General features: G+C 40.4%; 1 pseudogene; it reads right to left on the bottom strand.

Moving 5' to 3' along the window:
* Nucleotides 1-26594: 26594 nt before the first annotated feature.
* Nucleotides 26595-143285, bottom strand: LOC117203284 (ras-related protein M-Ras-like; annotated as a pseudogene).
* Between the last annotated feature and the right edge of the window lie 894 nt (nucleotides 143286-144179).

Below are 144179 nucleotides of genomic sequence, written 5' to 3'. Positions count from 1 at the left end.
CTAGTTTAGAATGTTTGATGGAGGAATGGATAAAGAAGGTGTGGTACATATACACAATGGAATATTACTCAGCCATAAAAAAGAATGAAATATTACCATTTGCAGTGACATGAATGGACCTAGAGATTGTCATACTGAGTGAAGTTAAGTCATACAAAGACAAATATCATATGATATCACTTACATGTGGAATCTAAAAAAATGGTACAAATGAACCTTTTTAAAAAACAGAAATAGAGTCACAGTTGTAGCAAACAAACTTATGGTTACCAAGGGGGAAAGGGCGGAAGGGATAAATTGGAAGATTGGGACTGACATGCACACACAACTATATATAAAGAAGATAAACAACAAGGACCTGCCATATAGCACAGGGAACTATACTCAATACTCTGTAATTACCTATATGGGAAAAGAATCTAAAAAAGAGCGGGGCTTCGCTGGTGGTGCAATGGTTAAAAATCCACCTGCCAATGCAGGGGACACGGGTTCGAGCCCTGGTCTGGGAAGAACCCACATGCCACGGAGCAGCTAAGCCCATGCGCCACAACTACTGAGCTTGCGCTTTAGAGCCCGCGAGCCACAACGACTGAAGCCTGTGTGCCTAGAGCCCGTGCTCCTCAACAAGAGAAGCCACCGCAATGAGAAGCCCGCGCACCGCAACGAAGAGTATCCCCCGCTCGCCGCCAGTAGAGGAAGCCTGCGCGCAGCAACAAAGACCCAACGCAGCCAAAAATAAAAAATAAAAAAATAAAAAACAAAAAAAGAGTTGATATATGTATATGTATAATTGACTCACTTTGCTGTACAGCAGAAACTAACACAACATTGTAAATCAACTATACTCCAATAAAAATTAATTTAAAAAATGTTTGAACATGAAAATTGGTGAGAAACATGGGGTCAAGACTGGGGGGGATCAGCAAGAACTTTAGGTACCAGCTTTGTGACCAGTGGTGTGTTGGGTTCTACTGGACTTCAGAGAAAAAAAGGTACAAGAGGGACTATCTTTATATCTGTTAAAAATGCTAGTGGAACGCGTACAGGAGGCCAGGCCCTGGGGGACAGGGACCTCCACCCCCGAGGGCCTTTCTCATCATTAGTTTTTCTGCTCATGTTTGTCTTCATGGGCAAGCACGTTGCTCCCAGTGAGAACTGTGACTTGGGATTCCCATGTTTGGATGGTGAATGATAGTATCTCCTTTGGATAAATTTACCCTATAACCCTGGCTACTTTTTAGCAAAGCATAATGAATAACGACATATAGCAGGTCCCACAGCTATAAATATATGAGAATCAGAAGCTGTGTTGAATATGGCTTAATAAATGGAGTTCTAATGGAAGTGGGCTTATAGCTGCAGGAAAGTCCACAAAATCTTGTGCAGATACTATTTTTGGTTAATTGGTTTAGTGTTGTCATTTTATATTTGCTCTGTGACTTTGCATTGCACTGCAGCGGGATGTACATTTCCCCATATCTTTGATGTTGGGCTACGACTTATGCAGTGTTAGCAGCTGTGCTTTAGATGGAAGCTTCAAGGGTGCCCTTGTGCTCTGCCGTTAGAGGAACACACACCACGTGGCTGCTAGACCAAAGAAAACAGGAGGTGGTGTAGCAGACCTGAAAGCAATCCACAGCCAGAAACAAGACCAGCTCATCCCAGGTAAGACAAGGGGAGCTCCTGCAAACCCACAGCATTGAGAAAGACCATCAATGTTTGTGGAGTAAACCATAAAGGTTTTTGAGGTTTGAGGCTATGCCATAAAAAGTGATCAACACAGAGTTAATTACATTAAGATAAAATAGGCAATGTGTTGATGACTAAATACTACGGAAAGAAGATATATCCAAACTGCACTTACATGAACTTCTTGGCAAAGCAGGTGGTGATGACAAAATCATTGATAAGGCATGCTGATCACTGCTCAGTTTTTAAATGTGGGGCATAAATTACATTTTGTCCTAAAGGAAATAGGAGAGGATAACTTATAGCCTCCCCTTATCCACAGTTTCACTTACCCATGGTCTGAAAATGTTAAATAGAAAATTCCAGCAATAAGCAATTCATGGATTTTAAGTTGTGCGCCATTCTGAGTAGCATGATGAAATCACGTGTGCTGTCCCTCTCTGCTTAGCCCAGGACAGGGACCACCGCTTTGGCCGCACATCCACTTCCTAGCCGCATGATTAATATAACTGTGGACATGAGGGTTGGTAAGACTCTGAAGTTGATTCAGTGAAGCCTCTCCTCATTTGGCAACAGATTCCCTCCTATAAGGTCACCAGGTATCACCCAGACTCTGCCAATTTGCCATCTTCCAAAGGCCCTTTTAAAAAGTCCATCCTTATGTTTAAATGCAAACATGTTTCCCAGTGTTCAGAACCATTTTCCACCATTTGAACTTCCACTCAGAACAATTATTTGGGAACAACAATCATGAATTCTTGGGTCTTCTTTTCTTTAAGGTAAACATTCTCAAATTTCTAAAATATTTTTGTGGCATGTCAGTATTCCCAAGCCATTGAGTTTGGTTTCTTTCCTTTTTTTCCTGTTTTCAATATCATGTGATATTTTTTCAGATCTCCACCTTATTATAATATCCGTATTTATGTGAGGGTGATTCACGAGTTTTCCATATGTTCCGAATAGCATAAATAAACTATGGAGTCTTTTGAATGTGGATGTTTCTGTTCAGTAAAAGAGCCAGCTGTTTCTCCTCTGTACACTTTTCCTTGCTTTGAACCAAGTTTAAAAAACAAAAGTAGTATTGTGTTTTCTCTTCACTGTGTGATATACAGGGTTCTTTTTAAAGAATCGTTTGCACGGTCTTATAGTCTCTTCTTTTCTTGTACCCACACCCCACTCTTTTATAGCTGGTGACTGTGGTGTTACAGGCTTTGGAGAAAGCATAAGGGTCAATCCAGCTCTCGCCTCACCAGCCACTGTGGTAGGAAACATATATCTGAGGTGCTTTGATGAAATTCAAGAACTATCACAATGATATGGCCTCAAAAATTAGCCTCATAGCATGTTATCTATATACTAAACAGATTCCGCAAGAAATGTCTGCTGTGCTGGAGTCAGGTCCTGCCAATTTGTAAGACCAGGTTGTGGAAGCTAGTTTTTAATTATTCAGGAATTTTGGAACAATTTCTTAAATAGTTGGTAGGTTAGCATCAATCATGGTGGAGTATTTACACTATGGAAAGTGGCAGATGCAAACATTCCAGGCCTTGTTTTCCTGCCATTGGGGATTGGTTTACTAACTTACCACTGGTTGTTGAAATATATTTCAATAATTATAAACATCATCTTTCTCCACTAGAAAATTCAACTTAATGCCCTGAAGCATCCATTGTAAGTAAGGAACTGATTTCTCTCCCATGCACTAGAAAATTACTACCTATATGTCATGTTTGGAGAATTGAGAAAATAATCATTCAAAACATTTTTTGATGGTGTTTTTTTTGTTTTGTTTTTTGTTTTGGTGGAAGCCTGGTTGAGAAAAGCTGATGGACAGGTCAGAGACTATAAGCCAGTGGTTCTTAACATTGACACATGCTAGAATCACCTGTTTTTTGTTTTTTTGTTTTTTTTTTTAATGCAGATGTCTAAGCCACACTCCAAACCAATAAAATCAAAATCTCTGAAGTAAGCATCAAAATTCCCAGCAGTTTTGAGAACTGCTGCCAAAAACACTTTGGAAAGAAGGGATGGCAGATCTGTATGTTTTCTCAAAGGATGGAGTGGGCTGTGGATATAGATGAGGATTCAACACGTGTTGAGTAAACACTGACCACATGACAAGCTCTATTGAATGTATTTATGCAACAGTTCTTTGGAGCAGAAATGTCTCCCTTCCTATCTCATAGCTGCGTCTCGGAATAGGAGCTCTGATTGGAATAGGATAATGAGTCACTGGCAGGTAGAATCATCCTCATCAGCAGGGGTAGCAGTTGACATCTCCACGTCTCTGCAGGAGGTTCCCAGCAGCAAGTCTGGTCCCAGAGCACCTCAGTCCTTCACAACAGGTGCCTTACACATGAATTCCTCTTCATGTCTCTTTTCTACAGGTCTGGTTAAATTCATACTCATTCCTCATGACTCGCCTCCAGTGTCAACCTTCCAAAAATCTTTCCTACTTGGCCTCTTTTCTTCTGACTCAGTTAGAAAACTTTTGCATGGCTTTCAGGTTCCACAGTGCATATCCCACTCATGGAGTGTTCTACAGGGCTCTGTGCAATCCTTGAGGGTCAGGACTGCATTTTATCTCAGAATCTTCAGGACGGAGCCTAAGCCATCCACAGTATGGGCTCACTAGGTGTATGTTGAACAAATTAGTATTTGTTTCACTCTAAAGAGCTTATATTGATAAAGCATTTTTAGAAGGGAATATATATATATAATTATATATGTATATATCACATCATTACACTTATGTATATTTATGTATATTCACTCAATAAAGAATGTTTACTATGGTAAAGAATATTTGCTTAATTGGAAAAAGAATGTGTGCAAACCATAAAACCAAAACAATAATGACATTTTCTGACAAACAAAATTTAAAACTCTAAAAATGTTTACCACAACTCTCATTAGTGCAACACTTCAAGAATATAATCAGGAAAAATAAAAATTGATCCCAAAAGGGAGAATGTGATGCCAGAAGAAAATGTGAGTCAAAAAACCTGGTGAACGTAAATAAATGCAAACAAACATTGACTTTACAATGTTAAAATAATAAATTAATTTTGTGGCTAGGAAAACACAGTGGAATTAAAACACTGGGCAAGGATAACATTTTAGACAAGAAAATCAATATTGTACTGAATACATTCTCTTAAAAGAAGGTTATTAAATTAAAAATGAATAATATGAAGTCTAAAAAACATGCAGTTGCAAGTTTTAAAAACATATTTCTAAAAAAGTCATGGATCAAAGGAGAAAATAATTTTTTTTAAATAGTAGTAATAAAGAGGGTAATGACAATACTACATATCAAACCTGTGGGATGCAGCTAATGAGGTTTATAGTGAGAAATTTATAATTATAAATGTTTTCATTAGAAGAGAAGGGCTGAAAATTGATGAGCTAAGATTACAATTCAAGGGGTTTGAATAAGAACAGCAGTCTAAACCCCAATAAAGGTTAAAAATAATAAAGAATAGCAAACAAAGACACCATAATTGAAGATTCACATAGCCTAAACCTCAGCAACTCAGCTCCAAATATTTAAGAAACAGAATTCCCCACAGGGACTTCCATGCCTGTGTTCAGGCTACTCCTACCACCTAAAGTCCAACTAGGATCCCTACATATGTCTATATTCACATCTGTTTAAATATAAGTATTTTAGAGACAATATTTCAATATATTTATATATTTATAAATGAATACAGATTTTATGTTTTGTTATATATTTGTGTTTGTATGACAACCTAATTTTGCAGCACTTTAAATATATTGAGGTGATTAAAGACCAGGAATTCCATTAAGGACTAGGCTTCTGGAATCAGTCTTTGATAAGAGAGACACGATGTTTGTTCATTAGAGGACATGATTTTCCGGCTGGACATCATACCCTGACCTCAGGTGGAACTTGATACCATGTGGTCTCCCATTGCAGGAGGTTGTGGTCAGCAAGAACTTCATGAAGAGGGTGATCAGGCTGGGAAAGCACTGACTGTCTTGCCATCTGAATGAGCAGGAAAACTAGGAGTGTTCAACCGTGAGGTTAACCTCATAGCTGCCTTAAGATGCAAAAGTCAGAAGGGATGGTAGGAATTCCATGTGGCTTCCAGGTCACAGCTGGCAGTGATGATGAAAGTGACAGTGGGATTATGATAAAATTGAGGAGTTGGAGAAAGAAATATCTCAGGTGTACACTAACCAGCTTTAAGATCCTAGAAAAATTACTTAAATTAAGCCTTTGCTTCCTCTTAATAAAAAGAAAATACTTGTTTTGATGGCTTGTGGAGGGGTTGCATGAGATTAGACATAGGATGTTTAGCACAGAAGCAGGTACCAAGAGATGTTCCACATATTCTCCCTGAATCTCAACAAAAAGAACCTCATAAATTTTGTTTCTGCCAGTCCAACAACATAGAATCAATTCTGAAAAACTGGTACAATCCTTGTTAATAATGAGGTTTGAGATGCCTGTATGTCCAGTCGGTTTTTAAAGGCATTATTTTGAACCTTGTTCAAAAAACCCTCAATGCCTAACTTTTACAGCAAAATCATGGGGGAAATTATTGACACAAGAAACGTTTGTACTCTTCTTAACTCTTGAAATTCACTTTCTTCTTTGGCAATTTCTTACTAATTACTGCCATTAACACCAAAACCATGCTAACTTCAGCAAATACTGGTCTCCGTTTAACACTTTGGACCAGGGTTTCTCCAACTTGCTGCTATTGACATGTGGGACTGGGTGATTCTTTGCAGTGCATCTGTCCTATGCATGTAGAATGTTTAGCAGCAGCCTGTCCTGTACCCACCAGATGCCAGTAGCCCCTCTTCCAGATGTGACAAGAAAATTGTGTTTCCAGACATTACCAGTGTCTCCTCCTCCCAGGTGATCATTGCTCTAGACTAGCAAGAACTCATATCTTTTTCCTTAATTCCTATCTAATACTGGGATATACTGAGATTTTACTGAAAGTTTGGAGAAAACAAAATGACAACAGTCAAAAAAACCACCATGGAATTGAGTCAATCTATTTTAAATGCACATGGTTTATTCAAGTCCATCTTGAACCCTCTGCAAGTTCAGGGAAGGAGACTTCATTCATGATTCCCAGCCTAATCTTTGGAGTAGAGGCCATGTGTCCCCACCATGTAGAAACATCCTCAAAAGCATCCAGACTATTCTCCTATTCTCATGTTGGGGAACCAACATGAGACAGTGTTTCCTATCTCACTTAAAGTCAGTTTCAAATTATCATTTTTGGTAAAGAATTTTCCTAATTGCCAGTGATCAATGCTGGAAAATTCTATTGGGTTGTCCAAAAGGTTCCTTCATTTTTTAAAGTAAAAATAAAAGACACATTTTTCATTTTTACCTAGAACTTTATTGAAAAGCATATTCACTGTTTTGTTCTACCTTCTGCCATTTTTCAGGCAACTTTATAATTCCATCTTCCCAAAACTTTTTTGTCTTTTTGAGCAAAGAACTGTTCCAGGTGCCTTTTACAGTCTTCCAGGGAATTGAATTTTTTTCCATTAAGAGAATTTTGTAAAGACCAAAATAAATGGAAATCTGAAGGTGTAATGTCTGGTGAATACAGCAGATAAATCAGAACTTCCCAGCCAAGCTGTAACAGTTTTTGCCTGGTCATCAAAGAAGATTATGTGTTCCCTGTTGATTAATTCTGGATGCTTTTCATCTAGTGCTGCTGTCAGTTGGTCTAATTGGGAGCAGTACTTGTTGAAATTAATCATTTGGTTTTCCAGAAGGAGCTCATAATAGAGGACTCCCTTCTAACCCCACCATATACACAGCATCACCTTCTTTGGATGAAGACGGGCCTTTGGTGTGGTTGGTGGTGGTTCATTTCCATTGCCCCACGATCTCTTCCGTTCCACATTATTGTACAGCATCCACTTTTCATTCCCCATCACAATTTGTTTTAAAAACAGAACATTTTCATTACACTTAAGTAGAAAATCGCATGAAGAAATACGGTCAAGAAGGTTCCCCACCCCCGACCCCACTTAACTTCTGTGGAACCCAAACACCAAAGCGATTAACATAACCACGCTGGCGCAGATGATTTTCAGCTCTTGATTTAGATATTTTGAGTATGTCAGCTATCTCCTGCATGGCATGACGTTGATTGTTCTCAGTTAATGTCTCGATTTGATCACTATCAGCTTCAGCTCGTCTACCCAACTCTGGAGCATCGTCCAGCATGAAACTTCTCAAATCACTTTTGACACGTTCGAGCAGTCACAGCACCTTCTCCATACACTGCACAAATCTTTTTCTTGCATTTCAGTTGTGTTTTTACCTTTTTAAATAATAAAGCATAATATGCTGTAAATTGCTCTTTTTCTTCCACCTTCAATATTAAACTGGCTACACAAAAATTCACCAATTTTGATGTTTGTTTTAAAATGTGTGCTGATATGACAGCTGTCACAATACAATCTAACAAAATTGTTTTGAATGAAGTTATAGACAACTAAGTGCTACTAGAGCCATCTTACCAAAAAGAAAGAATGAACTTTTTGGCCTGCCTAATATTTTCCTCATGAAAATTACCCTTTGCTCTCCTTTTTCTCTGTGACATCAATGGGACAAATGCTTGTGGACATTATGGAACAAGACTCTTTGTTCTTTCAAGAAGTGCACCCTTAGAGAGTGGCAGGGCTGAGGAGGAAGTGTCTCCCTAGACACCCTGTACCCCTGTGCTGCTGAACTGGCAAAAAAATGGTATATGCTGAGTCACCTTCTCGGTCTTTACCAAAGTGTCACTTTCAAGTGTCTTCTGGTTCATATCAAGGTTTCCTTAACTGTCCAAACAAAAGTGTTTACTGTTACTGTATATGCCAGCAATCTGGGTTAACACTTTAATCATTATCACATATCTTGAATTATGAAAGTACAAAATTTTATGTACATGGCCCCATCCCAATACTGACGTCTTGAAGCTTCTGATCATAAGGTCCTCTGTTATCAGGTCCATCACTATATGAGGAATGCTAAACTGATGGATAGAGACCAACTTACTTTCTTTAGAAAGTGAGTTATTTTTCAACGGTTTTTCCAAACATGGTTAATCACTTTCAGACACACTGTTGTACTGGATTGAAGGTTGTGATGTTCAATTTTGTTTCTTAGCTTATGCAGGAAATAGAACAACCAATCTGAAAACATATTTTTCCCTTTTAAAAAAATTTAAAATAATATATTTATTAATAAATTATTAATTATGTTTTTCTATAATTAATATAAATTATATATTTTATATAATAATACATTATCTTAATATAATGTATTATTAATACATCAATATATTTAATGTTTGAAATAGCAAACACACTGAAGCCGTTAAGAGCCAAATTACTCAAATGTTTTTCAGATAAGCTGCTCAGAAGTCTTTGATCCTGTTAGCTGACAGCACAGTGGCATCCACGGTGCTGGCCTCTTAGGACTGCATGCGGGGAGTCTGCTGATGCGTCCCATGCCCTGTGGCCTGGGAGCCTCCTTGGGAGCAGAAGTCAAACAGAGGTGCTGAAAGGAACACTTGGGCTACATTATAAGCCTGACATTCAAGGAGAGAGAAAAGTAGCCTTTCTACCATGTTGGATGACTGTTAGCCATTTGCTGAGTTAGCCAAATTCTAGTCATTTTGGCCAAATCAATTCCTTCAAAAAATAGTGTTTTAGAAAAGCACTCTAACCTCAAAACCTAGATCAAACAAATGGTACTGAGAAAAGAAAGTCTGAAGCCCTCCTTCCTCTCCTGCCCTCATCCTCCCTCCACGCCTTGCCTTTGGCTGCCCGGGACCACTCCACACACGCTTCGACTGAGACCTCACCCTCCCCTGAGCCCCATCCTCCCAGCACCCTGCATCCTCTTGCTCAGAGTCCCTACCAAGGATTCCTGGGCCTGTTTCTGAGTCTCTCAAAATCCTCTTGGACAGACTGGGAGGACCTCAACAAACCAAACCCAACCCAAAGTTAACAACTAATAACAGATTAATCTAGAAATTCGTGGTGAGAATTGCAACTCTGTGGCAGGAGGGAGGGAAGATGCCACCTCTGAGGTGTTCCACGCACCAGGCATGTAGGAACACCCACCTGCCTGCACGTCCCACACAAACAGCTCCAAGTCCATCATTGAAGCCTCAAGCATGCCCACCCAGGAGCAGCAGAACTGCACAGCCTACGTGGGCAGAGGCTCAGGCTGCAGTTCATCATTTGTCTGCAGCATCGTGTCTTGAAATGCTGGGTAACATCCTAAAGAGAGTCAGCAGGACACCCCTCAGCAGGCAGTGCACCTCCAGGGCACGTGGTCATTTGTCTTTTATCAAGCAAATGTGCCACAGTGCGGGGAGTGTGACAGCGACTCTGCAATTCAGCTGGCTGGTGCTTTATCATAGCTCTCAGCAGCTCTCTAATGAATATTTCCGTATGCATGTTTCTGACTGATAATCAAACTCAGAACAAGTCCTAATTGGGTTTTCTAGTGATAGAGAAGTGTCCATATTAGCCTGGCAGATGTCCCACTAATGTTACATTAAAAGTACAAACATGGAAAGCTTAAAAAACATCCTACTTTGGTTGGGTCTTAAACATATACAGAGAACAGAATTCATGGATGTTCGCATGTTCAAACAGTTCTTAAATATGGTCTGTCCCAAAAGGGTAAAGTCAGCAAAATGCCTGGCATGGGGCTGTATGTCTGACTTCTAGGAAGATGAAAAGTAATCAGAAATTTTAAGGAATAAAAAAACACTGGTTACATTTATTTATTATTTTTAACTTTTTATTTTATATTGGAGTAAAACTGAATATTTCCTCGCTGGGTGTGTTACCGTTCTTGAATCATTAATGTAATTAATCAACCTCTTGCTCTCACTGGCAGCCTCCATCTTCCATGGCAAGAAATTTTTCGTAGAGAAAGCTGTTTAGGGAGCTTAGAATAAAGGAAGAAAACATAAAAATTGTATCTCTCCTTGCCCTTCACTGTGCCCTTTAAAAAACTTCACTCTCACACCTGTGATGCTTTAATACATTCACTTGCATACTTGTCTCCAGCAGCAGAAACTAGAAACGTTTTAAATTGTCATTGTAGCCCATGCCTATGACACTCTCTGACCAAGAGTATGGCCTCAAAGATGTTTGCTAAAAATTGAAGGAGTGAGTGGGACACAGAGGAGTGTGGAGGCAGCAAGACTACTCTGTGTGGTGTTATAATGGTGGATACTTGTCATTATACATTTGTCTAAACCCGCAGAATGTGCAAAACCAAGAGGGACCCTAATGCAAATTGTAAACTTTGGGTGATGATGGAGTGCAATGTTGGTTCATCAGCGGTACAAATGTACCCTCTGGTGGGGAGGTTGATAATAGTGGAGGCTGCGCAGATGGGGGCAGGGGGTATAAGGGAAATGTCTGTACCTTCCTCTCAATGTTACTGTGAATCTAAAACTGCTCTTTTAAAAAAATATCTGGATAAAAACAATTGGCAGCACTGAAAACGATTGAATTAACAACAATTAAATCAAAACACAAGTGAATTCATTCCATAGTGTACTTTATTAAATTTGTAAAAGCCTTTGATGAAATGCATGTGCCTATTTTTAAACTAACATCATCAACTCTCAGGTCTAAAGGAGTCCCAGACAGCACAAGATTTAACGTTCTCTTTTCACATACGCGAATTTGGGGCCCTGCGAATACTGGCCATTTGTCGTTGGTCACACAGTATGAAATTAGAATTCCTTCCTTGTTACTCTGATGCAGCGTTCTTTCCTGTATCTGTCTCATGCCCTGGATAGCAACTCAGTCAGAAAAGTAAGATGGGCCTGTGTGTGTGGACGTGTCCCCAAACATCTGTAGATCTTACCCTCAGGCCTCCCCGCTCCAGCTGGGGTCAGTCTGAACAAGAAGAAAATCCATCTTCCATCCCTTCAATATATTAAACTCACATCCTTTTGTTGTTCACTCAAATGAGGTGTTGGTCTTCATTTACTGGAGGACGTGTCGTCGGCTCTCTGAACCTTCGGTCACGGGGAATCTTTACTTCATCTTTACACCAAACACTTGAAAAGCCAATACCTCTCAGCAAAGCCCTGGGGCTCTCCTGCCCCATCCTTTCCTCCCCCGGTCACCCTCCCATTTCATCCTCAGAGAGAGAACCAAAGCAGAGGGGTGGTGCTCCCGGGACCTCTCCCCACTCTGCCTGGCCTCAGAACTGTGGCTGATACCACTTCTCTGAGGAGTCTTGGACCACAGCTCACCTCCTTCTGTGGAAACTGTGTCCTTTTCTTCATACCCAGGACTCCACAATGAAGATTTCGGGAAATGTCAGCGGTACGCGGTCTCTGCGAACCTGAGTGATTTGTTGTTATTTTGAGCCACTATTACAATATTTTCCTTTTGGAACCTTTGTATTTTTTTACCTGGGTATTTGTCTTTATCTCCATCATTATAATGTCTTTATAGACTGGAGGGATCCCACATATTCACTTACTTAGGGCTGATTATTTAAATTATTTAAAAATGTTTTTGCAAGAGCACTGAAATACGAACAAGCTCCTGGACACCCTGGACGGATGATAAAATCACCAGATTCCCACCACTAAAGACCAGACCCTCTCCTCTCCCTGAAAGCGTCTAGCACCATGTATTTCCATAAAAGACCATAAACCACAGAGACAGATTTGTGATTGACCCTCTACAGTTTAATTTAATATGGGTGGGTGTGGCCATTGTAGATGGAGGAAAAGTTATTTTGGGCTTACTCTGGCCTTCAGTTGTATCCTGATTTCATACTTTATGATTCATTTCAACACGTGGACCCTCTGACGTGGGTAAGGCAAGCTGTGGACAGGCGGGTCATGAGAGGAATGTTAATCTGACGGGGACACAGTGTCAGAAAGCCCAGCTGTGGGTCCGCTCTGCAGGGTCATGGCAGTCTCACGGATGAGAGGGCCTCTGAGAATGTGGGCAAAGCTACAAAATCCACTCCACCGCTACCCTCCGCACATGGCCTGCTGAGGGTAACCAAAAAACGCATGGACGTCGGAGACTGGAAAGCTGGCTCCTCCCATGAGTGTGTGGATCACGTAGCGCCTGAGACTTGCATCTCCCAGGCCTGGGCACTGGGAGGAGGTCAGTGGAGTCTATTTATCCCACGGCACCTGCAGACTTGCTCTTATTCTCCACACAACCAGTTTGGCCTGTGTTCAACATGGAGAAAAGGAGAGAGTCTAACTCTTTGGGTATTGTAATATTTCTTCACCAACAAACAGAAAAAATAATGTGAGCTGCAGATGGGTTCAAGAAAGGAGATAACAAAAAGGAATAAGCAAGATGTAAGAGATCCGTTAGCGGGTCAGAGCCTGGTAGACACCACCTGGGGCGGCCGGCTGTCACAGGAAGCTCAGACCAAGGTCATGGGCTAAAAGTGACCCTCCTGGCACTGTTTTGTCGGTTTGGCCAATGTGTGTTACGCATCTGGCTTCAGTTTTTATAACAGCAAATAGATATGTCTGGGTATTTTCAAAGGTTTCTGCAGGATAGATTTAATTTGATGAGATAACTTTTATTATTACTTTTAACAGAAACAGAAGGATACCTTGTCTTTATTCTGAATAGTGTTTAAAAGTTTGAAAGTGCGTATATGATTTGCCAACTTTGTCTTAAACTGCTCTCTGTACTTCACTGCATAACAAACATTGTAGAATTTAATAGTATAAATATGAAAATTAGTTAAAACCTGTTTTCTATCACCAAGAAGATACATCTTCTTCTGGGATATTTATTAAAATAGACCGAGAAGAGGGACAAATTATATTTCAAATCACCACCACTTGGAACGTGATTAGTTATTAGGAGTTCAGAGAACTGCTCTAGTTAATAACTGCTTCAAGAGTGGCTCAGTACATCCCATGTCCCATGTGTGAGGCACAGATTAAAAGCCTAAAGTACCTTCACATTTATGATTTCTCTGTACTCGGGATACGCATTTTAAGCCACTTTTTCAATGTCCTCTAGATCAAGATCTAACTACTCATTTCCAACATGAATTTTAAATATAGATTGTATCCCACATGCTGCTGTGTTCTGGAACACGTATGCCTTTTTCTGGCAGCAGAGGTGTTGGCCCCAGCTGCAGCGCTGACGCTGAGCTGGGTTATTGGAGAGAATCACTTGGAACCGCTTAGCTCCCTGCAGCTCCCCCACTGAGAGAATTTTCTTATCAGCTTCTCCCACCCACATCTAATTCACGCTGATCCATTTCAGAAGATAAGCCCTGCCTAGATCAACTCTGTGAATGGAATTCATAGATGAAAACTTTATTCAAAATTTCTAATGTTTACAAGCAATGTTTACAACCTGCAGAAAAGGTAAACCTCCAGAAAGGCAGAAAGAAAATAATATATCATTGATGAAAACGTGGAGGATGGAGTCCATTTTCTGCCTGGTGGATAGATTATACAGCATTATGTCTGATGAGCAGCTCTGATGAGTAAGGAAGACAGTGCTCTGGGTTGCTTGGCAAATGCTGAGAATCTTAGCTGTGCTCTGTCCCACAGACTATACACCCATCAGCGTCTGCATTTCTCAGCACCTGCGGTTGGCAGCCAGGAAAGTCAGTACTTCCCCAACTTTCCGCATCCCGTACCCATGGAAGAATTAAAGTATTTGCATAAAGTATTTGCACCAAGTTAGCCAGGGACATGGCTGCCCCCTGAAGAATGAGAGAATCAATACTTCTGTATCAACTAGTAATACTGATTAAAGTGATACAGTTGATTGGAGTAACTTACCCTCTCACTGCATACCCATGTGAACACACCAAATTGTGAACCCAAGGAGTACCATGTAAAGAATTTGTGTACAGCCAACACACCTCCTGAGAAAATAATTGAAAACGAGCATTCAGATTCTGAGAGTTTTTAAAAATTTCTTTCTATGTGGGGAATGGTATTTGTCCATCCTGAGACTTTTAGATACAACTGTCCCAACTCACATGATTGCACCAAATTAAAATCTCAGGGCTTACCCTGTAACAGCCCTGACGATACTTGGGGACACCACTCTTCCCATTGGCATCTCCCTGGTCACTGGCACCTGCCTTGATGCTACTTCAGGTCCTCATCCTCCTGACTGCCACATACCAGAGGATACCTGCGCTCCTGGCCCTGTACCATGAACTTCAAGAACATTATGGCATCGACTTCACGAAAGACCAAAGTAGCCTGTGCTCCCTCTTACAACCGAGGAAGCAGGTGCTGACTTGATGCCCTCAGGTTTATAGAGCTGATTGCTGGAGGCTGGTCAAACCCCAGTTCTGTTTGTTCTCCAAGCCTGTGATGTTAATTCGGTTGACTTCCACCATCTTTCTACGTTGCCTCGTTTGGGCAGCAGCATTGAATGGCTCTCCTCACCACACACCTCCAGTCTTTCCACTTGCCCACAAGTTAACATTCCCTTCTGAATTCCCAGGTGGGAGGTAAGGTGAATAATCTTACATAAGAGAACTTTTCTGTTGCTTCCATCTTGAGGGGACCCACAGGACTCCCTCTTTCTCACCTCAATGGGATAAGAACTGGTCAGCGATATGCGTCTGCTTGGTTAGAGAAAGATCACCAGTGACATTAGAAAATGAGAAATGTTCAGAAACTCTAATTTGAAAAGATACATGCACCCCAGTGTTCACAGCAGCACTATTCACAAAGCGGACATGGAAATAACATAAAGGTCCCTAAACAGAGGAATGGACAAAGAAGATGTGGTACATATATACAATGGAATATTACTCAGCCATAAAAAAGAATGAAATACTGCCATTTGCATCAACATGGATGGACCTAGAGATTATCATACTAAGTGAAGTAAGTCAGACAGAGAAAGACAAATATCATATGATATCACTTATATGTGGAATCTAAAATATGACACAAATGAACTTATTCACAAAACAGAAATTGACTCATAGTCATAGAAAACAAACAAGGTTACCAAAGGTTAAGGGGGTGGGGAGGGATAAATTAGGAGTTTGGGACTAGTAGATATAAACTACTATATATAAAATAGTAAACAAGGAACTACTGTAATAGTACAGAGAACTATATTCAATATCCTGTAATAAACCATAATGGAAAAGATTATATATATATATATATATATATATATATATATATATGAAAAACTGAGTCACTTCACTGTACACCAGAAAGTAACAAAACATTCTAAATCAACTAACGTCAATAAAAAATAAAAAAGAAAGAAAAAGAAAATGAGAAATGCTCTGATTGCCAGTTATTCCAAAAATTAGGAGTCTATCTTCATTCAAAAATCACTTATCAGGGACTTCTTTGGTGGTGCAGTGGTTAAGAATCCGCCTGCCAATGCAGGGGCACGGGTTCGAGCCCTGGTCCAGGAAGATCCCTCATGCTGAGGAACAACTAAGCTCGTGCACCACAACTACTGAGCCTGCGCTCTAGAGCCCACAAGCCACAACTACTGAAGCCCACGTGCCACAACTACTGAAGCCCGTGTGCCTAGAACCCATGCTCTGCAACAAGAGAAGCCACCACAATGAGAAGCCTGCGCACTGCAACGAAGAGCAGCCCCCGCTCGCCGCAACTAGAGAAAGCCTGCACCCAGCAACAAAGACCCAACGCAGCCAAAAATTAATTAATTATTACTTTTTAAAAATCACTTATCAGGGGACCTATGTACTTAAGAATGTGCTTTCCTGTATATTACTCACCAAATCCTGACTACCACCCTAAGAACATAGTATTTTGCCTATTTTATGTATGAGGAAACTACATCTTAGAAGCATAGATCGTTAAGCTGGTGAGGTCAGTATGTCTGGGGTGGGGATGGACAGAGATCATGGATGTGTCCAGTGTAGACAAACCACCAGACAAGCAAAGGGTCGTGCACACTATACGCATTTTGTAAAGTGCATTGTTCTCAGAGATCTTATATAACAAACATTTATTTCATCAATCCACACAGATTCTAGGTAAGCACTAACAAATACCCCAAATCCCACTATTTCTCAATCTAATTTTGGGTTAACTTCTTTTAAAGCTTCTCTATATAAGTGCACATTCTCCTAAGAAAAGGACAAATGTTAAGACCGGAAATGTTACTGTTTCCCTTCTTCTTCCTTTCAAAAAGCACTAGAACAGTAAGTGTGCCCTGGAGGCATGGGCTGTGGAGGGAGCCCTGGGTGTGGGCAGCCAAGAATTCCTGTCTCCTTGGGCATTTGCTCCGAGCAGGGGCTACCTGAGGTCAACTGCTTGAGGACTGCAACTGACAGTCATGTTTGTATTAAGAACGAGGTCAGATCCCATGACCTTCTGACCAAAGCAAGTACACTTGACTTCGAATGGTTGCAACCTCTCCAAGGTGAGTTTCAGAACCCTCAAAGGTGCAGCCTCCTGCTGGGCCAGAGGTCTAGCCATGACACCTGGGACAAATGTGCCCTTTTAAAGAAATGCAAATGCTCCTGCTGTTTTGCTTTGCCAAGTCCCAAGTTTCCTGTCACTAGGTCTTTCCAGGGGGGTCTTGCTGGAGTCCCTGGTGCTATTTTCCTGGCCCAGAGTCTCATCTTTTTGTCCTGGTTTCTCCTGCAAATCTGCAGAGCTGGGGATTCCTACTGACTTATATGGGGATAAATCAACTTGTTTTTTTCTCCCTCAAATTACTGTGCTTAAACCCCGTGCATATTTTCATTCAGTAAGAGTCCATATTTTGAAAATAATTTCAAATATGGAATTCTGGAATAGCCTTACTTGGGGTTTGGAAGGAGAATACTAAAAATGATAACTCAGATTCATACTGGTGTTTCAAAAATCTCTAGTCAACAGGATCTGATAGGTAACATAAAAACAAATAAGTCCCCATCACCAACACTGAACGATTTCCACTCAGGATCTACATCCTGGTGCCATATCGGGTTGTCACATCCAAGCTAGTTTCCTGTCCCCATACAGGTAGATTCTAGCATTAGAGCAGTGGCCCAGCTGTAAGTCTTGCAAAGCAGAACTTACAAGTTAAAGTCAATTCAATCACTACAAGGAAATCCCCACCCCTTGCTTGTGCCCCACAAGAAAACAGTGGCAATTACTTTGTGTTTTGATACAGTTTTTGAAGTGTCATTTCAGCAAGGAAATAGGATGCTGGACCAGTTTACTGCATCCCCTGGAGCTCAGTTTCAACCCAGACTGTCACGAAATTGAAGGCACTTCAAAGTAAGACAAAATGAACCTCACCTCGGTGCAAGGCGGTGCATCTATGAAGTGATAAATCAGAGGTACCAGCACCTCGACATCAAACACCAGCACAGCCCAGTGTTCATCTGTGTCTGGGGCATCAGGGCTTTTTTTTTTTCCTTTCTAAAGAAAGAACCACTTGATTAAAGATAAGATTTCCTTTACTGCAGAATATTTTGTTTAATATATTTGAAATGTATTTCAAAGTTAGCTGCTGTATGTCACTTAATTAACAACTTCTAAAACATCACACCCTCTGAGTTGAATCCCTGAGGAAAGGATAATGAAGGAAATCGGGATCTATCAGAAATGAGAGAACAAATCCATTCTTGACCTACCTCTGACCAGAGTTGTAGAATGTTAGGACCTCAGATCCAGACAGGAAGAGCCTCAGACATCATTTAGTTCAGATGAGGGGGTCCTATCAGCTCTGGGAATCTCTTATTCTCCTATGCCCATGGACCCTTATGGCAGGACAATGTTTATTTACTAAGCAAGCTGGACTTACTAAGTAATAATTTGCTTGGTATTACAATACATATATATATATATATATATATATATATATATATATATATATATATATATATATATATATGTCTGCCAGTCAAAGCTCTTTCTTGTCCTGAGATAACCGTAGCAGTTATGGTGATGGAGGTGCAGGAGGCCCCCTTCATGCTGGTCCTGCGTCTGCCCCAAGCACCCTGCTCACCAGTAGGCACAGGCCCTGTGCTGGGCACTGGCCGTTTGAGAGCCACTTCACCTTTCTAGGACTCAAACTCCATATTAGTAAAATGGAGACTCATCTGGCAATTCAGTTTACTTTTTGAGAAAACTGCTCAGTATATAATAACCTGACCTTCCTAAAAGCTAATTTCTTCAGAAATTTTTTTCAGCAAAACTTCAGTAGAGAATGAGCTGTCCTGTGGCTACAGCAAGAGTTGAGATGCCCTTTCAATCTCCATGTGGAGGAAACAGGTGCTGCCAGCTCCTGGGGTTCGAACTGGAGCCACAGGAGGAGGAGAAGGGTAGGGGCTGAGCCATGGTCAGGTGACTCCCACGGTGATCTCTGCCATGGCCTTCTCCCTGCAAGGTCCCTAAAGGAGTTTTCCAATGGAGAAAATTCCACCTTAATTTGCAAAACACATTACAAATCCAGTGTAATTTGCTTTATGTTGAGCTCTGCAGTAGGCTGGACAGATACTGTTTTCAGATTTGACAGCTGAGAACATGGCGTGCCAGAGGGCAAGTTGCAAGTCCCACATCTGATGGCTGGAAGGCAGCCCAGGGTCATGCAGGGACACAGCCTCACTCCCAGAGTCCTCCCAGTAACTAGCTGCATGGATTGACACAGGTACCCACAGCCTCTGATACACAGTTTCATCAGAGCAGTACAGTGACATCTAACTTATGAGGTTGTCGTAAAAATTACTACTTAATGTCTAGAAGCACATTTCATAATATTTGTATTTGATAAACTGGTATTATGTTGTTATTATTTATGCCCAACTAGAACTACAACCTGAATGTCTATACTCTTAACTTTATATTTTTTCTGATTAACATGTTGTCTACCTAGTAAATGATACTATATCTTGGTTACACACTTTAAGTTGGTGTATTTGCATAGTTGGCTATTAAGTAGAAGAACAAAAATAATAACTAGATATATGTGTGTGTGTATGTGCGTATTTGTGTGTGTGTATTATGTGTGTATATGGTGTGTATGTGTGTACATATGTGTGTATGTGCCTGTGTGTATAAATGTGTATGTGTATGGGCATATAAGTGTGTGTATGCATGTGTGTGTGCATGTGTGTATTCGTGTGTGTGTGTGTGTGTGTATGTGTGTGTATGTGTAGGGAGGCTCATATTCATCGAGTCCCTGACACCAGACATTTGCACACATCAGATGGCTTAATCCCCATGCTATCTCCCTGACATAAAATTAATATTATCAGTATAAATGACTAAATGGATGCAAGAGACATACAACCTTGCCAAATGCTGCTCAGTCAGTAAGAACCTAAGTCCATGTGTTTGATACAATGTGTTTTTGGTTCACAGACTCTAATCTCAAAGTCCCACACACACCTGGTACTTCCTGAGTACTCATTATTTGTGGAAGAAATAAATGAGCTAGGATTCAAATCCTTATCTGGCTGACTCATCTCACTGCCATTATGACTTCCTGACTCTTCCAGTAAACTCTGGCTTCATCGGTCCTCAGTCCTGATTGTGATTCTTTTTTTTTTTTTGGCTGTGTTGGGTCTTTGTTTCTGCATGTGGGCTTTCTGTAATTGAGGCGAGAGGGGGCTACACTTCGTCTACTTTTTGTTGCGGTGCACGAGCTTCTCATTGTGGTGGTTTCTCCTGTTCCGGAGCACGGGCTCTAGGCACACGGGCTTCAGTAGTTGCAGCACGTGGGCTCAGTAGTTGCAGCACATGGGCCCTAGGGTGCGAGGGCTTCAGTAGTTGTGGCATGCAGGCTCTAGGGCATGTGGACTTCAGTAGTTGTGGCGCACAGGCTCAGTAGTTGTGGTTCGTGAGCTCTAGAGCGCAGGCTCATCAGTCGTGGTGCACGGGCTTAGTTGCTCTGCAGCATGTGGGATCCTCCCAGACAAGGGATCGAACCCATGCCCCCTGCATTGGCAGGTAGATTCTTAACCACTGTGCCACCAGGGAAGTCCCATGATTGTGATTCTTAATCATTTGTGAGTTTTTTTTTACGAGCCTGGCAGCACCATTCCCTAGACCTATGGAATTAGACCTCCGTTTGTGGAGCTGGGCACATGCATTTTTCCTCACCAGAGATTATGATGCTTTGGCAGGGTTGATCACCCAGTGGACCTATGTGAAGAGGGAAACTTCCTCTGGGAGAGTATCCAGAATCTGTAGAAGATTCAGTTCAGTCCACTAGTTGTACACAGTTGGAACTTTATTATCCCTTTGTTTTCGATCATGAGAATTAGGCTTTTTTGTGTCATTTTGATCCTGATTAGACTACTTTGCATTTCACGTTAAGTTTGTAAAATTTACTATTGGTCTTGTGGGAAGGCAATGGGTCTGCTGCTATTTGGTTTTATTCACACAAGGTGAGTGAGTTAGATTAATAATTAGTTTCTCCCTTTTAGAATTTCTGGAAAAAAACGGGCAGAACAAAGACATGTTTGTCCTTGATTAAGTAGAAGCAATAAGACTTCATCATATCCAGAACAGGGCTGCATTTGCCCTTGGAAAGCTAACAACATCCAAGTGGCACAAACTAGTTCAAAGACAAATGCTTTGAAGGGATGTCTCTGCAGACTTCCAGGATGGACATCTACCCCAGGTCCTCAAATTCAGGTGTAAAACCTCTACCCTGGGGTTCTCACCTCTAAGCTGCTGTCTGAATCCCAGGGTCTCCTGAGGAAAGAGGCACCACCTGTCCTGAAAATTGAAGTCATGTAAGACTTCACCTGGGCAGGGGACAAAGGGAACAAGGACATTGTTCTAGCTCAAACTTTTTGCTCCTGCAAAGTATGTGGCTCTTTGAAACTAGATGCTAAACATTATGCTAAGAAATTAGAAACTCAGAAGTATGGTAAAAGCAATATTTTTTTCCCAGGAATTCTAAAATCTGTTCCTATCCAGCCAAGTATTTTTACATAATTGAAATCTTATTGCGTGTACAGAGTAAAGTACAGATGATGATAACAGATCTCCTCTATCTGAGTCTCGCGTTTTGGTATCAAAAGTCAGATATTAGTTCTGACTCTATGGATAAGTTATGTGACCTTAGAAAAGCCAAAACTTCTTAGATATCACATATAAAATTATTATATATTGTCAATGATCTTTTCTGTCACTGGTAAACTATAATTTTTTAATTGCACAATAATATATATAATAATTTACTTATCACTAACAAGCACAAATGTTATGAGAAATCTGAATGCCAGGCATTAAGAACACATACAAACACAATCATTAAGAGTAAACAAATTTAGCTTAAAATGAGAGCAAAAGTCATATCTCAAATAGACTTCATTCCTAGGAATTCTTTTTTTTAACTCCAATAATGCCACAAGTTGTGCATTCTGTGAATACATTATTTGCAACACATATGACAGTTTAAGAATAATTTTTTGTCTCTCCCTGAACAGTCTATTTTAAAGGGCATTTTATTATTTTAAATGTACATTTACTTACTGTACTAGCTTTAAAAAAACAGAGATTTTATAAAGGCAATATAGGACAGATAATGCTCTCCTTCTCTGGTGGAGTAAAAATATTCCAAAACTGGCTCCTCTTTGAAAGCAATGAGAAATATAGGAAAGAATTTTGATACCAACTTTTTCAGATCTCTGGAAATTAACAAAAGGCTTATAACATTCCAAGGATTGTTTATTCAAGAAAAATTATGTTTCTTCAAACATTCTTTCTGCCTCTTCTCTCCCTTTTTCTGGGACGTTTTCTGTGTGTGTTTGCTTAGTATAGAATTTTGGTTGAGAGTATTTTACTTTCAGGACTTTAAAGATGTGGCTTCGTTGTCGCTTCTCTTCATTATTTCTAAAAAGAAATCTACAGTCATCTTTACATTTTTTTCTCTTTGCAATGCATGTTTTTTTTCCTCTGGTTGATTTTAAGATACGGTTTTTCTCACTGGTTTTGAGCAATCTGATTATAATGTGACTCAGTGTGTTTTTTTAAATATATCTGGTCCTGGGGTTCATTGGACATTTTGGATTCGTGGTTACAGACTTTTCATCAAATTTGGAAATGTTTAGTTATTAATTATTCAAATATTTTTCTTCCTCCTCTTTTTGCCTCTTCTTCAGTGACACCAATTATATGTCTGTTAGGCCTCTTAGAGTTTGCCCACTACTCCCAGGTGCTAATTTCATTTTTCCAACATTCATTTTCTCCTGTTGCTTCATTTTTGATTGTATTTTTTGCTATGTCTTCAAGATCACTTTTTTTTTTGTCTCAAACATCTAATCTGTTGGTAACCCCATCCACTGTATTTTTTATCTCAAATATTATAGTTTTCCATCTAGATGTTCAATATGGGATTTTTTTTGTTTTTTTGTTGTTGTTGTTGTTTTCTTTGTATCCTCCATGTCTCTACTGAACTTGAATGTGTGGAGTACAGTTATAGTAACTGTTCAGTGTCCTTGTCTGCTCATTCCAACATCTGTGTCAGTTCTGGGTTTTGATTGTTTCTTTCCTCGTTATGTGCCATACTTTTCTGCTCCTTTGTATGCCTGGTAATGTTTGACTGGGTCCCAGAGGTTGAGTAACTTTCCTGTGCATCAGCTAAATGTGACACAGCCAGGAATTGTGCCAGAATTTATTGTCACAGTGTCACCAAACTCAGGTTCAGCTGCTTGCTGCTTGAAAGCCAGTACCTGAGTGGCAAATGTTGGTAGGAAAGGAAAGGTTGCTTTTTCAGGAGGCTGGCAACCTGGAGAGAAGGTGGACTGGGTCCAAGAAAGAACTCTCAGCTTCCAATCTGAGGACACGCACTTTTAAAAGGGAGTTTCAGGGGTATATAGGCAGAGGGAGGGAGCTATGTGCAGAACAGCATAGTCAGCTCTGATAATCACCTTGAAACTCGTCACGCAGTGGTCTAATAAACATCATTTTGATTGTTTTAAGTACAATTAATCTTCGGTTTTCAAGGTTGTCTCTTATTTCTTTAAACATAGTAAACATGATTATTTTTTATGCTTTGACTAATCAGGCTAATACATCAAAACTTGATAAGATGTTTCTTTGAGTCTTGTTTGCTTGATTCTTAATCATGGTGTCTTGTATACTAGTGTCTTGTTTCCTTGTATACTAGTTATCTTTGATTTGTGTTGTGATTGTATTTTCAAAATTATTTGAAGGTATAATTTGAGGGTTATAATGTCCCTTTTTTCCACAGATGATATTTACTTGCATTTATCTACCAGGTAACATTGAGCTGTATCTTTTGATGTTGATTCTATGTTCACATCAAAGAGATGTGAGCAGTGAAATTAAAAGTATTTTGGGAAATTTCATATTCATGAAACATTGAGGATCATTCTTCTCATATATTTCTCAGTGAGCATTTCTGAGCACTCACCCAGGACAGAATACTTGGCATTTTAAACTAGTCATCAACCACTTTCCCACCCAGATCTTTAGCAAAATCTATTTTAAAAAGAACTGTAAAATTTCTATATTAAAATGTTATTATAAGGAAATGTCAGAGACTTGTAATTTTCATTATATTTTAATTTAAGACATGGAGATCTGATGTCCAAGACGGACACCAATAGAATTCAGGGTTTTGTGGCTGTTTTTGCTTGTTTATATTATTAAAGGGAAGTGTCCATCCACTAATAAAAGTATTTTCCACATGTGATCTTGATCAAGTTTCTTATCTACAAAAAGAAGGAAGGTTCTAGAAGGCAGTGGATGCCACTTTGTGTCTCACTGTCTAGAAGAATGTCTGTATCATAGTAGATGTTTCTTTAAAAAGAATCATTCAGAAAATAAATATCTGGCTAGTTGCACAGCTAACTACTAAACAAATGAATAAAGAACTAATTATCAAAATTCATTATCAAATCCTACCATGTGCCCTTACATTTCATTCTCATTGCTAACACACATCGGAAAAGCTGGCCTTACAAGTAAATAAAGACACAGTCTATAGATTCACACTTACAGGTAAATATGTTTGGCTAGAACCATCGCTCCTGCCCACATGCCATGATTAGAGGTGAGATGGACGGGCAGACAATTACAGTAGATGGGGTAATGGAGGAAGCTGAGAAGAGAGTGCCAACAATCACAGCATGTCTCCTGAACATTTCAAATTCTTGCCATCCCTCAGAAGCCTTTCATAGCACTGAGAAAACTTTGTTTTTGATACTAGAATGGTGGAGCATGGGTTACAGACACACAGAGAAAATAAGTTCAGTGCAAAAATTGTTCCTGAAAACGGATCAGTCTCTCTCTCATTATTAAATCATGTTTAAGGTTGTCTTACTTCACATTAGGTTTAAGAAACTTAGATGCCTCAAAGATTCTTATAATCGTGTTTTCCATTTTCCAAATGTCAACCTTAGTGGCAGCCTTTAACACAATACTTAGTTGATGATGCTGAGTCCATCTGAGGTGAGAATAGATCTGATCTCCACATGTTATGTAGCCCTATGCTGGAGGTTCAGAGAGTCGGTGTGGTGTTTCCGGGCCTTGATCAAAACGGCTCCCATGACTGTTGTGATGGGTCTGAGAACATCTTCACTCTTGTCAGAGACCCTGATGTAGATGCCCGGCTGGGATCCTTGACTGGCATAGAATCCATGGAGAAGAACTGGGACCCTGACCTCACTTGTGGGTGAGACATGAGCATAATGGCTCCTGAAGAACCTGAAGATCAGATTGAAGGAGAAATAACAGGACCTGGGGGAGGAGGAGCTCCTGAGTAACCGAGCCAATCAGAGCACGCGGGAAACAAAAAGAGGAGGACGGTGGGATAAAAGGAAAAAGATGCATCAATAGGGCTTCCCTGGTGGCGCAGTGGTTGAGAGTCCGCCTGCCGATGCAGGGGACACGGATTCGTGCCCCGGTCCGGGAAGATGCCACATGCCACGGAGCGGCTGGGCTCGTGAGCCATGGCCGCTGAGCCTGCGCGTCCGGAGCCTGTGCTCCGCAACGGGAGGGGCCACAACAGTGAGAGGCCCGCGTATCGGAAAAAAAAAAAAAAAAGACGCATCAATAGGAACCTGCTGGCTCAGCAGTGGGATCTGCTTATGAAAGCGTGATCACACAAAGCAAACATTTTCTTCCCGGACAGGGAGGGACAGATACAGTGGAAATCCACGCTCCAAAGGGGCTGCTCCTCAAATCAAGGCAAGGTCAGCACCACACGGCCGAGGGAAGGAGCCCAGCGGCAGATACCAGAACAGAGGAAGGTGGAGCCGGGCAGAGACGTCTGACCCAGTAGAGAGACACCCCGCTCCAGGCACCTCATTCAGTAAGGAGACACAAGCAAAGACGTTCTGTGAGGTAGATGGGGAGTAGAGCATCTAGATCCAGAGTATTTCTGCAAAGATGTCCATTTTGTTCTCTGATAAATCAGTTATGTACGTAGAAGTGAAAAACTAGATGCAGCCTGTAATTGGGTAACAAGTAAGAGGCAAAAGAATTTTAGGCACCATTAAATATGTCTTTGCAAAGAGTCTTAAAGATAAGGGAAAATAGTTGTTATATGATATTAAGTGAATAAAAATAGAACAACATATTGTATGTATAGATATGAATGTATTTTATGTTTTCCACCAGGCAATGGGCACAGGCTCCACACTTAAAGTAATCACCATTAAAATAATAGAAAAACCTACAAAAGGCATCCTAGCTCAGATGCTGGGGACTGGGAGAAAGGGAAGGAAGCTTTTCCATGACTTATTTTGTGCTGTGTACCTGGTAAACACTCCCACATCCACTTATCGGAGGGCAGGAGTCAGGTGCTCAGACACTTGCTACTGGTTACGGCTCATATCCTTGTTTCTCATAAGACAATGGGTGGCCATGCTTTTTGGGCAAACCCAGATGCTGTTTCCTCCCTGCCCACCCTCCCTTTCTACCTTCCTGAGCCTAGTTCTGGGCAGCAGTGGCTAGAAATGGTTGGCAGCACAGTCGGGCAGTGAAGGAGCCTGGAGGACTGGCCCATTCACCGTCACTGTGCTGCAGGGCCTCAGGCCTGTCCAGCATCACTCTCTGCAGTGGATGGGTGTTGGAGAGCTGGTCCCTCCCCCATTTGGTTTTCTTCCTTTTTCAGGAATGTGTTGTTTAACAGTGTCACGGAAGGCTTTGTGGATATAGAGAGGTAGGTCCTTGGCACTGGTTTCAAAGCTGAGATGTTGTGTTTCAAAGCTGGGATTGTCATTTCTTTGGCTTGTTCCTTGGTGATTTTCCTCAAGTCCATCAAATCAAGTCTCCCTCGTTGGTCACAAGAATCATCAGGAATGACTCCTGGCCTTTGACGCATAAGATGGACTGGTGGAAGCGGTTCATGTGTTCAAAGCCAGCCATGTTAGTGACCAAATACATAATAAGGAAGTTGTTAATCATCTTGTGTTCTGCTTTCACCTGGCACAGAATTCCTCCTGCCGGGCTGTGTCCAGAATGGAGCAGAAGCTCCCGGAGCCTCCAAGTGATAGGAACACTGATATTACTATCTTCATGAATTGTTAAAGACTGAGCTGGACCAGCAGGAGCCTGAGCATCCCCTGGGGACCTGGGGTGGGGTACCTCCAGGCTGCATCCTCAGGACCCCCTCCAGGCTCTCATGGCGAAGAGCCAAGGACAGCTCTGTATATGATTTTAAATTATACATATAATTTCCTTGCCCTATGTGTGTGTAAAAACTTCTTTCTTTTTAAAATTTTGCTGTACTCTCTAAACTTCCGATAATGCTATGTATGAATTTAATGATATAAAAAATAAGTTTATGATAAGGCTGATCAATGTCATTTTTTAGCTCCACAGATGAACTACAACTTCCCTGAATAGAAAGAAAATAATTTTAGCCCCCAGGTTGGTTTATTGGGAATTAAAGCTCATCCATTTCTTTCTATTTCTGGAATTTGGCTTATCTATTCTGTCTTTATCTCTGAGCAGCTCTTCTCTTGGCCTGTTTAAAGTCATCTTTGTGGTGCATGTGACATGTGACCATTGCCTAGATGCCCTTGTCCGTGTGCATAAGTGTGATGGAGAAATGGAGAGGAGGGGGTGGTGAGGACAAGTCTGCTTTGCTCATTGACTGACACGGTGGCAGAGCTCCCCCCCTGCACAGCCAAAGCCAAGATTCACGTTAAAGAAATTGAAAACACCATGACCTTGATTTCTGAGAGTCTTGTTTCTGTAGGAAAAGCAGTCACTGGTTCAATGTGAACTATTATTGGCTCCTTTGGCCAAGCCCAGTGCCATGGCACTCTTGTGACACAGCTGCACCCCTGCCAGAGCATGAGGAGCTAACCGTATCCCTCTCACCTGATGCAGCACCCCGACCCACAGTGCGCCTGAGCACATGCTTATTAGGCCTTGCCACTTGCTTCTCTGTGATGGTTCTTCTTCCTGATATGCCTCAGCCAGATCCTCTGGGCTGCATTTTATTCGGGGTGAGCCCCTCCATGCAGAATCATTCCCTTCGTGTTTTGATCCCATGCACTATGTAAATAAGAGAATGGCCTACGAGTTCCAGCCAGAAGAAAAGAGTTGGCCAATTAAAATGCTAACCACTTGATGGAAAAAGAGTTGGCCAATTAAAATGCTAACCACTTCCATTATGAGAAGCCCATATTGTAAGTTCACACGGAACAAAGCTTTAGCCCAAAGTGTCTTCTAAGGTTGAACATTCTGCTAAAACATGTTTGAAGTAAGCAATAAATAAACAAAATCTCTACTTCAAAAAGCTAGAAGCAGGGATTAGAAGGAAACAGATAAATGACCCCTTTGTAGAAACGATGCTTTCTCCCCTTTTACATTGACTAATTGACAACTATGTGGGTCTTTTTTTTTTCCTTTCCAGAGGGAAGAAAAGATTTGAGTTGGCTCCAATCCCATTAGCACAACTGGCTGGAGACAAGCCATCTGTCACAGCTGCTGCCTGCTTTAACTGCCACTCTAATTGACAATGAACTCAGAGGCCTATAATAATTGTGGCTGCCCAGTGACTTCGGCAGGTAATGCCTTCCTTTTAGGATCCATCAGGCCCCATCTGTGCCTGCTCGGTGCCTTTCTCCCGGGACTCTGCTCTCTGTGAAGCTGCAAAACTCTGCTCAAACCCAGGGTTTGCCTCATTAGGGAGGCTCCGTGGGCCTGGGGGATGGCCAGCCCAGGATGAAATTGAAAACCTCCTACAACTTGTCCTAAGATTTTAATCCCACCGCCAGGCATTCACAACATCTGCCATTCAGCCTGAGCTGTTTGGGGGAGATTTGCACCAACTGCTTTTGTTTGTACTTGTTTTATAAGAAATATTTATTTCCATGAGTTTTCTCAACCAGTGTGTTTTGGTAAATTTTCCTTACATTTTTTCTTTTTATGTCTGGTTGCCTTTAAGGCAGGCAGGGGGGTGAGCGGGAACTGCACACTCATTGGAGACTGGCCTGAACATAGTGATGAGGTCAGCAAAGTCTGTGTATTTCATTAACTGGAATCACGTGCTGACTTGCACCCAGGCAAGTATCATGGAACACAACTTGAATTCCATGCACTGGACTTGATTTCTAGAGATATTTCCTTTAGAGTTGATGTTACAGCTTAAAAACATTCCTTCTCTTGGAAAGCATCGCTGTTGCCCCATTGGTCCTGCTGGCATTTCTTTCCAAGCTTTTTGGTGAAGCAGCAGTGACCTGGTGGGAAGGCTGCCATAACAGTGGCCAGGAAGGTCAGTCCTCTGTGGCTAATGGAAGACACCCCTGCCCACTGAATGGCAGGCAAGTGTTCTGTGTCTTTGCTCCCTGACCCAGGCAGAGAAGACTCCATTCATGTTTTCATTCATCTCAGCTGATACCTGCTGCCTTCACTTTGGAAAACAAAAACAAAAATAAAACCTGATTACCTGTAGCACCCCTTCAAACCATGTTTTGCTCAGTGGGCCTGAAGCATTTATTAAACAAAGATCCAGAGTGGCAGGTTCTGTCTTGGTATCTCACTGCAGAGTGAAACGTAAAGAGGAATGTCATGTGGTCTCTGGGGCTGGCAGGCTCCGTGAGATAAGTGCATAACAGCAAACAGCAAAACACGACACTGCCCTCGACTTTAGGCCGCAGCTCCCCCATGCTGCCTGTGACGCCACACTTGGGAAGCTGGTGGAAAAGCAAAGTCCAGCTTCACTGGACCTGCTCAATCAGAACCTCTGGGAGAAGGTGCCAGGAGTCTGTGCTCTGCAGGAGCCTCTTGGGTGAGCCCCACTCAGGGAGACCAGCCAGCTCTGCACAGGAGTGTTGGAGTCAGGGTAGACTCTCAAGAGAAGAATGAAGCCTGTAGGAGCCTAACGGGAGGACAGATCAAGCCCCCTCAGCAGGATTACACACGCTGGAGCTGCGAAGTAAGAGGAGATCGGGCTGAACTGTGGGGTGAGATTTCAACCGACTGAGATTGGGGATGAGTGTTCTAAGGGGCAGGGTCTTCTCAGCAGACTGACTGTACAGGAATGGGCCTGGAGGATGGAGAAGGGTCAAGGAAGGCAGTGTGGCTACTGCCAAGTAAATAAATGGAAGGAAAATAGGAAGGTGCCCTCTGAGCAGTTGGGTCTGATCCCCGACAGAGCTGGAGACCCCTCTTGACATTGCACTGAATTCAATCTGTGTACGTTAGGTTCCTCCTTTATTATAGAGACACTCTCCATTAAGCTCTCAAAATTTAGCAAAAATAACAAACAAGAAAAGGCAAACAGCTCTCGTCAGAGAAGCCAGGTAGATTTCTTAGACCAAGCTTAATGTGAACATGAGAAAAATACAATGAAAGGGAAGTTCTTGCTTTGGCTGGTTTTATTTTATTTGTTTAATTGTAAGAGGAGAGAAGTAAAATTTTAGACAGAAAGCCCCTTTGCAGTGAGATAGTAAATGTTTGCTTGTTTCTTTGTTGATTCTGAAAAATGATGTGATTCCTCCTGGATCAGACCTCAGATTGAACTTGTCCTAAACCAGGCCTGCAGATCAGGGAGGTCGCTTTCCAGCAGAGCAGGCTCTGTTGGTTTGCAGATCATGTGTAAATGAAACTCACCATCAGGACATCCTTGCATGGACAAATTCTCCCGATCCAGCTTTTTTTTTCTTGTTTTTTTTTTTTGTTTTTTTTGTTTTTGATTTTTTTTCTTGCGGTACGTGGGCCTCTCACTGTTGTGGCCTCTCCCGTTGCGGAGCACAGGCTCCGGACGTGCTGGCTCAGCGGCCATGGCTCACGGGCCCAGCTGCTCCGCGGCATGTGGGATCTTCCCGGACCGGGGCACGAACCCGTGTCCCCTGCATCGGCAGGCGGACTCTCAACCACTGCGCCACCAGGGAAGCCCCCTGATCCAGCTTTGTCTGCTCATTCTGCAGCTCTGAATTCAGATGCCCATTTTCTGGTCTCACAGGCTGCATTCTAGCATTTACAACCCAAGGGCAATAGATGACTCCTTTCCACCAAAACACTGCTCCTCAAAATGGGGTATTCTAGGGCTCTGCTGAGTTAACTGCCAACATCTTGGCTCTGTCAGCACCATCTCGGAACATTTGGGGATAATTTCCTCTTCATTCCTAGTATTTTAGGTTTTACCCCCTGATTTCATGATAATTAGCTCTTCTCACTCAAAGGTCTTCCTGCCCTTGTGTTTAAGCTGCAGCCCTCTCCCTTAGCCAGAGCTTAGCCAAGCTGAGGGCTTGCTACTGTTAAGTTTTTCCCCCTTCAAGCCCATTCTTCCATCTCCTTAATCATTATCCTTGCTGTCTGGAACCCTTCCAATTAGTCTACATCTTGAGGAGCTCCAAAGAAACTTGGCGCTCTGAAGAGAAGCTAGGCTTTCTGTTTCTGAAACCACCCCATGGTGCACACAGCCCAATACTGGTTTGTAGTTTTGTCTTTCATTCTCTCCGATATCTACCGTTCCTTATACTTTTGCCTTTTTACTCATAGGCATGCATGATTTTTAAAATTGATTTTATTCAAGTACAGTTGATTTACAGGGTTGTGTTAATTTCTGCTGTACAGCAAAGTGATTCAGTTATACAAATATCTACATTCTTCCTCATATTCTTTTCCATGATGGTTTATCACAGGATATTGAATACAGTTCCCTGTGCTCTACAGTAGGACCCTGTTGTTTATCCACACATGCATGATTTTAATTTATTCATATAATGAGAAAATCTTGGAAGAAGCCATCTAAGCACCTGTTTCTGAGGACAATCTGTTGGGGGAGAAAGAAAAACAAATTTTTCCATTGGTTCCAGTCTGTCATTGGTCAAACGTCTTATGGGTGGTACGGCGTCCTATCCTTCAGCAACATCAGGGCAACCCTGGAGAAGGGGCGTGATGTGCGCGGGGTTTCAAGAAGCCAGTCTGAGGAAGGCACTGTGCAGTTGTGCCTGGGTACCACCTGTCAGGGCATGAGCTGGGACAAGAGGCTACGGCTGTGTAGATGAGGCACCCAAGGGCACGTGCACAGGGGTATAAGAAGTGTCTGATACAGCCATATTACTATTTAACGGAGGAAACTGAAAAGCTTAATGCAGCAAGGTGAGTTCTTTGACCAGGAGACGCATGAGATGGTCTGGGAAACCCAAAGGGACAGATAATTCAGTCTCCAGAAATCAAGGAGGAATCCCCAGCTGGAGCGAAGCTGAAATAGTGATGTGTGTGAGCCCGCATGTGTGTGCAAAGGAAAGAAGGACAGAAAGGGAGATGGGAGACATCAGAATAGAGCACTGAACCCTGCAAGGGGGAGGAGCAGCGTGTTCAAGTGCTGGAAGGCAGGAGAATCTATGCTCTTTTCCTTATTTTCTTCATAGTTTGCAAACCTTCACGGTATTAATACAAGAAAACCAGATGGGTCAAGTCAGCTGTCTTTTTTCTGGTACGCAAGTTTTCCTTTACCTCATTAGGTGCTCTAGTTCTTATTAAAATTGGAAGCATCACGATAGCGAACATTTTTCCTAATGTATGTAGACCCTGAGATTACAAGTATCATTGAAGTTTCTTCCCTGCTTCTTTGTCTTCTCATCTGTAACATGAAAAATAACCTATTTGTATAAGGAAGAGCTGGTTGTATAACTGAGAAACTGAGCTCATTCCTGCCTCTGGTTCTCCCTGCAGAGAACATTACCAGGGAAAGCTCAGCTTCAAGCGGGAAGGAGAAACCTGAGAGCTCCCCCACTCCCCAGTTTCCTTTTCCTGAGATAGTTCCTGCTTCCCTGATGCATTTCTGGCACAACTGTCCTTGTCAATACCTCTCAAGTAAGATAAGTAAGATCTGATATTCGCCATTGAGTATTTATGGTGAAGGCATTCAACTCACATTTCTTTATTTCTTTTTTTTTAACACCTTTATTGGAGTATAATTGCTTTACAATGGTGTTTTAGTTTCTGCTTTATAACAAAGTGAATCAGTTATACATATACATATGTTCCCATATCTCTTCCCTCTTGCATCTCCCTCCCTCCCACCCTCCCTATCCCACCCCTCTAGGTGGTCACAAACCACCTAGCTGATCTCCCTGTGCTATGTGGCTGCTTCCCACTAGTTATCTATTTTATTAATCATTAGAGAAATGCAAATCAAAACTACAATGAGATATCATCTCACACTGGTCAGAATGGCCATCATCAAAAAATCTAGAAACAATAAATGCTGGAGAGGGTGTGGAGAAAAGGGAACCCTCTTGCACTGTTGGTGGGAATGTAAATTGATACAGCCACTATGGAGAACAGTATGGAGGTTCCTTAAAAGACTAAAAATAGAACTACCATATGACCCTGCAATCCCACTACTGGGCATATACCCTGAGAAAACCATAATTCAAAAAGAGTCATGTACCAAAATGTTCATTGCAGCTCTATTTACAATAGCCAGGACATGGAAGCAACCTAAGTGTCCATCAACAGATGAATGGATAAAGAAAATGTGGCACATATATACAACGGAATATTACATTTCTTTCTCGTTGCAACAATTTCAGGCACCGGCGAAAAGCCGGGGGGGTCTCTGCAGCACCCCTTCCCCCAGGCGCCTGCCCATACACCACATGTAGAGCCAGCCATGTGACAGCGTGAGGACAGATCATGGCACGGGGGTTCATTCTGGAGGCATCCTGAATCAGTACAAAAGGCAGTACTTTTTTCTTAATTTAGTTTTTTCCCCTGCATTCATTCATCTGCAAACACCTCTTCTAAATCAGGCATTCTGCAAATAACCTTCATTTCTCAGGTCTGGTTGACTTTCTTAACTGATGTATTTGAAATGTGGTCCAAGCATGAATGTGTGACTTCAGATGCAGACCTGGGGGGTCCACCCAGGTGCAATTCGCCCTGTCACTCAAGAATCAGTGGTCATTTACATTTGTTTACACTTTAAATTTGTGTTTAAATCTGTACATATATGACCTCAGGTTGTGTTTACGGTGTTACAGTCTACTTTCTCAATTCAAGAATATTGTAAATACGTTCCCGTGTTTTTAATATCTTTTATCATGATTTTATTGACTACATAATATTCCATATTTCATCTCATGCCCACAGTATCATTTATTTAAACAATTCCCTATTGTGCTTTACCCTGTTTAGTTTATTATCAATGCCTCATTGGTGCACTAAAGATTATAATATATAGATCTTTGCCTTCATGTCAGAATATTTCCTTACATAAACAGTTTGATTTAGAATTGTTGTGTCAAGGATTTCTATTTTGATATATATTTCCTAGGGTGCCTCGCCAGTAAAACCCCTAGGAAGTATTTTAATATAAGAAGGATTTGTTGGACATCTGTGATTTGCAGAACACTATGCTGAGAAACATACAAACAAAATAGAAGACACAAACCTACTTTTAGTAATTTATAACCCAACTAAGGAAACCTATTCATTTCCATATATGTCACATGTATACATATATACATAATATGACATGTATATGATTTGTCCTCATTTATGTCATATATATATATATGTTTTTCCTTCAAGTTAGAAAAAATTGAAGTGTCAACAAAAAAGTCACAAATGGCAGGAGAGGCCCTCATATTTGGTGCCTTACGCATTTCTAAGCGTCCCTCGGCACCTCTCTTTCTCTGTAATTCATAGGCCAACAGTACACGATCACACTTATTATTTTACCAGCCCTTGTCTTTCATCTGTCTCGAATGCCCTGCATTCCTCTGTCCACCAGGACAGCTGTTCGTGTCTCACAGACTATCTCTTGATTCTGAGTGAAGGTTTTGCTCACCGAGGAGCCCCAAACTATAGGGTTTTTAGCCTTAGGGGGTCCTTGAATAACTTTCAGGAGGCATCTATAAACTTGAATAGAAAAGAATGCTTTTTTATATCCACTAGCCTCCAGCTGAAATTTACATTCAGTGAATACACCCAACAGATCCCAGGAGCTTGCACGTTCTTGTGATTCGGTCCCCAGCATGGGTATGTCACAGAGATCTTAAAATGGGGTTTCTGTCCTCAAAACTGTGGTAGTCATTAGAGACACCACTAAATCTCATTAGTTAAGTATTTAATGCATTAATAAAGCAGCCCATGTATTTATTTACCAGAGATTTGTTCTTTAAATATTTTGTACCTGGATTTCAATGTAATATAATCGGTTTCTTTTGAAACCCGATCCTATGTGTGTGAATATGTGTACATGTGTGAGTGTGTGATTGTGTGTGTGTATTTTAAGAAGGGGTAACTAAGCTGTACCGAATTTCCTACGTGGATGCAAGGCACACAGAAATGCAAACGCCTCTATCCTACACAGCCGCCTTCCTGCCCTCCCTGTATGACCGTTCATACAGACATTCTAGTGTCGCCCATTGCGTGTTTTACTGCTGGTACCACTGTCTTCCCTGCTAGACTGTAATATCCTTAGGGTGGAGACCAGTCTCCATTTTACATCTCTAACCCACAGTTCAGAGTCAAACGTGAATTAAGCATATGAGTGTTTATTGAACTAAACCAAATGGAAGCAAATCTTTAGGAAAGGCTTTGAAGTGAGATAGGACTTATCACGGACCTTGGAAACAGAAAGGATTTGGATTAACAAGGAGCACCAAAAAGGAGATGTAAAAAAGAAAATGTTATGTAAAGACAAAGTTACAGCTTACACATAAGGTAAAAGAGGGTATAGACTAGGGTAACAGTATGCATCCTCTAATCCTGAAATTTAGCTAAAAGTGATGAAAGGAAATTAGCTCATTGTGAATGGTCACGCATGCAAATTGATGCTTCAGTCCACATATGAAGTAGAGTCAGGGCTAACTTTAACGTCTCTTTGAGTTTCATATTATTTTTTGAAAGGACAAAAAATGGTATCACTAGTATATTTTTAAAAAAAGAAGAAAATGATAATGGTCCATAATTTCCACCTATAAAAAGCATTATTAAAATATGTTCAATGGAATAGTCTTTGTCATGAAAATTGTTTGTCTTGAGCCATTATCCAGAAAATGCTGGGTCAAGATAGTAAAACAGAATTCTTTATATTAAAATCCATTAAGCCTTATTTGTGCTAAGGTTTGTGGTAAATCTCCAAGGAAGAGAGAATACACACAGCCTTATTCATGTTTACCTGAATCAGGAAGACTTTTATCCCTGGGCATCTCTCCAGGCTAGTGCTTCTTAGAATATATTTGGGCAATGCCTGCCTATACCTACTTTTTCCCTGTCTTAACATGCTAAATATGGAAGTGCATATTTATTTATAGAATAGTGATGCTTATGCAGCCAAGGAAAATGCAGACAGTTTAAAAGGACCTCTCAGCTGTCTCTGCTGGTTTTAAATCCTGCAAATCATTTCTCACTCTAGTCTCTTATCAATATTTCCTGACATGTCTTGTGGACATTCTCTACTTAAATCTTGGGAATGAAATGACTAATAATTGGGGAATTACCGTATTCATTTCATGCAGAAGAGTGTCTGAGTTTAGTTATTAGTGGGTCATAGAGAGAGGAGCAACACCCCAATCAGAGGAGGCAGCAGCTGGGTTTTCCTTGGAAACCTCCCATCTGGGTTACTTGATCTTTAAAAAGACACAGATGGGAAGAAAAATGTGAGCACTTATCACCAAGAACAGGGATCTGATTACTGGTTATGGAGAATTCTATCTCCTAATTCCATTTTTCCTGGAGTATAATTATAGGCCAGTTACTAAATCTTTGCTGTCGTTGTCATTTTAATCTGGCAACGATGTGGTAAGGACTGTTTGAAAGAGAATGTTTGAATGACTTTTAAAATATGTCATATCCACCATGACACTGTGCTTGCTGATGAGAAATGACTTGTTTACCTTCTTCCTTAGAAGGAAACATCAGAAGCAGAAGCACATCTGAATTTAATTGTTTGGAAGCTCCATCCCAACTTTTTCAAGGGATATGTATATAGTAACACCCAATAAAATAAAAAAACAGAGTTTGTAAGCTCTTGGCTAAGGACTGTCTAGCAGGTAATAATCAGAGCAGCTATGATTCCAGTTGGACTAATCTAATCACCTATGAAAAAATGTTAGTAAGCTTAAACCAAGAGGACACAAGAGAGAAATAGACTTCATATAGTTTACCATCCTTTATTAAAAAAAAAATCTAGGTGTTCCTGCAGATCAGTGACAAGGTTTTACATTATGCCTGTATTTCTATTAAGAAAAGCAAAAACAAAAATAAGAAGAACAGGAGAGGTATAGCTTAGATAATACCTGTGTGGTTTACACGTCCTGATTCTTCTGGGAATCCTTCCCCACCCATGTGAGGATGTACAGAGGCCCAGAATTTACATAGTTTATCCTAAATTTCCTAGACTTACCCTACATCTCACTTTCTTCTTCTATTTCCTACTTCCGTAGTCTTTCCACCACTTATACGTCCATGTAAGTCCTTCTAAACAAATATACAATTGTGTTTCTTCCATAATTCTGTGCTTCATTCCAGCCTCTGCAGAGAAGACTCAGATAGATCTGGGTTTTGATCCTGGCTTCTGTAATAAACAGCCCTGGGACATTGAATAATTGTCTCAAACTCTCTGAGTTTCAGTTTCATGAAAAATGAGGACAGTAATTACATCAGAGGTTGTTGTGGAGTTAAATGAGATAATACCTATATGCTTGATAAATGGTATCTCTACATTACCCCTCCCCCCATGGCTATGTCTCCTTATCTCCTCCCCACCTGTGTCCATCGCTTCATGCTGTGATCACGCTCCCTGCTTGGACCTCCCCCTCCCCCATCTTCCTCTGTCCACTTCTTGCTGCTTCATCAGACCTTAGCTGGGAGCCTTCTCCAACCTCCCTGGCAATTTGCATCTCACCTTATTCTCTTAGACCTCTGGGTGCCTTATGTAGCCTTTTTCACAGTTGTCCTTTTTCATTTAATCCCACGAGGCTTCAGATTCCACGAGAGGAGGTTCTGCTGTCTCAACCCCACTGCCTAGCCCGGTGCCTGGTAGACAGTAAGCCAGATAATTGGTTCACTAAAGGGATATCTTGTAAATCTATGATTCTTTGAACGACCTTCTGAGTAAAGTCCTTCCCCAGTGTCTGGTCAGGCCGCTCGAGATGGCTGTCCTCTTGCTGTCTGTGAATCCCCTGCCGGACTAGTGCCTGTTTCACCTACTCCCTATGCAGGACTGACCTTCACCTACTCCCTATGCAGGACTGACTTTCACCTACTCCCTATGCACAGGACTGACCTTCTGCATACTTGCCCCGGGCCCAGCTGGTGACTGTTCTTATCAAAGGGGCCATGAGGGGCCTGCCCCTCTGCTGGTTTCCCTGGTAACCGATGAGCCAACCTGACGTAATTCCCCCTATAACTGGCAAAATTCCCTTCCCCTCCCCACCCCTGAGAGCCACGTCCTGCCCTCTGTCCACCACACATGGTGGGGTGTCGCTCCAGGACCCTGCTTCAGACTTGTAAGCTCCCCATGCATTAAACCACTGAAATCTCTGTTGCTGACTCCGGACTCTCTCTTCAGTCTTAAAGCTGGGCAGGCACAGGTGGGTGCAGCGCAGCACCCACCAGCTCAAGCCATTTCCTTGAGGGAAGAACTCTAGATACTATCCCTAAGCCGTTCTTCCCACCAGAGCCGTCAGTGCCTGTGGTACTCGACGAGAGATCCAGCATGGAGGGAGTGAAATTGTTCATAAGAGAAGGAGAAAATTGGGAGTGGTTGATTCAGAGTCTTCAAGTTGATGAAGGACAGTATTTAGAAAAAAACGCATCTAGAAAAGTGGCCCCAATCACGCATAACAATCGTTTTAGTACCAGGTTGCAAACTGGGCTTTTGGTGACCATGCAACAAGGCAAAGCCATCTACAAGAACAGGGAAACTCAGCATAAGAAATGCATTGATCGTAAGATGGTGGAAGGCTAAAAAAAAAATGGGAAAGTCATAGATCAAAATGGGATCAGGGAATCAAAGTTGTCTAAACACCAAAAGAAGCCAAAGAAGCTGAAGATCAAAGAGCCATTAGGCCAGAATCCTCAGACACGAGGCACCAGGAAAACTCAGAAGCCCCACTGGGACTTAGACAAGGCGTCTTGTCCAGGGCCCCCTTGTATTCTACAAGCCCACAAATGTCCTTTCCCAGAACAGTCTCCCCCAGGCCTGGAGACTTTAGGTTGGTGTTGGTGTGGCCGCCTTCTGATGGCTGCAGCAAGGTTTTTGTGTAGTTTCTCAAATCCCTGCATTTTCATCTTCTTAGATTAACACTTTTCACAGATAACAATACTGAGGCTCAGAAAGGGTATTTGATTTTCCCTAATCGTTCGTTTACATCTTCAGCAAAGACGTATTTATTGAGTTCATTCTATGCCAGAGACTGTCCTCCATCCTGGAAATACAGTGAAAAACAAGGCAAACTCAGTGGACCTCGTGTGTTTGGGGCCTCAATGCCAGTCAGCAACAGGGTGAAATTCAAGTTTAGGACTTTTGGCGTTCACACCTAAGGGCACTTTCCACACACACTGTCCCCCATCCCCACTATATTTTATATCCTTCTATGATTCATTAAACAGATAATATTCCAAATACTAATTTTCATAAATCTTGAATTTTCTGCAGGTATTTCAGAGGATTCAAATGGTTAAACACATGTATTCTCCCCATATGAAATTGTCCAAGTTGGTGTTTAAAAGGCTTATATATTTGGGTCTCCTTTTCCTCCCTCATACTCAGGGATACATTTCCCTGTGTATATTTGAAATGTACATTAACGGTAATGTGAGCCCAGAGGAGTGACCCAGAGAAAAGGACCTCCAAGGCAGAGTGCAGAGGTTTTTAACAGCAAGAGTTTATCTTAGTATTTTCTGAAAGTCCTATTAATGGAAAATAACAGCTTGTCTGTGTGACAGATATCTAGAATAGCTGAGATTTACATTAAGGAGACTCTTAGTCTTGCTGAAAGAAAAAATAAATCATTTAATTCTTCTCTATATTAAAAGAAAAAAAAACTTTCAGTAAAGATTAATATTTCAAATTCAAACCAGTTATAACTGTCAGTGGTTCCTATCACCCAAATGCTGACTCAAAAGTGATATGCTATCTGGTTGAGATTAGCTGCACATTTAAATGATTATTGATCGAGCATTTGAGCTAGGCCTTAGGTAAAAATGGGTCTTTGAAAATGCAGCTTGAAAATTGAATCTGTGTCATTGATTAAAGAACCTGCTAGAAACAAAATTAAGGTTTTGCTTGGTCTACTGATTTTTGACCTTAGTTCTGTGAGCCACTGATATTTCTGTCCTGATATTTCAGCAGGGAAGTGAATGCTCTCATGAATATGATCCCTTGTTCATACAAGAACTTAAAGCAAAATGTGCTCTTTTCCTATAATGGAGCTGGGAATGATTTTCACATGTTTCTGCAATAATATCACAGGTATTGAAATGTGTAACTAGGCAAAGTTGCACAGGTGACTTAAATGAGTAAGTCTGATTTCAGGCTGTTTATTAATAACGGTCATTATACATGGTTGATAAAAGCAATATTGTCTTTGAAATAGCCTTAAAGTTGAAATCAGCATAAAAATTCTGTAGCACTTATATAATTTCTGTGGCCTTGATTGTTGTCTAATGATGTAAATTGAAATAAACTCACATTCCAGAAATCCAGCAACATATTCCTTTGTATAGAGTTGAGTGTAAAAGAAACAAACAGAGAAAGCGCTTTTCCATGTCCCAAGATTTCTTTAGCCCAAGAACATGAATTATTGAACAAATTTTTGAACCCATGGAAACTTAGATTTACTCACTTGTCTAGCCTGAGAAATAATGATTGTTGTTGAGCGTATTCATTGCTTAATATATTGAAGATTTTTTTTTTTTAACAAACAAACAAAAACGTTTGTAAGTCAGAATTGTGATGGTCCTTATTCTAATCTAATTTAATATAACTGCTTCATATTCAAGTAGTTATTTTTCCCATGGAATACCAGTAGCTAATGATAGAACTGCAAGGAAAATCCAAGGAGAGGAGATTGGGGATGTATTCTCCCCTTGGCTGCAGCGGTGACAGCCCGGGAGACTGAAATTCAAGGTCAGGGAGCAGTCCTGGAGGCGCTCTCCAGAGGAAAAAAACTGAAATCACTCAATCTGGGAGCTGAAGCCTGCGTTTAATTTTTGTCACAGGCCATTGATCCCAGTCAGGAAGAGGGATGGATTTGGCAACTAGGAATGAACGGTCAGTAGCAGATGGACTGGGGAAAATCTCTTGCTGTGTTCACTTCAGGAATCAAGTCAGTTCTCCCTCCAAAATGACCTGAAAGCAGCCAAAACTGCCCACTTCCTTAGACAGCATTTAGGGAGCCTGCATGTGTGTGTGTATGCATGCGTGCCAGGACTAGTTTAATGAAAGTGAACATTTGAAAAGAGCTAGGGGAATGTTGATTTCTTCCAGTGGAAGGACAGTTTCCTCTAAGTTTTAAATATATATCCTCTATTCACTTCTGTTTGAGTGAATCTTTTCTGTGAAGTTATTAGACTCAATAATGTGACATGTTGCTAAGTGTATTCTCAGGGTGAGTATGTTTTTATGACATAGCAAAAAATCCTCTTTTATTATTTTTGTATCAGGTTTGATAGTTGTGACATCTGTCCCTCAAATAATAATATATTTAAGTAGATGCTTTATAGCTAGAAAAGATCCCAGTGTTTTCAGAGACCAAAATGTATGCTCAGTGCAAAATAAAAGCAAAACGAAACCCTTCTAAGATGAATCGATATATTAACTGTAATGTTCTTCTACACAAATGGATCACCGAAGATCTGACAATGATTTTTAAATAGCTCTCCCAAATAACTCGTCTAGTTTTATTTTTTAATTTTTTAAATGTTATATTTATTTTATTTTATTTTATTTGGCCATGCTGCGAGGCACGCGGGATCTTAGTTCCCCAACCAGGGATGGAACCCGTGGCCCCTGCAGTGGAAGCGCAGTGTCTTAACCACTGGACGGCCAGGGAAGTCCTTCATCTAGTTTTAGATGTTCTACAGAGTGACAAGGTCCACGAAGTATCCTTGGTTCTCCTGAGCTGCTGTGACTCTCTGAACTTCTGCGATTACCTCAAATCCCTGGAGCTTAAGCTGGGAGAGTCTGTGTCTCCCAGCACCTCAGTTCACTCAGGAGCTCACCCAAGTTTTGGGTGTGCCCTCCTTCCTCTGCAAGGGGTAAGATCCTCAAGAAAAATCGAAGGGGAAACCTAGCATCTGAATGGATTGCAGCGAGAAGCCTGGGGTGGCCGGAGAACTTCCTGGGTATGAGGAAGGGGTTCTCCACTCAATCCCCGTGGATACACCCTGAGCTGGCAAAGATGAGGCAGCCAAGATTATTTTCAAAGTGGAAGAACCAGAGAAATCCTGAATTGCATGGCTTTCCATGGGGCTCTGGAATTTGCACTGCTTTTCTTTTTTTATGCTAATCAAATCTTTTTAATTGAAATACAGTTGACGTACAACATTATGTTAGTTTTGGGTGTATTACATAGTGATTTGACATTTCCACACATTATGAAGTGATCACCACAATAAATCTAGTGTACCATCTTTAATCAAGTCTTGAGATAAGACCCAGGTCCGAAAAGGCTGATACTGGAAGCACTCCAGGTTTAGGGAAAAGATATCCAATGGAACTTGGAGAAAACTTCTAAAATGATACAAATGAACTTATTTACGCAACAGAAACAGATTCACAGACATAGAAAACAAACCTATGGTTACCAAAGGGGAAAGAGGGGAGAGAGGATAAATCAGGAGTTTGTGATTAGCATATACACACTACTATATATAAAATAGGTAACCAACAAGTACCTACTGTACAGTGCAGGGAACTCTACTCAGTATCTTGTAACAACCTATTATGGAAAAGAATCTGAAAAAGAATACATACATACATATATGGACTCTGCCTTTCTAAAGACCAAGCAAAGTGACTTCCTCCCTTGTCCACACATACATCAATGCAGGGAACACCATAGAAACTCTGACCACTAGAACCCAGAGACTTTCCAGTTTGATCACTGTATGTAAAGCACGGGGGCACTCAGGCCCAGAGAGGGCAGGTGACTGAGGGCAGGACGGAGCCATGGTCCCCCGAGCCTGGCACTCCCCACTCTCCTGTGGCCCTCATTTAGATGTGTTAGTATACAAACAGTGGTGATGGCCAGCACTTATGGAGTGGGACAGCAGGCAGACTCCTTAGCAGTTCTGAAATGCTCTGTTACTTAACTCACCTGAATACCCACAACAACCCATGAGAACAACCCTGCTGCCTCCCCGCTTCAGAGACCAGCATCACCCACTGCACCCAGAGAGATCAGAGGGAGTAATGTTTAAGACAGTTGAAGCGTCCAAAGCTCCCCCTAAGTCACCTTCTCTTCTAGGGTGCATCATTTCCTGCCTTGGCCCCTGAGTTATGGGAAGATGGAAACCCTGCCTCACCCACCTTCAAAGGGTGCAGGAAGCACAGGCCACTGCCCCAGGGCTCCTGCCCACGAGCTTTGATGTGACCACCACACCTTTACCAGGCAATGTGGTGCCTATACTAAGAGATTTACGATAGCCAAGACACAGAAACCACCCAAATGCCCATCGACAGATGACCGGCTTAAGAAGATGTGGCACGTATATGTACACACAATGGAATATTACCCAGCCATAGAAAAGAATGAAATATTGCCATTTGTAGCAACATGGATGGACCTAAATACCATATGAAGTGAAGTAAGTCAGAGAAACATACACGTGGAATCTAAAAAGTAATACAAATGAATCTATGTACAAAATAGCAATAGACTTACAGACAGAAAACAAACTTACGGTTACCCAAGGGGAAGCGGGGGGGGGATAAATGAGGAGTATGGGATTCACGGGTACAAACTACTATACATAAAATAGATAAACAACAAGGATTTACTGTAAAGCACAGGGAACTATATTCAGTATCTTGTAATAACGTATAATGGAAAATAATCTGAAAAAAAATATATATATATAACTGAATCACTTTGCTGTACACCTTAGACTACCACAATATTGTAAATCAAGTATACTTCAAGTAAAAAAATAAAAAAAATAAAAATCAGAACAAAAAGCAAGAGAGGTTAAGAACAAGTGGTGAAAGAGTCTGATGGGAAGAGAACACCAATCTGCACGCCCTGAGGGCTAGCGCAGGGGTGAACTCTGATGTTAAACGTCTCTCTCGGTTTCCTTAGAGCCCACTATAGATGATTAATCTTACTGGTTTGCTGATGAATAACTTCATTAACTACTGTAGGGGGAAAATCTCCTTCCACAGCTAGATTACAAGGCAGATATATGTAGTCCTCTATTCTCAGTGAAATTTCTCACACTTTTCAGCACTGTTATTCAATGTCATTATCATCATTATACTCATTATTGCCTTTAATGTTGTTGGGTGTCTTTGTGGCATTTCTACTGATCATATTAACTCATTCACTCAATGCATATGTATTGAGCTTCTACTCTATTCCAGGATCTGTGGACAGAGACAAAGAAGAGAGTTCCACCCTTAGAAGTCCACTGAGTAAGATATGTACATAAATACTTACAGAAACATCTTCTAGGAGATGTGGAAAGAGAGCATGAGATTTAAGGCAATTTTAAATGCTGACCAGAAGTTGATTGCTTTTGAGGAGAAATGGGAGCTCATTCTTGGCAGAGACCAAGAGTTGAGAAATAACAGAACGTGTGAGAAGAATTAAAATGAGCTCAGTCTCCCAGATCACAAAGAGTAAGGCAAAGGAAGGCCCAATGACACCAGGAGAAAGTCAATGGGAGTCAGAAAATGGGGAGCCTTGCTTCCTATGAGAACTTGGACTTCATCTTTTGATAGGATTAAGGGCAACTTAAAGCCCTGCCGTTGTGTGTTGCTGGTGTCCAGACTTTCCTCCCCATTTCACTTGAGTGAAATGCCTGTCTTGAGCGGTGAGGGTAGCATGAAGCCTCTGGAGGCTGCATCCCCACCTTGAACAGGAGAGAGCCTCTGATTTGCTCTGACATCTGCTCTCCCACTCACCAACCAGCCTTCGTGTCCAGCCTGCAGATCTTTGGCCAAAGAAAATGTTGTCAACATGGGAATCACGTTCTGGTTTCCGAAGGCTCCATCGGTCAGCGTGTGGGAGCCAATTCTTTCTGGAGAAGCTGACTTTGGGAGGTGTATTATCATAATACAAGCCAGAGATAAATATTTAACCTTTCTGATGCTGAATGATTTAACAGTTGCCTCTGCCACGTCTGAGGAAATGTGCTCCTTCAGGGCCTAATAAAAATAAGCATTGTTTCCACAGGAGTACGCAGCAATAGGAGAAATAAGGGCTTCTATTCATACTGGCTGAGTGTCTTCTGCAACCTGGAGAGGTCCCAGCAGAATCTGGAAATGAAAGGGAAATGACCACCACGTACACCCAGTCCATTAGCACTCACAGCCTTAAGGCTTGCGCGGAGGCAGCTAATTCACCTACTACCTTATGGTTCACGGCCCAGATGTTCCTGTGGACCGTTTACAGGATCCCTTTTAGTGCATGATAGATTAGCATCCCATTTTAATGAATTCCATAAATAAAAGATGACGAAATGCCAGTGTTTTGCAAACTGTAAGGTTAGATTTATCTCACAATCTGGCTGCAAGATTTCTGTAGCCAGCCTTTTCTTTTTCCTTCTTTGGCTTTATTTTCTGAGATGAGGTTCTTGTATTTAATGTATAAGAAAAGAGTGTCACTTTGGTTATAAAAGGTTAGTATTGAATCCATTCTTTCATGTGGTCTAAGTTTCACCTGTCACACTGGGGAAATTGATCAGCTGAGGTGATCTGTCAGATATAACATGCTGTCCCCTTTATATATTTAGCTGCACCCCAGGTAACTGACCATAGAAAACTATTGGCAGAAGAGCCAACTCTAGGAAAAAAAAGTTTATTTATGCCTTTCTAAGGGAGCATTCAATAAATGATTTTTATTATTGGATGCATGTTATTTCTTAGAACTCAAAAATTCTTTGCAAATAGAAATTCAGTTACACAAGTGATTGGAAAATGGGGTGTCTTGGGTATTTGTACCTTTAGGAGCTCCATAAACTGGGCCATAATTATTAGTGCTCACAGAATAGGGCCTGGCTTTAAACTATTGATACCTTAAGTATAGGTTGGTCCTTATGGTAGGCAGCTGCTGAAGGTGCCCCAGTGGTCCTCACCCACTGCTGGTCACACCCAGTGTGATCCCCTCCCCTGCAGTGGTGGGGTGCCCTTCTGAGCTGCGGTTACAGAACCGGGACATGTGTCTTCTTGCTTTGGCTCCCACTTGCTCACTGAGGTGAAGCGGGGCTCATGCTGTGAGCCGCGCTGTGAGAGGCCCACTTGGCAAGGAGGTGAGGGCTCTGTCCAACACTCCCTAAGACCCAAATCCTGCCAACAGCCACCGAGCGAGCTGAGATGCAGAGCCTGTCTGAGGTGAACCCTGGGAGGACTGGAACCAAGATGACACAGGTGATTTGACTGCATCCATCCGAGCCTCCAAGTCGGGAGATCCAGCCATGTTTCCTGACCTCAGAAACTGTGACATAATAAATGTGTGTTGCTTTAAGCTACTAATTTGTTTCACAGCTATAGTTGATAGAATCGTTAACAAATTACTCTAAAGAACTTCCAAACTGACACTGTCCGAAGGTCATCCTGAAAAATATATTTCATTAGTAATACACAGAACAAGGATGGAAATAGACTATTGTTCATTAGATAGATAAAAGTTGAAGAGTTTAATATCCAAGACCCTAGATCAGAGGTCTGCAAAATATGGTCACATCTGTCCCATATCCTGTTTTTGTAAATAAAGTTTTATTGGAACATAGCCATGAATATGTATTTGCATGTTACCCTCAGATGCTTTTGCTGGAAACTTCGGAGATAAGTTGTTGCAACAGAGATTGTATGCACTGCAAGGCCTACACTATTTATTAAAATATCTGGCCCTTCACACACTCACACACAAAATTGCTGACTCCCACTGTAGCTTAAACTTACTCAAAGAAACTGCACGCATTGCAAATGAAGAATACCATCCTCTGTGTAAGCATAAAGGAAAAAGTCAAGCTCTGGGAACATATAATAAATGAAACATGAGGGTGTGAAATACTGTTAGTATTTAAACATCACCATTGTGATCTGGTGGTGGGAGCACGAGGCCCTTTTGTTTATAATAAATAGTACCCACCAGCCAGTGAAACCAGCTCCGTTCTGATCATATCTGCATTCGGGAATTCTAAATGTTTTAACAGAGTGTTGCTTTGTTTCATCTCATATTTCCAACTGAATTGCCAGCTCCTAGAAAGAAGAACTTTAAAGCAAAAATGGACCCCACAGCTCATTAAGTCTAACATCTTCCCTTTACCAGCGAGAAAGCTGAAATCTGCATGCATCATATGACCCACATAATAGGCTCGCCACTTAGCAGTAGAGGCTGAAATAGAAGTTATTTTTTCTCCCTTTTTCTCCTATCTTGCTGCCATTAGAATCTGGCATGGTAGTCTATAGTCTACAAAGCACACGCCTAGTCATTTCTTCTTGCTAAATTCACAATACCTCAGTGTAATAGTTACTGTCAGTGCTCACCAAGTGGCCATGTGCTCTTGGCTTCACGGGACCCCTCTGAGTTAGGTTGGGGCCAGGAGACTGGGGTCAGGCCAATGGGAAGTAAGCAGAAACAAAGCCAGCTGCTTACAGGGTTGGCCTTCTTCACCATGCTTTTGTCCCAGGGAACTGAGGGTTCCAGGTGGCTTAACTGCAAGAGGAAGCACCTTGGGACTCTTCTGCTAAGTGGATACCCCACAGGAGAACCCTCAACCCTCCCCAGACCAGGATATGAACAAGAAATAAACATTTGCTGTGTTGAGACACTGATATTCCAGAGTTTGCTTGCTATTATAATAAGCCTGCTATTACTGTGATTGTGTAGAGATCAGCAGTTTGGTAACTTTTTAAACCAGAATAAAAATGGAGGATAAAGAAATAAGCCAAACAAGTACTCTGAGAAATAAAAACAAATATTACAAGGTCACTCAAGGTCATTCACTTTGCCCATAAACCAATTTGCTGCTTCTCCAAAGCCAGGTAACGTACTCTCTGAGCACCAGCCTAATGACTCCACATAAGTGCCATGAAGCAATATTTTGTAATAGGTTTTGTTCATGCATGTATCCTCAATAGTGCATAGTAGACACAAAAGAAATATTTGCAATAAATGAAAATAAACTTGATGATGTAATTTCCCAGCCAGTAACATCTTAAATGGTAAAGAGGAGCAAAAATATGAGTATAATAACAGGGAGCAGAGAACAAAATTAAATACGAGGGCGCCAAGGGCACTGCAGGTGGGGTTGGCTCCACGTGTGGCACCAGCCTGTCTGCGTGATTTTGTTTCAGACTAAGATAGTGGTGGATGTTACGCCAGCTCTCTCAATGATTTGTGCCTGTTTTATTTGCTCAGTTCAGGAAAGAGTGAAAAACAATTAGTCCTTGCCATCAAGGAGCTCTCAATGTAAATAGAAGAGTAGTGCTTGGGAGGTAAAATTTGGGGTTTAAAGGCAAGGATGACACAGAGGAAAGAAAACCCAAGTCTCACTTTGAAGGATACATGTGTCTTGATGTCAAAACTAAAGAATGAGAAGAACTGCCTGGTCAGAACTGGGGGTGAAGTCCCCACGGGAAGAGAGACTGAAAAATGGAGCTGAACAGGTAGATGGAGACTGGAAGGGTCTGGATGGACATGTGTAGGACTTTGGATTTTCACCAGGACAATGAGGATTGACAGATGAGTTTAAAAAATATAATAGGCCATAAAACAAACGTTAGAATGCTTAACTGTGACTACAGCATAGAGGTGGATTTCAGAGGGGTGAAAATGAAAGTTGGAAAAAACGTAGGGGTCTAGAACAGTCATGTAGGCTGAAGACAATACAGAATTCTTTAAAGGCTGGGCAGTGAGAACAGAGAGCGTTGAACTGAGTGAGCCAACCCCTGGGGCAGAGAAAAACGTTGGGGAGACAGAAACAGAAGGCACAGACATTTCCTGAATGCTCCACGTGGGGCAGGTGCTGCATTAATTAACACCTACAAGGTCTGTTCCATCCAAATCCTCACACTGATATGTGAGTGAGATACTCCACCAGCAACATAAGTGTGGCCAGGATTTTAAAATAAAGGCACATTTATGTCTTTAATCCATTTTGAGTTTATTTTTGTGTATGGTATTAGGGAGTGTTATAATTTCATTCTTTTACATGTAGCTGTCCAGTTTTCCCAGCACCACTTACTGAAGAGACTGTCTTTTCTCCATTGCATGTCATTGCCTCCTTTGTCATAGATTAGGTGACCACAGGTGCATGAGTTTATCTCTGGGCTTTCTATCCTGTTCCATTGATCTATGTTTCTGTTTTTGTGCCATTACCATACTGTCTTGATTACTGTAGCTTTGTAGTATAGTCTAATATCAGGGAGCCTGATTCTTCCAGCTCTGTTTTTCTCAAAATTGCTTTGGCTATTTGGGGTCTTTTGTGTTTCCATGCAAATTATGCATTTTTTTGTTCTAATTCTGTGAAAAATGCCATTGGTAATTTGATAGGGATGGCATTGAATCTGTAGATTGCTTTGGGTAGTATAGTCATTTTTACAATATTGATTCTTCCAATCCAGGAGCAGGGTATATCTCTCCATCTGTGTCATCTTGATTTCTTTCTTCAGTACCTTACAGATTTCTGAGTACAGGTTTTTTGCCTCCTTAGGTAGGTTTTTTCTTAGATATTTTATTCTTTTTGTTGCAATGGTAAATGGGATTGTTTGCTTTATTTCTCCTTCTGATCTTTCATTGTTAGTGTATAGGAATGCAAGAGATCTCTGTACATTAATTTTGTGTCCTGCAACTTTACCAAATTCATTGATGAGCTCTAGTATTTTTCTGGTGGCATCTTTAGGAATTTCTATGTATAGTATCATGTCATCTGCAAACAGTGACAGTTTTACTTCTTCTTTTCCAATTTGGATTCTTTTTATTTCTTTTTCTTCTCTGATTGCCATGGCTAGGACTTCCAAAACTATGTTGAATAATAGTGGCAAGAGTGAACATCCTTGTCTTGTTTACTGATCTTAGAGGAAATGCTTTCAGTTTTTCACCATTGAGAATGATGTTTGCTAATTCAAAAAGAATGTTCATTGCAGCACTATTTACAATAGCCAGGACATGGAAGTAACCTAAGGGTCCATCGACAGATGAATGGATAAAGAAGATGTGGCACATGTATACAATAGAATATTACTCAGCTATAAAGAGGAACAAAATTGTGCCATTTGCAGAGATGTGGATGAACCTAGAGACTGTCATACAGAGCAAAGTAAGTTAGAAAGAGAAAAATAAATATCATATAATATCGCTTATATGTGAAATCTATCAGTAGAAAAATGGTACAGATGAACTTATTTGCAAAGCAGAAATAGAGACACAGACCTAGAGAACAAACATATGGATACCAAGGGGGGAGGGGGTTAGGATGAATTGGGAGATTGGGATTCACACACATACACTACTATGTATAAAACAGATAACTAATGAGAACCTACTATGTAGCACAGGGACCTCTACTTGATACTCTGTAGTGACCTAAATGGGAAAGAAATCCAAAAAAGAGGGGATATATGTATACCTATACCTGAGTCACTTTGCTGTACAGCAGAAACTAACACACCATTGTAAAGCAACTATACTCCAGTAAGAATTAATAAAAAATATAAATTAAAAATAAAACAAAAAAATGTTTAAAATAAAATAAAGGCACAATTTGTAACAACGGTTAGAGCCTGAGGCAGCCTGACTCCAAACACACAGTCCTTTGCTTAAAAGGCAAACAGTTTTCTAAAAAGCCAGTTACCTCCTTCTCCAAGGGGACTGTATCTAAGTACAGACCAAAAAATTAAAAATTAGAAACATAAAAGCAATTTATTTAAAATAAAGACAAGAATAAATAAAGATCACTTGACAAATAATAATCATGTTATCAAATGCAGTATTTCTAAACTTTCTTCCATTCCATTAGAATTCTCAGTTCCCATCTGAGATACTCACCAAGGTTGACAGTTGCTTGCCAGTGTGGTCTACCTAGCCCATGGTTATAGGGCAGCCATATACAGCAATTTGCCCAGGATTTCAGGATTCATGTAATATATTAATATTACCTTTCTAGTCCTAAAAAGTGTCCCCATCTGGATAATAAGTCGTAGAGTCACCCCAAATCCACAGCTCCTGACTAACTAAGCTACAACTTTACCATTTTCTCATGACTGCTCCAAATACCCTCATGGTCACTGTACCCTACCATGTTCCAGATTTCCAAGAAACACAAAATAAAATGAAACAAGCATGCAGCAATGTGAGAAAATTCAAATTACGAGGAAAGCTACAACTCTCTCCACAGATGCAAACTCTAGAAATGGACAGATTTTTCTCTCTTTGTAGAAAACCATGATAGATTACACAATATTTGTCAACATGATTTTTGAGATCTGCATTTTATAAGCTCCATCAACTTATAGACATCTGCTTTCAGAGTCAGTGTGGAATTATTTCAAGTTCTAGCTGATGATAAAAGATGATATTACATGATAATAAATATCCTCTGTCAATTACAACAGATATATAGGTGAGAGTACTCCATTATATCTAATGCTGATAATATTAGAACCTAAGTTTTTTCATGTACTTTTGTAGAAATGAAAACTGTAGTCATAGAAGAAACGGTTTGTTGACTTTAAAAATAAAAGTTGGTTATCCTACCAGCAAAATGAATTTATCTGGGAATAACAGAGAATTGCAATCTGGGACAAACAAATAATGGCAAACCATAGGTAAGTCTGGAGAACAGAAGAGAGGCGCTGGCTTTTACAGAGGAAAGGAGGAAATTGGGAGGCTGCGGTGCTTCTTCATTGGCTGTAGGGTTGGGGAGCTGGTTGTTGTTGGGGGAGAAGGAACCCTTTCCTTTCCTTCCCCAGGGTCCATAGGCTGGGATGGGTGATGCCTGTGTGAATGCTCCCCTCAGGGCTTCGCAACTCCATTTTCAACAAGGTTTCCTTTATGCATTTTCACAGGTAAAACGGTTTGGAAATTTAATATGAAAAGAGTAACTTTTTCCCTAATTTAAAGAAATAGAACTTTAAGAACTGGTCACCATCCGTTGCATGATTGCGCTCTGTGCAGTCTGTCCAGAGCCAGGGAAAACCGTGTCACTTCCGGAGCCATCCACGGAGTCAGGGCCGCGGACCCTCCAGGAGCACTGCTGATGTCACACCTGCCTTCGGTCACGGTCACTCCTGATCGAACAGCAGGTTCTGCTGTCCTTCTCCACCCCCTCCTTGCTTCCCCTGACGGCGCTCAACACAGATTTTTATGAACTTTAAAAATATTTTACTACTCTGCTTTCTTCCAAATTCAGGGATAAAAGACTTCTTTCCCAAGCAGGAAAATGATGCCATGTGAGCTAGGAGACCTAAGATGGTCCCAGGTGAGGAGTGCTTGTGGTTCTTCAAAGCTGCCAGAACCTGGATCCTTTTCCAGCATCTCCCACCCCTCACGAGGCTGGGGTCCTTTCCAGGATGAGTATGGTACACAGGCCACCAGCCCACAACCAGGGAAAAGCTGATGATTCTACCCTGATCAACCCTCCCGGGTAAGGTCTGAAGGAAGGGAGGGTGGAAACATGTCCTTTGACCCCAAACTCATAAGCTGTGGCTTGGAGCACAAATTTCAACTTCATGTAGAGCAATACTTCCCATCTACTCCATGTAAGACCTTGAACTCAGAGGTCAAGGAAGCGAGAAACATGTTGACCATTTAATTCCAAACAGTGAGTTCCAAGGAATGCTTAGGCTCGGAGACTGCAAACAAAACTGTCCCAAATCCCCAGCCGGTTCTGAATTTGTTTATCCATTCACTCAACAATTATTTATTGATGACCTCTCATGCACCAGATACCATTCCGCACATGAGTTGTAAGCAACTCAGTCAAGGTGGGGCTTCTATTTTTAATGGGAAGAGAGAGAAAGCAATCAAAAAACAAATGAACAAGATGGTTTCAGCTGAGCTCTCTGCAAGGAAGAAAATGTGTTTTGGGGTGGAGTGGGGTTTCTGGAGACAAGCTAATTTAGATGGCACTGCTGGGGAGAGAGAGGACACTGGAGAGGTTGGAAGGGGGCAGCTTGTGCAGACCCTCGGAGGCCCTGGGAAGGAGTATGGGCTTTGTTCTCAGTCACTGGTCACCCACTGGGGGGCTTTGAAGAGGAGAGGGAGGACACTGGAGGGAAGGAAGGTGAACATGTTGTGTGTTAAGAAGGTCATTCTGAGTTGCAGAGAGAAAATTAGAAGCAGGGAGACCCATTGGGATGTGTCCATAACCGAAAACCACAGGCTAGTGGCTTATAAACCACAAGACTATTTCTCACCATTCTGGAGGTCATCCTTCCAAAAACTGAAAGAAACTGATTGTTATTTTTCACTCCAGAAAAAATTTGGGGTGGTGATGAGATGGCCTTCAAGGAAGACATTGGATCAGAAAGGTCTGCACACAAGACTGAGCAAAGAGTAAAAATAAAACTGTTCAGAGAACAAAGCCTTCACTGATTATGGAAAGATTTCTCACCACAATACTCTCATATTCACTGCAGGTTTTTGCTTTTCAAGTTCTAGCCTTCATAATTCTTGAAAAGAAAAGCCAAGCCCTGTCATTAACCAGATTCCAAGGATTCCTGAATCCTCAAAATGCACCCCAGAATATTTGGGAGGAGCTACGCAGTTGATATTTTTTTTTGGTGTATGAGCAGAGCTTTGGTGAAAATGTCACGTGTGGATGGAAACAGGCTCTCTGGAAGGGTCTGTGGAGAGGATGGAGTTGTTGGGATAGCAAATTGCTCACAGGTATGTGTCTCAGTAGACAGGATGTCTTAACACTACTGTTCCCTCACCTACAGATCCTGGCTTTGCTGAAGACTGGAATGTAAGAATGCCCAGAATGTCCTGGGTTTCATAGGAAAACATGTGTAAATACACGTGATTCAATTTTCTAATAAATCATACCAACACCTTTCAGCATGAAGGTTTCTGACATTAATTTCATACAAGGAAGGAAATAGGCTAAAATATTCCATCTTCCTGGTAGGCTTAAGAAAGTAAGACTGAATGTCTACCCAGTGGTAATCTCCTCATTAAAACAAGCAGTCTGGAGCCATTATTTTCACAGCAATGTATTAATACAACTCCATTAAATAAACTGGGTATTCTTTGTAAATGGGTGATGAGATTCATTTCAGATTATGAATATCATATTTACTGCTGTTTTATGTTTAATACTCAACTTGATGGCTAATACTTCCTGCAGAAACTCATGGTGAGGGCCATTAAAAAGGGTTTTCATTTTTTCTTTTCTTCTACAACAGGTGAAATGTGACCTAATTTTTATGGGCATTACTTCTCTACTTAATAAATACTGAAAACTTAGTGAGTATACAGAGAAACCTGTTATGTCTGACATGGTATTCAGAGTCGCTGTGATTAAAACCCCAGTGTTATTTCCATGGGTCCTGTTTGGGACTTTTAGGACTGATCTAGGTGGCAGATTAAGTAGCAGGGCTGGTGGGTGTGCAGGTGATTTATTCCCTTGACATCAGAGAGAATTAGAATATGCCAGGAAGATCCTGGAAAATGAAGATAGCAGCTTGGGAGCCAAGAGGTGGTTGGTCTGGGGGTGCTGAGCAGAGTTGAATGGGAGAACCCAGGAGACCCAAGAGAAAGGCAGTTGAGAGAGAAAATAAGCCAGGACTAATAGCCTCACCATTTAAATAGTCCTTAAAAATCATGAAACTCGAACCGCAATGAGATATTGCTTCACACCCATCAGAAACGACTGTTATCAAAAAATGCAACCAACCAACCAAACAAACAAAGAAGTGGAGAAACCAGAACACTCATGCCTTTCTGGTGGGACTTTAAACTGGTGCAGCCACTGTAAATGATGGTATGACAGTTCCTCCAAAAATTAAATATAGAATTATCATATGATCCAACAATTTCACTTCTAGGTCTTTACCCAAAAGAATTCAAAGTGGGAACTCAAACAGATATTTGTACACCCATGTTCATAGCAGCATTATTCACAATAGACCAAAGGTGGAAACAACCCAAGGGTCCACTGACAGAGGACTGGATAAGCAAAATGTGGTATATATATACAATAGAATATTATTCAGCCATAAGTAGAGGAAATTCTGACAAGTGGATGAACCAAGGACAGATACTGTGAGTCCACTTACGTGAGATCACTAGAGTGGTCAAATACACAGAGACAGAAAGTAGAATGGTGGTTTCCAGGGGCTGGGGGGAGGAGGGAATGAAGAGTTAGTGTTTAATGGGTGCAGAGGGTCAGTTCTGCAAGATGAAAAAGTCCTGGACATGATGGTGGTGATGGCTGTGCACCAGTGTGAATACACTTAACACCACAGAAACATACACTTTAAAATGGTCATGATGTTATACTTTGTGTTACATGTATTTTACCACCACAACAAAAAAATCATGAAAAAGAAAAAATGATAAATACTTTCGTAGGAAAATAGGGACCTGACATGGAGGGGCAAATCATAAAATTCTTGAAACCCTCTCCTCTCCAAACCTGGATCTACTATCATTTACTAGTTTGTGTAACTTTTCACCAATTTCTTAACCTCATCAAACCTCCGTATATTTACCTGTTAGATGGTGATGATAATTCTTCCATCCCAGCACCACAATGAGGATTAAGTAGGATAAAGTACAGTAGAATGTTTATTCCTGTCCCTGACAGGGAGTTCTGCAAATGTTTTCATTTCTCTCTCCCATTTCTGTTCCTGTCTTTCAAGTGCCCTTACTTCCCTTTCTTTCCATTTACCACTTCTCTGGTGGCTTTACCTTCAAGTCCTTCTACAGTGTATATTATGACCATCTCCGTCTGTGTCTATGTCCTGCCCTGATTCCCAGGTTTTCTGTAGACTGGCTCATCTCTGTTTGGTCTGTGCACCTTCTGCTGGATAAGTCATGCTTTGCACACAAGAGGTGCATATATGTAATACTTGCTCAGTGAGTAGAATCTTTCTGGGACCTCAGATGCTGTATCTTCTCTCAGTGAATCATTCATTCTCTTCCATGGAGATTGTTATTCTTCATTTTCTAAATGTTTTATTCTTTAGTTTTTAACATGAGAGTGATACATTTTAAATACATCCTATAATTGATAAACATATAAATAAACATAACCTTTTAAAAACAAGCAGACTATTCATACTAGGCATAATTTTTTCTCATTTTCATTGTTCAAGAAGTAATTCATAATTTCTAATCACAGAGTTTTGGGTTTACAAAGAAACTTAGAGGTACTCTGCCAACGTTTTGCAGCAGGGAGGCCATTGCCATTTCAGGTCCATCGGTCCAGGGCCGATGGTCCAGGTGGATTTTAGAACAGGCGGCATCCTGGCCCCCGAACGCAGAATCTCCTAACCATTGTGACAACCAGACAGCTCCAAGCGTCCTAGTTTGAGAAGCATCAGAAAGAGCAAGGAGGGCCAGTGTCCCACCTGGAGCACATAGGCAATGCGAGCAGAGCTGGGATTGAGGCTCTGGGAGCTCCAATCCCCACCCATGTCCTGTCCTTCAGGACTTGCTGTTTCATTGGCTGTTATCAAGGGAAATAGGATGTATGCTTATAGTGAATCATGCACCTCTGGGGACAATACTGGCAGCACTTTGAATTTCACTCTGTATCATTTGTCACTCCAGCAACTGGCACACAGAATAATGCTGGCAAGGGATGGGCAGCTCATACCACTCCCCGTAAGTAAACATCGGGCTCACAAACTCCAGCCCATGCCCATGCATCTGTGTGTTTGAGGTTTGTTTGTGAAAACTCTGGAGATGCTGGGAGTGGAAGGGATTGACAGAGGCATGGAGGATGAGGAAGAGAAGGAGAAGAGGAAGCATCATCGCTAGAGGGGACGGGAGGAAGGAGCTGCAAGGGTGTGGACAAGGGAGGTTGGCGTGGAGGACCAGCTGGCTCTGTGCTCCTGGGGCTCTTCTAAGCATCCACGGAACCAAACCTCTTCAAAATCCATACTTTCAGGGCTTCCCTGGTGGTGCAGTGGTTGAGAGTCCGCCTGCCGATGCAGGGGACACGGGTTCGTGCCCCAGTCCAGGAAGATCCCACATGACGCGGAGCGGCTGGGCCTGTGAACCATAGTCACTGAGCCTGCGCATCCGGAGCCTGTGCTCCACAACGGGAGAGGCCATGTGAGGATAAACAAAACTGACAAAGAATACATAACCCTAAAAACCAGTTCCTGCTAATACTTAGTTTTCCTATGGCTTTTTAATATTAGCTTATACATTTTTAACCAAGGGAAAGACTTGTTGGGAGAGAGAATCTTGAAAAGAGACTATAAAATTATATATTAGGAGCTATTGCCACCTAAAGCTCCATCATAAATTAATGTAAATTATGATACAGTGAAATCAATAAAGATGACTTAACTTACTGAATATGAACTAATGTAAGCCCAGTAAAAAGAATATCTGTGACTTTGGCTGAAAGAATGACATATCGACTGGCTCATTTTTCAGCTGATTAGAAATGACAATTATCGCAACTCTTTCCTAGAAAAGAGAGACTGTTCTCTGAAAGCTCGTTCTACAACTATAAAGCACAATATAGATGAAAGTAGCTGTTATTTTATTACCTTTAGACCAGCAGCTTCAAATGCAATGCAGTGAAAGAGGCTGCTGAGAGAGACAAATAAGATACTACACATGGAACGTTTCTTAAAAGCTGACTGTTTTTATAAGCACCATTTGGCCAGTTATCCTAGGGTCTTACTAAAGCATCATGAGCAGTCAAATTCCTCTGAGCTGTCCCAAAGCAGAGCCGCCACCTCGTAGAGCGGTATTTGCAGATATCAGCTGTGAAGCTGTGGGTTATTACATTCCGGATGACCATGGATAAGGATGTTTGCAATTGAGATTGTGTGAATGGGATTTAAACCAGCAAACGGCAGCCTTTATCTCAAATAGCTCTCCACATCAAAGCTGTTAAAGCAAACCACTTTCCATAAAAATGTGTTAAGAAAGTCCCCGGAGCCACAGCCCAATAGGAAGAACAAAATTTATCAGCAAAGTTGTCTGAAGAAAGGAACTGCTGTGCTATGTGATGCCAAAGCAGAAGAAAATCAAAAAGGATGACCTATCCTCGGGGGAAGCAGCAGAGAGAATGCTTCCAACACGGCACCCGGAGCTTCCAGAAGGACCAGGCGGCCTCGTCTATTAGAACTTGCTGCAGTGATGGACAGGTTCTGTACCTGCACCGCCCAGTCGGAAGCCAGCAAACACATGTGGCCACTGACCACTTGAAATATGACTGCAGCAACCAAGGAACCCAAGTTTTCATTTTTTTGCAATTGTAACTAGTTTAAATTTCAATAGCCACACATGGCTTGTGGGGACCATACAGGATAGAGGTCGCAGTAGCATTAGGAGACAGAAGTTATCTCCCATCAGCTGGATATCTACGTATTCATTCAACAAAGCAGAATTCACTGGGTACACCAGCCACCATGTTAGGTACAGGGACTCAAGCATAACAGACAAACTTTTGCCCTTGGAAGTTTAAAGTCTAATAGGGAAGGAAAGCAAATACAGTACATTTTTTCATGATGAAATGTAAATACAGAATGAAAGACATGCACAGGTCTCTGTAGAGGTAAGAGAGGTGAGTGGATGGTAGGATTTGGGAGCAGGCTTTGCAGAGAAAGGGCTGTTGCTGAGTCTTGAAAGGTGAGTAGGAGTTTGGCAAATGAAGGAATCCAGGTACAGCATTCCAGACACAGAGCATTCCAGACAAAGGAAATGCTTATAGATGATGGGCAGGATACTGCACCCTGGAAGCTGTAGGTACAATAAAACCTGTGCCGTGGACTACGTTCCTCCAGTTAAGTGTGGGTCTCCTGAACCTGCAGCAAATACAGATCCTGATGCCCGAAGCTCAACCATCTCCCAGCCTGAAGGTTTCTCTCAAGCCCCAAAGATATTTCCACTCTTTTCAGTTGGCTTATTTGCTTACCAAGAGGTCACTCTTGTTATTCACAACCTGCTTACCTGAGGGGTTCTTGTTATACTGTGATGTAATTATAAATATCAAGGAAACCAATTGAATAGGAAGAGGAAAGATACAAATTAAGTGTGATCAAAACACTGTTAAAGTTTGGGAGAAGTCTGCAAAATCTAAAGAATTGTGCACTCAAACTTTTGTGCGTTCCATTTCAAAGTACCAATTCAGGAAATTATATAGAAGGCATTATGTTTGTGGTTTATCCAAGAAAATTGACCCATAACTCTGGTCAGCCAATCATTGCTCAAAGAAAAGTTTTTGGCCTTACATCAGAACATTGGTAAATGCATGTAAATGTATATCTTTTATGTTATAATATAATATTGAAGACGTTGTATCGGTTTTCTGACTCACTGTTTACTCCAATTTTTCAATTGCCACTCTGTTTGCATAGTGTGAGGCCTCTATTGCAGTTCAGCGTGGAAGAAGCTTAAGCTGGCAGTGGTGACATGAAGGGGTTGAGGATGAAGTGGTACCCAGAATCTTCATGAGGGCCTGGCATCCCCTGCTGGGACCCAGGATGATATTGACTTAGGAGCAGAGGTGAGCAGAGGGTAGATTTTCCAAGCAGTGATTATATTGATTTGTGAAAAGATGAAATCACAGCTAAGTGAACTAAATAAATGGTTTAAAAGTATTGTAGAAAAGTGGACCCCAACAGATATCCTGGTGATCACAGTAAAGAATAGCATATAGTTTTGTTGTTCAGAAACCCAGACGAGGGTGTGGTATGTTCTAGAAGGATGAGCAGAGGGACAGCCTTCACAGACTTTCAGGGGGACAGGAGTTCTGCCTTTCAAATCCACAGGGCCTACAGATGATAAGCTTCAACTTATAACCGAAGCACAGACCCTGACTAACCCTGTAAGAAGCAGGGGACGATCATGGCTGACAACCAGCTGTTACAGAGAAAAGTGAAAATGTGAAGGAATGAAAAAGTGACAAGACTTGTTGATTGAGTAATTGCAGAGGGTAAGTTAAGGGATGACTCCAAAGTCTGCAAATACACATGGCTTTATAAACCATTGAACTTGTTAAATACCTTTCACATGTTGATGGGAATGCTACTTCTTCTGTGAAGTAAGGGTAAGAATGGGGTCATTTAAACATAAAAATAGACATTTTATATTTATGTAGAGTAGACCTTTGGGGCAGGATTCCTTCTTTTTCTGTCTCAAAATTTATAGCTCAATGTTACAACAGGGAGAAAAAATACATACATACATATATATATATATATATATATATATATACATACACACATGTATCTTATACTATGTATAAAGTTATATATATTATATAGATTTATATAGTTATATTTAGTTACATGTATATATTTATATTGAAATATGTTATATAATATGTCTTTTTCCAGAATCATGTTACCCAACATCTTCCCATCAAATGGATCAAGGACATCTGTGTCCTAGGAAAAGGATAGAAACGTCCTAGAACAAAGAATTTATTGCACAGATTTCTTTCTACGTTAAAGTTGATGTGCTAAATTTATAGCCATCAATAGTCTTGAAAGCCAAACTTTGTTAAAAGAGAAAGGTTTCTACTTCTTGTAAATTCCTAATACTTATTTTTAAACACTGAGAACTTACATTTGGAGAACCACAGGTCCAGGAGGATGGAGAGGGCACGGCAGGGAATGGATCCACTCCATGAGGGGCCTAGGCTGGGGACTGAGCAGGGCACGGCCTGGGGAAGAAGCCAGGGGCTTGAAGATGGAGTTGTGCACTTGGATGAAGGGGGAGGCTGGAGGCACCTTCCTCGGGAATGCCACTCCCAGGACAGCTGGGTTCTCAGAGCTCAGCAGACGTGAAGGAACAGAATCCAGCATAAGAAAAGGCCCATGTGGGAAGGTAGATGTGGAGGTGGCTGCTCTGATGTCTTCCCTGGGAGGGGACCCTCAGGGCTGCAGGACGCAATCAGATGTTTGGAAGCGTGAGTCCACTTACCGGGCTGGTGGGTTGCAAGTTCCCACGATTTAGTCTCAACTAAGTGAATGTTACCAGCTTTGTAATCACAGTCTGTGGCAGTCTGCCATGTCTCGGGCAGACTCAGCCTGACTCAGGCTCAGCAGAGGAAGACTCAGCATCCTGAAAGCCCCACCTGAGAGCTGGGGAAGCGGAGGGGCCTGTCTGCTTGCACATTGTCTCTGAAATCTGAACACAAGTCCAAAATACATCCATCAGAAAAGCAGCTCACTGTTTTTGTCCCTCACTTGGTGCATATGGGCTATGAAATCTTCAGAGACAGAATTTCTTGTTAATATGCTGAGCACACTCGAGGTGCGCCTAGTGCCTTTAGGTCAGAAGTTAATCACAGTTAATCTATTTTTATACAAATACTGACATTGCTAAATTTTCAAACACTCATGTGCAATATTTATATAAACAACCAAAAATGAATCTACACAGCATCTCTAAATGTGATGTGTATTTTTCCCAATAAGTATTTTATATTGAGGCATATATATTGTGACAGGGTAAAAACTAAAGTTATAATGACAGTCATATGTAAAGGATACAAATAAGAAATTTGGAAGATGAAGTGGGTTGTAGAATCAGTGCATATGTCAGAATGCTTTTTCTCTATTTATAAAACACAGTAAAGATACATGACATTTTCGTTAGCCACGATTTTTAAAAGATTAGAGCCTACATTCAGAGCTCTTGTATGTTATTTTCTATAATAATCATAATTGCAAAGCTATAATATTTGAGAATATGATTATATGATAAAATAAAAAGAAAGATGATTTTCATTTAAATCAAGTCCCCATTGGGTGTCAATGGTGGGTTCAAATTCCACTTGGGAACATAATAGCTTTTTTCCTTATCAGCCAAAAGAAGATAATGAAAGCATGTACCTCATAGGTTTTTGTGAGACTAAAAAGTAACACATCACATAACTATTTTGCAAAATAACTGGTACCTAATAAGAAGCTGATAGGTGTTAGTCATTATCATCATTATTATTATTACATTGAACAGAATTATTATGTCTAAGATCATTATAAAGCATGGACACTATGTGTTAAAGATAATAGTGAAGGCCAAATCTGCATCTTAGTTTCCAAATATTTGATATGTCACAGCAGGCCATGAGGACCTGATTTTCATACGGACCTGGGACACCATATTATTCATGTGAACAACAAGAATTTATAAAAATTGCATTATTACATAAACTTCGGGGTGGTGAGCTGAGCCATTCCAAAGGAGTTTTCCAGTCACCTAGCCATTAGTGAAGCATGCTCTGGAGAAGCAAAGAGTCACTCTAGGGAAGGGAGCCAAAGGATTCTCTCGTTGCCTCATCCAGAAATGGTACAGGGATGTGTGGAAGGCATCCTCTGTAGCCTTGGACAGAATCACTCACATACACTTAGACATCAGTGCTTGAGAAATTTATAGATGATTTTTTAATCAAAGGGGAAAATTTGCAAGAAAAGGGTCATCTGTTGATTTCCTCCAAGAGATATGGTCACTAAAACTGGGTCGTCAGAGATTGGTTTCAGGACCATGACCAGATGGTGGCCGGGGGGTGGGATGAAGAGACAGAGCATCAGCGCATCACAACAGGTGGTGGAGAAGGACAGCTGCTGGGAGGCGGACAGACAGCCACTGCAAGGCTGGGCCTGAGTCATAGGGAGCCCAGGGGTCGGGTTAGGGTGAGCCGTAATAACTCATGTGGATATCGGCTCAGGAAGCCCACACTGATGGCCACAGAAGCCCTGTTTGTCACCAGGTTAGGAAGAACCTCAGGGAAATAAAGAAAATGTCCACCTACATTCCCAAACTGGTTGAATATAAGAAAGCCATTTATCTGGGACTCAATAAATGATTGCGACACAAGAGAGAACTGTAAATCTAAACAGAGATTTCGTCACGTTACAGAACATATTTCACGGCCGTTTGGTCACGTACTGTGGCTAGCGTGACCATCTTCTAAATTTACAATTTTGGCACATGGATGTTTTAGGCCCAAATAATTACTTATTGTGGGTCCTGATCTGTGCTCTGTGGGATATTTAACAGCATCCCTAGCCTATACCCGCCAGATGCCAATAGCAGCCCACCCTCATCCAGAGGGACGAGCAAAAATGTCTTTGGATCCTGCAGATGCCTCTGGTTGCAGGGAAAGTGGGGACACAAAAGAACCCCCAGCTGAGAACTACAGCTTTACAACAATGACTTTCCATCTTGTCAGGGAGCATTTGCAGGGCAACACATGGAGTTTGGAAAAACATCCAAGGATGCTGTGATTACTGTCTCCACCCTTTCAGATGTCATGGAAACGGGTGATGGCAACTTCTTGTCGCCCATGACAACGCATACACCTTGGAAGCTGTTTGCTTAGGTTCTGTTCTCCTATAACACTACGTCAGTACATGAAGCCCATTGCCCTGGGATTATCCACCTGCTTGTCTTTAGCGGTGGGTTCTGCGAAGACAGGGCTCTGTCTTACACACAGTTAAATGCCTGGAGCCCAGCAGAGTGCCTGGAAAATTCTACTTTCTCAATAAATATTTATTGGCTGATTGACTAAAATAACAAATGAATGAAGCAAAAGGACATAAGGAAATGTGCACTTTCTACCCAATATGAGAGAACCTACACTAAAGGCAAGGGTACAATACCAGCTCTATCACACAGTGAATTCTTCTGAAAGCAGCAGGTTTAGAGGGTAAAACAATGATGCCAACGTTTACTGAAGCTGAGCTGAATAACTAGAGCAGGGCGGCAGAAAAACTTTTGTCCAAAATGCAAGTCAATGCCTAAATCCCTAAGCCATGGGTGTGCAAAGCATGGGAGAAACAAAACCAAGACATTCAGGATGTCTGTCCATTTACCTGCACGTTCTACATGCTTGCGAATAACCAGGACAGAGCTCATCTTTGTACCGTCTGTGCTAAGCAATGTTCTGCTCGGTAGAACGTGTCATTCTGGTGGACGCGGCCTTCTCCGGGCAGCTGGGCAGCACCTGAGCCAAAAGGTTACTATCCCTCTGAAGAATGAATGGGGCATTCACCAGTACTGTTGGAGATTATCAGATCAATCTCCATGCGCTATCAAGATAGACTGATTCCAAGGAGAGGATAACCTGCCCAGCCCCAAAGGCTATCCTCCCCCAGGACCCATTCAGTAGGTGTTGGGCACCAAACACAGCAAGAATAGCTTTTAAAGCACTATGACATTTTTAGCCAAGATTAGCAAAATCAAACTTTTGTAAAATGACCATCAGAGAAAAATAAATAAGCTGTGAATAAATAGAGGCTATTTATACCTTGTACTCCAGGGAGGGGCATCAGGCTACCACACCAGTTTGAGTCACGTGCTTGGATCTTTATTTTATGAATAATGTGGGTATGCCCTCAAATTCTGCCTTAAATGTCACTGGGGTTATTTTAAAATGCATTTTAATTCAGCTGACATTTACAAATTTTATTTTATTTTTACACAGCACACACATGAACATGCAATGATGTCACCCCCGGCCTAAAATTCCTCAGTGGTTCTTTTCATAATGAAATCTACAATGTGCACTTCCTACTAGCATCTCTGTGTCCCGGCTTCTGGCATCCACTCACGCTTTCTCTGTAACATAACCAGACTCTCCTATAGGGACTTCTCTGACCTTGGCAAACTCGTTCCTATAACCTTGCCTTTGCTTCTGGGATTTTCTGCCTACAACAGAAAATGTTTCCCTGAGAAACAACTATTATTCCTTCTAATTTAGTTCACCCTTTGCTTCATCCCTTTCCTGATGCTCCCAGCTAACAATTCTTTCTCCTCCTTCCCTCCGCACTACCTTGTACTGCTCTCCATTATGTCTGGTATCGTAAAGCATTGCAATTGTCTGATTATATCTGTTCCCCAACATTCAGTAAGACATTTGAGGGTCGGAAACATGAACTTCAGAATGGCTATGTCCAGTGCTTGACTCTGTACCTGACAAATAAGAAGCCCTCGGTAGGTGAGGGAGAAATACATATATACCTCGTTCCCTTCAAGAAAAGACCACATATAAGAAATCAATACGACTTAAGCAAACAGGAATAGACTGCAATATCATGGAAAAGAAAAACTCAGAAATGCAGACGAGGAGCGACACAACAGGCATGGTGCAGCTTCATACTCGATGGTAATCCTGTTTGTTGCCAGGGTAAAATGTTAAATTTATAATTCTTAGTTGTCTGAGAGAAAGGGAAAGTTTGTTTCTTGGAACAAGCAGGGCCTTTTCTGGCCTCGAATTCCAAAGGAAATTTCTCACTGATGGCTTCCTGGGCAGTAGGGCAGGGGGACTAGGGTGCAGCCTAGAGAGAGAACACCATCGGCCATGAAGTCATAAACCATCAAATCTGCCACAGGGAAGGTGGGAGCCATCAGTCTCCTTCCCCTTAAAGGAGGGGTGTCAAGCAACGGTAGTGTCAAAACTATTGCCATCCGAGAGCTTTGCCCAGCAGTCCAAGCTTAAGCCAGTCCTTGCAAAAGCACTATACATCCATGTGTTTGCTGAATTTCACGGTCTTCTTAAAACTGTGGCACTAAATCACATAGGCACCCACCTTTCCTGTCTATGTGTAATGTTGTCCACGAAGCTATGTGATCGAACGAATCTGTGAAAGTTCCGTAAGTAACAGAGAGAGACTGACCTGCCAAACACGCTTCATGTTCAAGGTCAGTTTTGCCTGGCTAGTAACATATTTTAGAGTGTATTTAGAATTTATAGCATGAAAGTCCTAGCTCATGTGCAATGCAGAATCCAGCTTAATTTCTCCCACATAATCTTATTGTCTCCAAATACTCAACTCCTGTATTGAATTATTTAATCTCACCTTTTAAAGGCACCACAGGTTAACCAGGCTTATTTTAACAGTAGGATAGATACAAAGAGAGGAGGTGGTCCATTCAAGAGCCCATGCTTCTTCATCCTTCTCTCATTCAGATGGAAAACCGATGGCCCAGGTTCCCAGGTTTACAAAGAAGATAAAGATTAAGGGGAAGAAGAAAAAGAGGAAGGGGAAGAAGGGGAGGTAAGCAGAAAATATGGAAAACAGGAAGGGGGTAAGAGAGAGGAGAAGAGGACGGAGAATCTGGTGAAAGCAGTCACTAGACAGAAATTGTTTCAAATTGTCCCATTCCATGGCTTAAACGTCATCAGAGAAGTCGGATCTCTGGTGAGTCCGCAAGCTCTCCTCAGAACTGATGCCAAATTGGCCCAGAAGTTTTCAATTCAGCATATTTACAACGAAGCAGCTTCATTGTCAAGTGAATTCCGATTATGATTGAAAATGTGAGTGAAGTGTGTAGACAGGTACTAGCGTGGACTTTCATTGTCCCTGTGATGTCTTAAGAAAGCTACCCTGCAACAGAATGTAGAAAACTGAGTATAACAATATAGCACATGCCGAGTGTTCATTACAGCAGCAGAGGACTAGATCTGTTAAATTATAATTGTTTTTATGTTTACAATTTTGCCAGTAAATTAAGGTTTAGTACACTAATTAGATTGTCTATTACAGCACCTGCACGTGCTATCTTTTGCTCCCTCCGCAGCTGGCAGATGGTGGAGAGCAGGTGATCTGCCATTAGGAGCCACAGAATTTTAAAGAGACAAGTATGATTGTGTGCATTGCTGTTTTGCTGTTCCCCTAGACATGTGTGAGATTCTGGCCCATGTATGCACATCACAGCTTCAATATTACCGCAGTGCCTTTCTTTTGAAAACTGCTCATGCTTTTTTTTTTTTTCCATAAAATCTATGTTGCTCATTATTCCAAAATTTTAGAACGAATTATGCTGTATAGACAATCATGTTGCTGTAGACCATTTCAAGGCAATTCACGATAAACGATGAAGTCTATTTTTTCTTCTCCATCAGATGGAGGACTTGATCTAACCAAAGTTTCTGTATGCTCAAACTGACTTGGAGACACATTCTTCAGATTATTGAACATTTATTGACTGACAGAATTCATGGCTAACAGAACAGAAAAATGAACAGATGCTATGGAAGGACATGTGGATTAGTGAATTGTTACTACTGCAAAGTGATAAAACTGATAGGTGAAGGGTGGTTTAACAGAGTGAACACTGCTTGGTTCACGCCGGGTGTTTCCAAAGCTTACTGCAAATTCTAATCCTCCTCAGGGAAAATACGTCCTCTTATAGACGGAGTCCTAAGCCAACATCTTCCCAGATGTGTGAAACTCTCCAAGGGCAAGGAAACCCAAAGGTGAAGAGAAAGCCGCGCTCCACCCTCACATCCCCAAGCTGCCACAGGTGACTGAAAGGCTTTTAAAATGTGGGATTAGTGATTCAGGGAGAACTAGCATTCCCCAAGCCGTTCCATTTCACCCTTGACTACACTCGTGTGCTCCCTCACATTTTTCACCAGCACCAAGCGATCCAGAGATTCTAACAGAGTTCGTTCAGTGAGTTTGCCTGTATGGCCCTGGCTGAAGTTCAGGTGGTCACTCTTTGTTCACTCATAAGCCTTATAATAATAATAATATTATTATATATAATAATTATTTATATATTATAATATATAATATACATTTTACATAATAATAGATAATATATATTTTCTATAATAATAATTATATGTCTCTTTCAACAAATTAGTAAATAAATCTAAAAATTTTTAAAATATAAAAATTTAAAAATATAAAGATATGTATAGTCATTTATTTATATTTTCATTATAAACCTATTTTATTTATTACATTTTCCATTATAAACATTCATTAGTTACCTGTGACTATTAGTAATCCTGCCCCAATTACAATCTGAATGATGGAATTCAGCATGAACATGAAATATATCTTCATTATACCTCTAGAAGGAGCCATAGAGAAGAGTTTTGCAGTACAGGTTCCCTATATATAAATCCACAATAAGTGGCAAGTGGTAGTGTAGTCTGCTTTTCTGTATCTTGGCAATTTGACAGAAGTTGAAACTTGTATGTGATTTTAAATGTTTCTCCTTGAATGACAGTGCAAATCATCTATAAAACAAACTCACAGCATCAGAGTTTACATAGTTTTTACACATGAATAGAAAGTTGAGTCAAACCTTTTTAAAAAAGGAAAATATTTTAAAAAATAGTTATATATATAACAATCTGAACTCAAGGCTTGGTTTACTGAGAAAAATAAAGATCACAGCCAAGTTTGTGTTTGCAAACAATGTTGACATTTTTAACCAGTCCATCTAAGAGCACAGGACTTTGTCTTACTAGAAGCTAATTCTTAAGGCCCTTCAAATAAAGCTGTGCACCTTCCCAAAACAGGGGGGAAGGTGATGGTGAGGGTCTGAGAGACAGTTTGACAAGTGAGATCCACAGTCTGGGTTACATCCCATGATGGCAACTCTGACTCCTTCCCCGCTTTTGGAAAAACATAAACCAGCTGTGGGATCAGAAGGTCAGGATTTGACTCAGTCTCTATTTTACTACATAAACCTCATCAAATCTATTAGCCTCCAAGTTTATTCATCTGAAATAGGAGTAATCATTGCAGCTTCATCGTGATGTATGAGGATTCAGGACCAATCTCAGTTTCATGGCCTCTGTGATTGTTAAAATCTTATGCAAATATTAATTATTGTAATTATTTATATTTACATAATTAAATATATCCTCCTTCCTTACCCCTGGATGAAAAGCCAAAACTTAATTTTTATCAAACTCATTTTTAATAAGTGCTAACCTAATTGAAGCAGCTGCCATAACATTGAGAATGATTTGTATCCCTCAGGAAAGCTCATTGACCTGAATAAACGGCAGTGGGTAGGAAAAGATACTTTTGTTGCAAGAGGTCTACTGGTTCTCACCTTGTGATGAGAGACCATGACGGAGCCACATTTCCCTCCCTCACTCTTAACTCTCATTCACCAGCACTGGCGTCACCTCCAAATACACCCAACAAAAAATTGGCCACCAGGTCCATCAGGAGACGAAATACAAGAAACTTGGAAATTTCCAGCAGCACTCCATCCCTCTGTCCCTGTGCCTACAGGTTTACACTTACCACCTGCAAATGCTTTTATTGATGAAATCAACAGGTTCTGCTACAAAGTCATTACTGGGAGAGAGGAGAATGCCTGATATATCAGTTATTTAATATTTGTAAGGTTAATGTGTGTGTGTGTGGACACCCAGTAATAGAACAATAGCTTGGAATGGTCCTTAGAGTCATGGATTTATTTCCCCCTCTAGCTGGTCAGATGAGACAGTACATTAGATGGCAGCAGACATATTTTATTATTTTGGCTTCTTCAATATCATAATTCCCACCATAATAACTTAATATATACTCGATAAGTTAACAAAACAGTCGTTTTTACCCTTAATATAGTAGGGATGAAAGAAATCCAGAGAGAATAAGTGATTTGCCAAACATAATACCATGAGTAGGATTCTGAACAAAAACCAAACTGCTCCAAGTAGATCTGCTTTACATCACATGTAGTACTTGCAATATGTCACATAATAGTTAAAACATGAAAGGAAGCATGAGAAGAACAGCCAATACCTATGGAGTGCAGGCTATGTGCAGTAAGTACTTCAACCCCAAAGCTTCTTGCATCCCAAAATAAAAGGGACAACATTGGTTCAAAAAAGAACAATGAATTAACTGTGCCAGCTTCTTTCAGTAGCTTCAAATGAACTGAGGTCTGAGAGTTAACTTTGGACTTAGTGATAAGGGAGGTTGCCAGTGACCTTGTCAGGATCTGTTTGCTGGAGTTGAGTCTTGGAGAAGGAAGCCTGATCCAGGGGGACCCAGGAGGTCATTGACTGAGGGGGATCGCATGAGAGGCACAGGAGCATTGAAGACAGTCTGTGAAGACAAACGTTGATTGGACATATAGAAGCTAGGAAGGCTGATGTGACTAAGGCAGGTGACATCCCATTTGCTTCATTCTAAGAGGAATTAATCAGTAGAGCAAGAGAGCAGGACAGAGAGGAGACATGAGCTGCAGGTTTATACCTGAGTAGACCAAGACGGAAGCCCCAGTGGCAGGACGGGACTTAGACAGGAAGACAGTTCATCCATTGGGTCAAGAGAGAAGCCCTTGTGTATGGCACAAATCCAGGTAGGTTAGGGGATGTGATAGGCACATGGGTGCAGGTGGAAATTCTCTGCAGAATGCTTGTAAATTTACAAGAATGAGGAGGAGGGAGGTGGTATCTGAGGCTTTAGGAGAGGGGAGGACAGGTGGGAAGTAGTCTCTAAGAGCCTAGAGAGTGACTGGATTGGCCAGCCATTCTCCGTGGTCTGCAGACCCCTGGGTGCCAAGACAGCTACAGGATATCAGCAAAAGGCCAAAACCGTTTTCCTCAAAAAATTAATACGCTACTTGCTTTTTTCGCTATGCTTCAGTTTGCAGTGAAGATGCAAAAGCAACGGTGGCGGCAAAAGGACTGGCCAAGCAGAAAGCAAAGCGGAAGCACCAAAACGCTCTAGCAGCCATGGCGTTCTCTGTGCCGTGTGCATAAGGATGCAGATACGGTCAACATTATTAAGTTTCAGGCTTTATGTCTGTGTCTCCTTCCTCTTCTGTGTGGTAAGCAGAGTGCACACATAAGGCACTTCTACTGGATACCATCTCATGGTGCTTATCACACTTGTGTCAAGGAAAAGAACTTGTCACGCATTTCAGCTGCTGGCTGAATTAGCGGCTCTTTTCACAGGACAGCATTTTTATTTGAAAGAATGACTGACAGACAAACTGGTCACTCAGACTGAGGTGTTTGGCAGACATTCCCTGGAAAATAAATGAAGTGAGACTGTCACTACAAGAAAAACAACAGACTGTATTTGTTGCCAATGATAATATTAGAACTTTTCAGTGGAAAATTAGAAATATGGCAAACTTGTATCCATTACTCTGAGCTTGTCAGCTTCTCAATACATAAAGACATTTCTAATGAGCTAGGTGGTGATAATAACAAATGTGATTTTTTTTTCCTATTATATAATGATGTGTTGACATGTGGAAAATCTGGATAATTCTGAGAACGGAAATTTTCCAAACAAAGCAATGCATAATGTTAAAAAATCCTGCATCAGTGAAAGATCCCAAGTACAAGATAGATCAGCGCAACAGAGTCCAAAACGTTCACTGATGTGGGTCCAGATTCCACACTGCCACTAACATTTAAGAAAGAAACACTGTTCAAGTTACGATGTGCTATCAGAGGAAAACATATACAATCACCTGAGAAGGCTTTTAAAACACTGATCTCTGTCTGAACCTACTTTAACTTAACAATTTACTGCAACAAATTGATGCAGAAGGAGAGATGAGAATCCAGCTACTTTCTATTAAACCTGACATTGACATGATTTGCAAAAATAGTTGCCACTCTTCTCAATAAGTTTCATAAGAATATGTTATCCACACCGTGAACTTTTATTATTTATAAAATTAATAACTATTCTAAAATTTCTCTCTTTTAATTACTAACAGAGTACATATCAATAGATATAACCCACATAAACACACACTCTTTGCTGTCCTCAATAATATTTAAGGGCACAAGGAGTTCTGAGATCAAAATTGTTGAGAATTGATAGATCATAGAAAGAACCAGACAGGGATTGATGTCTTGTTCCCAGGGTTGCTGAGCTGGTCATATTTTCAAGTGTAGGTGGAACGTAAATAGAATTCACTTCATTCATAGACCCCATACTTAATGTCTGTATCCATCATGGTGTTTAGTTGCAAGACACAAAATTAACATCCACTAATTTGAGTCTAAAAGAAATTTAGTTAGGTCACAGAATACCCCAAGATTCTGTAGAGCCAGACCTTGAAGGACAGAGACGACAAGAGGTAAGGTGTCCAGAGATGCAGGCAGGAGCCCCAGGGCTGGAATGGGCAGGAGAGGGCATCTCGGCCTCTGCCATAAGCTGTCACTGCTGGTGCCTGGGCTTCAATGGAGACAGATCAGTCCAGTTCCCGGGTCCTGCTTGCTCTGGGTGACAAGTCCTAGACCAGAGCATGGGATTCATGAAGCAGGAGTCATGTACCCTGGTACTGCTGACTGGAAAGTCAGAAAAGTCGTTATTCTGCCCTTTTTTACGGTGTGGTAGGAAATAGGCCCTGCGTCCTACTAAGTAGCAGGACCTCTTCAACACAGGGAAGGTTCAGATTTTACGCTAAAAACTGTGCCCCCCATTCCTGCAAATCCCTTTCTCTGTCGTCTTCACCTCCTCCCCACACTCTCTACCTTCCCCTAATGTCTTGGGACTTTGTAATATTCACACCAAAATGAAGTCCAGTACTTTTGCTATTGGCTCTGAGATAATACAATTCATAACCAGGTTCCTGGTTAAATTCTGGGGAAAATCCAAGGAAAAGGGAAAGGAAAGGCAGAATACAGGGGAAACTGACACCCTAAGTTAACATTAATTATTACCTTGGGACCCTTTCTGTTCTTGTGACCCACTGTGGCCAAGCCAACCTGGGGTCACAGCCACAGCCATTTGTCCTTGGATCTAATACATACGGAAGCATTCTTTGGTTTACTTTAACATCCAAGTTCCAAAAGAACCAGGATCATTCATTTGTTTGTTTGTTTTTTGTTTGGTTTTCATAATAAAGTGTGAGAATGTGCGGCCAGCGAATGTGATTTTAAGGCTGAGTTCTGCTGTGGCTTTAATCTACCCACCTAGGAAGATACCAAGATGGTATGTATTTTTTTTTAAGTGGCCAAATTTATAGGAAGCTTCTCCTTCTTTAATGGAAAGGACAAAAATGATTCTGAATGGGTTATGAAGCCCTATTTAGGTATGGTATATGTTCTATAGTTTGAATTATCCAAAACTCTATCCCAAAGAATGACAAAATTAATAAGTTAACATTTAGCATCTGAGATTTATATGACCTTTCAGCCACAAGAGATTTTCTGTACAACACAGACATAAACACAGACATAATTCTGGAAAGATCTTTTCATCTTTAAAACCATATCTTATTAGTTTTCTTCATTTTTTTAAAGGTGCATTCCTTTCAAGAAATAATGAAAATGGCCAGCAATAAACCACCCAGAATCATGCCTTTTTTCTTAGCACCAAATCTCCGCTGAAAGATTGGGTCTCTGTTGATCGGTGTCTTGCTGTAGAGGGGAAGGCAAAGATATGTTATTTTGGGGGAGTTTGAGGTCTCCAGACACTCACACCTGTTCACATAGTAAATCATGTCTGCCTTTTCCTAACATCTTTCTAACACTGTACTAAAAACTTGATTTTAACATACACAGTTAGTGTTTGGGGAAAATTATGATGGTAGGAAACAAGAATGATCAAAGCTTAAGATCTCCTGTGAACAGATGAAGCAAGGGGAAATCATTTGTTTTTTTATAGAAAATGATAGTGATGGTGACACATAGATGGATGATGGATACATAGATGGATAGAGAGATGATAGATGGGTAGACAGTTTAGATAGATAGATGGATAGATAGACATTTGGATAAGAGATGATAAATAAATAATAATATAAAATAGACAGTAGATAGATGCTAGATAGATAGACAGATGACAGATAACTTACTAGGCAATATCTATGTGCTAGAAGGTAGACCACCTTTGGGACAACATGCTACTTGTCTCGAAAGGAACAGAGAAGTCCTGCAATTATACAACAACATTAATTTTCACAGATCCATTAAGTTTGAGCTTTGGAAGGAATATTACAAAACCGTCTGGTCCAACCCCTTTATAGTGGGAAAATGAAGATTCAAAAGTTTTAAGCCAAAGCCAAACATAAATCCAACTCTTCTTTTTCTTTGCCATTAGATCATTCCCTTGTGCCCTCACACACACACACAAACACACACACACACAAGCACACACCATACATACTCACACGCTAAGACCACAGCTGGCTAAAAAAGGCAGGAGAAAATGTGTCTCAGGCAATTGGATAGTGTGTAAGGGGGTAATAGATCTAAGTCACAGAAGCTGAAGAAAAAAAGAAAGATAGAAAGTCTATCTAAGTTTCTTATAATGTTTATTTTTTATCATTTTTAAAAGCAGCATCTTGGTTTCATATTAATTGGACACCAAAATTAAAAAATAAACTTCCTCTTATCAAAATCTAAACTTTCTAAACTAAGCTCTGTGTGTTATCCTGATAAACTGAGGCTTAGATTCTCTGTTAAATTATATGACATTAAGCATGAACCATGCTTAACACATTTGGTAGGGGAGAGGGGGCAGAGCACAAATCATTATTGGCAAAGCTAGTGCTTTAAAGCAACAAACAAACTAGACGTTTTTCTAATAGTACTTAAATGCTTATTTTAACTCTTTATAACAGTCACTGATGGGAAAAGCTTTTTTTTTAAAGCACAACAATGTTGAGATTGAGAAATGCGTTTTTCATTTATGTGCCTTCAAAACTGCTTTTCTGTTTCAGCCATTTCATATCAAAATATGCACTGATCTTAGCCCACAAGCCATGTAGAATATTCATTTTTCTTTGTATCATATAAATCTTTCATTATAAACAAAAATTGTGGAAAATCACAGTGTTTTTATGATTACAAATTTAGAATCTGCAGGCTTGAGAGTGGCATTAAATTTGACTGTATTCTTTTTCATAATCATGACCAAATGTTATCATTAAAAAGATTTTAAAAGCCAGGATCATTATGTACTGTCCACTGGCATGTGCTCATTTGATGGACTTTTCTGGAAAAAATAGTTGACAAGAAATGTTCAAGATTGAACACTTCTTTTAGCCAGAGTCTTATCTACTTTTTAGACCTCTTTAAGTTAATGAAGCTTAATATAAGCATATACAAAATATTACAATGGATTGATTTTATTACTATTTGTAGAGCTATGAAACATTATGTATTCACAGGCAACAATTTTTAAAGCAAAGTGTTGTATTTTCACTCTTTAAAAATGTGATTCTCTTGACATACCAAAATAATGTCATTGTAGAAAGATTATAGGGTTCCTTACTAAGGCCAATATCTTCCATTGGGCTGTTTACAATCAAGTGGTTTAGAGCATCTGCACCCTCTGCTTTCAGTGGGGCTGAGCACCCCCTGGTGGATTTGTAGAAGTGGTCTTGAACAATTTAGTTGTAAGCCTGTAAGGAGGAGAAGGGAGCTTTTTCCTACTCTGCATTTAGTAAACCCCTCTAACTTGCCTACATTTTTATACTTGTCTCTGTAGATGCGAGTTGTATGACAAGACCACATAGCAATTCTCCTAAATCTGAAATCACTGGTCTCCAAAATGAAAACTACAGACTTTTAATTGGGATTCGAGCCAATGTAATTTATTGGCTCACCGGTGTGAAAAACTAGCAAATTTTGTGGGCTTTGTGACACGGAGTTTGGAGGGAAGGTGATGAGACATGACTCCGAACTTCTTCAGGTTGTAAAGAAACCCATCCCTGAGGCCTCTTTGTTCTGTCCCACCCTGAGAGAGTCACAGGTGAGGGTACAGAGGACATAGCCCTTCACCACCATTCTCTGGTATAGCAGAAAGTTTAATATTTTTAAAATGACCAATTTCCATCTGCAGATGATGAAGTGATTTATGAACTTAGATTTTTACCTCGTCTACCCTATTTCATAGGTGAGAAAATCCAAAGCCCAGACAGAATACAAGATATTTCTGGTTTAGACAATCAGACAGAACATGAAAAAACTGCTCAGAGCCCTAGAATGACAACATGATTATGGGTTCCTTGCTGGATTTATCTTGATTTTATTTTCTTTTGAAAAAAAAAAAAATCCACAGAAGTTTCTTTGAGAATCTATAACCCACATTTCTCATTTCTCTCTAGAGAAGAACGCTGATGGATTCATGTCCACTGCAACAGAGGGGAAAAAAAAAAAAAGTCTGCTTTGGCTTTACAATTTGGAGAAAAGCAGATCAAACACTGAAATAAGCTCATTGAAATGGTGTCTTTCGCCCCCAAAAGACCACATTTCGTAAACATCAAATGGGAACACATGGTTTGCCAAGGGGACGCTGCACCTGGGATCAGGGTGTTCTGTGAAATCCAGGACTCTGAATGCCCCGCCCTCAGAGTCACCAGCCACCGTCCCAGGGAGGCGTTTCGTCAGGACAAGAAGAAGCTTGCTCTTCAGTAAATGGCGGGGAGGGGGGAGGGGGCCAGATGAGAAAGGATTAAACAGGAGAGTCCAAAAGCTTCAGGAGGAATGCAGAGGGCTCCTCCTTCCGAGGAAACAATCAGCTGAATTCTCAGAAGCCCCGAGGCTAGGATTTGGAAGTGGGCAAGGGCGCTGCTCTGCTCTGTCTCATAAAATGAGTTTCCAAGTTCGTTTGCTTTCGTCCGCTGAGCTTTGGGCAGGTGTTATTTACTCTGAGAGAAAAAGTAAAGACTGCTGAGCTAAAAGAAGCTTGTATTAAGCAAAGACATATACTTTGCTCTTAGAGTCTATATTCCACATTGTCCAACGAAAAAGGAAAATTGGATATCTGAAAATACAATGGTATATTCCCTTTGAATAGCAACTGAATGTGTGATATAGCAGTCAGTGCTGAATTGAATAGGACACTGCAGAATTTTTTTTAAATCTATAATTTTATTATATCCCTTGGGGAAAAAGTATCACGAACATTCTAATTTGTTAATATAAAAAATATGAGAATGTGGCAGTGTTTAAGGAATAGGTGCCCGCACTGTATTTTTAAAATATTAAAAGTCAAAAAATATATATATATATATATAAAGAGTCCAAAGAAATGAAGGATGAATAAATATTTTTGAGGAAATTAAAATACATGGATTATTTCAAAATATTATTTATGAAGATATCATGAAATAATAGAATGTAAGTTGGAAAATAAATAAAAGAAACAAAGAGTAGTTCTTAGTAAGGTGTTGCGATCTTTAAAATGTGTCTTCAATGTATAAGGGTCTTAAAGACCAAGCCCTAAGACAGACAGGAAAGAGGGCTGTGGGTCTCTGCTGAGCCTGACCTGTGCTGAGTCAGCAGAAACCGGGGGGCCACCTGGCATTCTGAGCATCCCTGCACCTCTCAGGGATGCTCGGTCACAGCGCAGGGTGACTGCTGCCGTATTCCATTTCTGTCCCTTTTCCTTGCAGACCTTTGGAGACTTCTGAGTACCTGAGGTCTATCTCCTCCTTTAGGGTCTCACATTTCTCCAAATAACCTGCAAATCCGTCCGCTAAAGAAAAATTCCAACTTACATTTTTGCTTCTTCAGCTATGCCTGGATTACACGTCCTTACATGCTCACCTATTGTTTGGGGAAGAGACATTTTCTGATACTTTCAAAAGCAGCCTAAAGAAGGATATATTTATAAAGTGTATTTATAAAGAAACATGTCTTTATGAGACAGAAAGCCCTTTATTACTTTGCAATAAAGAAGGACTAAAGCCTCTGTTGAAGCAAAAGTAAAATACATCACAGTAACTTGATCCCAGGCTGCACAAACGTTGGCATTGCATCTCATAAGGAAATATTGCAGCATTCTGCATCAGGCCCCGCAAAGAGATTTTTGAGAGATCGTTTTGCTTGCTAAGTCTGACCCTACAGTGCCAAGGTGTAAGAATACATTTCTTGGTGCTCTTCACAAAAGACTTCAGATTCAGGGTGAACTAAAAATTCATTAGGAGCCCTCCTCTCTCTCTGTCTCTCTGACGTGTGACCATCTTGTAGATGTGACATAGTAGAAATGGTCTGATGGAGGTGCTGTGCTAGTGAGATGCGGCTTATCTTCAGTGAGGGAGACATGCACGGTAAAAAGCCTTCTACTAGGAATCAAAGAAATCATTCTGGAAAACATTTGCCTTTTCAGAATGAGATGCCAAGGTTATGCAGAAATATAATTCTCTTAGGCTCCAGAAGAGCGCAGGGGCTGAGGCAGGTCCTCAGCAGGAGGTGACTAGGAACAGAGAAGAGTGGAGGAGAGAGAAGGCGGGTGGAAGGTGGAGCAGATGAAAAGGGCAGGGTACAAACCCCTAGACCCTACAACATGCAGAGTGAATGCCAGTGCAGACTGTGGGCTTCAGGGGATGAGGTGTCTTCATAGGTTCATCCATTGGAACTGATGTCCCGCTCTGGTGCAGGGGGAGGGTGGTAATGGGGGAGGATGTGCTGGACAGCGGACAGGGGTTGTACAGGAAATATCTGTACCTTCCTCTCAGCTTTGCTCCAAAAGATGCAATCTTTTTAAAAAATAAAGGAAAGGGGAGATATGGGGAAACAAAGGAGATGGCAAAGTAGAAGCTGGAAGAAACTGTAGAGAGAACATAAATTAAATATGTCAGGGTACAGGTCTCCTAGTTCTAAAACACAGCATGGAATAGAAGTCCGAGGCCCTCCCACAAACTTCCGTCTGTCACTGAAGAAATTGTCAACTGACGCCACCTTGAACTCGGGTCGGTGACCTAGTCTCCAAACAGCGCCGCAGGACTCAGCGCTCTGGTTCCTTGGAGATGAAGTTTTTCTTCATCCCCACCATGTCCAACACACTGACAGGTTGCCCAGCAGCTGCTCTCAGTGGGTCATTCATCATTACTGACCAGTGAGTGGACACGCAGAGGTTCCTGGGTGGGAAGGAAGTGGCAGACTTTCTCAGACTATCAAACCTTTGAGAGTTCCAACAGGAAGACCGGCCAGCTTCTTTAATTTTTTCCTGATTTTTTTATTTGAAGTATAGGTGATTTACAGTACCATGTTAGTTTCAGGTATACAGTACAGTGATTCAGTTATACATATATATATTCTTTTTCAGGTGTTTTCCCTTATAGGTTATTACAAAATATAGGTAGTTCCCTGTGCTATACAGTAGGTCCTTGTTGGTTATCTGGTTTATTTATAGTGGTATGTGTATGCCTTGTAGCTTCTTATCACGGCATTTCCCCATTCTTTGGGTAGTTCAGGTCAGAGCATAAAATAAAATAATATATAACATTATAATGAGAATATATGACAACATTATTATAATATATGACAATAGGTAATATTATTATAATACAAATACAATATCCAATGTCATAATAAAATGTGAGAGCAGCAGAGAGCAGAAGGCCCTCTCTGAGCACACACGGGTCTTGTCAAACCTCTAACTAAGCGGGTCCCTTAGAAAGGAGTGCCTGTACCTCTCACAGCCTTGGACGCTCTGTAGCTTGGCACCTGTTCAGAGCTGTGATCCTTACAGCTGTGATGTGATGATGTGTGTTAGGATGATTGCTATGGGTATTATGACTGTTCTTCCATGGTGCCAAACTCAGTGGGAAGAATTTTAATACTCTGGGATAGAAGGTTGGCTCCTGTGGCTGCTTGAAGAAAACTGATCCAGAGTAATAAATCTGGAATCATCCCAATTCTCATTCTGTCCACAGACCCCTGCTGGAGCTCATCTGCATGTGTCAGACACGCCCCTTTTGATCCACTGCCGTCGTTTGTCACCCTGGAGCTGGAAGGAATGCTGATGAGTCGGACTTCTCTGCATTCTGGTTAGCAGAGCTACTTGAGAATATGCAGAGAGCAGTGTGTTTTCCTCTCTGTCCCCATCCCCCTTAGGTGAGCAACCTGTGCACAGTGGCCTGAGGCTTGCTTTTCTGCATCCAGGCAGGGGACAGCTTTATGCATGAGCCAAGAAGACAGCTTCATAGAAGTTGTGAGGTAGCACCTGACACTCAAGGCAGAAAGCTCTTCTACAACATCCCCAAATCAAAGCTTTCCTTGCCTTTCAAAACCTTAAAGATGTCAAATTCATGGTTTCACAGGGAAGCTCATTTGGTTTTTATAAAAATTTAAATACTAGAAAAATCTTCCTTATATTAAACCAAAATCGGCCTCTCTCGACCTGTGCCTCTTCATACCTGCACAAGGTAAGTCTTCTAAACTTTACTCCTTCAAATGTACAGAGATGACCAAACCACTGTATTTGCTATAGTTCAAGTTCACTCATCGTGCTGTGTCCCTCAGTGGTTTATACATATCACAGAGACGTACAATGATCCCTTGTAGACAGTCCAGCCCTGAAGCAAATAGGATCGCCAAGCCTTCTGCTGGACCCCATTCTTGTCCTATCTCAATATCTGAATATGATTTGATGATTACCGTGAGGCAGTAATTACCTCAACTTCCTAGTAGAAAGGGCAGCCACAGTGCTGCTTACACACACACACACACACACACACACACACACACACACACACATTTCCATTACCTCAATAGATGGGTGGGATGGGGGTGGGTGGGAGGGAGGTCCAAGAGGGAGGGGATATATGCATACGTGTAGCTGATTCACTTCGTTGTACAGCAGAAATTAACACAACGTTGTAAAGCAACTGTACCCCATTTAAAAAAAGAAAAGAAAAAAAATCCCACCTTTAGCATATCATAGGATTGAACCACAAAACTGGAGACTGTTGTCTAGTTGAAATGTACATCTTATTCAAACGACAAAATCTCCCTTTTCTAATCTAGCTGTCTACCATCTTACTATTTTATATTTTAGAATCTAATGGAAACGTTTGTTAACTCAAAAGCTTTCTAGAGACAGAAAACCCCAGGGGGGAAGGTATACAATAAAGACAGTATTGATTAGGACAAGTTAGTGATTAGTGAAAAGAAGTATAATGAAAAAAGCACTGGCTTTGCAAATGATTTCCTTTGTGAACCTCCAAAATCACTTCTTTCTCTGGGCCTCATTTTCCTCTTAATAAAATCAGAATATTGAACCCATGAACTGAGCTATTCCTTTCAGTTTTTAAATACTCTGGTTACTACAATAGCCTACATTTCAGTGGGGAAGGTAAAGAACCACAGAAGAAAAAGTAACATATGTAAGCGCTTAAAAAAGTACTTGCTGGCTGGATCCATGAAGACAGTGGTAGACTTCAAAGTTGCATTGAAAGTTAACCTTCCTTTAATTATATATAAGGTATGAGGTAATCCAGTCCCTCTAGGACAATTCTCTGCATCCCTAAAATGCCATTCCTTTAATATCAATTGCCAATTGTTTAATCACTTTGGAAATTTTCTTTTATGTCTTGGTCATAGTTTTATAAATACCCTCTCTGATAGCAAATGGCATCCCATGCGGATTTGACTGGGCAGGAAGGAGAACACTTACGGAGCAAGACTGTGGATATAAATTATGTTTTGCTATTTGGCTGTCATTATTTAATAGAGTCTAAATAAGAAATATTTTTACATGGTTTTAAGCAATGATGATGGCAGAGTTGAAACAAGTGTTTTACTCTTTAAGGGCAGGGACCACATCTCAAACTGTACTTCCCTACATGACGTCGAGTATCATCTCGAAAGACCCAGCTGCCAAAGACATGATATTTGAGAAGTTGTCCTGAATGTTAGACATTTGAATGAATACCTGTATTGGTCACCTTCAGAAAACCTCAATTGATATACAGATCGTGACGACATTTCCCTAACTAAAAGTTGTGAATACTTTGGCAATCACAAATGAAAGCATTTGCAAAGAGAATATTTGAGTCTAGAGCTCTCTAGAATCTATGATTGCTACAATTATAAGATTATTAGTAAACGTACTTCTATTAGTATGTTTTCTACAGAGTATTATGGATGCATCTGAAGTTTCTGCAAATGATTTTACAAGCTACATGAGCAGAAGAAAGTGTCAGGGAGAGGGTTGGAGGGCAGAGTTTGCAGATGTGGTATCTTCCTGGCATTTATGTATCTTATTAATATGTATGTGATGAACAACAAGTTCTCACATGAGATCGATGTTAGCAAGTGTATGAGACTATTTTTATCAATAGCAATGTGTATAGTTAATAACATTTAAAAGAATGTTTTCTGCATAATATTGTGTTTCAGGTAAAGTTATAATAAAAAAAAAAAAAAGCAAAATGCCCCCCCTCAAAAAAGGAAAACCCCACATGTTTAATCTCTAGCATTCACGCAACAAAATCAGTAGGGGAATAGAAAATGCTGACAAGCAAAGATGTTAAAATGCCAACAACAAAACAAAAATATCATGTCTGTGATGGAGTGGCCTTAGAGGAAGTTGTGAGCTGTGTGCTTGTGTCCGTAGGAGGAGAAAGGGGCCCTGGAAACACCACCTTTCTCCATCTCTCCCCAAACAACCTTCACAACCAGAAGTTCCTGAGTGTGACACTTACTACAAGCCCCTAATGACTGTTTTGTTAATGCACTGTAAAGATCCTCCCAGAACCCTGGAGCTGGGCTGAAAAGGTACCCTCCCCTGCCATTCAGCCATTGGGATGGAAGGCCCCTATTGGAGCCCACAGGGCAACATCAGAGCCATCAAGTCTCCACCAAACCTCCCTTGGGAGACAAGGCACCAGCCTTTGTGCCCCAAAACCTCCTGCAAGGGCCAGGCCCCCCGCCAAATCCTGGCCTGGATCTGTATGTCTGAATGTGACAGGGCTGGAGCTCATTTAGACACCTGTTTCAGGAACCCTAGCTAATATTTCCAAACACTAAACCAAAAGACCACCCTGCCCTTCTGTCTGTAGCCCAAGTTATAGAGACACATGCTAACCCAGGTGAGAAACCCAGTTCATCTAAACTTCCTGACTTCATTGTGGAAAGGACAACAGTACACAGGGCACAGGAAAGAGAGGGGGTGATGAGGTGTATCTTTTAGTTGCAGCAAAATAACTAAGTAAATAAATAAATGAAAGCACAGAGATTCTTTTCCCTTAAAATTGTTTTTAAAGAGAAGATCATACTTACACAGTTTCATGGAAATCACACTTGGGATTTTAAAGCTAAATAAAGTTGTATATTGCTTCTCAAATGTGGGAAAAAGATGGATAGAAATAAAATTTCCAAATCTTGCTACACTAAGACAATTTATCACATCCAAGTAGAAGACAAATGTGAATATAAGAAAAGCTAAAAAGATTCTCATTTGGAAATTTGTTTGAATTTATCTACTTTAAGACTATTACAAGATCTCTGACTTTTTAAGATAAGATTCTTTCTTTAGGCTGTTTTGCAAATATTTTTTAGGCTTAACCTATTAGAACTATAGGATATTATTTTGTCTTGAGCTCTGCTGAAATTAAATGTAACCACCCCCTATTTGAAATCAGTAAAAGCCAAAAAAGTAATGGACTTCAGAAATGCCAGATTTCAGAACATAATGGGATTGAAATTGTAACACTCATTCTCTCCTAAAAATTATTTCTGGGAAGAGCTGGATTTCTCAAGTGTTTCTTAGAAAAAAGCTGTCGATGGTAGGCCGGTTCTTTAAGGAGTCTGAGGACCGTACCGTCCCTGAGGTGAACATGTAAATTTCTAGGAGATGTTCCGTGGTTCCGCTCATATGTGCCTTAGCGGGGACTTACCTGAGTGCCTTTGCAGGGCACTGGCACAGACACCCTAGGAACCCAGAGGGGATGGTAAGTCCCCCTGCCTTACAGACCTTCAAATACTAGGGGTAGAAATATACACAGAGCAACCCTTGAAGAGGCATAGTTCACTTTTTTTAAAAAAACAATTTTTAAAACACTTTTAAAAATGTTTTCTTCTTCTTTGTGTCTCCAGGTAGCCCTGCAGAACAGGCCAGGAAATTATTTTTTAAGGCCACTTGACAGATGAAGGGACTGAGCCAAAGCCATTATGTGCCTAAAGTCCGAGAATAAATGCTGATAAACTTGGGATCCAGACAGTGTGGCCACAGTTACAAGTCCCTTCCGTGCCACGGGCTGCCTTTGAGAAGTAACAGTAAAACTCCTGACTTCTGGAGGTAAGACGGCCCTTTCCTCTGCAGGGCGAGCCTCGCACAATCTCTAGAAGCTAACATCCTACCAGAAAAGGCTGCTTCTCCCTTTCCCACGGTGCCACCAGCTTTCACAGCCCTGTGACAGGTCAACTCTCCAGTAAAGACACTGGTGTAGAAAACAAAACTTTCCAACAGCTTCCAACTCAAAGTGGAAGAAAAAATAACCCATCCTTGCTCACCCCCCAACCCCCTCCTAGGGGCTTCCACTGAGACCCCGGCTGGGGCCCGTTCAGCACCTCCTGCCCTGTGGTTACCACGGTGGGCTCGTGCACATGTGTGTGCGTGTGTGTTTGCATGCTTGGGGACACATCTGTGACCTTCCACATGTCAGCCACCAAATGCTTCCTTCCCCCCACTGAGGGAACTTTGCAAATTCTGATTCAAGCAGGAAGCTTACTGGCCAGGCCACCCAGACGAGACTTTCTATTTTTGCTCAACTTTGTTTTTACACTGGACCCTAGGACCCACTTCTCCTTCCACAGCCATGTCCCTCAGGCCCCATAAGGAAGGCTGGGAGCAGTCATCAGATATCGGTTAGGGAATCAGTGACAAGTTCAAATGCAAAAGATCTCAGTTTAAATTTCAGATGCATGTGTCTGGATGGGTGTGTATGTGGGTGTATACATAATGTGTGTATATGTAATATATATAAAATGTGTGTACATAATATATAAAAATATATGTAATATAGAGTTAGAGTATTATCAAAGTATAATGATAAATAATGTAAATGCAATAATCATTATGTATTACCTGTAATTATAAAGATATAATATAAATGTATTATATAGTATATAAGTATAGTATATATTAGATATTAGACAATTGTATTATATATTAGATACAGGATAGTCATGTGTACACGTTATAAATATATACACATATATACACACACATATATATTTTAAATATATGCACATTATATATACACATCATCTGAAATTTTAACTGAGATCCTTTGCATTTGGCTTGTTACTCTGATAATCCCATAACAGTTATAAATTACAAATACCATGGCAGCTGTCCAGTGCAAGGGTCACCTCTCTGCAGTATCTACAGCTTACTTGGTAGTCAGCAGATGTTGCTTTGTCGTTCTTGGCCGCTTGCTGTGGAGTGAATTGAAACTAGCTTTAAACTATGAAAAACTGGCTGGTTAAAGCAATCATGCATCAGGAACACTAGAGAATAGATCAGGCGATCTACACAGTTTAGGAATAATCGCTGGTTTGGTTGATTTCACGCTCTATGGCAATATTCGGTCAACGTGTTTTTAGTGAGCACCTACTGCCTCTCATCTGCCCCGCCGCCTGCTGCAGATCCAGACTAACATTCGGCACCTGGCTCCAGTGGTCATGCTCTAAAGGCACAGAAGGAAGCATGATTGCAACCCAAGGAGAAAGCCCTGAAATAGCTGTATTGATGACATGTTATAAGACATTGAAGACCAGCCTTCTTGGTTATTAAATATACATAAGAATAAATGCATTTAAGTATCATAAATCTTGAGTTACAAAAATCTTTCTCGTGAATATATTACAAGGACTGTCTTCCTATCCATCCAACGGATAAGCTACTTGCCTTACGTGTGAACTTGACAAGGGGACCTGCTGAATAATGTAGCTTCGACACCATCCTCCCAACACTCACAAAACTGCATACCAGGCACCAGGCAGGTTGTCAGATGGACAGTAGCAGAGACATGGCCCAGCCTCTCATGGAATTTAGAGCGAGAAGAGAAAACAAATCATTAAATAAGCAGTTGTAAGAAAATACCTAAATGCTGTCATGGCAGAATCACGGGGAAATGGAGAAAAGGAGGCATATGGGCAGACATTTGTGCCTGCCTCTTGTTTTCTTTTTGACAGTGTCCCTTCCCATAGAATAAAGTCCCTTATTTTTGCGAGCAGGTGGCTCCCCAAATACTGAGTACCTTTCCAAGCCTGCCTTGAAGACAGACATTGTCATGTGGCGAAGTTTGTCCCCTTGGTGAAGGGGGGAGAAGGCATGTGCGCAACTTGCAGATATCACCCTAGAGGGCCTTTCCCTGAGCGGCCCGCTCCTCCGCACAGGCCAGGCGTTAAACTCAGGAGCTGCTGCCATGGCTACCTTCTCAGGATGCTGCCCCACAGCGTGAACCGTTAAGGCAGGGAGAGCTAAACTTGCATCTCACTTAAGCCCTGTGTTTTGGGATCTCTTTGTTACAGTAGCTTAGCCAGTATCTCAGCTAACACAGAGATTGACCCTTGGAAGGAGGGTGCTTCTATAACAAAAACAAAACTGAACTAAGTGACACGGATTTACTAGTTGGATTCTGGGCAGTGTAGACACGAATATCACACACAGGGAATCGAGTGTGCCCTGTGATGTTAGGGCAAAATACCAAAATATCATATTTATCAAATATCAAAAAAATCAGACTGAAATCATCTGAAGTCACTTGAAAGACTGACAATGCTGCCCTAAGAAAAGGTTGGTCAAACTCAGGATGTCTGTGTCTGTTGACTCTTCCTTGCTGCTTTTAGTAACATAGCAAACAACAGAGATGTGTTCAGGTTAAAACTGGGCAGTTTTCAAGTAGAGATGAAAGGGAATACGGTTCTCCTCTTTGAAATTTCTCTGCCTGTGGCCAGCAGCCTAAACTGATTGGGAGTTCAGAAATCAGGGCTCCTAGACAGTGTAAAAATAGCACATTGGCAATTGTCTAATACTAGTTATGTCTCAGATGCTGTTCTAGGTGGTATAGATATATACTTAACCTTTGCAATTAGTCTTTACTTCCATGCCCTTCACCTTGATAATAAGAATAATTTATTTTATGAAAGTATTGTTATGTTCAAATAATACAAACAACCCCACAGAGTCCTTGGAATAGGTAGGATCTCAAAAAAATGCATGTTTTATTGGTCCCTATATCTGGCTTTTCCAGGCTATGCCTTGCCTTTGTCCTTCCAGCATACATAGGTCCCAGTACTGAAATCTGATATAATAGCTGAGTTCCTACTTCTGCTTCTAGAAATATCTAACTGAACCCACATGCCTCTATGCACTGGCAGTATGCCATCTATGTGTACCTCTTTCTAACTTATCCTCAATCCCTGTCTCCAAATTCTCTGTCCCCTCGTATGGACCTGTGTTCTACCACTTCTAACCTCCCAAAACTATCACCTTCCTGCGATCCTTCACACTCGGCCACGTTCTCTGCATTATGTGTCTGCCTATGGGCTGTGACTTCCTTTTATCATCAAGGAAAAAAGCACCTGTTCCTCCCTTTGGGATCTGCCTAATTTCAGTGTCCTGGACTCTCCTGGCCAGACTGACCCTATTCCTACAGAGTGCTTTTCTGAGACACAGACCTCAGCTCATTTTAAGGTTTTTTGAACATAAAGAATATTGGTCCAGGTCCATCTGGTAACATTGCATATTCAAAGTTCTGGATTATTTGGATAACAAGTGAAGCAGAATAAATTCATCCACTGCCTAAAAACATCTGGTCCCTTTTAATGAAAACCTACCACTTGGCTGTCTGGAAACAAGTCTATTTGTATCCAACAAATATCCCGAGAGTTCTTTTAATATTTTGTTTCTTTCCCAGCTGCAAAGCCACATAAGTAAACATGCTATTTCATGTAATTCCCCATTGAAAATGATCTGAAACTATTTCCCAAGTTGTCTGAATAGATTCTGAATGTTCAGGGGACATTTTGCATATTTGAACCAGAAACCTACACTACGTGAAATTGGTGACTGCTCTCAAAATACCGCCTTTTCACAAATGTCAAAGAGAGCACAAATCCTATAGATTGAGACTTGAATTGTCAATAAGTCTATGTTAACTGCCTGGTTCCCTCAGTGTCCAAAAGTAAAAGGCGTTAGTCTCCTTTCATGTGACAACATTTCCAGCCTTTGGTGATGGGTACAAGTTATCACATAGGATTTCCCATGCTACAGTTTCGCATTTTTATTAAATGTTATGGCTTTCAAAGCATTTCAGATGCCTTATCTCACTTGACTCTCTTGACAAACTTCTGAAGTAAGCAGGGCAGATAGCATCATCTCTACACTGGAGAAGAGAAAACTGAAACAAGAAAGATGAAATAACTACAACTCCTTGCTAAGGTGGAGGCAGAGTTCTCTTGATCAACCCCTCTGCTCAAGGCATTTTAACGTGTAAAATATTAGCAGAGAATAACAGTAAGTCACGGCCTTACTCTCAGACAGGGCCCTTGCATTCTCGTGAGGCAGATGTAGAGGTCAACAGGCAAATACAGCTGGGGCAGGACATCTGCTGGGTTTGGAGATGGGTCAGCCCCCAGGTGTGAAAGGAGCCTGTGCCCCCTCCAGTCTTGTCCCTTGATGCCAGATGCCATGTGAAGTCTTTCCTTGTCTTCAAAGGAGCCTGAAAACCAAAGATGGTTGTCAATTCCACCTCCCACAATAGCTTTAAAAAATTTGTCTAGAGAGGGAGAGGACACAGGACAGTCTGTGACAAGGAGCTGCACCAAGACCCCAGGAGCTCATGGTAATTGGAGAAGCGATGTCCCCAGCAGCACTGACACAGTCCCCCAGTGACAATTGTCAGAAATGGTTCTGGACTCTGGGAGGCACAGAAAGCCAGGCAGAGGCAGAAGAAGCTCCACAAACAGGTGAGAGAAAATCACAAAGGGAAAGAGATTCACAAAGTCACTCTATGTGACTATAGACCAAATTATCAGAGCAAGTTAACCATCATTTAATGCTGAGAAACCCAAAGTAAATGGTCAGAAGAGACATTCACTCTAGATGGAGTTAATTCCATAGACTATGGCCTTCAGGTGAATACGCATGAGATATTCAGAGGGATAAAAACTCAACTTTTGTTACAAAGATAAAGACGTTCTTGAACAAAACAAGTTTAAATTTCAAGATTATCTAAACCACTAGATACTAAATTACTATGTATAAAAAAAAAAAAAACAATTACAGGACTTCCCTGGTGGCGCAGTGATTGAGAGTCCTCCTGTCGATGCAGGGGACATGGGTTTATGCCCCGGTCCGGGAAGATCCCACATGCCATGGAGTGGCTGGGCCCGTGAGCCATGGCCACTGAGCCTGCGTGTCTGGAGCCTGTGCTCCGCAACGGGAGAGGCCACAGCAGTGAGAGGCCCGCGTACTGCAAAAAAAACAAAAAAAAAACAAAAAAGACAATTACAAATTTGAGGAAAAAAATGTAGACATTTAATTTTTTTCATATAGTCGATAGAGTATTAGTTTCCTATTGGTGCACAACAAATTACCACAAACTTAGCTGCTTAAAACCACACCTTTTAAGGTGTAAGACAGAAGGCCAGGTGGGCTCTGCTGGTGCTCTGCTCGGGAAATCTCAGGGCAAAATCAATGCGTCTGGAAAAGCATCCACGTCCAAGCTCACTGAAGTGGTGGGCAGAGCCCAATTCCTGGTCCCCACTGGTCGGAGGTCCTGTTTACTTGCTGGCCCTCGGCCAGGGCCACGCTGTTCTTGTCGAGGCTGCCAGCCTCCTTCCCACTTGGCCTCCTCCATCCTCTACGCCAGTGATGGCACAGCAAGCCCCTCTCATGTCTCAAATATCTCTGATTCCCTCTCCTGCTAACAACCAGAGGAAACTCTGGGCTTTTAAAGGGTTCAGGTAATTCCACTAGGCCCATGCAGAAAATATCCCTTTAGCCAAATAATTCATAACTTACATCATTTTCACAGGTTCCACCCACACTCGAAGAGGAGAGGATTTCACAAGCGTCAGGGATCACTGTGGGCCTTTCTTAGAATTCTGCATCCCACACGGGAGGCTGGAAAGAGACAGTTAGTGAAATGGAAGATAGGACTAAAAACTCATTTGAGAAAGTGGCACACAGAAACCCACAGTTTATTATTTTTTAATGAATATTAGAGAAATCAAGAAAAGGTTTCCAACCTATTCTTCTAACAATTGTGGAATGTCTCCAACATTCTTTTAATAAGAATCCCAGATAGAAATGAAGAGAATATCAGAGAGAGAATAGAAATAACTCTTAATTTTTATAAAGAAGTCAAGAAATATATAATTATTTTTCAGAAAGTATACACAAGTACAATAAATAAAAATAAATTACCTCCAAAGAACTACAATTAGACTGATGGCATACTTCTTTTTTTTTGTGGTACGCGGGCCTCTCACTGCAGTGGCCTCTCCCGTTGCGGAGCACAGGCTCCTGGATGCGCAGGCTCAGTGGTCACGGCTCATGGGCCCAGCCGCTCCGTGGCATGTGGGATCTTCCCAGACCGGGGCATGAACCCGTGTCCCCTGCATCAGCAGCGGACTCTCAACCATTGTGCCACCAGGGAAGCCCCATACTTCTTATTATTAGTAATAGATGTCAGTAAGTGCAAATGGGGACTAGTCCTCATGCAGCCAAAGACAGGTCAGCTTAGACTAGTGCATGCAATTAATGCTCATGCAAAAGTAATGGCATGTGGAAATGTCTAATTAAGGTGAACAACCAAGAAAGGAATAAAAATAACACAGGAAAGGGAACAATGATGAAAGAACTGCTGCTGAGGAGCCATGAAGCTATTGAAATATGGAACCCAACCCATGTGTATTAACATCAGAGAGCGTACTTTGACATTATCTACTTCGAACACTTAAAAAATAATATAACTAATAAGCATCATGAGGAAGGGAGTTCAAGAACAATAAAATGTTTAACTACCTTATCTTTCCATCAATAGTGTCAAAAATTCAGACACAAATTTTTTAAAAACTGTAAGTACAAAATAAAGATATTTTCTGATATATACTGACTATGGGAGTTCCCCTCCCTTTTTTCCCCCTCCAGGACTCACACCCTCACCAGAGAAGCTGGGAAAATGACACGTCACCATGTGGGAGAGACCACCAGGGAGAGGGTGTGGATGAAAGAACAAGAGTGAGAACATACATTGAATATACTTGTGCTCAATTCATCCTTCAAAGAAAACCATTTCTTATTGTAAAAGGCCAAAAATAAACCTCTAAACAACAATGATGTGGTAGGAAGGAATATTCAATGAGTAAAGCAAGGTCAGGAGGAAATACCAAATAACTTCAATCATAAGCAAAAAATAGAGTTACCTATATCAGTGATATACAGGTCTCTTTGAAAGAAGAGAGTACTTCTTAAGCAGGAAAAAGATGTTGTAGAAAACCATCAATCCAGGAGAAGTCAGTGCAAAAAAAGATAAAAATAGAAAACAATGAAAAAAGACAGGAGAAATAATTCCAAATATATCAATCCATAGTAAATGTAATGGTCTTAAACTAAGCTATTGGAAGACAGACTATCAAACTGGATGACTGATAAAGTTAAAACACACAAAATACCAAATGGTAAGTTATGCCACGTAAATATTAGGCAAATGTAAACTGGTGTAAAAATATTAATATTAGGAAAATTAGAATAAAATGAATCCTATGTAATAAGGCAATTATTCTAATACCAAGAATATGTACAATCATATGTTTTACCTCCTTGACACCATAATATCAAAATACATAAAGCATAAAAAATTGAATTACAATCATAGGAGAAGATTTTAACATAGCTACATGTGAAATGAAATGAAATGCCAAGAGAGCCAACAAAATTTGTCAGGCCAAAAAATATAGTTCATTTGTTCTTTTCTGATTGACACAGAACCTCATGATTCTAACAGTGAGACCATTAATCAGTTAGATAAAGATGCCAACATAAACACATAGAGGATGGAACAAGTCTGAAATGAAAGCTGGTGTGGAAATGAGAAGATGCAGCCAGCCCACATGCTCTGCTTACAAGGATAAAGTTGCCAAGGTCTTCTGAAGCTACAGGTGTGTCCACAATTTTAGATGAAGCAGCTACATGGGGTGAAGGTCTTGCGAGGTGCAGGAAGCTGTGCCTTTTCTTTTCAATCTTAATTTTGCTCTATATACCTTTTCATAAATTTCCATATATTTTCTCCATTGCAGATATTTTATATCCATTAACTGTATGTCTCTCCTTTAATCAATTACCATCCGGTGGTGAGAAAACCTACAAAGATTGACCATAGGCCAAGCATTCTCAGTGAATCTCAGATAATCCATGTCCTACAAACCAAGTCCTTGGACCCCAAGAGAATATAATCGGCAACCATTAAAAAAGGGTTCACGATAATAGCACCACTGACAATAAGAACAAACCCTGGTCCAGCACTTACAATGTTCCAGGTGTTCGGTCCTTACTACAGCACTGAGACAGGGACTATGACTGTCCACATCTGACTGAGTACTCAGCCGAAGTTCAGGGTGGTTGGCTCGCCCCGCATCTCAGAGCTGAGACCTGCTGGATCTGGGATGCCCCCCAGCCACACCTGCAGTGGCCACACAGCTGCTGTTTCTTGACGATGGGACCTACAGTCCAGAGCTCACAAGGACCTGATGCTCTGGGTTTCAGGCTCTGCTCTTGTCTTGAAATCCTTAACAATTTTTTCTGTGAATCCGAGCTTTGAAAGAGGAGTTGGTTGGTCCAGCAGAGCACCTACCAGGGCCTTTGAGCCTTGACTCAGGGATGTCCTGCTTCCAGCCACTTCCTTGGGAGGGGATCCTGGCTGCCTGATCCCAACCCCCTGACTCACTGGATCCAACCCAGCCTCCTCCCAGCCCCTGCCCAGACTCCGCTGCTTCAGGGGCCGCAGGTGGGAGCCTATGCACAGATTCAGTGGTAGCTACCCTACCCTGGGTGGCAGCCCCACTGCCTTTGGGAGGCAGCTTGGCAGGTCAGCCTCTCACCCACCCTGACCCAGCATGAAAGGCATCCCCATGCGGAGGGTGCAGTCCCTTGACGGGCACAGAGAGTAGGTCCATGCAGCCGGGCGGGGGGGTGGCAGATGACCTGTGTCATCGTGAACCCCATGTGGCAGACTGGAGGTCTCAGGCACCCCCAGAGTCTGCAGTCACCACACGAAATTCCCACTCCAGAAGGAGAACAACATTAAATTACAAATAAAGAATTCCATATCAGGTAAAGAGAGAACTACAGAAAAAAGAAAAGAAAATATATTTTAGTACCTCTAGTTACAATTTTTTTCTGTTTTTTTAAACAGCCACCCCACTTTTATCTTGCACTGGGATTATTAAATGAGGTAGCCCCTCCTCTATGCTACACTACAAAAGGCCTTAAAAGTCACTGGGTTTATCTTTTCTTCCACATTTTGCACAGTTCTGTCATTCAGAGCCACACTGAATGAGTAAAATCACTCTGTCATACATTGGTAAGCACTTTTTCCCTGACTGTTCTCTTCTCCAGGTAAACATCTTCACCTCTTAAAATGGCATCATTTTTAGGTGACCATAGGTGATCCGTGACCACCTCTTTAGATAGGGCATTTGAACCAGTTTGGGTCATACCAAGTTATTTTCACATCTATCAACAAAAGCCCTCAAGGTATAAAAAAACTTAAGGAAAGATGGAAGAGTTCACAGGTGACTCTTCCTGGGAGGGAAAAGTCACAGTTGCCAAGATTTAAACACGGATGAGAGAAAAATGTCTCCATGACACATTCTGTCCCCAGATGGAATGGGCTGCATGAGGGGGTGGTGAGCTCCGTCCTATAGGACACGCCCAGCAGAGCTGCACAATGACTGCTGTTGAGGGGTGTCCGGGAGAAGAATGTCTCATTGGAGTTGGACTCAATGGCCTTATAGCTCTGAGGGCTAGAAATGAATGCAATTACTGTGAAATTACATTTACGTGAGTGGACATATTAAACTAGGGTGAAATATATCATCCTCCCTTTTAATCACTAACATATCTAATACTTGGAAACTGTGCTCTGTCTATATCCCAAACTGATTACGTAAAGCTTCTTCAAAGACATAGATGAACAAGAACAAAAAAGCACTATTAAAACCTCTGCAGATCTGAGCTAGGGAGGGAGATCTAGTTAGTTATGAGCAGAAGCTAAGGAAAGATCACCATGAAAAATTAAGAGAAATACACCTTGTAACCATTAAGTACTTCATAAATTCTGTTAAGTGTCAACATTCTTATAGTGCTCCATGGTTAGTGAATTCTGGAAATAACTACTTCTCTTCTGCCCTCTCCCAACAACAGAAATATCCATTTCATTCTCAAACTTACAGTTTCTTAGCAAGAAGCCAAGACTATACAATACACCAAGAGAGATGGCTTTTCTGGCAACGTGTGTTTGCAATAAAAGAAAAGTTAGAAAGGAAGTCAGATCTGCATGCTTGAGATTGCTAAAATCCAGTTAATGTTGATTAATGCACAGAAATTACCCAAGATCAGTTCACTAGGGAACATTTGTAGTAGAGCCAAGGTAAGTGAGATCTTTCAGGACCTACTAGATGCCAAATACACAAATTAAAATTGCTGTAGGATTCAACAATGCCGGAAATCTTTTTTTTTTTTTTTTTTATTTCCACAAGAACTTTCTTTGGGAGAAAAGTACACGAAATTTTGCTAACTGGGACCCTTCCTTGAGAGCCGCCCATCATATGGGGTTTCATTACTTTTATGTCTCACCATGTATGTTCCAAGGTTTGATCTGATAGAAACTTTGCATCAATTATCATGCAAATTCCATGCACTGAAATGAACAGAGCAGCAGTAAGAGCGACACAAAGCTGTCTGTATCAAAAGGTTTGAATAAACGCTAAGTATCGTTAGCAGAGTCCCTCTTCCCAATCAATTCCCAGAACCCTGATTTCTTTTCAATCTTTCTTTAAAAATGATCTCATCCTGATCTAATGATGCTGATTCACAGACACAGTGAGGTAATGCACTTAAGATAATGCATCATCTCGATGGCTCACACAAGTGTAAATATTAAGCAGAATTTCAGTACAGCATTAACTTTTACTGTAACAAGAAACTGAAAACTAATATTACAGTGCAGCCACCAGCACAATGCCATGCTGATAAGATGGCATTAGAAAGTATAGGAGAGGATGATTTTTCCCTCCTCTGTACTATAGGATGTCAACTAATTTTATAGTTTCTTATTTAGAAGAAAAGGGAAAATAACATTTTTAGGTGGTAAATTAAACTTTTTATATAAAAAGCAATGTATAAATCTGCATGACCCAGTGATAAACTAGGCATTTTTTTTATCCTGCCATTTTTATAAACACAAAGGGTTTGAGTTTGTAAATAAATATGTATTAGAAGCACATTTGAAACATCTGACTATAGAATGAGTTTTTTACTGGTCCTAGTAATAGAAGCCAGACTCTCAGAGAAGTCTCTACAATTTACAGTTGCATTCAGATTACGTTGTGTGTATTTGTGGAGCAAATTGATTTTTCTACTTCAATTTTGTATGTATAACCATTATATGCAGTGTGCTTTCTCAAAATGTATGAACATGGGCTGTAATGGAAAGCATAGAGTCTGGGAAAAGGGGACATAAAATGTCAGAGCTCAAAGGGGTCTTAGGAATTACATCCTCTAACATTGCTGTTTCATGGGGGATGAAATTAAGATGTAGAGATGGTAAACGATGGGCAATGAATTCATGTGTTTGATCCCCTCAGATACTAACGGAAGGGGTATGATTAGTGTGATAGGGTTATGGTGATGAATACAGTTTGGTTCTTGTCCTCAAGTAGCTTTCAGCATAGCAGGAAACTCCAATATGTAAACAACCAATTATACAGGAAGCAGAAGAAAATGCTGTGAGAGAAGTGCCACAGGACAGCAGAGAAAAGAGCAACTCACTGCAAACGGGAGTGAGACAGAAAGTGAAGGCTCAGTGGAAACTTAGAGCCTGAGTGGAATGCGGATAATGAAAGAAGGCAAACAAGGAAGATGGTAGACCAAGGGGACAGCACACACAAAACCCAGAGGAAAGATGGCATTGGGCATGAGCCATCATTTTGATGGAGGGGATACTGGGGATAGTAAAGTGGCCAAGAGTGAAAGTCACCAGACTGGCAAAATCTTGCCAACCAGTTTGGTTAGAAGAATTGTTGTGAGCACAGCAGCACAGCCCGCCATGTAGTTGGAAGTTATTTATTGGTCCAGAAAGAATTAAAACAGAGGTCTTCTGACTCTAAAGTTTTCCTTCACTACATCATATGCCTTTTCATGAATTTTTGTACAATAAAATGGTTTTGTCTGTCAAACAGGAAAAGAAAAAAAAAAAACAAGATGTAGTGGGTGCACCACCATTACAAAGAATAACATTTTGATAAAGATACTTTTTATTTCGTACCACTTTCTGGTTTACAAAGCAGGATCATGCATATCCTTTCATTTAAACTTCCCATTTTCTCTGGGAGTAGAACAAGTATTATTTTAATTGTGCAGATGAATAAATTGTGCCTCTAAGAGTTTTCTAACTGGATAAATTGTAGATCTGGGTCAAGTGATATTTCCAATATACTATATTGCTTCTCAAAAATTACATATATATATATATATATATATATATATATATATATATATATTTGCATAAAGATGTATCTAAAAGGCCAGAGTGAAGTTTGAAATGACTGGGAACCCAGAGTTACTTGGGAGAAGAGTCTCCAATCTGACAAGTGTTGCCTCCCCCTGCAGAAGGGTTCTCCTCTCCCCTCTCCTGCCCCTGCTCCCTGAGTCCTAGAAGCCTGGCTTTCATTCTGTTCTTTCAGCAAATTATAATTCCTCAGGGATCAGATCCAGGAGCCTTTTCCCTCTTCCAACCTCTTTGATCTCTGCAGCCTTTAAAGCTGGTCATGTCATCATTTCCTCTTCCTGGAGGCTGAAGCCATTCCTTCACTTCCAGAGCTGACCTAGCCTTTTTGGACCTGACTTCCCACTTCTCTGCCTGCCCTTTCGTCTCTCCTGTGGGTAACACCAGCCTCTGATGAGGGCTCGCCTGTAAGTTTGACCTTCCCCAAGGATGTGAGCTTGGCTCTCTCTTCTATCATGAAAACTCCCCTGGGTGAACTCATCATTCATTCATCACTCATTGGTTCATTTATTTAGTACCTACTCATTTCCATGTAAATAGCTCCTCTGTAAATTTCTACATTGACCAGGAATGAATGGGAAATGTAGCACCATTTTTTCTTTCAAGAATAAGCTTCTCTTTGCAACCACTGAAAACAAACCCTGGGTGGGGTAAGGGGGGGAACCTTCTATAGTATATTTTAAAGCTTTAGAAATATATAAAGTGTTTAAAAATATTAATAAAATAATATTTATAAAATTTTTATTTATACATATAACCTCTCAGACATCCTATTCAAACCTGTAATTCTGCACTACACCCCACATTCCCTAACTCCCTTCTCTGATTTTCTTTTTTCCATAGAATTAATTGTATTTGATGTCTATGCACTACTTGTTTATGTTATTTTGTTTTTTGTCTCTCTACTTTGGAATATAAACAACATGAGGGCAGGAATTTCGTCTGTTTTGTGCATTGTTGTATCTCTGGTACCTTCAATTGCAACCAGTATTTTGTGGATCCTCAAGAGATATCTGTCAGATGAAGGAAAAAACAGGCTTCAGGGAGTATCCACCCAGTGGAATTTTCCACCGTCACCGGCAGGATCAGTTTCAGAAGTCATCTGTGCTGACCTCACCTGTCCTTCAGCAAATATGATGTAAGGAAGTTTATGGGAATGGATATCTCAGCACTATGGAGGCAGCAGGAAAGGGCTGTGTTTAGGGGTCTGTGTGATGTTGGGAGTAAAAACGGTACACTGGGCTCTGGGACTCTCTGACACATTCATTATCATTCCCCAAAGTGGTTAACGGAAAGCCCAATGAGAATTGTGCTCAGCTTTCCCTAGTTCAAGTCCACGTCAGGGCACCTAGTGATGATCTTGGATAAGTGTTTCACAAAGTATCCATGGTTGATCATGTGTTGGGGAGGGTTTCCTTCACTCCTGGGGTTCTAATCAGAGTTGGGTCTTCAAACAGCCTTGTAAGGGTGACAGCCACATTCACTATTATTCTCTGTTGTGCAGTATTTCCGTGTGCCTGTGTTTAAGAAAGAACCTATTAATACCCAAAATCTCCTCAAGGGGTAACTAAGTTGTAGAAAACAAAAATTCCTCACCTCTCTACAGAGGACAAACATGGCTTTTTTTTTTTTAATATACCAGATGCCATTTTTTCAAACGGGCATGTAGAATTAAGCCAATTGTCTGTATAGATATTATATCTTTGTTAATTCCAAATGATAACCATTTGATATAGAGGTATATAAAACTAGGTGCCTGTCTCAATCATAGTGAGACACAAACTCAATTCTTGATTAAGGATTGCTGTTTTAAAAAGCAGTTCTCAAATCAGATATGATAGGACCTTTATCATAGAAACTCTTGGTGTTAAACAGCTGGTCTTCTGCTGTAGCTGTCCTGGTGCCAATGAACTGTCAGGGCAAGGAGTGACTGAATGTTGGCCTCAGTTCCCTGGATCAGGGAGAAGAGGTTGCACATGGGGTGCTGGAAGCCAGCCAGCCTTGACATTCACTTTCTCATCAAAGGAAGGACTGATTTATAAAGGAGCCCCTGATGTAAAGAACCCGGGGACTTAAGGACCCAGCAAGTTCCTCCTCCAAGTCAACACCAACATTTGCTGCAGAAAAGAATCCCAACAAGATGATCACCCTTTCCTAGGAGATTACAGAGACGATGTCTGGCTCACCCACAAATATCAATGTGTTCTTGACCTTGCTGGAGATGAAAGTAAATGAGTTAACTACAGCACGGCTGGCAGGGCTGAGGGAAATGTGAGGAAGCCTGTCTCTATGTAGACACAGAAGAAGAGAGTGGTGGCAGGACTGTGTCCAAGAAAAAGCCAAAGGGATGATTGTAGCATAATTTAAAAAAAATAGATTATACTCAATAATTTTCAAATAATTAGATATTTCTCTTAAACTCCATTTCAGAGAAACTATTAATTAAATGACAAATGTGCATAAGAGGAAAAAAAATAAAATTACAAAGAACCTCAGATCTTATTTTAGTTTTAGTTGACCAACCAGTGTGGAATACCCCAGACACATTTTGGTTGGAGAGACCTATCCTCCTTTGCTCACCAGCCGCTTGAAGAGAGAACAAAATGAAGGTTTCTCTAAGGTTCCTATGTGGAACTATGACCATGGTCTTCCTTCTTTTACTTTACTACTTTTTTTTTTCCTGTAAAGAAGAAACGCTCTGAGAGAGAAATAGGGAGGGGATGTGAGAAGTGAGAAGAGCATGCCAACAGCGAGAGGGAAGGCAGGACACAGTTCACTTCTTTCTGTCAGTGGTCAGTGGTGAGGTTTGGGTAGTATTGAGAGAGTGTTAAAGTCAAGACCCACGAGTGTCTGCAGCCAGCCGCCACCCCCAGCTACTGGTCCTCTCTGAGTGATGCATAAGAAACTAGGGCCCTCCACTCTTCCAGTGCTGGGTTAGAGCCAGAACTCTCATTTGGGACCACTAATCTAAAATGCGGGGGGGAGGGAAAAGGGTTGGAATAAATTGGGAGATTGGAATTGAAACACACACACTACTCTATATAAAATAAATAACTAAGGAGGACCGACTGTATAGCACAGGGAACCCTACTCAGTTCTCTGTGGTGACCTAAATGGAAAGGAAATCTAAAAAAGAGGGGATATATGTATACATATAACTGAATCACTTTGCTGCACAGCAGAAACTAACACCAAATTGTAAAGCAACTATACGCCAATAAAAATTAATAAAAAAAGGAAGAAGAACAGGAAAGCAAAGAGGTCTCCATCCCTCTTGGCAGCCCATGTGCAAGTAGGAGCTGAAAATGAGAAGAGTTCCCCCATGTAAGATGCTCGGCTCCCATCACGTGTGGATTGAATGGGACCATAAAGGCTGCCTTGAAGTTGGAGCTGAGTGAGCACCAAGAGATGGGGTCAGACAGGCAGGGTAGGTTGGGGGAAGCCTGAGCTTTTGTGCTTGACTTTGCATGAAGTGGAAGAGGAGGGACAGAATCGGACTTAGTTTACAAAGGGTCCCCCTAGCTGCCCTGTTGGGACCCAGTGGAAATTGTCTCAGGACAGAAGTAGGGGGGCATTCAGGAGGCTGAGACAATGACCCAGGTAAGAGACCATGGTGGCTGGGAGTGTGAGCTCTGTTTCCATTCTTTTCTAGCACTTCTACACCAATTTTGGTGGCTTCCTATGTTTTTCCTGCAGTTTTCACCCCTCACTCCTTCCTTTTTCCCAATATCCACCTTTTTCATTTATTCTCTTGGTCACGCTACCAAACTGCATCCGTGATAGAGCACTTCCTCTTGTACTTCTTATCTAGATATTTTCTTTTCTTTTTTTTAATATTTTTTTCTTTTTTTCTTTTTTCTTTTTTTATGCCAAAATACTAGTCTCCATTGATTTCCAGTAAGCATTTATCAATATTTGATAAACTATATAATATATATTATTTATATATATATATATATATAAAATCATCTTCTAAAGATGAGACTGCCTTTATGAGGTGAAATATAGTTTAAAAATATATAGAAATTCTTATTTTATATATGAATTTATACACACATTTAGAAAGATCAGCCTTTAATATTATTGTCCTTTCTTTCTAAGTCAGCAGAAGAGTTAAATTCTTTTCAGTGTGGAAATTGCATTTCTTGTGCTTACACATATTTCCTCTCAGCTATACCTCCAAGCCACGCAGCTCATTCTGTATCTGTCTTTCCTTGTTTGTTCTTTTATTCCCATATTTAATGAGCATATTTAGCATGGATTATGTCCCAGACATTATGCTAAATTTAAGGGATCAAAGATGAATTGATTCATCCCATGCCCTTAAGGAGTTTACAGATGAATGGGGAAGGTACCCTTAAAAATCGCAAACTTTGTAAAAGTGCAGAAATGTACAAAGGCACACGGTGTGTTTGAATAGGTGTGACCAGGCAATTTCTCAAATAAAACTTAAATGTCCGAGAGACAGAGAGTAGTATTATGTACATAGTCCTAAACTAGGCTGTTTATAGAATGCATTCAAACATGGGAAAACTGACTTATAAGTTACCAAATTCTGCATATCTTGCTCTTGACACAATAAACCCAAAATTGTTCACTGAGGATTTTAGATGAATTTCTTTCTATTCCTAGTATTTCTGAACCTCTGGAAGCTACACGTAGCCTGACTTACATTACTAAATATGCAGCCTACGTGGAAATAATGCTTTTCATCCAAAAATAAAGTATTTACTCCTTTTACCTCATCTTGATATTATTTCTAAGCCTACACAGCTCCTGTCAAAAGCGAAAAGGATGCAGATTCATTTGCATCCCAAACAAGCACTAGTTGCTCTCAAATTGTAAATCTGGTTCCTTTCAAGCCCTATCACTCCTATCAAGTAAATAAATCCAAATCCTTCATATTTTAAAACCTTGTAAAAATAAAAGATGAGAAAGGCCTAAAGTTGGTCCAGGTTGTAAAAAGAGCTTCCTTACTCTGTTCTTATATCCTGTAATTCGCTGGAGCTTGGGTTTCAACTCCAACAATACCGTGTTGGACAGTGAAAGAGGGAACACGTCAGCTTCAGTTTCATAATTAAAGCAGTAGAAACACTACTGTGGGAATGGCCTTGATGTCTCCCTCATTTTGCTTGCTCTCTGGAAAGAAGATGCGACCAGAGAAGTATTAGCCTCATTTTCTGAAGCCTCAAGAGGGGGAGGTCCACGCATTTTTCACTATTTGCCTTCCTGACGTTTATCCTGGGCTCTGCCTGCCCCCAGCCCACAAGTTTATGGACCTTAAGCAAGGTCAGTTTAACAGTTTACACCTCTCTTCCCTGGAAGAAGAGCCTCCACCTACCCAATGACAGGACCTCGGTCCTGCCTTTCAGTCTACTGGTTTCTGGTGTCCCAGTGGCCATGGGGACCCACAAGCAGTTGAGCTGCAGACTCTTCCACCACCCTCCTGTTCCAGTTGTGAATCTCACCCATGTTATCTTCTGGTCCAGATGCTGCCCATTTCACCCAAATTGGCTTCTGAAGTCAACATCAGTCCTACTGCATCCAGAGCACCATCTCAGTCTTAAGTCTTTGCCACCAATCACCAGTATTTTCACCCTCCCAGGCCCCTAGTTCCCAGCATTTAGGATCACCAGTATTGCAGAACCTACATTTGGGTTGCATCTAAGATGACAGTAAAACTCCCTTGATCAGTGGTGGTTCTGGAGCACCATCATCACCTGACTCTAGAAGCATCTGTGATGGGGTCAAAGGTAGGGATTAAGGATGGATCCTATTTGTCAAGGAGTTTGAGTCCTTGTGATATTGTTCCAGCTACCTTCGGGCAGGTTCCTTAGATGCAGAGCCTGAGATAGGGATTGTTATGCAAATAATTCATTGGGGAAGCTTTCCTGGGAGAGGGGGCATATAGAAGCCATCAAATGAAACTAGAGAAAGAGGTAGTGTCTGGTGAGTTTAGACTCAGGATGACACCACAGGGAGCTCAATGGCACCAAGGAAACCAATGTTATTTTATCTTTAGGCAATAAAATCTGGATCTGTGCTCCCTTTTCAGTCAGTGACAGTCTATGGGTGTGGGGTCACCCTCCATGTATCTACAGGCTGGGTTGTCAATATTCTTGTCTGCTGAGAGATGGATATGCCAGTTGGTAGAAGACCCCTGGGCAGAGCACCAACAGCTATTATGCAGGCTTTCTGCCACCACAAGTGCCTCTAGGGGCTGGTACAGGGTATATTTAGTACAGCTCCCACTCTACTAGGCAGAAATAGTATTTAATTTCCCCTTTAATATGACTGTTAGATTAGGATCTCTCTCATTAAAGACATTTTTTTTAGAAACCTCATCTTACATCTGTGCAATGGCATTTTTTATGCCTCTGCCAGTACATTGGACTTGTCCTTTTTTGATCAACTCTCATTTTCAGACTGGTTTCGATCTCTATTCTATGGGAAACTCATGGTTGCATACAAACCAAGGGATATGTTAGGGCTACTAATTTAGAACAAGGGGATCTTAAACCCAAGGAAGGAGTCAAAAAGTGTTCAGATGTTCATCTTCCTTGCATATGTAGAAAGGCTTGACTTCCAATATAATGTCTAGTCCTGCACAAAATGTACAAGTACCTGATGAAAACTAGCTGTAATAGCTAACTATCAGGGGTTTTACTGAGGTTTACAGGCTGACATGGCAGAGGCTCACTTCTAACCTGACCTATTATGATTGACTTAGGGATAGAAACCAGCCAGAAGTGACCAATTGCTCCCAACCTATGGTCAGTGGCAGTGGCAGAGACACTAGCTTTTCACCAAACTCGACTTCCTCTGCTTCCTGAGCCCAAAGCTGGACAATGTTCTCAACCCCCTTGACCGCATTTCTCAGAGTCGAGACAGGCTATGTGACAAGGTTCCAAGGAATGTGATGTGAGCTGTGCCGTTTCAGGTCCAGTTCGTAGAAGACCAGGCATGAATTTCTTCATACTTTATTTTCCTTCCAGGCAACACCCCAGGGCACACTTGTGTTGAAGGTAGAAGAGTCCGTGTCATCCTTGATTCTGGAATGGCAAGTGTGACCACCTTGAACTCCTTCTTGAGTGAGAAGTAAAACTTACGGTTGAGCCAATATGCACCTATAACTCAGCATAGTAATAGACATCAGGTAGCGCACTCAAATTAGGGTAATTTGAGGATAGTTTATGTGCAAAGGGACCAATGGCATTGGTCTGGCAGAGTGGAGGGGACCCACGAGGGACAGTGCAGTAGCCCAGGTCTGGCAGAGGCCTGAAGGATAAGGGAAGAAAATGCTATTGGAAACCAAATAGGGGCCTGGAGCCAGTTCCCTTGAGAAAAGTGATGTTCTGGCAAGGACACGACCAGCCCAAGATGAATCCCTAGGGAGGGAACTGGACAATAATGCCTTGCCCTCCCTCTGGTCTCCTCTGGTCCAGATGGTCCACTCCATCTCACTCCTCTGGTCCACTTCCTCCCTCTGGTCTCCCCAGGGGCTCCCTCTTGGGGGAAACCAAAGGGAATCCAGGGGTCATGGGATTGATAGGTCAGCCTTCTGGGGCAAAGGGCAGGATTGAACAGGGAATCTTAGGCAAATGGCATTTATCAACAAATTGCACTTTGGAATCTGTTTGTTATATCAATTATTCTACCACAACTAATACAGTCTCTAAGTAATGGGGTGAGGAAGAAGTACAGATTATCTCAGATGCTAAAAGGGATCATCTCACATGAATATTCAATGAGAGGAAGCTAATAATCTCATGGAAATTTTTTATTGTTAGAAATTCTATCTATTACTGTGTCAAACCTAATTTCCTACATCTTCCAACCACTGGACATCTACCTTCTCTGTGAGGTTGCATAGAATAAACCTAAACTGTCCGGCACAGTACAGTCCTGCAAACATTTGAAGGCAGTTGTCATATTCCTCTCACACTGTTGTTTTTTTTTTCTCTACAGGAACTCCAGACCCTCAGTTCCTTGTACACCATGGTTTCTGAATCCTTCAATACGTTGTCTCCTCTGTGTGATCACTAGCTGGAGGGTCCTCCTCATAAACTGAACTGTCAAGAGCTGAAGAAAGTACTCCCAGGATGACCCACTTATTTTACATACAAAGAATCTATTTCCAGAACTATCCCTTAATTAAATAAAGTAAAAATGACTCGAGTTTTTAAAGTCATCATGTCATAGAGTGGATCTGATTGACTTTGATAACCATGACATCCTCTAGGTCAGAGGTCGATAATCTTCTTCTGTAAACAGCCAGATAATGAATATTTTAGGCTTTGTGAGCCAGACAGTCTCTGAGAAAACTACCCCACTCTGTGTTCCAGCAGGAAAGAAGCCACAGACCAGATGTAAACGAATGTGTGTGGCTGGCTTCCAACAATGTGTTTGTAGGAACCAGCCAGGCCACTGGGCAGATTTGACCCATTGACCAGAGTTTGCTGACACCTGCTCTAGGTCAGAGGTTCTCAAACGTCGCTTCATCCTAAAATTTCTGAGGAAGATTTTAAAATCCTGATTCCAGAGCACACTCATAACAATATTCAACCACATTATCTGGGCAGGGGAGGGCTGGCTAGGGCAGTAAGTTTTGGCTCCCAAATGTCTCCACTAACCCAGTGGGGCGGACTGCCTTGGCTCCCTATGTGCCTCCTCTGACACCCAGGAGAGCAGCTGGGGCAGCTCATTATAGGCTGGTGACAGGCAAGAGTGGAGGTCTGGGCCCCCCCATGCAGAGTTTGCTGGTTTTGCAGGGGTCAGACTGCAAAGCTTCCTCTTGCATTTTTCTGGAGTAAAGCAGGCATTGTCTAAACATTTTCTGTCTTGCTAGGCTGCCCTTCTCTTGGTCCTTTGGCTGGAGACAAAAGGCTTTTTTTGGTTTGTTTTTTTGCTTTTTTGTCTGCTCTTTGGCATTTTTAGGTTGCCAATGTCTTCAGCTCCAAGTCTGGAATATACAGGGCTTACATCCTTACCAGGACACTCACCACCCTGAGTTCCAAGTCCTCTCACTTGTCCGCATTCTTTTTTCAGAAAGAAACACCTTTCAGAGTCCCTTATGTTTGTTTTATTTAGATTGCCCAGGGTTTTAATTCTACCTAGTGGGAGGAATAGGGAAACCTGTTCCATCTTCCTGGTAGTGAAGTCCCTCTGGGTTGTTTTTTAACATTAAATGCTGGTAGGCTTGTTTCCTTCCATATTTTACCTGAGCCATTGAATTTTTACCTAAGAGTAAGGCAGTATGGCCCTCAGCTAGGCAGCTCACACTGGGAAGCAATCAGGAACCACATTAGATGTGGTTCTTTCAACAGGAAACTCGGGAGAGCATTGCTTGAATTTGTGAAGGTCTTTCCTGCAGACCTAGATGTTCTGTGGATCACAGGGTTGGAAGTTCCAGGCTCATCCTGCACATGAAGACCTTCGAGCAGATTCTGTGCTTGCAGGTGTAGGATATTTTCACTATGTCTTTTTCTTCAGTATCACATTCTCTAATCCAAGGGGTCTCCAGACCTGCAGCAGCTCCTTGCTAGTAAGGCCATTCTTTGGCACCACCAAGAACTACAGAACAGAAACCCTGTTTGAGAATCACTGCCCTAATCTACTAACACTCCGACCCGTTAATATTATTTCGATTCATTTTACTTACTGAGTATTTTCACTCAGTAGTTCTCAACATTTTCTGTCCATTGGAATCACATGAGAAACTTCAAAGCAAGCTGGTCTGCCTTTGTCACCCCTGGAAACTGTGAGTTAATTGGTCTGGGGTGTGGTCCTGTTTTCAGAAACCTTAAAGGGTCCTAAGATGCAGTAAATAATTATCACTTTCCCCCAAAACCTTTCATCCCCCCTTCAATAGGAGCACCATCTTGTTTTACAATCAGTTAATTAGCGAGTGCTGCCAATTTGATTTTGATCAAGCAGATCCAGTGGACCCAGGAACTGTATTTTTACAAGAATTTCAAGTCATCTGTTGCAGAGACCTTTTTTGAATAACACTGGCTAGAAATATCTGCCTTGATCCCCAAAGGATGTGAAATAGAAATGCCGCTGGCAGAGAGAAAATCATTGACTGTCTGCATGTCTTGGAGATGATTCTACAGAACACAGAGACTCTGGGTCATCTCCGTTTGAGACAGATTCCTTCACCACAACCTCCTGGAACTTCCTTCAACCCGCCGCTGTGTCTGTGACATTATTTTCCAGGACCTGTTCCTCAGAGGGCTTGTAGCTGCAAGAGGTTTTCAGAAAATAAACCTTTAAGTCAACTTGGCTACTTTCTGCCTAGGCTTTCAGTAACCTCTGGTGATCCCCCAGGAGTTGGTAGTGAGAATTAATTTGCACTAGCTTCACATCAAGACTCATTCTCTTCTGCAAACACTATATTTCATTCACCTTTCCCACTACTTTCACCACAATATTTACCAGAGGATACCTCTCGAACACGATAACAGTATAAAAACATGTCTGTACACCCAAATAAATCCCAGATGGGTTAAAGATGGAAATGTTAAAAACAAGAAACTGAAGCATATAAGCCTTAGAAATAATTCTTTAATCTTGAGGTTAGTGATCTGGCAAAACTCCAATATCAATATCTTTATGCTTTCCTCTGGAGCCTGTCACATTCCTCAGAGAAGGCTGGCACTCCTGCCCGCCCACCCAGTGGGAGTCCTTGGGCAGGGCCCTCAGAACACTGGTGTCCAGGCTCCTATATTCTCCAATCACCTTGCCTTTAGGGTAGGTCCAGGCTGCACTCCACCTGAGGTCTCAGGCCGGGAGTCACGATATTGTAACACATGTGAGAACAGAATGCTGGGTTCCTGCACGTGGGGAATTTCGAGTGGCCCAGATGCACAGGGAGAGAGGGTAGCACCATCTAACTGTCTTAACAAGCTCTCAGCCCTTCTTCTCTGAATTCACTCCAATTTTGCAGTGTCCACTGCTGCCAGTCCCCACAGCTGTGGGGATCGTCATGGTCAAGGTGACTCCCTCACAGGCTCCTCATTGTGGACTCAGCACACCACTCTTCAAGGTCCTGTGGTCCTTTTCTCCTTCTCTACGTGTTTCCAGCTCCTGAATGCTGTTCCACTTGTACTCAACGCCCTGGCAGATTTATGACCATTTACTCTAGTTTTCATAGGGTTTGAAGAGAGATAAAAAGGAGATGTATGTATTCCAGTGGTCATTTTTACCTGGAGAAGATGATGATCTATTTTTTAATGCTTTTAAATAGGGAATAAATACAACAGTCCTGTGAAAGGCATTGAGAGTAGGTATTTTTTTAAAAAAAGAAAGAAAACTTCGAAGTACGTCAAATTAGAGAAGTGTGGTCACAACAGAGAACCAATCCTTGTGAATGTCCACCTGGGTCAGAGGGTGCTCAGCCCTGCTACTAAGCTGCTCAGAGGCTGGCAGGAAAACAAGAGCTGCTCCTCTGTCCAGATAACCTTTGCTCCCAGGAAGGCCCACCCATGAATATGACAGTGGGGGGTCTCCTCCCACCTTCAGCACCCTGCAAAAAATATAAGTCCTCTTGCAAAGAAAACTCTAGGTTTCTTCAGTCACATGCTACTATTTTAAAACCTATCTATCTTGGCAGAAAAATCCTTCCCTCAGTTTAAATAAAAGTCTTCATGCATAAACTCAAATCTAGCTTTGCTCAGTGGGCCAGTTTCTTTTCTAACAGTCTATTGATTATATAAAGCCTGTTATTAGGTCTCCTCTGCATTGTCTCTCTGACAAATGAAGATTAAATAATCCTTAAAACTTGCTGGTTCTTATTTCCAAGTTTTGCTTCATCTCAGTTTTTTTCCCTCAACCTCCCCCAAGCTGTGTGCCACTTCTTGAGTTGGTAGTGCCTGAACTACGCTAAGGTCATGGCCATAAGCTGACCAACAAGGTCCCCTGCTTTTCCCACACATTTACTGTTATTTTTGCACCTTAGTATATTGTTGCCCCAGATATTGCTAATGAGTGTTTCCTTTATCACCCATTATGACTTTCAGAGTTTTGCACCAAATTTACTCACCATTTATCCTTTGGTTAGTGTTTATGCTTTTTCTTTCTCTCTTAATTTACAGGTACCACATCAGAGGATCTTAGCTTTTTTACAAAGCTGAAGTGGTGATGGTAACACACGGCTTGATGGGAATCAAGGATTAAAAAGCATACTATAGAGCCAAAATATACTTTGGTTTCATTAGTTTGTAATGAATTTCATTTGTATTTATGTAGCATTACTGAATCAAATATTGGTTGGTGGGGGGAGGGAAAGTTGATTAGACTTTCCTTCTTTCTAGTCAGAAGCCAGTGCTGAAGCATATCTGTCAGAGCACTGGTGGCCCAGGAGACCTGTCCTGATTGAAAGGGTCACAGAAGACAAAGCTGTTTTGACTTCATTGAAAAAAGTGCTGAGAGACAGAGAGGCTGCTTCTATGTAGCCCTGGCAAGAAATATTAGAAAAAATGTGGGTAGTGATAAATAATAGCTTAAATTCAGTTAATAAAGCTGTGATATAATACCTGTTGATATAGTTGCTCTATTTTGTCTTGACTTATAATTGTAATATAAATTAAATACAATACATAATGATGTGTATCAGTCAGTTGATCATAATGTTTATCTCCAGTTCAACATTCTTTGAGAGTGAAAGAATATGCTATCCATAGTTATGCAGGGTCAACAGAAATAAACCAGGACTATCTTGGGAAAATGGCACCAACTGGCCATGCTTTTTATGAAGAGTGGCATTGTTGAAGAAAGCACAATTGACTGAATTGTGCTCTAAATGCCCCAACACTGACTTGGCCATGGTGGAGGAAAATCACATCAACTTTCCCTTCCTTTGTAACTGACAGCTGTTCTTCAAATCCGAGAATATCACAGAGCAGAGAAGGACACTGCTGTGTGGGGCTGTTTTGAAATCATAAGAAGCATCACTGGGGAGCTGGAGCTAGTTTGTGGGTGGTTCGTCTTCTTCTATCAAGATCTAGTGAGGACATGTGGCCTGACAAGTCTGTGACTCCATGTAGCTGGAGCTCCTTCTGCATAGCTGCTGCACAGTGTTCCAAATGTGCAAAGCCAAGAGAACATTGAAATCACAGGTGAAAAATTAAGCAAGCGCTCAACAATGCCATTTTTCTAGAAATCAGGCAAAGTCAAGTGGCTGTTTCATCCTTCAGTTCACACCCTATGTGTGTTCTCAGAAGTGTTGGATTTCTTTTGCTCTTAAAGTCTTTTGCAGACAGGGCATTATTTCCCTTTGTTGCTGATAAGGGGACAAGATGCATAGAGAACTGACCAAGATTCCATAGGATCTGGTGAAGCTCCTCACCACTGGATGCCCTGTGACTCCAAATCCCGTACACTTTCTGCTAAACCAGTGGCTTTTCATACTGTGCTCCTGAATTTTAAGGATTCTTCATACCATGCCAGGAGCTATGGGGAAGGTGTGAGGGGGGCCTGGCGGGGGGAGGAAGGCTGACCCGGTGGGGGATGAAGTCACCACCTGACTCCAACCAGCCCTGCATTCCTACAATCTGTTCTGTAGACTGAATGTCTTAGAAGCTGACTTGAAAAAGTGTTCTGTTGCTTTAAAAGATTTGAAAACAAGTACCTTAAGTCATGCTGTCTCCACGTTCTACCCGCAAACACACAGGCATACGCACCTACCCACCTACCCAGACTATGAAAGAGGGGAGGGCAGCAAGATTCCGAGGAAATAACATCAGAGCAACACTTCTGCCATTTGGGGAGTCTTTCTAGGGAGCATGGCCTCTTCATGATGTCCTGCCACCGCTACTGCCCTGGGCCTCCGGGACCACATGTGTGGTCCCGCTCTGCCAGGCCAGCTCATGGCCAAAGCCTCCATTTCCACAGAATAAGGAAGAGGGAGAAAGGTCAGAACAAAGAGGAAAATCGGTCTCCGGCCTTCTCAGCCTCCATTAACACTGCACAACCTAAGCCTGGGCTGCAGCTCTCAGGTGTGGGCAGGTATGTCAGGTGGAGTTGTTTCTATAGAGCATCTCAAGTTGCCTTTTAGTGGTGCGTGGAACTGAGGTGGGTTGTTCAGGAAGGAGTCGCGGGTCAGGGAAGGCTGTGATGCAGCAGGAAAAGAGAAGGAGACATGGGAAGCCAGGCTGGTCTGATTTTCACTAAGTGAAGCTGTGGAGAGTTTCAGCCCACTCCGTCTGGCTTCCTGACCTGATTTCTGTAACAGTGCTGACTTCTCATCTAAGAAACCATGCACAGCAGAAGCAGCTCCGGCCATTCTTCACGCTGACACTAACCCCTGAGTAGATCCAAAGGAGGGAGAAGCTCAGGCTGAAATGCATGGTTGGGTTTACCTTTATTTTCAGTAGGAGAGCCAAGGCCTCACTAGCACAAGAGGGCCAGGATGTAAGCCAAAGGAGTTTGCTCTAATTTCTCACAAAGAACCGGTCCAAAGTAGCCCTAAAACTAACATAACTCTGAGGCTATATCGCCTCATTCAGGACAGAAAGAGAATATAACTACCTTTGATACATATGCAACTGTTCCAAAACCTGCATGAGCAATGCAGAGGGCATGCAGTGAAGGAGAAGTTACTATAATGCTTTTAACTCCGAAAATTCAGGAACATGCTTCTTCAATGCCCAACAGTTATCAAATTGGTGACTGGCATACAGGTAAATTTTCTGAGAGATAGACCAGTTAGAAACCAGTGGTTAGATGTTGTATGCCTCTCCCAGTGTGGGTCACGCTGGAAAATAAGCTTGGGGAGTCAACAGAGTGCTGGGAATAGGGTGTGTGTGCTGGCAGTCCTGAGTGTGTTTTTGTTCCCTGATGTAACCATCACAGAGCAAGACACCAAGCATAACTCGGCATGCACTTTCACACTTCCCAGCACCCATCCTAAATCCCAAGTCACCATAGGACAAAAAAACACATTTTCTTACATTCTCTTTTAGAAATTCTTTCTCTTCTCACCATGCCATTCCCAACTTGCAAGCATTTTTAAAATGTCTAATAAATATAAATAAATAAAATGTAATCTATTTAATAAAATAGATTTATTTTATTATGATAAAATAAATCTATTTAACAGGAGAGATGGTCAAAGAGGTCCAGTATATATGACAACGTGAAATCATTAAAAAATAGGGATTAGACAGTATGCAAAAAAAATATATATATATATATATATATATATATATATATATATATATATATATATCTGGAGGTCTGTTCATCATAAATATTTTGATAACTCATTTGAGAATTATTTTAAACAAATTAAAAATATAATTAGATAATTCTTATTAGACCATTAGTAGAATTGGTTGAAAAAATATGATCTAATCAGGAACCATGAAGCCAGTGAAGAGGTTCTTTTAGAGCTAAATCATTGTCAAATGTCCATGGATAAAACTTTGCAATTTCCAAACTTTACAATTGCTTTTGATTTTAAGTGTTGAGGTAATACTAAGACCTAGTCAATGAATCACGGTTCTACTAGAAATTTTAAGTTACTTTTATATTAATCACACATTTAATTTATTTCTGTCTATATATATCTAATATGTACTTGATACTTTGCAAAAAGCCTTTAAAAATAAGACAATTTTTGCAAAATATGAATAACATTTTTGTTTAGAAAAACTTTCTGATATCTAGGTTTATGCTTTTATGATTATTTTAGAGAAAATAAACAATATTACTTTTAATTATGGACATTTTAAATCTAATATATATCTGTCTAGAGTATATTTATACATGAATAGGCTTGAAGAATTAGTGGAAAAATACACCATGTTTTCTTCATTTTGTCAAAAAATTTTAATTTTTATCTATTTAGAGCTTGCAGTACTATTTGGATGGATGTTCTCATTGTGCTTATTTGTAACACTTTTATGAAAAAACAGAATTACTCATTAAGTGCTATTTCACAGAGAAATGAAAAATTAAGTAAAATGGTTTTGATGATAATAGTTTAAAGCTGTCGCTTGTGCATGAGCACAAAGATACAGACTTCAAATGATTGTTGCTTTCCATCCATTTGAAGCAAGCCACTCTCCACATGAACACGAGACATATGTGTATAAAACAGATGCTTAGAAAAATGTATTTAGGTGACTGCAGATTTCTTTGCCTATATATTCCATTTAGGTATTTAATTTTTATGGCAGTATTATCCTTTAGTTTTAATATAATGTCTTAATGGCAGTTTTCATATTCTTCAATACAAATCTACATGAAATCTTTCTATCCATTTATAGATAGATAGCCTGTAATAGCACTTAGAAAATGACACAAAGGTATCTGTCCATTTAAAAAATTTTTCTATGCATCCAATTCCCTGAATGTCAGTAATAGACCCCAGAGAGGTTTTAAATGTGTAATATTGACCCGATTGGAAGACTTCTAAAAATCCACTTTCTTATTGGACACACATAAGGGCAGCACTGGCTCTGGAGTCAGGGTCTTTCCTGCCCCCTGGAACTGGCTAAAATACTTGGTGGTCTGCCAAGCATTAACATGAGAAAGTGTAGTGGCTTTTTTGAAACCATTGTAAGCTATTGGGTCAAAGCATGTTTCAGTAAGACAATTTTGCTTCTTCCGCAGTCAGGCAGGTCTGCCAGATCAGGCGAGACACCCAAAACCTAATGAAATATTTAAGAAGGACCTTCCTCCGTGCAAACACAAATCAGTCTTCCCAATCACATGGCTGAGGCACTTTTAAATGTTGAGGTTGGGGAGGTAAGAAGCAAATAATAAGATGGAATAACAAAATCAAGCAAATAGAACATCTCAGATGAAAGAAATAGGTAGAATGTCTGTCAGTATATAATAATTCTGTGAATGTGTGGGTCTTATAGGGCTGTTAATGAGGCAACCTTATCAGTGATCTTGGGTGGTGCTGAATGAGGGGTCGGCGGGTGGAGTGTAATATAAACACAGTTATAAGTCTTCATTCTTTGCTTGAGAAACACCTACATGGACCCTGAGACTTAGGGAGCCTGACGGTCTGTTCAAAAACATGCCTATCTAAACAATTGCATTTGTCCAGTAATTTATAAAAGATATAAAAGATCATTTGACAAGCCCAGCTTTGTGAAAACCACTGCAAAGCGGGAAGTGCTGTGACTGGTTCTGTCTAGTTTATACTCACCATGTTTTCTGAAGAGAGAGAACCAGACCAAGTCAGCAAACTTCTCTCTCTGGTCAGATGCTTCTCTGACATTCAACCTGCTCCTTGACCTTAAGGATTTTGTCTCTGTAATAGGCAAAGAGATAACAAAGACACATATTACCTATGGAAAGGAGGAAGCATGAAGTCTATACAAGGCTGGGTTGTTCTGCCTATGATTTCTGGACTTTGAAAAAGCAGCAAACTGGATTTCTCCAAGGCAAAGAGGACCACACTAATAATGCTTTCTGTCTTTCTTCTTGTAAAATGGGAAAGAGAGATAGTCCAAGAGCAGGCTCTGGCTTTCAGAAGCAGGAACCCTTGGCCACCCCTCCCCTCCCCCATGTGTCCCCCACCCATCTCCCCTACCCTCACTCTGCATTCATTCTAGCCCAGCCGTCTTATGATAAAAGAAGGATGCCATGCAGGGTAAATTCAGTCGGATTGTCAATGTATCCATACACATTCTCAGTCTCTGTTCAATGTTCCATGACAACAAGGTGAGACGGCAGAGGTTATCCGAACAGCTGCTGCCTAAGCTGGAAATTCCAGGCATTGAGCACCATCTGCCTATACATTCACAGATGTATAGAAGAGCCATCTATCAGACTGCAGCATGCAGCTGCCTCCCCATCAGGCCTGCTTCCTTTCTAGGCGAGGAACAATGAGAGCTAGTTCTTCACTTTGTGTCACACAGAATGGCTGATTTGATTAAGTCTCCAACTCTCATTATGCTAGGTAGGGGTGTAGAATTTCAATGATAATCCATAATGCATGACCAGTTTGTCACCATGGCAACATAAATTCAAGGTTACTAGCTCAGACGCATAATTGGGTGTGCATTGAGTGCTGAGAAGGGCTGTTAAAATTCTTGTCATAGAAAAGTCGCATCCATCATACTGTCTGAAATTGCAAAGTACTCATAATCAGACAGAAAAATCCTTGGAGAAAAATGTTAATAAAATAACTATTACAGTCTAATAAAATTATTAAGTTTAACCACTGTCGTTTTTTAAGTATTTCAGCTAAGAAGAATGAAAGAGACACCTCATTAAACACTGAAGACTTCGATTTCACCTCTCCCCCCCAATATTTGCATTGAAATATGGATCTAAAGAATTTTTCTTCTCAGTGTGATTGATTGATCAAAATAAATCCCATATAATAAAATATGCCACCACACATATTTATTTCATTTCTGTATTTCATATTGTATTTTTCTTAGCTGTGAGAATATTTCCTTAATAAAATGCCCTGGGGAAAACTAAATCTACTTCTTTGCTTTAATGTTCAAAATTAAATTATGCATGTTATTTGCTGTATCTCTCAAAGTAGAGACATGAAAACTAAGGTGATGACAAGAAAATGAAAAAGAGTCAAAAAGAGACAAGACTTTGTGAAATTATCAGCCCATCCCACTAAGGGTTCATTTTGGTGTTTATAATTATTCATAATAGAATTTTTACTCAAATGTACGTGGCTAATAAAAATCCAACACAAAATAAAACGTGTACTCTATAAAAGGATTTCATGTTGGACCAAAATAATTATGGTAATTACTTGTTTTGGTGTCTGCCTTTGCCAATGAAGTAGAACCAGGCAGAGTTATAAATGAGCCCTGTATAAATGGTTGAGAATTAAGGACAGAGTGTTATTGGAGGAGGCACAGCATGGCTCGTTGAAGATTTCCCCCCATTTTCTTTGAGCGAGTATAACCAATGCCTCCCCATGTTGTTGCCTCTTTGGATTTTAATTTAAGATGCTTTGCTCTGTGGTATTATTGGCTAGGATTTTTCATAAAACATAACCCATTTTAAATATGTGTCCTTTCACCACATAACACAGTAGTGCATATATTTTTAAAACTCAAATCTATTCTTTGTTACTGGGATTCAGCTTTTCTTTAATTCTGTTGAAGAAATGTAAGATCCATTGACTTAAGTGATAAGAGAATTCCTGCCAAATAAAAGCAGACATGGCCACAGGAGCATGGAAACACTGCTGTGCTTTTGCATAGACGTCGTAGGAAGAGAGATTACTTGATCTCACATTTCTCTCATATTATATTTCGTGTTTTCTTCTCTGACTACACTCCAGGACATGCACAAAATCAGTTATTTTCCTTGGTATCAAATCTGCTATCATTATAGAATAACTAAAATATGAAGTAAAGGCACAAACAAAACTAATTTTTAGGCAGCTGACGTTATGTTGTTTACATCGTTTACCTTCTAGAATTTCTCGTGCTGTCCTCAATTTTCTACAAAGCCAAGTGAGATTCCATGATGTTTTAAAGTGAAAAGCAGTGATTTATTCTTTAAATGAAGATCACATACCCAGGACCTTTGCAAATGTTTTAAAGTCAAAAATAAGAGAAAAGCAAGAATCAAAATCAGACGACCTAATTCAGAATATAGATGTAATTTTATATTTTTTTTACGTTGTGTCTAATCATCCTAATGGCTGTGTCCTTTGGAATTTTTTTTTTTTTTAATTGAAGATACTTTGTGCGCTGCACTTTCATTTGAAATATGAAGGGGTTTTCGTCTGAAAGAGCTTGCTTACAAAAGTCACATCTGGAAGTATATTCAGACCCAACTGCACACATGTAACTCCAATTAACATCACGAAAGCGCAGGAAAATATACCCGCCAGCCGGCGGAGGGGGAAGGGCGAGGAACCGAAGAAAGAGGTTTGTGTCTCCGATTTAAATACAAGTGACTTTGTGGAGAACTCCAGCATGGGTTCAAATGAACTCCTATTGTGGAGAGCACTGGGTCTCCAGACAGACTAGCATTTCTGATGTGATGTTCAGTAAAGTGCAGCTGTAATCAGGACCAAATACTGAGCTGGGATGCCTCAACCAGAAGGAAAGCTCTCCAAACTGCTAGGGTGTGGGTCAGATTTAGTTTTGAAAGCCTCGAAGGTAATTTAAAACTTTATTATTTGAGGAGTTTGGCTTTAGTAGATAGAAGGAAACAAACTGATCAGCACTAATATATACTGATTCAAAACATCCTATTGGCTATTATTCAAAATATTTTATGCCATATACACTCATTATAAGAAAACAGCACATTTAATTAAACCAAAAGTGTAAGCCTCAATAATATGGATTTCATTATACAGTATTCTTTAAAAAGATGAATGGCAATCCATAATGTCTTCTGTTTATAGAATTAGAGACACAGTAGGGAGATTACAGTGAGTCTTATATCCCTTGTGCCTCAAAATTTTCATCAGAAAAATCTAAATTTCCAATTTGAAAATATGCTGCAGTTAATTTTCATTTTTAACAAGCTACAATTTGATTTTAGTCAATCACTCCAAGTCTGAAATGATTATGAAATTAACACATGATAAATATCTATGAATAATAATGTATTAAACCTCTAAATAAATTATGGGACAGGAAGATAGAAATTCTTGGTGTGTTTAAATCAGGAAGGGATTCCAATGCTCTCAGTACTGGTTATGTAAAGACACATATCGGCCCAAAAGAGCAACCATGTAAATGAGTTGCTCCTGGAGTCCACTATGTACACACTGGAGTCTGGCCTTCCTCCTTCACATTGCTTCCTTCTACATATACTGATTGTTGCTTTTAATCACTTCATATTCTGACGCTTTCCCCTTCATTGGTTAGCTTTACAGAATTCAGAAAAACTAACACCCAATATAGCTGGATATCCTTGTTCTGAAAACCTGTTAAATGTGTGAATTATATTTTTTATACATATGATGAAGACTGTTAACAAGTTGTTCTCTGTGAGATGTACTTTAGTAATATGATATTTTAAAACTTTTGGAAGCCGTTATCTAGAGCACTTCCAGAGGACGTGTTATATTCAAGTTAACAAAAAATATATCCCCCAGTGTATATGCACATATGAGTATGTACATAGTTTATCTATGCATATATGTATAATCTATGTATGCATGCAAATCTAAGACCGTTGCTGCTTCTCCTTTATTCTCATGATATCCATTTACACTTGTATCTCTCTTGTGTTAATTCTGTGGTAATTAGATAAAAAGTTAAGTGGAGCAATCTGAGGATTCGTTTGGATTCATACCTGTCTCCTTTTCTTTCAAGTTACAATTGCAAACAGGTACGAGTAGCCCCTGATCCTTCATTTTTTGTGTAACATTCAGTATCATCTCTACAATGTGGTAGCCAGTCATGCTGTACTGGGCAAGAATCCCTGCCATGGTGTACAGGACAGCTGCTGTGATAAACCCTGTGCCAATGTACCCCCCTCAGAATAACAAAGTGCACTTAACTACCACCTTAAACAATTATCACACACAGTCATGCAGAAAAACATCAACCAAAAATCTGATTTTTAAGTCAATTTTTTGAAATCACAAAAAAACTACAAATATATGTGATACTCTTACTAGACCATATTATAGAAATATATCAAAATTGCTGATCAGTATATATCCAACAAGAACCAATTAGATATGTGAAAGTATAGTAAATGTGTGATGAAAAGGAAATGGGTAATAGAGAGAAAGATATATTCTGTATATATTCCATGCTTTCAAACAATTACCATACAATAAAATCATCATTTAAAACCTTGCTGAGTATAGTTTATATTTCCAATGTTAAAAGGCATTAAGTGTCTTGAAGAACATTTGACTCACAGAACTTTTGGTCTGAAATTGCTTCAAAGTTTATCTGCATTAGTACATTAAATATTTGAACCTACTATTTTAAACCTCCAAAATTGACTCTCTAACTTATATATGAACATTTGCAGTGATGAATAACTTATCATTTCTTAAGGAAAGTCAAGATTGCACCCATCACAATGCCCGGAATATACTAGTATCCAGCAAACATTAGTTAACTGAATAAAAAACTATTGAAATATGTGAATTGTTATAGCACCCTGATTCCATCATTGAAAATGTTTCCAAAACACGGCTCTTCCATTTCTCCTTGAGGTTTTTTTTCCTCTCTTTATCCACAGGGTCTTCCCACAGCACTGCTACAAAAAAGATCCCAGGACACACCTACAACGATACTGTTTGCAATGGCCCCCCTCCTAACAGCATTCTGATACAAAAAATGGAGTTAGAATCTGCAAAGGACTCAATGGAACAATAGGGTTTTTAGTATTTCCCAGAATCAGGTAGAGATGAGGAGAGAAGAATTACAAGATAAGATGAGATAACTTGCCTACTCAGGTATTCTACAGTTCTTGAAATGTTTCCAAGTAATGAAAGAGAATTAACAATTCTTTTCGGACCAAGCCTGTGGAATAGTCTAGAGCATCAGACTCCTACTTTTGACCTGAAATAGCTTCTTTCTATTTCAGTCACATGCATGGAAACCATGAGGTAACTGAAGACCAGCATATGTCTTTCAGGTGTTCCCCTGACCCACTTCACATCCAGTGTCAACTACGGTTCAGATCCCTCATGAGGTGATGGAGGGACACGAACTTAGCCTTGCAGGAAGCCACAGTGAAGGTGGGGACACACAATGTAAACAGTAGTTATGAGAGAGATTACCTACGTGCTGCAGCAGAAGTAAGTACCAGGCACTGCAGCAGCAGAGAGGGAAAAGCAAAGAACCAAGAAGGACGTCGGGCAGGGAAGAGGGCACAGGATGAGCCATGAGGCCAAGTGAAGAGGAGAAGAGGGAGCAGGAATTCCAGGCTGAAGAGAAGGATAAGAACAAGAATATGGACATGTGGAGAACTCCTTTTCCTTGGGAACGATTAGGAGTGAGCTGATTGTGATTGCTGAACAGGATGGGCAGGGGAGCAGGTGTGAGACTGCAAAAGACAGGTTGGCCCCCAAGTGGGGCAAGTCTCGGGCAGGCAGTGAGGAGCTGGGAAACCTTTAGGACTGTGGCTATGGGTCATTTCAGGCAGGATCAAGGGCTCATCCACTGCATGTCCCAGCAGGACCACAGAGCCAAGCACTTGGAGCAACCAGCACAATCTATGTTAATGCAGAAGAGCACGGAAGATGTTTTTTTCTGGTGATGTAGCAGCAAGCTCTAAGATATTCTCAGTTCAAAAACACGTATGCAAAGGTTTTTCACCAAGTACATCCTGAAGAGATTTAAAACTTGTAAAAAAAGATGGTATTGATCAAGATGACCTCCAAGTTCCCTTCCAGTTTCCACAATCTCAAAGTGTTAGTTACCCACAAGAACAGCAATGACTTTCACACATGTGGCACTGTAGTCTTACTGCCTCACTGGTCTTGTCTACACTTGGTTTTGTTCTGTTGTACATTTGAGTCTGAAAGTATTATTCTCAGAACTACAACTGTTTGCAACCTTTGCAAACTCTGAGATCAAGGAAATGAATTTAAATAAAATACTACCTCTTTTTGTTTTGCTCCTGAAAATATGTACAACTAACCTCTAGTATTAATATAAAATACCTATTCTTCGGATTCAAAATTGGGGTTGCTCTAGTTTATCTGTATAATTAAAGGGTTTGGGTCTACTAAGTATTTGGTATTAATCGTTTTCTAATCGGTGTAATCCTAAAAAGCGTGTGGTGTTCCGCAGACAATTTTGCTGGGGAAGGATTACGGAAATGATATTTTTATTCTGATACTCAGTTGCTCTCAGTTCATGGTAGGGTGAATTGGTGTAGAGTTAAATTTAGATTTTCTTTATGGGTTATTAATAATAGCCTACAAAGTTAACAGCCATGCCTTGTGCTAATCTAGCACCTCTCATAGCACATTATCTCCGCTTTTTTATCCCATTGGTTCTCACCACGTCCCTGTGAGAAATGGTGATCACTGATTAGGAAGCTGAAGGAAGAGAGTTACATTACCAAGTTGAACAACATCACAGATGAGGCTGATCTTTAACCCCAAGTACTGTCAGATGATTCTTTCCCCTTTAGAAAATGGTACACATGAAAGCTATATTCTTCGTTTACAGTGTCATGTCTCCTGACACAGTTTGGCCTCCATGAGTGATTCTAAGTTCTAAGTTAACTCATCCTGAGAGAACTTCTCCAGTGATCTCACATAGGGGAAGCTCACATGAACTGCTTATAGCAGAAATCACAGTGTTTATGTAGCTAAGCCCCAATTAAGCAATTTGTGCCTGCTGCCTTTTCCTATAGGAGTACTATCATTTCCTATGGAATACCCAAGGTTTAAATACTGTAATTAGAGATCAATTACTCACTCAATAGTCACTGAGTGTCTATGGAGCTGAGGAGGGGCTTTGTGCAGACCCTACTATGGAAAGAGCAGTACACTTCCAGTTTGCGTACCCTGGGCATCAGAACCTTGAGCACAATGGTCAGCTAGTTTTTTCCCTCTCTGTAACAATTCTTGAAGTGGCTCCATTTTTCACTCGGTTTATATTGTGCATAAAAAAGGTTAATTGAGAAGTAAGTTGCACAATATCCTAAATAACAAAACCATAAATGCATAAACTAATGAAAAATAAGCAGCTAGAGCTTTAGCCTGATGCTGATGTCAGTGTAAACTAAGGTGTGGGTGTCGCTTCTGAAAGTTGAGTCTAAAATAAATATTTCAGCCCGTTCCTGGCTGACTCTTTCTATTCTCCTATTAAACAATTCTGAGTAGTTAGGTGATTTTCTACATAATAAACTGGTCCCCATTCCCTTGCAATTTCCTTGTCTGAGGGCAAGTATAAACCGGACAAAATTTTCAATCTCTTTGTAAGCAATCGTTGGGAGGATAGGTTTTAAAATGCAAAGTCTTATCAAATACATTTTGACAAATTTACCTATATGTCATTTCCTAGATGTGAGCTGACCTAGAGGATGGAGGAGTGAGGTTCTCCTCAATTCAGTAGGACGTCCGAGGAATTTGTCTCTTTTTACATAACAGGGGTATATATTTTATATGCTCTTTGGCGAAATAGGAGAACAAATTCCAGGTTGACTTCTCACTCAAAATCTAGAAAGTGAATCAGATAAAGGATTGAATTCACCCTGTAAAATGGTGGGCTTTAGTTACTGAGGTGGGAGAATCTTCTTAAATGAGAAACAAAATCCAGGACCAATAAAAAAAGAAGTTGAACTAGTTGAAAAAAAAAAAAAAACTAAGCAAAGGATAAGAACAGGACATTTCCAGAAGAAAAAATACAAGATAATAAATATATGCTCAGTCTCATCTTGTCTGGGAAATGCCAATTAAAAATAATAAGATGCAATTTATTTGCCTATCAGACTTATAAAAATTAACATCTTTGACAACAACCAGCATTGACAAGAGTGTAGACAAGTAAGTGCTACTGAAGAAGTTAACTTACTGCAGCCTTTCGAGAGCAAAGTTTGGGATCATTGATTAAAAGCATAAATGTCTTCATTTTTGACCAGGAATTTTTCCTTTCAGTGTCTACCCTACAAAAATTTTGCAATTATGTATGAGGAAGCACATGTGGAAAGATGTTTAACACAACATTTATTGTAAAAGAAATGAAAAAAAAAAACTGTAGGCAACTAAAGTCTTTGAAAAAGCAGGTGCTCAAAAAATGAAATGTTTCTGTTATGAAATAGCATGAAACTATTTAAAAGGTTTATATATACTGAAAAGGAAGGTTTTCTGAGATATACATTTTTGGAAAGAAAAACATATAGCAGACTATTTTATAGAGTATCATCTTAATATTTTATACAATAGAAAGAAGAAAGAAATATAAAGTGTTTATCTATATTCCTATGTAAAAGCCAAAGGGATGCTGCTAAGATACACTCAAAATTGTTAAAGTTAAACTCTCTGGGGAGGCAAGTGGATTGGGGCTAGTAGGAACAGTGGTGGGAAGGTCAAGAGGGGAATGAAAAAAGACCATCAATTTTTATTTTATATGCTTCTGTACTGAGTACATTGTTTTACAACTAGAAGACGAACTATAGCATCTTCTGATGGTGATTGAGTTGGTTTTATTTTTTACTACCCAATAGTTCAGAATATTCACAAAACGAACAACATTCACAAAATCAATCAGGCCCATAATGATAAGCTCCTGGAAACTGAAAAGCTAGTAAGAGCTTCCAAAGTGTTTGGGGAAGAATCAAATACCCTTGGACACTAAGAATCGACCAAATTCAATTTCTACAATTTATTGACAACTAGTGTATTTGAGTAGATCTGTTTTGTTTATGAATAAATAAATAGGAGAGAATAAACATAAGTGAAAGATCTCAACAAAAAGAAAATAGATTGATCACAAACTTCAGTAAAGCTCAGGAGAAACCACCTCAGAGGAAAAAAAATTACCATAATAAAAATTTTCAAAAGTCTTGTCTTCATTGGGGAAGTCCAAGAAGTTAACAGTAAATTATTTTTAAAAAGTACAAAGCCTTTAAGAATCAAATGACAAAAACAAAAAATAAAGAGGAATAGGAAATGGGTGTAATAAGGCAAATCTGCAACAAAACAGAAAATGAAGGACCAGAAGTACACTTACCAAGGATATTCATATGTCAACATTTTTATAAATCAGATACAAACACAGAGTCGGTAAGTAAAAATCATGTACACCACACAATAAAAACACTCAAAGAAAATAATAATGGATCTGGAAACACATTTATTAATAGGCAAACTCCCCACAGTTGAGCCAATCTTCATCCCCACAATCCAATTATACACTGTTTGTAAGAGACTCACCTACAACTGAGTGGCAACCACTTTTATCAAAAGGCTAATGACCAAAGTATGAGAGTTACAGCCCTGGTCCCCAGCTGGGACTTGGAGACTGAATAAGAGCTCCTGTCAACCTGCTGAAGTATGGATACTTCTTTCCATTATATGCCCCAATGCATTTTCTCACCTGACACTCCCAATAACTCTTGAATGTAGAGAAGACAGATGGTTTCCTCAAGGTCAAACAGCTAGTGGATTACATAGTGGGGGGCTCAAACCCAGGGTTTCTGATGTTAAATCTAGAGCTTATGTCCTTGTGCTGAACAGCAGGAGTGCTGTCATTTCTACCATCTTGCTCAACATTCCACCAGATTTGGTGTCATGCCTGAGATTCAATGGTTTCAGAATCAGTATGCTTTCAAAATATTTCCAGGTGAAGTTGGGCCAATTTCTTACAGATCTGTAAATTGTCATACACATCCTCTTCAGTTAGAGGGCACAGCTTGGGAGTGTGGATGAAGAATGTCACCTGCCTTATCAGTAAATAAAGGATATTGAGGCCATCAAGACATCAGCCACTGTAGCCGCCCGCCCCCCAAACTGTGCACTCTGAGGGGACTCAGGATGGAGAAAAGCAGGATCCTGGCCCCAGATAATTAAGGTGCAGATCAACGGAATGGTTTCAATAAGCCCAGATTCTTGCATCATCCTGTACATAGAAAAGTGCTAAATTCATTAACTTGAGATATCTGGGTTTTCTGTAATTAACAGTAGCATTTTGATGTTCCAACTACCTGGGTTTTTTGTTTGTTTGTTTGTTTTGTTTTTGTTTTGCAAAACACTCCTATATGTCCTGGCTCCTCCCTGACCTCTTTGGAGCCATCCCTCAGAGCTCTGAGGCCTGTCTCCCGTGCTTAGGTCCTCTGTAAGTCCACCAGATGAAATATAATTCTCAACTTTAGGTTGTTTAAAAGGGTAATGATGAGCTTCAGGCAGATCTAGGAGTGAGTTTCTCAGGTACTATTATTCACTCTGGCAAAATTACTAAGCAGACAAAATTGAAAAAGGAATATATCCTGGCATTGTTGAGGTGTTCCACTGTGAAGTAGGCTGAATTTGCAAGATACACACTCTGGAGGTAAATATCCTTTCCTAAACACAGAAAGTAGCTTAGACTCAACTGGTAGACAAAGTCCAGGTGCATCTTATTATTGTTGGAGACGAACCTTCCTTCCTCCATGACAAATTAAGATGTTTCTACCGAAATATGGAGTTCTTTAGTCAAATCAGATCCTCACTATTGACTAAATGTATAATTACTTTCGCTTGCATCCTGAGTAAAATTCCCTTTGTAGTGAAAATGTAGCCTTGTCAGCTTTCTGAATTTAACCACTTTTCCCTTCTTTTCTCAAGATTTGGTGCTGATTCATATGGCCAGTAACTCTGCACTAAAGGACAAGCTTTTCTTTTCATATTTTTCTTTTAAATGAGGCATGCCCAACCAGAATGAAACAATTGACAGTCTCAAAGAGAACCATAAAGTCTTATTTGTACTATTAAAATTACAAACATCTACTCCATTAATTTAATAGCATTTACTTTTACAGTGGAAAACAACCAAACCAAGCAATCTAGCTTCATTTTGCCAGGGGGCCAAGTCCTCCAAAGTCAAGGGAAATTGACAGCTCTTGTATGTCAATGGGCTGTATCTCACCCTAAAGGCCATTTGCATGTGAGCCCCGAAGATGTTGCCGCGTCTAAAGGTTCTAAAATCTCAGATCCATTCCTGTATGATCTAGTGGAACACATCCTTGTGTTTTCATGAAAACTAAACCCTTTATTTCAAAATAAAATTGAAATTGAGTGTTTCAAAAATGCTATGGCTTCGTCAATGTCGAAGCATCACAAAGGAACTGTGCATATTTAGAAATAATCTCCTAGGAAGTCGAGTGTTCTTGCACATGAACATTCCACCTCGATTGAAGCCATATCAACATGCAAATGTGTTCAGAGCACCTTCCCAGAGCTTAGGACAAGGATGCATTTGAACCTTTAGAACGATTCAGAATGTTTTATTTCTATACGCAATGCAATGACACCTAATTTTTAGATATTTACTTGAGCACAGTGAGAATTCAAGTTTATCAATTTTATCTGATGTCAGAAAAATGCAAGTGAATCATTTGGATTCACAAGGAATATGAATTTAGCAGCACAGCGTTACAAATGTCCTTACTCTGCTTTCTTTTACGTGCATCTGCATCTATATCTATACCTGCATCTGTGTCTACACGCAGACGTAAATATAGTATGTATATTATATTGCCTGCAAATGATAAGTAAAACTGGCACGTTAAGGTCATGAAACAAAGCTGATGTTTCATATTTTCTCCCATAAGCACCAGGACCAGTAAGAATTCCGATGTGTAAAATACAAGTTTCTGCAGAAAAGTTATCATGTACTTTTTAAACTTTTTGTTGTGAAATCATGCACACTCAGGAAAATCCATAAAATGTAAAGGCATACTTTAACAAATAATTGTAAACACCCTGTAACCATTACCCACAGAATAAATTCGAGCACTGCTGGGACCACAGGAGCCCCTGAATCTTCCTGCTTCCCTTCTTGTCCTAACTCTTTCCACTGGTATACCCACTATCCTGACCTAATGATAATCATTCCTTTCTTTCTTAATATTCTTGTCATCCACATGTGTATCCCTACATACTACATTTCAGTTTTGCTTATTTTTTAACTTTGTATAAATGGAATTGTACAGCACATATTTTTGTCACTTGCTTCTTTTACTCAACAATATAGCTTTAATTGGTCCATGTCCCAAGTGATGCAGTCTTTTCATTTCTGTGTTGAATTCATTGAATATTCACAAGGTGTTTTCCAATCAGGCTGCTGATGTTGACTTGAATTCTTTCCAGGTTTTAACTAACTATGAACATTTCTGCAATAAACATTTTTGTACATGTATCTGGTTGTACTTGGTTATACTTAACTTTCTGCTGAGTACACATATGATCAGAAAGGGAATTGCTGCTTCATAGTATATACATGTTTTCACTCTGATAGAGATAACCCAACTGTTTTCCCAACAACAGAGACTGTGTTCCCAGAGCTCTGTGCACCTCACTCAGCAACATTTTGTTTTGCCATTTGTTTTATTTTTTCCAGCCCAGTGAATAGGTACTATCTCATTTTCTAGTAACACTGAACACCTTTTCACATGTTCTTTGGACATGTATCTGTTCCTCTCTGAAGTGTCTGCTTATATCTTTTCCCTATTTTTCTTTTAGGTTGTTTGCTTTGTAATAATAACAACGATAACAATAACAATAGAATAACTTGTGAAAGTTCATTAGATATGAGTCTTTTTGCAAGATAAATTAGTTGCAAATGTATTCCCCAATTCTGTGGCTCGTTTTGTTTCTCTCTCTTTAATTACTCTCATATATAAAATTGCTTATTTTTAATTCATTGCAATTTATCAGTCTTTTGCTTTAATCTATGTCCCTTTGTGTCTTTTAAAAAATATATTTGAGGTAGTAAAACTGTCCTATATTTGCATCTCAAATTTTATCTCATTTTATTTTATTGTGCCCTTTACATTTAGGTGAACAATTTTTCTAGAGTAGATGCATATTTGAGATAGCCGTCCACATGTGTTTTGTTTTTCTGTATGGACCCCCTACTGACTGAGTTCCATGTATTGAGAAAACTGTCCCTTCCAGTTGATTTCTGAACCTGCTGTTGTCATTTGTTCTGATCACATGCACTGTGGTCAATTTCTGGACTCTCCCTTCTTGCCCTTTGGTCTGTCTGTCTCTGGGTCAGTTACCACACTGTACTTGTTACTATACCTTTGTAAAAAGCTTTGATAGCAGGCATATTACTATCTCCCTGCTTCATTGTTAAAAGTGTCAAAACTATTTCGATTATGTGAATTTTCATAATCCATGAAGCTGAATCACAAAATTTGTTTTTTAATCCTTTTGGGTTTTTGTTTGGAATTACACTAAATATATATATTTCAATTGGGAAAAACTGGCATCTTTATAATATACTACCATGTCTACCAGTCCAGGGATATGACGGGTCTCTCTATTAGTGCTCTTTAATGTCATTAATGAAGGTTTATATTTTTTTACACTGAGATCTTGCACTTTTTTGCTGTTGGTAGTGGTAAAATTGTCTCTTGTCTTATGGATTTGGGGATTTTATTGTAAATGGTATTTTTTTTCTCAATTTTAGTTGTTACAGGTATAGAGAAATGCAGTTTTTAACATTGATTTTATTTTCCTCAGCTTTGGTAAAATCTTATGAATTCTTTTAACTTTTCTATAGATCCTTTTGGAGAATTTCCTTCAGAGCATCTACAAATAATTACAGTTTTGTTTCTTCCTTTTGAATAATTTATTTTTCAAATCTTGTACCTTTCAATTTATTTACTTAACACACTGGATAGTATTCATTTATAACGCTTAATGCACTGGATAGAAGCTCCATACGCTACTGAAAAGAAACGGTGGTGGAGGACAAGTCTCCTGTTAGAACCTAAGAGGGCCAGCTAACATTTCGCTGTTAGTAAGATATCTGCCGTTGTTTTGTTAAACACTTTTATCAGTAAAGGGAATGTTTTTCTGCTCTGAATCTGCCAAGTGATGTTTATTATGAATGGATTTTAAATTTCATGGAATGCCATTATGCATCCATTTAAATGAATGTATCAGAGTGTTCTCCTTGAATAACGAGTTTTGAATTGAAATGCATGGACAGATTTTCTAAAGATAACCCAATCTTGAATTACATTGTAAACTCGATGGGTCATGCTTTAGAGTTTAGATTTAGCCAGCTAATGTTTTGTTTTAGATTTCTTTTTTATCTCTATTCATTAGAGAGGTGGTGTGTAATTTTCTCTCCTTTACCTTTTTTAACAGATTAATTAGTGCAAAAATTAAATACTCAAAGCAATCATGTATAATTGGAGTTGTATATTAAATATTTGGGGAAAGCTTGGTTGTAAGACCGTCTGGATCTAAAATTATCTTAGTGGAGTGGATTTTTTGTTTGTGTTTTAGAAACTTAGTTCCTTATGTAAAAATTACTCCCATTTTCTATGCTGAGGAGAGAGCAATCTGGGTGAGTTAGATATTTCTAGGATATTTTGTCCATAGCAAGTAAATTGTTTGTTCTATTGGCTTAAAGTTGTTTATAATTTACTTTATTATCTTTCTGATAGCTGCCTGGTCTATAGAGGCTGATTCTTTTGGTCCATGAAATTAGTTATTTGGGTCTTCTTTCTTCTTTTCTCCACAGTCTCACCAGAGGTTTATCAATTTTGGTCATTTTAAAGAACCACTGTTTGGATTTGCCTGGATTTGTTGATCTCTGAATTTTTTTTCTACTTTAATAACTTCTGTTCTGGTTTTAATTTTTTGTGTTCTCTTCTTTCTTGTTTCTTTGGATTTATTTTGTCAGTCTCTTTTTCTCTTAAGTTTTTGAGATAGACATTTAGTTCATTAATTTATAGACATTTCTATATTTAAGATTATAAATTTTCTCTAAGTACTGCTTTAGTTGTAGCCCACATATTCTGATGTATAGAATTTTTATTATAATCCAGTTCAAAATATTTTATTTTCATTATTATTTCTGCTTTGATCAATGGGTTACTTAGAAGTGTCTTTCTTAATTTCCAAAAGTAAGCATATTTTGTTGTACCTTTTTTGTTATTTATTTCCAACTTAATTGCATGGTTGTCAAAAAACCTACTCTGTGTAACCTGAAACTTTTGAAATGTGTTGAGAGTTCCTTATGGACTAGGATGTGTTAAATTTTGGAAAAAATATTCCAAGCATGCTGGAAAAAGTGTGTATTCTGCAGTTGAGTTTGATTTCTTTTCCTTCCTTCCTCCCATCTTTCCTTCTCTCTCTCTCTCTCTCTCTCTTTCTCCATTGCATTAGATCTTTTTTTGTTTAAATCTCTATATCCTTCATGAGTTTTTATCTGCTTATTCTTTTAATTATTGAGGGTGGTATTGCAAAAGTTCCCACAGTGATTACAGTTTATTTTATTTTCTCTTATGATTGTGTCAGGTTTTTTTTCTCTTTTCATGTTTTGAGGTCATACATTTGCATGAAATCTATGCATTGTTATGTCTTCCTAGTAAATTGGAACTTTTATCATTTGAAACTTTCATTACTACCTCTTTATTTCTAGTGATACTTTGCCATAAAGTCAATTTTCTCTGATAATGAAATAGCTACACAGGTTTCTTTTGGTTCGTATTTCCTTGGTATATCTTTTGCTTTCTGTCCTTTCATTTCAGCCTTATGTTTTACATATACATTATGTTTTAGATATATTTCTCATAAATTACATATAGTTGGAATTTTATTATAGTCACTCCATTTTTGCTTTTAACCAGAGCCTCTAGTTTTTAGTTCTTGCTTTTAAATGGAACTTTTAGTTCATTATTATATTTATATATTTATTAGATACAGTTTATCTCATGGAAGGACTCAGGTAATGAGAAATTCTAAGTTGAGCAGAAAAAAAATTTCTGTATAGGATTTTCACAATATTCATTCACTATTGACTTTCCATTTGAAGAAACTAGACAAATAAATTGAGATATGGCGGAGAAAATGGAGCCTCTAGTGGAAACCACTGTTCACAGTTGACTCAGGTGAATATAACTGCTTAGAGAAAGCATCTTTTCCTAGAACAGGAAATATCAGCATTTAACCTCCTCAGGCTTTTATATTTAGGAGATAATAGAGGAATGAAGTTGAATACGTGAATTGTGGTATTTGGAAACTAAATTATATTGGGAACAATAAATATTTTAATCAAAACATCAACAATTAAATAGCATAGTTATAAAGGAGGCAAGGGAAGAAATTTCTAGTGATGTACAACAGGAAGAATAAAACACAAAAATAAATAAAGCATATATTTAAAGCCATTCCTAATAAACATTCCATTGCTGTGTAGCTAAGTGGGTGTGTTTGGAGAATGGGAAGTAATTTAGCACAGATTCCATATCCCCAAGGCAATTTCACGAGTGCACAATTGACTATTCGTCTAGAAAAGCTTCCAAGTTGTTCAATGTCTGGGCATTGAGAATCCTTTGCAAGCTTGCATTAATTTCCACTCCAGCTGCAAAAAATAAAAATGAAAATGAGGTCTTTTTTTTTTTCTTTTAACATCTTTATTGGAGTAGAATTGCTTTACATTGTTGTGTTAGTTTCTGCTGTATAACAAAGTGAATCCGCTATACATATACATATATCCCCATGTCTCCTCCCTCTTGTGTCTCCCTCCCACCCTTCCTATTCCACCCCTCTAGGTGGACCCAAAGCACTGAGCTGATCTCCCTGTGCTATGTGGCTGCTTCCCACTAGTTATTTTACATTTGGTAGTGTATATATGTCCATGCCACTCTCTCACTTTGTCCCAGCTTACCCTTCCCCCTCCCCGTGTCAAGTCCATTCTCTACGTCTGCGTCTTTATTCCTGTTCTGCCCCTAGGTTCTTTAGAACCACTTTTTTTTTTTTTTAGATTCCATATATATGTGTTAGCATACAGTGTTTTTTTTGCTCTTCCTGACTTACTTCACTTTGTATGACAGACTCTAGGTCCATCCACCTCACTACAAATAACTCAATTTCATTTCTTTTTATGGCTGAGTAATATCCCATTGTATATATGTGCCACATCTTCTTTACCCATTCATCTGTCGATGGACACTTAGGTTGCTTTCATGTCCTGGCTATTGTAAATAGTGCTTCAATGAACATTGTAGTACATGACTCTTTTTGAATTATGGTTTTCTCAGGTTATATGCCCAGTATTGGGATTGCTGGGTCATATGGTAATTCTATTTTTAGTTTTCTAAAGAACCTCCGTACTGTTCTTCCTAGTAGCTGTATCAATCTACCTTCCCACCAACAGTGAAAGAAGTTCCCTTTTCTCCACACACTTTCCAGCATTTATCGTTTGTAGATTTATTGATGATGGCCATTCTGACTGGTGTGAGGTGATACTTCATTGTAGTTTTGATTTGCATTTCTCTAATGATTAGTGATGTTCAGCATCCTTTTATGTGTTTGTTGGCAATCTGTATATCCCCTTTGGAGAAATGTCTATTTAGGTCTTCTGCCCATTTTTGGATTGGATTGTTTGTTTTTTGATATTGAACTGCATGAGCTGCTTGTATATTTTGGAGATTAATCCTTTGTAAGTTGCTTCATTTGCAAATATTTTCTCCCATTCTGAGGGTTGTCTTTTCATCTTGTTTCCTTTGCTGTGCAAAAGCTTTGAAGTTTCATTAGGTCCCATTTGCTTATTTTTGTTTTTATTTCCATTTCTCAAGGAGGTGGGTCAAAAAGGATCTTGCTATGATATATGTCAAAGAGTGTTCTGCTTATGTTTTCCTCTAAGAGTTTTACAGTGTCTGGCCTTATATTTAGGTCTTTAATCCATTTTGAGTTTAGAAAATGAGGTCTTTTCAGTTTTGTGAAGTAAGTGATAGAAGCTGGTAGAGATTGAGAGCTTTCACACAATATGTGATCAATATTAACACTGGAACTCTTTTATGACTCAATAATGATCTAAAATGTGTAGCCCTCACTAGAATTTTTTGTAAACATTGTTCAAACGTAGAGGAAAAAACCTGAGTATGGCATAACTGAGAGTAAAAACAGGAGAGAGAAACCAGGTTGCTTTCTCTTTTCCTTTCCCGTTGGCTATGACATTCCTTCTTTTCAGAGGTAGTTTGCCTGTGTTCACATAATCACCTTCCTATACCGACATTGTCATGGGAAGTCTTATAAACAGCTTCATTATTTCACAGGCTATACTAAATGGATGTGACACTGGATACTTTCCAATTGATGATACTACTGATAATCCAATGCCCAACATTTCTTTCATGACTTTTTGCAGACCAGTATTTCAGGATCTATTTAAATGCTTTCTTCATACCTAAAGCCAACCAAACTACAAAAGAAACACACACACACACACACATATTTTGAAAATTCAAATTATGTCTCTTTGGGAAATATGAACAAAGTCTAATTTGGCAACACTCAATTTTCAATTTTATTTTTGAGCATATTCTGAATACATGTATTTAATTGTAGTTCCCAAATATTAAACCAGACTAATAAAGGCATGTTTGTCTAAGCAGCAGACATTCAGCTGACTTTTTCAAGGCTTAAAGCATAGACCTTTTTTCAGACAAGATATGATGACATACCAAGTTTATAATAAAAAAAATATATAGTAATGTTAGAAAAGTTTTTATGTTTTTAACCAAATAATTGTAGTTCCACTTAGGAAAGAATGGTAAAATCCAGTGAAGCCAGGCCATATCAAAAAAAAGTGAGAATGACTTTAATGTTGCTTTCAGCTGAATTTTTGTAGGTGTTATCAATATGCATTTTGATTTTGTTCAGTACCTGTAAGTGGAAAACTTCTAGTCATTTTTCACCTGAGAAAAAATTCTTGAGATGTCACTTTCAAATATAAAATTATACCTCTTGGCAAGCTTTTGCGAGTGTGTATGTACTTGCATGCACACAAACTCATATATGTTTAAATTCTTTTACCCCTCCCCAAAGAAGTTGGAAATCTCCATAATATTACAAATGTCAGATTCAAGTCTAAAAATATACATTTGATTTAAAGCTAATAAATAAAAGCTCCAAGAAGAATTTAAGCCAGATTTTTTTAAATTTTATGTCACATAAATTTGAAGATAAAATAGCATTACCTCTTTCCTACTCTTGCGTAATGTAATTTTGTCTAGTCTTGCATATTTTTATTCTAGAAACATTAACCAGTTACCTATACTATTATGAAAGGCACTCAAAGTGCTCTGAAGAATTTTCAGTAGCTAGCACACTTCTCTCATGTGCCAAGAATATTGCTGGCAGCTGGTTTAGACGGTTTCTGTTGCCATCGATAAGAAATCCAACTGAAACCAGCTTAAGAACAAACAGAAAAAGAGTCCTGGGGAAAGACAGGACCCCAGTCTCAAACAGTGTTAACAGGGCAAGTTTTCCCCCTCACATCTCAGCTCTGCTTCTCTGGGTTGAGCTATCTGAGGTCCCATCCCCATAAGGAAGCTGCAGCAGTTCTAGTGTGTCCCCCACATGTTCTCTACAGAGAACAACTGTTCACTTTCCAGGGGGCACACATAAAATTCTGGAATGGAGTCTCACTGGCAAAGAGGGGCTGGATTTAGGTCCTGTGTTTCTATCTGGACTCCATGACTGGTAAGGGAACTAAATGTATTCATTAGGCCAAATGCCCCATCTTTGCAACCTTACATTTGCACTGATTGAACACAGGAGTGGGGTTGTTTTCGGAGGGCTTTGGGCATAGTTATTTGAGGAGTAATGGGCGGGTTGATGCTATGAGACAAAAATAACAGCCAGTGTCCAATCCACCTTTTTGCAACTGCCTGTTCCCATCCATTCACATCTAACAAAATGCCCTGTGCTTGTGAAACACACCACGTCCTAAATTAAGACAAAGTTTCACCATACTGTTAATTTGCTCAGCTCTAGGTCCAGATTAAGGCTCTCTGACATGCAATTCTTTGGGTTAGTCTTAATCTAACTCCTCCTGTTTGGTGGTCTATGGCTAAATGATAAATTGAACAATTCCCAATGCACCCAATACACAAAAATAGAGCCAGGCTTGTTGTGTGGGGCTGAGGGACCACTTCCCTTTGGGGAATGGAAAACAATGCTCAGAGGTAACAGTTCTGCAAAGTTTTTCTGGTCCATGGGGCCAGGACTCCACGGCTGGTGGTGGCCTTTCCTCATTGGTCGCTTTGGCTGCTCTGACTTTGTTCTCTGGGAGAATCACCTTTGTCTGTTGTCCTCCAGGGCTCCATGGGAGCTCATTTAGGTAGATATCCTCTCTGGAGCTGTTCCACTTTAACATCATCTTTTATTTTTATATAGGGTCAGAGGTCTGTGGATCGTCTTAGGGTTGACCTCTATTCTTTGAAAAACTTTTAATTTTATATAGGAGTAGAGTTGATTAACAATGCTGTGTTAGCTTGAGGTGTATAGCAGAGCAATTCTGTTACACATATACAGGTATCCATTCTTTTTGAAAATCTTTTCCTATTTAGGTTTTTACATGATATTGAGCAGGGTCCCTCCCCTGTGCTAGATAATAGTAGGTCATTGTTGGTTATCCATTTTAAACACAGCAGTGTGTACATATCAGTTGCAAACTCCCTAACTAGCTTCCCCCAACCCTTTATTTTTAGCCATTCTAGGAGTTACTCCAGTTATACAGCTCTTTAAAAGACTTATAAGCCCTTAACCCATTTTTAATTAGCTTATTAGTCATGTTACTATGAAGTTGTAGGAGTTTTTATTTGTTTTGGAGATTAACCTCTTATCAGATATATGGTTTGCAACTATTTTCTCCTGTTTTACAGGTTGCCTTCTCCCTCGATTCATTTTTTTTTTCTTTGTCGTACAGAAGCTTTTTATTTTGATGTAGTCCCATTTGTTTATTTTTGGCTTGGTTGATGGATGGACTCAGTTGTAATAACATTTTATTTTACAAAATATATCCAAAATACTGCCCCTTCAATGTGTAAACAATATAAAAGTTACTAATGAGCTTATTCTACATTCTCATTCTTCTATTAAGTCTTTCAATCTAATGTGTGTTTTGTAATTACAGCACATCCCCGTTTGGGCTCAACCATTTCAAGTGCCCAGTCCTTGCATGTGGCTAGTGGTACCATATTGAGCAACATGGGTAGGCAATGGAGAACCAAGAATGATTTCAAGCAAATGAAAAAAATGCAGTCGGATTTCAATTTCATCTGTCATTTCTGATGGTTTGTATAGTATGAATCCATTGAACAAGGTGGCTAAAATCAACAGGAGTTGATAATTTCAGTTACAACCTTTAAGGAAATTCCCTAGCAGTCCAGTGGTTAGGACTCCGCCCTTCCACTTCAGGGGGCACTGGTTCAATCCCTGGTGGGGGAACTAAGATCCCTCAAGCTGCGTGGTGCGACCAGTTTTTCCCCAGTTGCTTATATGTGTTGCACATTAGAAGTGTTTTATTTATCCCTTCATTCTATGGCTGAGGCTATGGTGGAGAGGACTCTGGAAAATAATCTGAGCAATGTTGAGTTTAGCCATCTCTGTTTAGAGCCAGTGAGCAAAGTTTTATGTACCGAAGCATTCCAAGGAGACCGCAGACTAGACCACATGTATTGTGAGCTTCCCACATAACAGAGACTCTTTCCCATGTAATAGACACTCAGATTGCTCCTCGGTATTTAACTGGTAGCTGCAGGTTCAAGGTGCCCTGCACCACTTTGCCTCACCTAGTGCTAGGGAATTCAGGTGTTTTGAATACTTACCTCTTTCACTCCAGGATTTCTCAGCATTCTAGCTCCACCAGTTTTTTTTTTTTTTTTTTGGAGTATAATTGCTGTACAATGTTGTGTTAGTTTCTGCTGTACAACGAAGTGAATCAGCTATATGTATACATATATCTCCTCCCTCTTGAACCTCCCTCCCCTCCCATCCTGCCCATGTAGGTTATCACAGAGCACCGAGCTGAGCTCCCTGTGCTATACAGCAGGTTCCCACTAGCTGTCTGTCTTACACATGGTAGTGTATATACGTCAGTCCTAACCTCCCAGTTCGTCCCTCCCTCCCCTTCCTCCCACAACTGCGTCCACCACTTCTTAACTGTGTGGCATTAGGCAAGTGAGTTACCTTCTCTTATTCTTTGTTTCAAACCCAGGAAGCAATATAATAACACTCGCCTTACCTGGTCCTCGTAGTAACAAGTTAGGTATATGAAGTGTCAACATCATGCTTGGCATAGAGTAGGTGCTCAACATTATTACCAATATTAACATTAATAGTAATTGTAGAGGAAAATCTAATGACTTACAAACGTTGATGGAAAATTTTCTCCAGGACATAACCTCTGAATGAAAAAAATGATCAATACACAATTCAAAGCTTAATATGGAATTGGGGACGAGAAGAATGAGAAGAGTTGAAAATGATTTAAATGACATCTCATAATACAAAGAACAAATTGAAAAAGCCTGAATGTTGCTATATGGTATCAATCCATGTGTGAAAATGTCAAGAGATTAGTGACCTGGTTTTATAAAAAATGTGGAAGCAAATACAAACAAAAATACACAACAACACTGTGAAGAACATTACAAACCTATTATTTCTTCCTCTCTAACCAGATAGCACCAGCTTGCTGCCCTCCTCCCACCAACTCCCCAGGCCCCGTTCCGAGGTCTCTATGACATCATCACCCATGAGGGATGGCCTGATGTTTGTTTACTGATTGTGCTGCAGCTTGTCACCACACAGCGTGATGTCACACGGGTCAAAGAAACACACTCTGGATCTTTTCTTTCAATAGGCACATGTTTGTGAAAAAATATATTCTGTTTGCTGCTGAAAAAGTCATTGTGAATCCTGACATGTCAACGCGTTTTAAGAAATACCTTTGAGTTCTTGCAGGGCATCTTCTGAGGCAAAGTGCTTCAAGGATCTTCCTCTCTGCTCACAGGCTCTGTATTCTTATTTTCCAGGCTTCTAATTAGTTTTTTAAATCCTTGTTGTAAACAGAATTTTCCAGGTTAAATCAAGGTACCAATCTAAGCAAATGGATTCTCTCTCGCTCTCTCTTTTTTTTTTTTTTAAACATGAAATGATGGTAAGTCTGAGTTAAGCAGTTGTATCAGAGCTGAAAGCTGGGTGAGAGCTTCTGGTCTTCAGCCAGGAACCCAAGGTGGCCTCCTTCAGACAGACACATCTCAGCTCTTCTCCTTCCCTTCAGTATAGTTATGACCATTAAGGAGCTGTGTGGTCAGGAGCAGATGACTTGGGCAACGAAATCTCTCTCTCTCTCTCCCTGTCTTTGCCTTTCTCATTTTCTCTCATTGTGATTTTTATAGTGTCTGCAATAACTTCCTTCGTACCATCCCCCCGACACCACAATATTTGAAGGGAACGGATGCAAAGTCTTACACATTCTCATTCAAATGTCACAGTGTGACATGTCATTTACACTGTGGCCTGAAACCCAACATGCACCATGACAGGTGGCAACCTCATGGGCTGTGCTGTTTCTGTGGTCCCCTCCCTCCAAGTGCAGGGATCTATGAACGATGGGAACTGGCCCAAAGGGCTCCCCAAATAAGCATGAATTTCATTATCATCCTAAATGCAACCGGGCTACTCAGAGCCCATCCCTGTGGGCACACAGACACACACTGTTGGGATCTTTGGGGGGATGTTTCTGATCCAGGATTCTGGGCTTTGCATGAACAACGGGGAAGGTGACACATGAACTTCAAAATCAGTGTTTTTAAGTTTAGTAACTTGAATAACACAGTCCTTTTCTTTAAGGAGAATTTTTTTGAGGTGCACAGCAACTGAAATTCTGGTATAAACCTGTTGAGGGTTTTCTCCTTTGCTTGCCATGACTGCTGAGGTGAGGAGGAATATCAGACACAAAAACGTGTGCCTACAATGGATGAGATGAATCTAACTAACCTGTATCTAGACTGACCATGGGGAGATCAGATGCTTTGGAATCAGAAAATATATGTAGGGTTTCTGGCAAGTTACCTAGGTAGTCTCAATCTCAGATCTGTGAAATGGAGATGTTATGTCCAGTCTTACAAGGTTGTGAAATCAGTGATGCAATTATCCAACTTTCCTAAGGACTGGTTTGGTTTGTATAATATTTTGGCAGATTTTAGGTGGCACAGAGATGAACTTTATAAAATTGTACTCATGTATTTGGTCATGCACGTATTTCTTCACCTTGCATTTATGACAAATGATATTGATTTCCTCCTTTTTTTTAATTTAAAGATTTCCTTTTTCATTCATTCTTTTCAATGAAAGGGTGAGTATATCACACAAGAGTACAAGAGTATGGAGAGAAAGCAAGCACCCTTATGATGGTCCTGTGTGAAATGCTGAAATTTGAAAAAAGGTTGACACTTGGGATACGTGAAAACCCAGCCCTAGCGCCTGGAACATGGTGATGGGCTTTGTCATCATTATGTTATTACAGAGGAAATATCTTGAGTCTGTCTTTAATGGTGAGATCCTTCAAGACTGATCCCATTCACAACCGCCACGGAGCAGGGCTCCAGCCTGGCTGGAGGTTCAGGAGCCAGGGTGGCGTCCTCCCTCCTCTCCAGGCCCCACAGTGCATCCGCTCTGGGAACCTCTCAGCTCTTGTCAGAGCCACAGGGGCAGACAGCTGCCTTCTGCTCTCAAATCCTTTCTACCTCAGGTCACAGTGCTTTCCTGAGAGTCAGAGATGATACAAAATTTAGAAGTTAATTTACCATGCCAGTGAAACAGAAGATTTTTCACAAGTTGGAGGTAGGTAGGGTTTTAGGAAAAGGTGTGCCATAATGGTTCAGACCTTAAGGTTTTAGCTGACTGGAGCTAAAAATCCTAATTGTGGTTGGTTTTTTAAAATTTATTTCCCATGTGATAAGCAAGGTTTTTCATCCGTAAGGCTCAGTTTTCTCTTCTGCAATATCAGGCTAAATGTACCCACTGTACAGAGCGTTGTAACAATTAAATCGAAAGATGCATGTAAGTGCTTCACCAGGTATCTGGTAGCGTCAGCTCAGTAAGTGATGACTTATCAGATGTTTTGACATACTGGTGGTTAATTCTCATTGACAATTCAGACATATGGACCAAACTGTAGATTTCGACTCCTAAAAAAGGAGTTACTGTGTAAGCTTACACTCGGCCTCAACTGGCACTTGGCTCAGCTTGACTGCACAGCAGACACACACAAAATGTGTACACCACGTGCACACACACACGCACACACAGTCAAGAAACTTCTAAGCACTGTGTCTTCCAAGACCAGAGAAATCACTGTGTCCAAGCCCCTCATGTCGCACACAAGGACCCATGACACAGAGCTCAAGTGATTTGCTAGTGTCCTGTGACTTACTGGTGTTGAGCTATAATCTCATTGAACCTACATACATTTCCTCTGTTTCTTCATGACCTCAGGCTTCTCGAATTTATAGTCTACAAGTTATAATATTGTTAGCTGTACATTTATTAAACTCATGAAACCCATTTTTGCATCTATTTTCCCATAAATGCTATTTTTTGAAGCACAGAGGGCTGAAGAGAGATCTCAGGGACCACACTGCAGAGCTGGGCAGCCAGGTCAAGGATGTCTTTGTAAGCAGATTAAGGAATTTGACTTTATCTTGGAGGCATTGAGGCACCACCAAAGGGTTTTAAATAGAAGATTATCGTGTTCACATTTGTTTTGAGAAGGCCCTCCTGGCTGAAGAGGGGAGATTCTACTGGAATAGTGCAAGACTGATGCAGAAGGCCAGGCAGGGGTTTCTGTATCTCAGATACGAGTGACGGTGAATCAAAGACGTATCTATGGAGAAGGACAGAGCGGGCAGATTAGAAAGAACCTTCCAAATGGGATCAACAGGGCCTGGTGTTAATTCATTTGGGAGAGGAGAGGGCAGGAGGGTGGATCTACTATTTAAGCCTCATGACAGCACTTTTCATGATCTCATTGAAGCTTCTCAACAATTCTGTAAGGCTGGCTGCATCATCTCATTATTTAGTGGATGGTTTATACCCTGTTTAGTTTTGGAGAGTCATTTTGCAGGCCCAGATTCAATAGATCTAGGTGTGGAAACACTTCACACTTATTTAATTCCACTCTGTTCAATTCAGTTCAATGTTAATGCAAACCAAAGAAAGAAATACTGAGATGAGAAACATCATTTCTTTTTTATAGCATTAACGATTTGATAGAGACAACATCACATCTGTGACCGTGAGAAGCTTAATGTCTTAGACCAGCCATAAATGGTTTCTCAGAATACCCTTCACCTCTTTTTAAAAGTAAATTGTTATCTTCATGTGACAATACATTTCTAAAACCTGTTGTGGAATCACAGTAGTAAAAAGAAAATTTAAGTTAAGCCCTAGAAATATATATCTAGACTCTAGACTTTTCTCTCTCCATCCACAAACACATATGCAAAATATCCATGAAGTTTTCACCTCTCTATTTTCAAAAATAAGCCACCATACTGTGTCCATTAAGAAACTGCAATGTAGATTATCTCTGTGAGTTCAAAGTCCTAAGATAATTATTTCTTCATTGCTTCAAGGTGACCTCAATGGATTAAATAGCACTTAATGTAAAAGGGAACCATCAACAAGCCAATGACCAAACACATTATCGAGTGAGTGACGAGTAAGCTTAACTCTCAGACTTTTCTCTAAGTGGAAAAGAAAAACCTTTGTTATAAGTAGAAACAACTTCAGGAGTTTTTATGCACTCTGTATTGTGTAATAAATTCATATTTACTTACCCATAAGCCACCATTATTCTGCTTAATAAACTCCATTGTGAGGAAGAGGGGTAGATGTGTATTTGCATATTGTATTGATCTCATTTTTTGAATATTGTCCATTAGAGCCTGTATAGGTCTTATTGGTACTTCAAACCCATTTAGATGGGACTGAAGTCAACTGCACGGCCAGCGGGATTGAACATCATTTTTAATTCAAAGGAAGAAGGGATCCTGTCTCTGATCATAGTTCTGAGGAGTGGAATGATTGGCAGAGACTTAATATTGAGATAAAGTACCACAGTCACTGGGCTTCGACAAGAGAATGCATTACTGACCTTTAACAGGGGTTAGATAAATAATAGCTAACTGCAGAGAGAGGCTCTTCACACTGAGATGCTGTTACCAGAAACACAACTATCGTACTTTAAATCTGGAACCACTGGAGCACTTCATTTGGATGTGGAATCGGATAAACCTGAGGGAGGGGCTTCACAGGGCAGACATCAGGATTTTCTGAATGGGCCCTACCTCTGCCCTTGTTATACTGAGTTCATCACCACTTGCCGCCTGCCCCCGGGACCGAGGCTGCAGACCACAAGAGTAGAGCCAGCCCTCCCTTTGGAAGTGTCTCAGTTCCCTGACATATGTGTGATTTTGTTTCAATAGAGCTAAAAATCCCTGAATCCTCAGCGGGTCTTACAGGGGAACACACCTCCAAACTCGACTCCAAAAAAAACCCACATTAAGTCTCTTGGCTGATTTCCTTCCTTTTTGTCCTATTTTGATTTCAAACATGGAGAGATAGACTTTGTCAGCTTGCAAATATTTTGTCCCTTTTCATGTCCTGGCTTGTTCAGCACCAGACAGTCAGGTGTCCTGTGTCAGAGGCGGTGAATTCTTCCAGGAATTCTAGGATTCCATGTTAGCTGACACATTTATTTATTTATTTATTTATACATTTATTTTATTTATTTATTTATTTATTTTTGGCTGCATTGGGCCTTCGTTGCCGTGCGTGGGCTTTCTCCAGTTATGGCGAGCGGGGGCTACACTTCATTGTGGTGCGCGGGTTTCTCATTGCGGTGGCTTCTCTTGCTGCGGAGCACGGGCTCTAGGCACGCGGGTTTCAGTAGTTGTGGCACACGGGATTAGTTGCTCCGTGGCATGTGGGATCTTCCCAGACCAGGGATCGAACCCGTGTCCCCTGCATTGGCAGGCGGATTCTTAACCACTGTGCCACCAGTGAAGCCCATGACATTTAATATGCTTACTTGTTTTGGGTCTCTTTCCCTTCTACCTTTGTTGCTTGGTTCAAAATAAAATCATTATGACTTTCCTACTATTCCACACACTCAAAAGACTGTATTAAGAACAAGAAGATAGTGTTTGCAAATCACTTGAATCTCTCTGAAGAAAATTACTATCTAGGTTATACTTAATATCATCTTTAGGAGTACTGCCTGGTATGAACAGTAACCTTTCTAAACATTATCTTCATAGATTTTAGAACAATCCTTTAATAAAAGTTTCCCCTCCCCATGTTCTGTTAGATCCATAAGTACTAACATATCTGAGTATATTTTATATTGACATTCTCCCTAACTTCATTGCCATCATTATCATTTATTCCAGAATTTAAGACATGAAAATAACAGATCATATTATGCTTAATGTTATGTTCAAAAGTCAAGATGACAATTAAGAACCAATGAATGGATGATATGTACGGTTAGATAGATTTAGAGATGGAGGTAGAGATATAGAGTTAGGAGGAGAGATAAGAATACAGGTACCCAGATGGACATGGATGGTAATAGGATACAGATGGAGACACAGTATATGTAGGTTAGCATCAAAACACAGAAAAGAGAGCTTACTGAAGCATTCACATGGAATTAATCCTTAAAAGCAATTGGTTTCGAGTTTTTAAAATTATTACAAGATAATAAAAATAAATGGGCAATCTAAATTATAGAGTGTAGTAAAGCACACTTGGGAGATAAAACCGTAAAGTGAGGAAGTCACTTCCATGAAAGTGGGGAGAGTGTGTCCGTCATTCTCAGGGACTGTTTCTACCCTTAACCTAGGTGGTCATTACCTGGGTGTTGACCTTACACAATTCATTGCATTGTGCATATATTTTGTATGCATTTCTGTGGTTGAGTTATATTTAACATGAGACAGTTGTTTTCCAAAAGTTGTTACAAGCAAAATCCTGCAATAGTGTGGGGAGCAGGTACTTGATGAAAATGTGCTGAGTACACTTAGGCATGGTTTTACTGCCATAGATGGCTTTCTTGTAGTGTGTATGCAAAGCCTGCACCAGCACACAGAGAGAGCCCTTATCTGGTGCACAGAAGCCAATGACACCCACAGCAAGGGGCACCAACGTGGTGACCATTACAGCCTGCCCGAGGTGCAGGAGGGTATTGGGAATGACCTCAGGGCTGTAAAGACCACTGTAATTAGGTAACCAGGCAATGAAAAACACAACAAAATGTGGCTCTGTGAGAGAATAGCTAATTAAAAGTCTTTACTGGGCTTCCATTGAGCTCAACTAAATCTTTAGGTGGTATAAACTAGGCAGAAGAATTAGAGAAGCTTCTGAAGAAGGTGATAGTTTATCTGAAGGAAATGTTGGCCCAGGAGAGTCATTTATGAAATCACAAGCCCCTGGTAGCAAATGCAAAATAATGTATGTCAAAATAAGGAAAACATAAGTATTATTGAAGGGGCATAGTAAAGGAAAGATTGGCATACTCTGGCTTGAGAAGAGTGAGTGTGTGTGTGTGTGTGTGTGCACGCGTGCGTGCGCGTTTTAAAGGAGGACACAGGCACTGTGTGTCCTCCTTCAAAAGGCAGGAAGGAATGAGATTCCAGATGGGCTTGGGAGAGAGTCTGCTTGTCGGTAAGAGAGTCATGTGATGAAAGGGATTGAGGAAGGATATCCAGCCCACGATAGCAGGGTTTTAGGGGGTTGAGAGGGGTCAGCAGCAGCAACTGGAAGTTTACTCCAAAAGTCAGTCCAGTGCAAAGAGGGGAGCCCGACCATGGCTGTAAAGGACTACCAAAGTCAAGGTGAGGGACACCTGGAATCAAAGACCTTCCAGAAAAATCATTTAAGTCACTGGCCATAGTGAATGATGGTGCTTGGAGCAGACTATCAAGAATATTGGAGGAAATAAAAAGAGCACCTTCAAAGTCACTTATTCTTCCTGCAAAGCAAAGACCCTAAAGAACACAGCTTGTAACTAGCTGCTAATAACGGATTCTGTTAATTATTACTGGCTTAGTA

Source organism: Orcinus orca, chromosome 13 (genome assembly GCF_937001465.1).
Source record: "Orcinus orca chromosome 13, mOrcOrc1.1, whole genome shotgun sequence".
NCBI lineage: Eukaryota > Metazoa > Chordata > Mammalia > Artiodactyla > Delphinidae > Orcinus > Orcinus orca.
This window is presented reverse-complemented; position numbering and strand designations above follow the sequence as displayed.